We start from the raw sequence: 109,614 nt of genomic DNA, 5'->3' as shown, positions 1-109,614 counted from the left end.
GCCACAGGCATGTGGGTAACTTGGCCCTCACCCATGAACCTTTGAACTTGGCCCACGTGCCAGCAACCATTTAAAATAGCTCATTTTTCTCTTACCCTGGGTAATAATAAGGAAGGCAACAGTCAGCCCAACTACTCCATGAGAGAGCAGCAGATAACATCCTGTCATCACCACGAAGCTGAATCCACTCCAGCACCTTCTGGCCAGGGAAACTCAGAAAGATATCCTGGGTTTGGAAAAGAAGAGGGTAGTGGAAGCTGCCAATCTCCACCCAGGTTTGCTGGGTTGGTACATGTATAACAACCTCCCTAATGGTTAATTGCAGGATTAGAACCTCAGAGTTTAAATATCACACAGGGACATCTGTCAGTGGAGCAAAGCATCGCCTGGCAACCACACACTGCTCTTAGATGCTGATCTGGATCAGACCAGGGGAGAGAAGGTGCCTGGGAGATGGAACTCTGGCTGAGCCCCATAAATGTGCAGATCCCGTGGAAATGGCTGTGACTGTCCCCTCGCAGGCACAGCTGCCTGATTCTGGCACGTGAGCTTGGGAAGGCGGTGTGTGGAGCCCAGGGTACACATCTCCCTCATGCATGCCCTGGGAAAGCAGGGACCTTGTACCTTAGTGGCAGCAGAGGCTGGGAAGTGGCATTCCACGGTGCCATTAAGTGTGCTGCTAGGTATGCCATTGTCTGGCAGTGATTTCTGATGGAATCCCACCAAGTGGGGATGACAGCAAGGGCCAAAAAGCTCCTGGATGAAAGCTTGAGTCGGATCCAACTTGCTTCCTTTTAATACCCACCTTGAACCCCACAGCTTCTACTTTCTCCTGACCCAGGACAGAGTTGAGGTCCTGCAACTTTGGTAGCAGAAATTTTCCGCTTACCTCTCAGCATTTTGGCTGGCATGACAAGCACAAACGTTTAGACACAGAGGAGACCACCCAGCCCATTGCTTCATGCTAATCCACGTGAAGATGCTAGTACAACCAGGAAGTAGATGCACAAGTTTTCCAGAGCCTGTTAACCTCAAGGTGGGCTGAGATTCACTGGAAACATTCCCTGTCTCCATGTGGGCATGTAAAGCTGTTTAAAATTTGGCTAAATAAGTGTGATGTGGGGATCCGATCCAAACCTTTGCTTGTGGCTGCAGCAGCACAAAGACCCGAGTGTCCAGGTGCCCCACTGTGGGCACTGCTCTCCAACTCAATGTGAGATGCCCATCTGAGGGACTGCTGGCTTCTGTCTGACAGGCAGGACATTCAGGTTTTTATTCTGTCTTGGCTTTTCTTGTTCCTAAGCTTGCTGCTTAATCTTCTCTGACAAAGGGGCTAATTGATTCATATGCAAGGCAATTAAAACACATCGGATGTGATCAGTTTTGCAGTACTGACAATGAGACAATGCCCCAAACAGAGCTGATTTCCCAGGGTGTGTAACATGTTCAGACAGAGCTCAGACAACTTGGAGAAGGCCACATTTTTGGAGATGAGCTGCTCAGTTCATCCTCACTCCTGCCCTGGGCTTGGCAGGAGGAGTTTAGTTACTCAAATTGAGATCTTATCTGCAGGGCCAGAAAATAAGCAGCTCCATCTTCTATGAAGGGCACTCACGGGCTCTACTGACAGTGTCCTGAGTCATCCCTGGCACCTGGGTATGTTGGCTTGGTGGCACCTTCTCACAGGGAGGAGGTGACATGCCCAGGACCACTAGGGAATGTCAGTGGCAGGGCAGGGGATCATCTCCTGCCTGGTTGGATCTCATCAATATGAACTAAATAACAAAACAGGTTTACATGTGGAATGAAAGGTTGTTATCAGCACAGGAATGTCAGCAGGACATACAAGAATGTTATTCTTGTTCATAAGAAGAGCCTGTTCCTCTTTTGTGGGGTTTCTGGAGTGTCTCAAATGAACATTCACCTTTGTTGGTGGAGCAGAGTTCCTCAGCACGTGCCTTATAAATACTTAGATGGACTTTTCAAACCAAATTCTATTACAAATGAGGCTATTTGTTGGCTGTTGTATAATCCAGTGCAATGCACAATTATACAATTGTCAGATATCTGAGAGTTTAGTATTTTGTCACATACCAAAATGAAAATTATGCTCTCGTTACCATCCCAAGTGGACAAAGCGTTTAGTAAATACTGGAAGATACATTTCTTGCCCCAGAGAACATACAGACTGAACAATTAATATTGATTCTAGACAAATCAAAGTTTGCTTACTAAAATCATGTGCTGAATACTTTATAGCACCCACACAGCTGTGGGGATGTTGCCAGCTCTGTCTCCCTGAGCCACCACGAGGCACAGTCTGTATGCAAAGCCTCCTCTTCCCAAGCAGCTTCAACATGGTGGGAATAATGTGACTGAGCAACATCCCCCAGCAGTGACAGGGAAGGTAAAAAAATAAAATCAGACCTTCTGCAGATCCCCAGTGGGTTTCTTTTCAGCAAGGACCATGTACATTAATACAAATCATACTTTATGTTACTCACAGGACACAGAGATAATCAGAAAGCTATCTTCATAAACAGAGGGTTATTCATAATCCCTCACATGGCATTTCAATTATCAGTCTGATGACGATGTGACATTATGGATGAGGTTGTGATTAAATTTTCTTGTGTAATGACCCTAAGTAAATCTTTGCAATTTTCATTTTGCAGAGATTTAATATAGATTGGTGGCCTGTTGTTTGGCCCCTGTTTAATCCAAAATCGCTCATTAAATTGGGACCAGTAAACATCTGATGATTGCATTTCATGGGCTGAGCTATGAATTTAACATATTAAATCTACATTCCAGATGGATATAAGCATCTGTTCTCATTATGGTTATTGGTGTTAATCTGAAACCCTGACCTGTTTCTCCTAACATTACTCATATTAAATTCCATCCCAAATTTTAACAAATATTGGCACGAGGGCAGAAGACAGATAAAATACCTTCACGTGCATATAATCCAGTGAAATATTAACAGCAGAAATTAAGGGACAAATAACATGAACTTCTTTCTTGCTCTCTGAAGGTGGCTTTCATTGCTGCAGCATGGAAAACAACTGATTTTGTTTTCTAGCACTTAAAAAAACCCAACAAACCCTGAAAAACTCTGGTAGTCAATCCATTTCAACCATGTACTTGCTAATCACCAGGCTTGAGCCATATCCTTTACAGGGTGGCACATCCCTAATTTGTAAATCTGATTTGTCACTAAACCTCTGCAGAGTTTGACCCAGCGTCTTGCAGACACTTCCCTGGCAGTAGCCAAGCTTTGGAGCCAGTCAGCTGAAAGTCAAATTAATCGGTGACTTCCAAAGACCATTAGGAAGGAGATATTTGTTACAGGGCTGCTGAGAGCTTCTCTGCACTGAATGATTCATGTTTATTGCAGATGGGGCATTTATTTATTAGATTGCTCAGTGTAATGGGAAATATAAAATGACACACATTGTGTTACAGGGAGGCTTAGCAAAATATTATCTCCCTGTTATTGTAAATCAAACAATTCTCAATGTCAGCTCAGATCACCTTTGCTCAGCAGAGGTTTTTCCAGAGGGTTTGTTTAGTTCCTCAGGGTTTGTTGTGGGGTTTTTTTGCTTTACTTTAAGCATACATGCACTCTTCCCAGCCTGGTGTGGGACACAGACTGCATGGCTCAGTGCCACAGGCTGTGTTGGAACACTGACTGAAATCCTGGACTTACTTGGGTCTTCACACCCAGGTCCTGTGTATAAAGGATCAGAGAATTCTCTCCTATGGCAAAAAAAGCTGAGCCAAAAGGGTGAATATAGCTTTTGTCTTGAAAAAGAAGAAACCATTCAGTGTTTCAAAGGAGCAGAAGTAGATCTGTCCTACTCACCTTGTATTAGGAGTCACAAACTCTCTCCCGATGCCTCGTCAGCCCCAGAGTTTTCCTGTCTTCTTGTGAGCAGGGCAGGAAGGATCTAGGCTCTGGGAGAGGGAAAAATAGCCAGGCAAATTGCAAAACCAGAAAAACCTGGCTGAATGCTAATCAAGCTGGGCTGGAGCAAAACACCTGAACTGAGCTCATCAGTGGTGTTTGCCCTCTTGAAGCACCTTCCTCATCAGGGCTCTCTGCATGTGACCATAAGTGACTGAGAGAAGGAACAAGGGTTAGAGGAAAGGCTCTGCTGGCTTTTAAGGGCCAAATACTCACCTGTGCCATATAAACACTGTCCCTGCAGAGCAAAATGTTGGAAAATGTCTAAAAGCTGTGGTTATTGGTTAGCAGTGAGGTGCAGCATTTCCTGGTGGCTGTTCTCTGTGCTGGGCAGTTGCTTTGTAAAACTTCCCTGTGATTTGAACAGGTCAAAAAGTGCAGAAACACAAATATATTATTATTTCTAATATGAACTGAAGTCTGTACATCAAACAAGGGAAAAGAGATTTAAATATACAGTGGGTATTAGCAAGTGCATCATCTACACACAGAGAGCTCCAACTGTGAGCAGCCTCCTGTTCCCATTTTGTAAAGGGAGAAAAAATATGAACTTTCAAATAACATCTAAAAAAAACCCAAAAAGAGAGGGGGAAAAGGACTGCAATATGGAGAGGGGAAAAATGCCCACTAAGATGTGCATGTGTAGTCACTCACAGTTGGAACAGAAGGAAAGAAAAAAAGAGCCCAGCCCCGTCATAAGTAATTAAGTTCGCATCATTCATGGGAGAGCAGTTGTGTGTGTGCAATGAGGCTAATTATCTCCAAAGTACTGGCTGATGAAGAGTTTGGTTCACAGGAACATGCAGAGGGGCTCCCACAGCTTGGCTGGCCACACTTCACTTGGAGAAGTTTGACTCCTGCTCCTGGCCCTGGCGCTGGGTGTGGAGACAGTGGGAAGGTTGTTCCAACTCATCGGTGCCTGCAGCTCCTGACAGCCACAGCCAAGGGCTGGATGGAGCCTGGCTTTGAGGTGGTGGCAGCTGGGGCACAGAAGCAGCTTGAGGACATGCTGCCTGAAGCCATCTACCCAAATTCAGTGTGGCTCCAGAATATTTATGTTTTCATATCTAAGTGTGGTTGCACCAGATGTTTGCTTGGTTGCTTCCCAGGATGTGGACGGCAGCAGCAGTTTGGGTGTGTGGACATCACCTGCTCACCTGTGTCAGGGTGGAAAGAGGGGGCCAGGAGGAGCTTTTATGGTAGAGGGGATGATAGCAAATGTATGTGCACGGGCTGCCTGAGCTTAGCCATGAGGCAAGGAGAAGTTTGGGTCATCACATCTAAGGGTGCTTCCTGCTGGCTGCCCACCATGGCCACAGCACTGTGTGTGTGCAGGAGCAGACACAGAATTGGTAGATACCTCCCATCACTAAGATATTTCTGCAGCATAACCACGGAACAAGACAAGGTAGAGAAAATCAGAACTAAAATACCATCCAGGCCAGGAAGGGCAGTCCCTAAAATTCCCCCCAAGCCTCCAAAATGAGGATTTTTTAGGAGAGGATAAAGCTGAACGACGGCTCCGGGGGACTATGGTCCAGCACAATGGACCAAAGCTTTTAATTGCCTGTTAACTACTATTGTCACACACAAGTTAGCAAAGCTGAAGCCATCTGACATAAATCACATGTATCAGCCCAATAAATCTTCTCCTGAGATGACAGCTTTGCAGACAGCACTAAATGAGAGCGGCCGTTGCACAGACCTGTGCTCACAACCGCCGCCTGCAAAGCGGTGACAGATCTGTCGAGACCCAAACACTTGGCATTCTGCTAATGTCTGTCATTACTGTGATTGATACAGCCCCTCTATCACAGCCTGCACTTGTCTACATTTGCAAAGCTTTATTAAATTACCACGTCTCCCAACTGTTACCCGGCATCAGTACAAGGAAATGACCAAGAGCGGCCAGGGATAACTTGAGGTTTTTCACTTCCAAAGAGCTGAGGAGTTGGAAGAGGGGAAAGCTGAGGGTTTGTTGACTTTCCTCCAGCTAAAAAACTGAGTGCAGAATTATCTTCGTGTCTGAGGACAGGAGCTGACACTGTCCCTACACTGGGTGGCTCCCAATAAAACAGGTTACACTGTCAGCTCCCTCTCTACCACTCAGGGCTTGCCAGGACCAAGGGACTCTTTGCTTCCTTTAAGGGATTATAATTATAAAGGCTGAAGGATCCATTTTGCCAGCCCTGATTCCCCCGGGGCTGGGGGTTATCTCAATGACTCTCCTGCAAGTGTTCACCTTGACCTGTCTGCAGTGCAAGCCCAGGAACAGGTGCCATTACAATATATTCTACCCCACTGGAAGTCCTGTCTTCCTGGAGACTTTAGGAGGAAGAACATACAGATATATTGTTTCTATAAATCCCCTGATATTATCTTTTATCGGCAGTAATAAATGTCCATATTAATTAACTTAATGGTTTTAACTGCGGTAATGACTTTGTACTAAGCTGGTGTGCTTTCATGTCCTATATAAAAGCTGCAATAATAAAATTCATCTGCAATGTTTTTTTCAACTTCCACTGTGCTGAAACAAAGCAAAACTCTTGCTGGAATATTCCAGCCACCAAGACCAGCAGATGAATCTTGGTGTAAATCACTTCCATTTGAAAATGACACTGTGTTCAAATTTGGAAACTTTTGAGCAAGCCACAGATAGAAAAGAAACAAAAACAGGACAACCACTTTCTCCCCTGTTTTGTTAATAAACGAGTGAATCTGGTACTCAGTCAACTTTGAGCTGTTGCTGTGAATATTCTGGGTAATCCCATAAATATTTGAGAAGAAATTCATGGGCTTTTGCAATCACACTGGAAAAAGTGTCAGTGCCAGAGGAGGTGCTGGCTACCAGTGAGGGAGGAGGAAACATTATGGGCGAGGAGAGTAGCAAGTGGATTTCTAAGGAACGTCTTCAGATTTTCTTTTGCATCCTCCAGGCTGAAATTTCTTTACATTAAATGTGAACTTCTTCAACTGGAAAGGTGGAAAATGGTAATTGTCATCAGCCAGGACAGCAATGGGGCAGGGAGGGGAAAAACTTATCTCCTTAAATTGACATTTGTGAGTAGTTTTTTTACTGGTTCTACCAGAGCCAAGTTTGAGCCAAATTTAGTCGTCGGTTTTGCTGTGGATTTAAAACAGCATGACTGGCTTCACCATCTGTGTGAACTGGCCTGATTTTGTAACTGATTGTTACAAATGTTTTCCCCAGATTTCAAACACTCAGGCAGGTGTGTTTGTTCAGGGCTCCTAAAGCCTCCTGAGAAAGCCTGAGACCCCCCCACAGCATCCCAACACCTCCTACATTGCTTCCAAGCAATCCTTAAGTGCTTCTGAAACTGGAAATAAAGCCTCTAAATCAGAGTTCCTTGACACAGAAAATGCTGCTTTCCAGAGCTGACTTGCCTCTTGCATTTGATCTGGGAGATGAAAAAGGGGTTGCACCAGAGGAAGAGGTCAACAAATGGAGCCCAGCAGCTGTTCACAAGGATTTCCTTCTTGTCTGTATAGCACTGGAGAATTACTGAAGCTGTGGATAAACAGATCTAAAGTTGCACTGTAACAGCAAAGAACTTTGCAAATTAAAACTTTTCCCCCTAGCTTTTTCACACTTTCTAACACAACAGATTGCTGGCACAAGCTGGTTAAAACAAAGGTGTTTTAGCCAGGTCACAGTGAAAGCTTTTCAGTCTGGTCAATAATCCCAAGTTTTTCCAAGTGCAAATTAACCTCTTTTCCAACATGAAATCACTAGATCAAATTCACCCATATTAGCAACACAGTGAAATAAGAGGTAAGTGCAAACCCAGCTGGCAGCCCCTTGAGTGGCCACCAAAAAGTCAGCTCCTGTTCCTCCTGCTCTAAGCACTGAGCAAAGATACTCTCCATGTCATGAACATCTTCACAGATTTTAAGCTCAGAAAGTCCTAATCATTATGTACACAGAGGACACTTGCCAATAAGCTCATAGTGCCACAAGCAAGAAGGCTTTTAGGGTGGTTTGAAGCTTTTCTGGGCAGCTTTCAACAAACTCACACTGGCTCCAGAACATCTTCTCCCATTTAGGGTCTTGATCATTTCTTTAGGGTCTTGATGCTTTTTCATCCCAAGGGCTGCAGCTGTGGTTGCAGCCGTTTGGAGGTCTGAGCCATGGCTGTGCTCTGCAGACTGGAGCAGCCGAGCTGGGTTGGTGGCCACCAGCCCAAAGCCAGCTCCAAGGCGCTTTGCCCCGTGGCTGGACAGCTCCTGCCAGCAGGGAGGTTTGCTCGATGGCTCCTCTGGGAGTGCTGGTGATCCTGCAAGCTCTATGTAAATATTTTTAAGTGGCACATCTGTCTGAATTACAGCCATGCCCTCCTGGATTGCTAATTGTAGGCTTTAATTCAGCTCTGACGACCAGTTTACATAAATTAGGGAGCTGGCAGTAAGCAAGCTTTGAGGAGATGGGACGTGGATTTAGTGAGGGCTGATTATTCCTCCCTGTAGCATTTCTCCTCTCAAGCTAGTGCCTCTTCCCATAGCTGGAATAATTCTGGGGGAAAAACAGAGAGTAATTCAGCTCTGCTTGTTGAAAAGGCAGCACAGTTTTGTCTTTACCCCAGTGCTGGTGAGCTCAGCTCACACCAGAGTTCCCAGGTACGCAGTTTTAACTTCAAGCAGAGATGAATCAAGCAAGAGAGCATTCATTTCTTCCAACCTCTGGCTTTAGGACTGGAATCTCCTTGGCTGATACCCTGACCTGCATCATCCACTGTCTTCTGCCTGAAGTTGATATGCTCATGAGCCATTTTTCCTCTGTCACATCCTCCTGGTCTCCCAAGCAATCACGCGTTGAACTCCACAACCACTGGCACAACAGATGCAGCCATTTAAGACACAAAGAATTTGTCCCAAAGCCTATCAAGTGTCCCTTGCTTGGAGAGAAGCTGGACTACAGCCTTAGACAGGAAAGGCAGAGTTTCCTTTAGCAGCATATTCTTGCAAATAAAGTATTGCTGCCTTCAAGCAGCAGTTGACATGTATTGCCTGCTGGGGGAAAAAGGTCAATGCCTCTCCAATAAATTTGTGTACCCTGCAAATGAAGCAGAGATGTTTTGGTTTTTTTTTTAATTATTGTCAGCCTCTTGTTTTCCTGAAACTCTCCTTTCCTCAGGTGTTTAACAACTTAAACATGAGAAATGCCCCCAAATACGTGTTGGTAGAGATTTCTCTTTCTCAATCAAGATGGATATGAAGCCACCTGCCCATGTACCATGTTAGACCATCATGATGCACCTACAGAATATCCATCTGCCACCTGGCATCTCCTGCCATAAACACTGTCAGATTTCTTGCACTGCTAGGACCAGATTTGCAACAGAACCCCATGATTAAAAACCACCTATTTACCAGTGGCTCTTTAGAAAGGTCAGTGGTCAGGCAGAAGGAGTTCAGGACTGGATTCAGATGAAAGGAAGGAAAGAATATGAGAAGGACAGGCTGGCAGTCTGCTGAGATAATCAATCTGCTCAGATGCACACGTGCTTAAACTGTAATTGTCTAATTAACTAAAATAGTTGCTGCAAGTGTATTTTGTGCTGTGACTTTGTCTTGTCTCAATTAGACACTTTGGATTTTCTAGATGTTTAGAGAGTAAGAAGAATATGGCACCTCCCTGAAAAATGTCAGCCTGGAAGAGCAAAGCTAAATAAAAACATGGGTTTTGGAGAAGGGGTCATTCCCTCTGTCCTGTCTGAAATGAGATTGCCAGCTCCTCAAGGCACCGAGCAATGCCTGCTTGCTTGCTTTTTACTTCTGTTAAATGCCTCCCACATCAATGGGCCTTCTATTATAGTGAGACCATCCTTATCCCCATCCATACAGTCATTGCATGTTTTCTCACATCCCAAACTGAGCCTTAGAAGAGGATATTGTCTTAAATCTAAGGAGCCAAGCCCGCTGTTGATGCAAGGGATCTGAAGAAGACTGCAGCCGCTTGAATTTTTGACCCTTCCTTCCCAACAAAAACACTAAGAATGATGAATCTCACCCAATTCAGTGACAATTCAGCTGAATACAGGCTGGTCCAGGGCTCATTCAAGCTGGCAGGAACTTTTCCATTGCTCCAGCAGAGGCTGGAGCAAGCCTGCTGCCATGTGCAAGTGGGTGCCACTGTTGCTGAAGCACCATCACGGCACATCACTACATCCAGCAACCAGACTTTGCAGGACAAAAGCTTTGAGGTTGTTTTGTTGTTGTTGTTGTTGCTCTGGCTGGCTGATACTTTTTATGGAATCACTCAAGGGCCAGGTTGTAGTTCTGTAATTGTACATGGCTGTCATCCTCATAAATATTAAACACCACTTCTAAGTGAAACTGCAGCTCCTTTTATTGCACAAAGCGATGGGCATCCCAGCTGAAACCGTTCTGCTTCCTTGCTGGTGCCTGCTGAAGAGTGTCTGTGGTTCAAAATATTTATCAATGCTTTGTTGTATTGGGAGAATGCTCAGTGACAGATGGACACTCTCTTTAAAACCTCAGCGTATGCAAATCTCCATACAAAAGAGCCCAGGATGTTTTTAATATCACACACTTGCCTCAGGACATGTTTTTAAATCCCCACTTACCAAGGGCCCTGGCTTTTTATCAGTCAAACGCCTTAAGCACAATGTCAACGTGGACATCTGGCCAAGTGTTGAAAATATTTTTAATTTGCTAAAATATTTAGTGATGTGGCAGGGGTTTTAACTGGGGACATCCGGTCGAATGGCATATGTTTCAACCCAACTGCTCAGGGAGGAAAAACTAACAAGGTAGCTGTTCAGGGTGGTTTACCAGTTAGTGTGTAGTAAGCCCCAAAAAAAGGAGAGTCCCCAAACCAGGCATTATTCCTTACTAGTGCAGGGGTGTAAAGAATTGGGGTTAAACACACAAAAATAGCTAGTTGGGATTATTCTCATTTCCTCTCCATCATTTTGACATGCAAGAGAAAGTCCTGTCATGATGTCTGTGGGTTTTAAGAGCTTCTCCCTGTTTTCAGGCTGGTGAGGTCAGTCAAGGAGGCTGGATCAAGCTGTTCCCATGTGGGAGCCTGAGCAGCCATGATAAGAGGTTTGGTACTAGTGGGGATGGGTGGGAGAAGATTAGCAAGGAGTAAATGGATGAAAAAGGACAGACAGAAAAGTGTCATGAGTCTGTCAGGTTTCTTTCAGACCTCTTCCACTTAGCACTGAGTTACTCAGCAGTGACCATTCCCACCCAACACCATCCTTAGAGTCATCCAGAAATTTCCTGTAGGTTTTCCAGCACCCAGAACATGAAAAGGAGTTATGACTCCACCAATTTCAAACACTGACCTTTCTTCATTCCAGCTATTCCTGGCAAGCACTCTTCAAGGAGAGCGACAAGTTGGGAATTGAACAGAAGGTACTGAACAAACCTCAACATCCTCCAGTAAATGATGCCAGGGTTATTGGCAGGGACTCTTCTGGGGCAGTGCCCCAGCCTGGTGCCAGAAGCCTTTTTGCTTCCAGAACAGCCACATTCTACCTTTTAAAATTGGATATGCGGGAGTGATTTCCAGCCTCCTATGCACAGATGTGCTGTGGTCCATTTTGTAATAGCAGCAGCACCAGCTAATTGTAACTCACCTGCTAGAGCTACTCTGCTCTCAATTAACACCCCTGTTATTAGAAAGTCACCACATGTGAATTGAAACATTAGGCATGTTTGCCTTCTGCATGGGCAACCAGGCAGCCTGAATTGCTAAGAGAAACCCAGGCTTCCTCACCTCGGTGCTAATGCCAAACCCAAGGACAGTCATTTAAGGCTGCTGTTAACCATTTTGTGGCTGTCATCCCAAAAGGAGTTGATGTGACACTGCTGCTGTTGCAAAAAGAGCTGGTGAAAGAGGGACGTGATGTCACTCATGTCACTGTTGTCGTGTTTGATGGCAGGGATTGAAGAGTTGCTTCATTGGAGGGCAAAAGTTTCCTTTTCCTTCGTTCGAGAAAAAAATCAGCCAGAAGAATCTACCCACTCTCTAACACTTTGTCTTGTGTATCTGTGATACCTGCATTTTCTGTCACTGCATTATTCATGTTTACATTTGATTAGCTAAGACCCCTTGGGGTCTGATGTTATCCAGTGAGGCTGCAGAGATGTCAGTGTGCTGTGGAGTTTCAGGTCAATATTTTAGAAAAAATGAGGCCATTTTCTTTCAGAATGGAGAGCTGCCTTTGGCACTGGCTGGTGAACGTGGCATCACCCTGTTTGTCTTGCAGAATGAATGTGAAAATAACTTTGGTTGAGGAGCTGCACGTTCCAGCGCAGTGTGATGATATAAGGCTCATGAGCAGTGAAATCAAGGAACTTCAGTGCATTTATGCAGAAAAGGCCAAACTGTGTTAGAGCCAAACTCCATCCATGCTGGTATCCTGCCTCCAGAGGTGAGCAGAATTCTGCTGAAGATCCCACAGCCCCCTAAATGCTGATATGATAAGGTAGGTGATGCAAAGCTGGTGTGATATCTGAGCACATGCCCACCAGAAATGGGTTTGAATCCTGGGGCATCAGGTTCTTCTCTGCTCCAAAGTGCTGTTTATTGTGATCATTGAGGGGAATAAAGCCATTTAAATGGAGTTTATTAAAACTGTTTTTACCTGGGAGGTGCATAGGTATTAGAGTGAAGCCTAAAAGGTCTGGCAGGAGATACCTGGACCCTTTTCTGACACTTCTTGTGACTGTAGAAAAAGGGGGGGCGGTTTCTGCAGGGATGAACCAGCAGAAGAAAACTGCCCATTGAGCCAGTCCCTGCTCCTCGTGGTCCCCATGGTCCTCCAGGCACCTTCTGGGTTTGGTACCACTGCAGACTTCCCAACACTGCACCTGCTCCCCCTTCAGAGGGAGAGATTTCCTCTGGAAGGAGACAAAATATCAGGACCAGATCCATGGTGTATGGACTGAGACACCTTGGTGGGCATCAAGTGCTATGCTGGATTTGCTGCCTGTTTTCCAAACAAGAAGATGATACATCTCTCCTGAAGTCACAGCTTTTTAGCAACCCCCTAATTTACTTCCTATTTAAAATGAAAAGTGATTTTTCTCCAACATGCATTACTTTCTTTGTGTCATGTGCTTGTCTCTGCTGCATTTCTCCTGAGAGCAGCTGGTCACTCTCTTTCTATGAAGTATTAATACCCCACCAGTGATATTTATGTACCCAGATCTTTTTTTTTTTCTTCTTTTTTTTTTTTACCTTTAGATGTTCAACAGCATGAATATTCTTATTTTTTATTTAAAACTAATTTGGAGTTCTCTCTCTCTAAGGGGTTTCTAATCACCAAAAAGTGCCCGAGGCTAAAACTGATTGACAGGAAAACGTTGTGGCTTCTGAAAAGTAAATTGGCTATTGACAGAGCAGTATACAAAGGAAAATGCTAAATGCTTATTATTTATGAGCTATTAGGGAAAATGTTATTAGCATCTGTTTCCCACATGGGCAAAAACACCTGTCAGACATCAGGAAACTATAAAACGATGCACAGTTAATAGTTACTTTGTTTAAAAAGTCATTAAAATTGAATGTCAGCTAAAACTTAGGGAAACATTATTCTTCAAACAACTTTTAATCTCGCTGTTCAAAAAACAAAACAGAAAAAAAAAAGGGGGGGGGAAAAAGGAAAAAGAAAAGACCTTGCCACATTTTAATTTCTGGGAGCAGAAAGGAAGAAGGCGTTTGATTTGAAAGTGATGAGGTGACTCCTGGTACACAACAAACAAGGTATTAAAAAAAAGAAAAAAGCAGAGGAAAAAAGGAACAAGTTGGCTCCTCTCCTGGAATTGTCCAACAGAGGGAAAGCAGAGCAAGGTCAGGCATTTACATGGGGTTTGGTGCATCATGGGGATGTTCGAATTTCACTAAAACCTGTGAATAGGATATGTCTGTCTGTCAGTCAGTCTGTCTGTCTGTCTGCTGCCACAATGCTCTTCCCAGGAGGAGCTAAAGCATAGAGGGGTGTTGGCTCCACTCCAGAGCTGGCTCCAGCATGGGCCACAGCCCAGGCTGTTGGCAACCCCTGGCCAGGGGCAGGAGCTGTCGGGTGACCTTCCTGCAGCCACAGCAGTTACCTTACTGAGTTACACTTAATGGGCAGCCTAATGGTTGATTCTTCTCCCAAGTGGAGAGGAGAAACTTGGGAGAAACCTCAGGAGCACCATCAGACCTGAGTCTCAGTGGCCAGCTCTGCTCTGGGCAGGTGGGTCATGGCCAGGCTGGGCTTTCTGCAAGTCTTTATTTTCTTTTTCCTTCCCAGATCTCTCTTCACCCTGAAGAGCCCAAAGAGATGCTGGAGGAGTTCAGAGCTCTCTTGCAATGGGAGGCTCATATTTTAGTATAAATAGTATAAATTATCTACACCTGGTGAAACTATTGGCTTTCATGACTAAGTTTTGGCACAATTTCTTCTGTAGTCCATAAATTGAAACAGTGTCTTGTCTGCTCAAGGGAAACAGCATCCTCACCATGTGATGGACTGAGGGATCAGCCCATGCTCCTGGTGGGACTGGCCATCCTCAAGACACACTGGCAATGTAACAGCAAGAACAAAGGCTGCCTCAGCCCCGACCTTCTGGAAATGGCCAGGGAAGGAGGCAGAAGATGAACATTATTACATTAACTTCTGGGGTTGGTTAAAAACATGATCACACTGTTGACATTTCAGCAGCACAGGGCGAAGCGGTGACTTTCCATCCAGCATCACTATCCAGGAGAGGCAGATGTGCTCTCCAGAATCTGTCTTGCCCTGGTGCAGACCCCAGCTGCCTTTGAAAGATGTGGGGCTGCCTCTTGCCCTTCCCAATTTCTCTCCTAGGGATCTCAGCAGCAGCGACCACCTCTGCCTCGTCCCATCCTCCAGGCAGGAGCTCTCCTGGGTGGGGACTTCAATATCAGGCTGGAGCCACCTTTGATGTGCCATTTTCTCTTTGAAATGCAATATCTCACTCATCTAATCCTCATCACATTTGGGAAGCTTCTCTTCAGTCTTTCAGATCAGGATGTCAAGGGAGTAGGGTTTATTTTTGAAAGAGCCCATTTTGAAGGGGTTTTTTTGTTTTTAAACGTAAATGCTTTTTTGATCAAAATGGAAAGAAGCCCTTTTGGTGGTTGTCTCTAGTTGGGCTGGGTTGAGGCTTTATTGTTTTGTGGGGCTTGAGGGTTTTTTTTTTGCTTGAGACTGTCAACAGCTCTCGGGCACCTTGGATCCCTTTTCCTGAATTTTCCCTTGATGCTCATTGTATGGTCCATATATTTCAAACCTCCAAATTGTCTCTCCAAGCATATGCAGCAGACCAAAATCTGCTGTAATTTGTTCCATCTGGCTCATCGAAACAATCTCCCCCAACCCCAGGACCCATCTCTTCCCCATGAAAAATGGGAGCTGTGCTCGAGCTGCTCCAGCATCCCCGGAACCTGCACCTGGGTCAGACCCCAGCACAACCACTGGGCTGAGCACAGAGCAAAGCAGCCCCAGCAACACCCGGGGAGCAGGGACATGGTTTGCTTCCCACACAGATCCTGGGGATTTCACTTCCAAGTGCTGGGAACAACACTCTGGACACAGCAGCAGGGATTTAACTTTCAAACGACTTGTGCTCAGCCTGTGTTTCCCCCCACTAACCTTTCCTCCTCCCAGTCTTGAAAGTTAGAAACATCTTTTGCATTCTGGAGGCCAAAGGGCCAAACTTGCCTTTAATTAAAATGCATATTCTTTAATTAAAGGCCCCATAACACATGAAGGGCATTCATTGAAATACGATGTGTGACATAGTCATTACCCTGCTGTTAATTACTAATTAATGAAGCTATTTCAATTAATAGCTTCCCCACTGTCACTCTGGCTTTGACAGGGCTCCGTGCTGAGAAGCCGTGGTGGAATCACAGGCAATCCTAACTCCTGGAACAGCACCAAAAGGCATCAGCTGAATATTCATGTCGGACCATGTTAACACTTTTCAATTAAACATAAGAAAGTAAAAGCTCCTTCAAAAGTGTGTATCAAACATGCTCCAGCCTTTCCCTCTGCCCCTGTTCTCTTCCAGCTTGTCAAAAATAACTAGAAAGATGTAGGGGGGGAAAGAAAAAAAGAAAAAAAGTGGGTTGTTTTTTTTCTTCCCTTTTGACATCTGAGGCTGGAGCATCATTTATCAAGCGAGTGGTGCTGCTTATAGGGGAAGATTTACAACAAGTCCAGGCTGCAGTTGGAGCACACACATTCCCAGGGCCAAGTGCAGGATCACTCTCCTATTTTATCTCCCTTTCCCACAGTGAAACTGCAGTGGACACAGGTCCTCGGGTGGCTTCCTGGCCCCACACAAAGATTTGGGAGCCCAAGAGCAACGTGTTTCATCTCTGCTGTTAAAGGAATCGTTTCCCCAGTGCAGGTTTTAGTTACTGAGCTGAGTCAGTAAAGAGGCTGCTGGTAAAGGCTGGTACAAGGAAGAGAAGCATGGAAGAAACTGGTTGGTAGTTCACGGTAAGTCAGATCAGTCCTTGAAAATGCAAAGTGTGACCAGTCCTCTCACCGGTGCCATCTGGTTGAAGTTTTCCATTCAAAACCCTTGGAAAACAAAACCAAGAGAAATTCCTGTGGAGTGGGTCCATGTTGAACCCTTAGTATTTTATTTCAAGAGCTGTTTTTTTCAGGGAGACCTTGGGAAGCAGCAAGGAATCTTTTACAGAAAAAATATTATTTACAGAAAATAAGAAACTGGCAGAAAAGGAAAATCTTGTCCAACTATGTTTATTGTTCAGGTGCACCTCCGTGGCACAGAGGTCTCGTGTGGTTTGTTGCAGAAAGGAAAAGACAGTGACCTGGTGTGGGATATTTCTGCTGTGGGGACAGAGAAAGGAGATGGAGATTCCTGTGATTCCTGTGGAAAAAAGAAAAAAAAAAAAAAAAAAAGGAGGAAAGCAAGAGGGACCACAAGGAGATGTTTCAATTCATGTCTCAACTTGAAGTTTCTATCTGAAGCCAAGCAAGACAATACTCCATAGGGTGCTGGTTGGTGATGCATTACTGAGGCATTGGCTAACAGCTCAGTGTGTGGTGGGACTAATGAATAAATCATATGTTATTCCTCCAAGTTCCTGGTGCCCTTAAGAAAATGCAAATCCATTTGTTCTGTTTGCACTTTGGCAATGGAACAGCAGTGCTCCTTGCAAATCTTGGGCCACGCAAGAGTAAGTAAAGGCAGATGAAGCTGTTGATACCTAGAAGCAAATTTCCAGGGATGGATAAGGCAGCCGCTCTGAACGCTTCCTTTCACCTCCCTTCAAAGATTTGGGGGGTTTATTCTGTTCTTTTTCCTTACAGCCTTTACCAGCCCAAAGCTGAGTGCAAGGGGAGCCCAGCTGATTTCTCCAGGCATGACTGAGGAGCAATTGCTTTTTGTCTGGCTGGTTGACATCTAAAGGTTGGTCTCCGAGGTCTCAATTAGGGTTGGGGGCTGATTTGCCTCCAGCTCTCCTGGGAGGAGGTTTTCCCTCTTCAGCTCAATTATACCCAATCCCTCCTCCATGAACAGGGCAGGCCAGGAGGGAGAGAGCTTTAGTTCTGGTTTAGTTGTTACCATTGGAAGCCCAGTGGAGAGCCACACATTGCTAGAAAGGCTTCAGAGATTGCTCTTATAATGTAATAAGCCCTTGATCTGCTACATTTGTGCAGAGTATGGAGGCCAAATTAATTAACTGGACAGGCCCCTGTTTGGTTTGAATGCTGTGCCCCTCTCTCAGAGGATGTTGTTGGTGGCAAGTGATGATGCACAGAGATTTGTTCCTGAATTCCTTGGTGCTGGTAGTGACTTCTGTATCTGTCTGACATGGATCTGGTTTTATTCTTGCTTGTTAGCAGAGTAATGAGAAGGCAGAATTCACACAAATCACCCTTCATGTATTGATATGGGAAATGCTGGTGTTACAAAAGGTACTGAAGCTCAAGCAGCAGTGCTGTGAACTTCTGTTCTCTGTCTCTTGCCTTTACAGATGCTTCTCCTTGTCTGCAAAAGAAAAAAATGCTCAGGGACATGTTTAAATAAGTATTGGCTGAGATCAGAGATGCCTTTCCCTGGAAATATTAATCCACCAAACACTCATGAATCTCCTGGAATAATCTGCTCTAATGCACATTCAGAAAATCAATTCAGTGATTTATTCTTTAATCCAGAAATCTCCAAGGAAGAGGAGGAGGGAAAGGATGAGCAGACACTATCAGAATAGAATCAAAATTGACACTGCATTGAAGGAAAGGACAGGAAACTCTCTTTCCTGAGAATAGTGACATGTCCTTACCAGTTCAGTGGTAAAGATTCACCTACAAACACCAAAGCCCTGAGCAATGCAAAAATACACCATTTGTTACTCATGCCATAGTTTTTGGCTCTGCATCAAACCTGCCAAAAAAAAAAAAAGGTGGTGCTCAAACAAAACCCATCTTTGTTTCCAGAGATCTGGGATACTCCCAGAGGCAGATGCCTTGTTGGAGCTGTCAGCCTCAGCCCCCCTCAAGCCAAACAGCAAAACCAACCAGTAACACCCCAAATTGCATGACTTTGGTCATTTACCAGCCAGATTTTCCTGTGCCCACCCCATGTGTGGTTCAGCTGTGCCAGTGCACACAGACACCCTCAGCCAGGCAAACTGCCACAGCAGATCTGGCACAGAACTGCCCGTGAATTAGCACATCTGGGTTTGAAACAGCAGTGAATCTGGTTCCCTTTCCATCCTCAACAGCTTTATTTACAACCTTTAAACCCATGGCTAATATATCTTACTGATGCTCTTTCAGGCATGGTTTCTATCCAAAACCCTTTAAAATCCAGCTGGTTCTGGGCTTGTTCATCTTTCAGCTCTCCCAAACAGTTCCCATTTTTCAACCCCAAACTATTATGCAAGATTTACAAAACCTGCCAGGAAGAGTTTGTCTGTCTCAGGGCTGTTTCTGTTTCTGGATTTCAGTAATTTTGTCAGTTACATGAATCAAAATTACAGAGTGCATTTCTGAAGATATTGAAATGATCTGAGGGTGCAGAGAGAGATTTCTTGGTGTTCGATAGAGCTCAAAGGATGAAGAGCTGCAGCCAGAGTCTGGTGACATAAAGGTTGAAGCTTTTCACTCAGCTCATCACGGAGGTACAAGGCAGGGGAAAAAAACTGATCTGGAGGTGAATAAAAATTTCCCCATTGTTTTTAAACTCCAAAAAATATAGAACTTAAGTAGGAAATCACTTAAATGTGGATTTTGTACTCCCAGCTGACTCCAGGCACGGAGTCCCCAGAAAAGATATGCCCCTTTGAAAAGGTTTGTCATGGTCCCTGGATCCAAACATTTTGTCCAGGTGCAGAACAGTCCATCTCCTGCCATCGTTGGCTCTCCTGGAAGGACAGCCTAGGGCTGTGCAAACATTTCTTGGGTCACCCACTTTGTTTCTGTGCGTGTCCTACTTAGAGGTTTCTGTAAAATGAAATTGGAAGGAGGAGCTCTTGCTGGTCCAGGTGGCTCCTGTGGTGGGAACTGCAGCCTCCAGCCCTTTTCAAAGCACGATTGTGCCCCAGATGGGCTGAAATAAAATGAAATAAACCAGATCATGATAAATTACTCATCTGAAGAACTCATCTCTGATATCTGATTATGCTCTGGCTGATAATACTATTTGTTTAGGGTTTTTTTTTTGCTAAATAACCAGTAAATAACCAGGCTGTGGGGTGCAGAAGAAGAGGACACGTCCTCTTCTGAGCCTGTGGTGCTTGGGGGCCTTGCCTGCTCCCCCAGGCTGCCTCAGTGGGCTCATGGAGAGGGGCTAGGAGAGGAGTGGGCTGTGAGATGAAGAAGATGAATGGAGGATGGTGGAGGAGGCAGAGTGGAGCTCTGTGTGTTGAGGAGCAGTTTGGTTGCAGCAGCAAAACCACACAAAGGTAGCAGCAGCTGGGAAATTTGTGACACTGGGTTTAAGGGCACAGGTCATGGCTGGTCTCGTTTGGGGCAAAATAAGAGCAAAAGCATAAAAAGGCACCCATGACCAGCTGAGGTTTACATGGGCTCCAGGCATCTGAAGGGCTGAAGATGAGCCTCATGGAACTGTTCCACTCACTCAAAACTCCTGCAGGTACACAGGAGAGATTGTAAATGAGTGGGTTTGCGTGAGCTTTGGAGGGGTCGGGGGCGGGGGGAACCCAATATGAAAGGAATTTAACAGCTGCAATGAGCCTAATGGTTGCACAGGAAAATCCCCTGTCAACCACCAGCACTTTGTCTTCAATGAGAGCTCAGGACATGGGAGAGCAGGTTGCTAACTCTTTGTGTAAAATCCTACTGATAATTGCTACACATGTACCTTTCCGTTGTGTCCCATGGAAATGGGATTTGTTTTTTGTTGTGGTTGGTTTGTGTTTTTTTTTCCTTTGGAGCTGAAATGAAAACCAATATATTAGAGAATAATTAATGCCAAGGTGCCAGGGGATGGTGCCCAGTGCTGTGTTTGGAAGAACAAGTCACCAGGACATTGATAGTTGGACTGATCAGGGGAAAGCAATTTGAGAAAGGATTCAGGGGATCAGCCAAAGATCTTCTGGCAGCTACTTTCTCAGTCAAATCATTAATTTTTTTTAATCCTTTGCAAAAAGTTCTGGTCGTTTGGCAGCAAAATTCTACAAGTATTTCAGTGTTGCTCTAGGAGGCCAAATCCTATTACTGGGTAATAGGACTGGCCTCCCAGCAGCAGAGACACTTTGGAAGACATGGGTTTACATGGAGGTTTCTTCTCTTTTTATTACTGGATGAAAACCGTTCCCACCCTTAACTCTTCATGGGAAGCTGTGTAAGCAGGGAGCTGTCCCAGGCTGAAAACCAACTGGAGTATAAAAGTCCACATAGGGTTCCTGCTGGTGATGGTCACACTGTGCGTTCCAACTATTCCCATGACTCTGCTGCTGGGGCTCAGCTCTCCTGGCTCACACCGTGTCCCCAGTGCTGCTGTGGGGCCCTCAGGTGGGGCAGCCTGGCCCAAGACAACGTCCATGGAGTCCCAAGGAACCCCAAGCTCAGAGAGGACCCCAAAACCTGCAGCCCAGGAGCACCGGTATTTTGGAAGTGTTTTGGTAGAGAGGAAAAGCTCTTTTTTAAAACCAAGTTGTACATGTGGGAACTAAGCCTGGGATTTGTGTGTTTTTCAGGCCAGCTGCCCTGAAGACAGTTACAAAGACAGTTACAGGAAAAATATTTTGAAGGAAGAAACAACACAGGGAAGAAAAAAGAAGAGAGCACTTCAAACTGCTGGCAGGAGCTTGATGCCATGGTCTGCAACTCCCTGCCATTGCCCCCCTATTACCCCCAGGTTTAATTACAAGCAGTCAAACTGTAAAGCCCTTAATGGACATCTTAATTATTGCATTAAAGTTTGAAATGGAAAATTCCTCATTACGAGCCATGCAGTAGGTCACGGCTGCAATAAAGGGTGATATTTTGCTTGTTACAATCCTGGGTGCCCTTTGCAGAACGAAGGTGTCTTTGGGGCATGTCCCAGCCCCAGGGAGCTGGCAGGTGGATCTTAGATCAGGTCTCTGCTGTGAGAGCATCTGCTTGTGTTTTTGAGGCAAAAGTATCAGCAAGAAGTGCTCTTTGCTGTTTCTTTCCTCCTCCAAATAGTGCTATTTTTTTCTCCTGTGTTTTCCTTTCCATCTGCTTGAATGTGTTTATTGATTTTGTGTTATGCAAACTGCAATAAAACAGGATCCTTCCAGTGCTCTGCAGCCAGCTGTTGAACACACCCCAAACAACTCAAATACAAACCAACCCATCCATTCCAACCCACAGCAGCAATACAGTGCACTGGGATTTATCAGCCTTAATCCCAGTCCCAGATTCCCAGTCCCTTTTGCACTGTCCCCATCCCTGCTGGAAAGCCAGGATCCAGCCTGGCAGGCAGGGTAGCCCTGGGACCCAGACAATTGAAGGGATGTGGCAGAGCTCATTTTCATCCCTCAGGCTTTACACAGTTGCAGAATAACATGAGGAAGAACAGGGCAGGGTTTCAGGTGAATTTGTAGCTTCTCTGAGCTTTTCAGCTCAAGTGTGTATCTCAGAGGTTGTCTGTACCTTTCCAAGGGGAGCAAAAGGACAGGAAAAGTTGAGGATAACTTGCATTCTGTTAAATTATCTTCAACGTAGTTTTCATATCACAAAGTTTCATGTTGCTTTTTTCTGAGCACATTGAGGAGAAAACTGGTGGACTCTGCAGTCCTGCAAGGTATTTTATTGATGACATGACCCTACAGATGAGGCTTTGAAGTTCCTTTAGTGGCTGTCTCTCCCTTCAAAATTTACTCCCAAAGTTTTGCTCCCCTCTTCCATCCTAACTGTACAATTGCCAAATGAAGGAAAGCAAATGCTGGGACCAGCAGGTCCTGGGACACTCCAAAACAGTGTCCAGCACTGAGAGCTACCAGGCAGGGCTGCTCCTCGGTGGGGCCAGGCTCCATTTGTTGCCCAGCTGTGCCAGCCAAACCATCCACACCAGCTATACCAACCATACTATCCGTGCCAGCTGTGCCAGGACCACGCTCAGCAGCTCTGGCTGGCCGGGAGCTGCCACATCCCAAATCTAACAGCTCCCTCTGTTGGCATCTGTTGGAACAGAGGATGCAAAAAAGTTGGAATGAGCGCTGCCTGCGGGGGCACATCCCACCCAACCCAAAGCTCACTTAATTTGTGTTATTACTCTAGCAACAGACCTTGGACCACGTCCCCTGGTGCTGCCCTGACCACAGCTCTGCTGAAGACAGCTTTCCAGGCATTCTTCTAAAGTAGGTGGGAAGAAGATGTAGCTGAATGCACACTGAGGTCCAGCAGATGAGTGCACACAAAGTTGCTGTGAAAATCTGCCAGCCCAGGTGTCCTCCCAGCACAGCCTGCCTGTCCTCCTGCACCAGCCCCAAGGAGTTAATCACATCAAATATTCTTGAGCTGCCTGTCCCTTACTGATCACACAAATGAGCCCCTCTGCATTAAAAGGAAAATCAGACAGTGTGCAAATGATTTGCTGCCTTTATTTTTTAAGGTCCTCCTGTAACAAAAGCCCTCGGACAGCAAGCTTTGGCAAGGTTGCTTAAACAAGTAACAGCACAGCACTGTAAAATGGTTTCAATGCTTCACCAAAGGACAAATATAATGAAGCCTAAGCCTCAAATGTACTCCAAATATTTCACTTATTAGGCAGTTTACAGAGACAGATAGTCCGGACAGCCCACTGAAGTGTTAGCTGGAGTTTCAAAGAAGGCACAGCCAGCAAAGAGTGACTTTCCTTTGAAGATCTCAGTTCCACATTTCCCAGTTTGCAGAGCCAAGAGGTGACCCAGCTGCCTGATTCAGATGCCAGTGATTTAAACTCATCAACTCTGCCACAAGAAATGCTGCAACCAGCAAAGACAATCAGAATTCACTCCTTGTGCTCCTGACCTGCAACACCAGACTCCCAGGGAAGATGTTAAAAACAAAACCCACTATTTTTTTCTCCTATGTGGCTGCAGAAAAGGCCATGCAAACAGTCTGCTCAGACTGGACCAGGGCAAGGCTGGCAGAGGTGGCTGCATGGCCTCGGGCCTCTTTGGCAAGCTTGGTTTGCCTTTGTTGTGAGTGCCCTCCCCATTTTACCCCCTGATTTTAAGAGGTTTTGTGTGTCCTGGCACTGCAGTACCCCAGACACAGGCTGGTACCCATGGTAGCAACCAGCCTTTTAGAGGGAAAAAAAAAAACACAGAAAGAGGAAAAAATACTGTCTTATCTCTCTGGCCCCCAGTCAGGCCACACTGATCCTGTAATCTCTTGTGAAGACATCAGGCAGCTGCATCTTTATCTCTTAATACCCCCAATAAGTGGCTCAGCTTAGCTTGGTGCCATTAGTGTCTCTGCAATTAAAAGCCTGGCAATATTTTCATTGTAAACCCAGCAATTCAGGAACTCAACATGGCTCCAGCATATTTCCTAAGAAGAAATTGGGCCAAAACAAAAGGGGAAGGAGAGGATAAGCCCTTTTTTTAAGGCCAGTTAATCTGAACCTATAGCCTTCCTACACAACAATGTCCCTTGGGAAATCTGCTCCCAAGTCTCAGCTGAAGTTTTCTGGTAAGTCCTGGAGAAATCAAAGAAATCCTCTTGGGCTGCAAGCAAGGGCTGAGAGGAAAAGCAAGGAATTGCCTTAAGATGAAATGCCACATTTAAGATAGATCCTACCAAACCAGAAACTGTAGGCTGGTAAATCCTTCCCTTCTAGAAATACTGTGGGGTTTGGTGGGAGTACCACTCAAAATAAGCACACAGAACCAGGCCTCAAGTACATAAAATAGAGAATTTGGTACTTAAATTTAAAAATATTTATAAATAACTTAAGACATTCAGGCTCAGAGGCTTGTACAGCTGAGTACTTCCCTCTGACACTGGGATCCACACCCAGTGCTATAGATCCCCAGGGGAGAAATTTGCTTTATGTTTAACATGGAGACAAATCCTGCCCGTTGCAGGCTCTGTGGAAAGTCTCCCGTGCCCCTTGGAGAGCACGTGGACATGTTCAATCAAGCAGAAAGTGTTTGGGAGCACAGATCCATAACACAGAACGTGACCAGTTCTTTCTACACATTCGCAGCGCACAGCGAAAAGCTCCCAGGGGGTTCCTGGGCTGCATCCACACCATGAGGTCAGCCTGGCCAAGCCTGACCACAGGGGATGGTGGTTTTCCTCTGCTCTCAGGTTGGAGGTGGTCAACCTCAGCTCAGGGATGGAGTAAAATGAGCTGGGAGAGGAGGGAGCCCTTGAGCAAAGATGAGTTTGGGCCTTCTGATCTGTAGCCTCTGGCTCAGCTCAAGCCTGGTGAAGGCAGCGTTGAGGCAACATCTTGCCCCTGGACCTACAGCAGGCACCCAGCCAGAAGACCTCCCATGAAGGGAAGCCTTGAATCCATCTCACAACCCCTTCTCTTGACCACCTGGCTTGTCCCTGCCAAGCAGGCTGCAAAATGAAGGCACATGAGAGAGGGTGAAGGTCAGAGATACATTCATTTAACAGCTCCTCTTGTGTAGTTCAGAGGACGTGTCACAGGGCAGCCCAAGAGCTGGTCACCCCCCCAGGGGTGACAGGACACAGAGCATGGAGGGACCCTCTCCCAGCACAGCAAAAGGGCTGCCACAAACCACAGCTGCCTTTGGAGACCAGCTGGGCCAGCAGCTTTGGGCACATTGGTATCTGTCCACTGGACACAGACTGGGGCAAACTGGCCTCACAGGTCATATCCTCTCTGGAAATGTTGAGCTGGATGGCTCTGCAGGCCACCAGCTATGCCCTGAGCAAAAAAATTAACTCTAAATTTCTTTTCTCCCATGGGTTTCGTCCAGACCCACTATTACTATATATTGGTCTCAGTATATTTTTTTCCTGTTAAACCTCTTAAAAATATATATCTATTCTTTGGCACTTGTGCGACAACGACACTTAGACATGATGCTCTCCTGTCCTTCAGCTGCTGGCTGGACTCATCCTAGAGGTCCATGTACACAGAGTCTGTGTCCACTCTCTGGGCTTCTCCAAACATGAGGAATGCACAGAGGCCAATGCTGTTCACAGCAGCCACCAGGTTGAAAACAGAAATCCAGGAGCCAGTCGTTTCAATCAGGTAGCCAGCCAGGTACACACAAATGACACCTGGGACAGGAGGGAAGACAAAAAAATGCAAAGGCTCTGGGGCTGGATCCTGCCTGCCTGTGAGGAGAGGACTCCCAGGAAAGGATGAGCTGCAGGAGGTACCTTACCTAGGAGGGCTCCACCTGTATTCCCAACACCTGCAAAGAAAAGAAAGGAGTTGTGTATTCAAAACCCACAGACGTGAGTGGCTTTATCCAGGCTCCCACCCAACCCCTGGTCCACATGTTCAGCAAAAAGCCTTGCTGACAGCTGGGACAACTGCCACTTGTCCTTGTTCCCAGCCCGTGGTGCAGGTAAGTGTTTGGCACATGGAAAGAATCACAGAATGACAGGTTGGAAGGGACCTCAAGGATCATCTGGTCAAATCTTTCCAGATAGGAACACGGTTTAGATGCGATGGCCCAGCACCTTGTCAAGCTGAGTCTTAAAATTGCCCAGTGTTGGGGAATCCACCATTTCCTTGGGGAAGATTATTCCAACATCTGACTGTTCTCATAGTGATGATGCTGATGATGTCTAATCAGGATCTCCCCAGGAGTAAACTGCACCTATTGCCCCTCATCTTTTCCATGTGACTTCTTGCACAAAGGGAGTCTCCAGCTTCTTGGCAGCCACCCTTTAAGGACTGGAACATGACAATAAGCTCTCCCCTCAGCCTTCTTTTCTCCAGACTGAACAAACCTAATTATCTTGGCTTTTCCTAGTACAACTTCCCAGTCCTTTGGTCATCTCTGTGTCCCTTCTCTGGTCCCCCTTGTGTCCCCCAGCACAACTGAACCTCCCCAGGATCCTTACCGAAGAGCAAGCCAGCGCACGAGGGGGCCAGATCCTGCACGTTTACTGAAATCCCACTGGTGAGAAACAGAGAGTGGAAAATGGCTGTTGTAACGGGACACGACTGCTTACACTGAGCCCACTTTGTCAAAGCAAAGGAAGGGGCCCCAGGCAGCACATGGTGCTGGCAGGGGGGAGGAGGCTGAGAGCAAAGCAGCACGGGAGAGTTCCGGGAGGAAAAGGAATCAGAGGGACCAACATGTAATTCCCCTCCTGCTTCATCTCCCTGATTCCTGCTGGTGCAGCATGCCCTGCAGCACATCAAGCCCTTCCCCACAGCAGAGGTTTTGCTGGATCAACTCCAGCCCCACAGGCACTGAGCTCCCCCAGCCCGCAGGGACCAACACACGATGCTCAGACAAGCACTGGCTCCTGCTCTGGCAGTCCTGAGGGAGGCAGCCTCCCCTGACACCCCAAAATGCCAAGAGTGGAGTAAGAGCTACAGGCCACAGCTACTGTCACCTCCACCGTGGTCACCTGTGGTTAAAAGTCTGAAGTCCAACAGAGGCAGAGGCAAACACTATTGCTTTGCAAAAACTGGATGTCTGGCCCAGGCACAAAGCAAAAATGCTGGAGACGCCGGAGCCAATGACCTGGAAGGAAGGGAAAATTAAATACCACAGCACATTTTCTGTAAGGCAGAAAGCAACTCCCTTCATGGGCAAACTGTTCCCTTTTACAATGGCACGAGCTCGTAGGCACCAGGTGCTTCTCCAGCCTTTCTTTTCCCTCCATGTCCTGCCTTTAGAGTCTGTCCAGAGGGATACGATGCTGCAGAGCACAGAGGATATGCTGTGCTCTCACCCAGCATTTCTACTTCTGCTCATCCTTGTGTTGCTATTTCCTGGTATGTAAGGGGTCATCTGGAGTGACAACCTATGGTTGGCTTTTGCCTGTGAAAGAAAACCTCTTCAGAGTGCTCACAAGTCTCTGTGCTCAATGCGACCTTCGGTCCATGCTCTGTTTCTCAACCAGGGTTATCCTCTGGATTTCATCTCCCACGTGCACTGACCATCAGTCCACTTGGAAGGCTAGAAAACTTTTCCTCTTTCCACCCACAACCACCAGCCGTGCAAACAAAGCTCAGCAGGGAGCTCAAGTGTCACTCCTGTGGCTCCAGCTCTCTTACCTGCATGAACTTGCGAATGGTGATGGTTCTGTACCCTGGAAAAGAAAGGAGTTGTAGTTAAGCACAGCTCACCAGGTCCCCTTGTTCAGATGGCCAGGAGACCACAGGTTAAGTGGATTTCAGGTGGCCAGATTTCATCTCCAGGTGCATATTGTGACTGAGATCAAAGCGAGCCCAAAACACATGGATGGGATTTGGACTTTGAAGTATTTATCCTGATTTCAAATCAGAACCTCACCTTGTCTATTTGCTGGGACTTCTTCCTACAACAAGCCCACCTTCTGCCACCAGATCCTCTTACCATATCACATAACACAAGAGCTGAGGAAAAGCCAAAAGACCTCTTACCCTGGTTGATTAAATGATCAGACAGAAATCCACTGAACAAGCTTGTTGGAATTGCAACCAGCCAGGGGACTACATTAAACACCCAACCCTGAAAGGGAGAAAAAATCGTGAGAGTTTTGCTGTCAGAGCCAGGTTTGTTTCCAAATATTTTATCTGATAGTCTGTGATATCTGTAGAAAGGAAAAAAAATTAAGTGATTTTTCTTGCAGGATCTCTATATTCTATGCACAGCAATCCCTCACTTCAAAGTTTGTGCAGTGGCAGGAGCATGATGAGGCTGAGACATTCATTGGTTTGTTGTCTTTCCTTCTGACCCTGCATCTAGGGGAGAGGCAGAAATCTCTGTCTGCTCTGGGAAGGAGGGATTAAATGTGGCAAAGTTTACTGTTCAGCAAGGTGATGTGGCAGAGAGCCACGGAGCCCTGGAAAGCAAGCTGTAGATTTTACTCTGCCTGTGGGTCATTAGAAAAGCTGTCAGCAAAATTTCCAACATCAGCTTCAACTTCATTAGCAGCATTACTGGGAAGCTGAGGGAACATAGCTGGATTTTCTAACACCAGGATTAAGGCAGCAACATCCTTTGGTCTATTTTCACTTGAGCAAGCTTGCTAGAGTTGTAATCACAGATGATTACTGGTCATTAGGATTACAGCTGCTCAGAGGCATTTTGGTGGCCAGATCCCAGGAGGGAAATCTGTGCAGGTTGGGCTGGGCTTTATTTCAGCTGGTTGGACCTACGTGTCCACCCATGGTCCCCTGCATCTCCTCCTTTGCCCCGTGGAGTCATCCCTCCAGCAGGATGCCTGGCTTCAGGATGTGCAGGAGGGCTGAATAACCTTGCATTTAAATGTTCCTGTTTCAGCTGCTCCAAAAAATCATACAAAGCTCCATCTGCAACCTTCAGTGCCTTTGAAACTCTGGTTCTTGGTCACTTTTGAAAATGTTACCCCGTACATAGGGCTTGTGGGGTGGTACCTTCAGCGTCTATCAACACCAACTGGGGTTGTTCAGCAGATCAATCCCAACACACCAAACCACCCTTGTTTCATCCCTGTGGCCCATCATCCTGAGGTGCAAAACCCTCCATCACCTCCATCCTGGTGGGTACATGAAGTGGTGAAGGCAGCAGTGAAGCAGCTCAACCGCAGAAAGGGACTTTGACCAGTAGGTGACATGGGTTTCCCACACTCAGGATTATCTCCATCCTTTAAAATCAAGAGTCCTCAAACCCCATTTTATTAAAATGTATGAAGCGATTATCAGATGCAGGAACACTATATAGAGCATCTTACATAAGGGCACCATGATATAATGCTTAACAGATGGTAAATTACTGCTGCACAAGCACATTACTCGAGGTGCACAGATCTTGTCACAACAATATGTTTGCTGGTTTAATACATGATTTTCATATAAATATCAAGTAGACCATAAAGCGCCTTACGTGTGTGACATGAAAAGGCTTTGTAAGCTGCTCTGGAAATTACAGATCAGAGCCATTGTGGAAAAGATTGCCTGAGTTTCTGAGAACAAGAAGATCAAAACACCAGTCCTCAGCCCAGATGAGTATTGCCAAGGTTTCTGAAAAACGAACATCATTTGTGCTGAGGAGAGAGAAGCTTTGCTAGTATTTTGGAAGTGCATGTTATTCATGGTAATTATTTTTGCAGGCAGGACTGAGCTCTACAATGGGAGTACAGTTAGAAACCCAGGCGTGAATGGGTGGATGGTCATTTGCAACAGCATAATGTCATGAGCTCTGTGCCATTTGAAAACCCTCCCTCAGAACAAAAGCAGCCTGAAAACCAAACATAACCCTCTCTTCCCTGCCTGGAAGGTGCCCCAGCTCTGCCTCACTTCAGCAGCCCTAAAGAAGCAACTAGAAACCAGCCTCTGTCTACCTGGAGGGAAGATGCTGGTTTCCCTCTCCAAATGCTTGTGTGAGGTATAAATAGCTGCTATACCCACAGGGAAGCCTCCCACCCTCTCCTGCCTCCCCACTTGCCCCCTCTAAGTCCCTCTGCCTTCATCCTCCTCCCTAACCAAGCCTTTTGGGCCAGCACCACCTCGCTCGCAGGGAGACCAGCAATGCCTGGGTCTTGGAGCCCACTTACCTTTGACTCAGGGAAAGTTTCCTTGAAGAAAGTTGGCAGCCAGGAAAGGAGAGTGAAAAACGTGCTGGCTGTAGAAAGCTGAGCAATGATGACAGCCCTGAAAATACACAGCAGGGAGGAAATAATCAGGAGTGACAGGTCACACCAGGCAGGAAACAGGCACTGGAGCAACCCAGTAGTTCAGTTCCTGATCTATAAATAAGTCCCTTGCAGCACTACAAATGCTTCCTGAGTTTTTTTTTCCTAGATAACCTCTGCTTTTGGCTTGCCACTTACAAGCTCGTTCCTTCTCTGCCCTCATGACACAGCACCTGACATCAGACCCAGGGTTCAGGAGAGGTTAATTGCAGCAGTGATTGTGTGAGTGCATTTCTCACCAGTCCCTTCCAGCCTGCAAGAGCTGTCTGGCTCCCAGAGGTGCTGTTTGGGGTTTTCTAGGGATTTGTTATCAGCAGATGCTCCATTGCTATTCAAATCAGGAGTGGGTTTGCTGCCCTGCAGCCCCATCACCCTCCTTCCCATCTTTAAACAGAACTTGGGAACAGGCTTGGATGAGCTTCAGAACCAAACGCAACATCCAAAAGAAAAAATCACTATTAAAAAGATGTTTTGCCAGCAATGAGAGCACAGCCTGTGCCACCCAGTGCCCCTGAGAAGCACTTCTTAGGAGCCCACCACAAGCAGCATTTCTAATTAGACTGATGGAGAATCTAACTCTGGAGGAGCACACAGCCCACAGCCAGTGATGGAGAAAAATTTGCCAGTAACATTCAATCCTGACATTGCTCCAGACAGAACATAAACTGCTTTTTTATCAAGTTTACCTCTTCAGTTCTTTATTTATATAGAAGAGATTAGAAAAGCTGGTCATGTTTCCCAAATATATAAATAAGTAGAAAAAAGGCAGAGAGAATAAGCAGAGAGAGAAGAAGCTCTTGGAAGGAGTTTGCTCCCCAGCCCTGCTGACACTTGAGGCCACCACAGCTGCCTACCATATTGGTGCCTTCTTAAACAGCTGCTTCCAGGGAACTTTGGTCTGCTTGGGTATTGAGAGGCCTCTCATTAAATAATCTATGGGGATGATGAGTTCTGCAGGGGAGAAAACACAAAAAGGAAAGCTCTGATCAGTAATTTGCCATGCAGCTGGAGGGAGCCCCAGGAGACTGCTGTACAACTACCTTTAATCTCTTTCTAACTTGTTTTTTGGCTATACCAGCATTGAATACTCATTAAAACACCTTGTTACATTGACCAAAATTTTTTTTCCACTGCACCCACACACTTCCCCATCCAGCCACCTTCAGTCATTTGTTACATTTCTTGTTATGACTAAACAAAAATCCCTTGGGCAGGGACCAGGTTTGGATTTTGTGCAGCACCAGGCACAGCCCAGGCCCCCCGAGGGCTGAGCTCCTGCGCACCACGCTCACACCAGTACTGCTGCAGCCAGGTGTAATGGCTTCCCCGTCAGCCAAATTACTCCCAGACAGTTATTTGGGAAGAGATGTTCCGGATTAACTGGTTTTTAAAAGCTCTACGAGTAGATGCTCTTAGTTTGGCATAAGTATCTTGCCCTGCTTTAGCTTAATCCACTTTGAAGATCATGCTGTGTTTGGCGTTTTCACTGGTGCTTAAGAGTACTGAGGAGCTGGATCAGGCTCTCGACAGCATTATAATCCAGTGTGGGACTGGAAATAGGAAATCAGGGGGAAAAAAACCTTGTTTCTGGGTTTAGTATCTTGGCTGAGATGCAGTGGGTATTATAGAAGATGTGAGCAAAAGATCTTTGTGTAAAACCAGGCACGATCTTGGCAACAGAGAGGATTTGCAGGAAATAACTGGGAGGTACCACTGGTGTCCAGCAGCCATGGGGGCAGCCCGAGGGATGCAGGTGTCTGGACTGACCTCTCTCTCCCAGGAGATACTTGCAGGTGCAGTAAACCCAGAGCAAAGTGAGCAAACCAGAGAAGTAGAAGACACTCTCCCAGCCGTACCAGTCCAGGAGGAGAGACCCTGCCCCGCCGACCACCAGTGTCCTGCAAGGAAAGCACAGGGATTGACAGGGCTGGCCCCACGGGTGGGCTGCTCACAGCCGCAGGAGATGCTCCCTGGGGTGGGGGCTGCAGATCACTAAGTGCACTTAAAAAGAGTTTCTGAGTGTGCAGATGCTGCCACCTGGTCACCCCTGGCTCTGCAACCTGCCGTGTTCCCCGTGTGGCATCTCAGCACCTCCAGGTGGAACCACTGAGGGACCTCGCTGCCCTGCCCTGAAACCTGCTCCTCAGGGAAGGAAACTGAGGTTGCAGAAAGTATCTCAGAGAAGGTATAAATCAGCAAAAGAAATAAGTACACTGGGAAACTAAGTGATTAAATGCATTAATATTTCTACTTGGTTTTTAAGCAACCCTTTCATTTAGAAAGGAAATTCTCATGGAGATTTGCGGAGATGGGGAAGTTATATTATCCCCATCTATCAGAGAGGACAGGTGACCAGTCTCAGGCTGAACCTTGCTCTTCCTACTGGATCAGGCTGCTTCCCATAGCAATTAAATGTTGCAAACACCCTTTAAAGTCTGGTTTGTAAAAAATAAAACCAAACATAAATCCTTGACACACATGACAGGAACTGCCTGAGGCTTCCTCAGCTGCAGCCGGTGTCCTCAAGGACCCAGGAATCCACATGTGCTTTGGGCTGTGAGTTTTGCCTCCAACTATTTAGTGGCACTTCATCACATACGGTGTCCAGAGACTGTCACTCACCAGTCAAAGCCATTTGAACTTACCCAAACTGGGATCCAGTGCCCACTGTGCTGTAGGTGAAGGCTCGCTCGCTCTCCCGGACCTTCTGGGACAGCAGGCTGGCCAGGGATGGGAAATACACCCCTGAAAAAAACAGGAGCAAGGCAGGGAGCAGTCAGGCTCCTGTGCCCTTGTGAGGAGATCAAAAGCAAATTTTAAAGATCCAGCAGGAACTAAACACTGAGACAAAGCAACAACACCTTTAGTGAAATCAAAACAGGATATAAAATAAAAATAATCTCTCACTGCCAGAGGTTTGTTTGTGCTTTCTCTGTAATCCTGTTTCATCATCACTGCTGCTACAGTCAATCCATCAGTGCCAAAACACCTGTCCCAAGGGTTCCCCAGAGCTGCAGCTTGGCAGGAGGGAAGGGAAATCCAACAAGTTTTGGAAAGGACCAAATTTCCCCAAGTGCTTTGAAGGAGTTTTAAAATGCAGAAAATCAAACAGGAAGAGCAATGATTTCAGAAACCTGCAGCCCCTTCTCTGGCAGAGAGATTTCTACAGGGGAGTGATTTGTCAGTGACTTTCTCTAGAAATGTCACTTTTTTTTCCTGTGGAAGTTCTGGTTGTGGAGGCAGTTTGGAGGCGGAGGATTGCACAAACACACAGGAGAAGGTTCATGCCCTGCAAACCACATGGCTTGCATCCGAATTTATGGCACATGGGCTTCTCGGGCTCCCCATGCAAGGAAGTCAGACACACAGGTGGGTGCTCAGGACAAGGGTCTCACCTTGCAGCAGCCCCATGAGGAACCTGGAGGAGGCCATAAAAACCAGATGGGCAGAAGTGATGTGAGTGAGCAGCGGGGTGAGGACCGTGAGGAACCCCCAGGCTGATGCTGAGAGGAGCAGGACCTTCTCACCTCCTATTCTGGAAGACAGAAAACTCATTATCAAAAACAAGGGGAGAGAAAAAGGGCAAAAGCCTCCCAGGCAAGACTCAAGTGCTCTTCCCAGTTCAGCCTGTTTGTAAGAACAACTTTTCAGTCAAACCTGTTCTTCTACCACATTTGTCTTCAACCCTCTGGGGAGCAGTTCCAACCTCCCTCCTTCCCACCTCCAGCTACCTTGGAGCAGATAGCCAGCTGCTGGCCACCAGCATTGCTCCCACCAGGACACTGGCCACCAGAACTGCCCTTCCTGTTCCTCCAACACGCACCAACCCCGGTGGCTGATGCACACCAGTTCCTGACAGAAAGGAAGCCCAAGCTGCTGTCACTGTTCTGCTTTTCTTAACCAGCGACAGGGTTTTCTCCTCCATCTGCTCTTTTACATCAGCTCTGCCTGTTAACAGGTGGGTTTTCTTGCAGGCATTTGCTTGCAAACTATTAAGAAACATAATTAAATAGCATAGGTCACTGCATGGATAATGTAATCCTTCCGGGCATGTGTTCCTCACAAAAGATTTCATATTAAAGCCCTCCTCACTAAGAACAGGGTGGCTGGGGAAAGGAACCTGAGCAGGTAATTACTTAGCTCTTTCCTTACAGCTAACTGGGGAAGTTGTTTTTAATTGCTATGATCAAATGGAGACTCTTGTTTTTTCCAAACCTGATGGAAACTGTGATGGGGGCTTGCTTGTGAAACAGTTGCGTGAGAATTTAGGGTGGAAAAACTGGAGGTGCTGAACTGAAAATGAAGATAGTCAATGGAGATAAAACAGAAACAAAGCTGTGTTCCTCAGTAAAAGGAAATATTTCCTTCTCCTGGTTAGTGGTTGCAGCCCTAAACCCTTGCAAATGGCTGGCCAGCACCTCTGGGATGAAACTGTTTGTTAATGGTGAGCAGTAGCTGTGAACTATGCAAAGAGTATCAGCATTTCTCACTTTTCTAAGATAAAGTCTTGCTTTACACCCACTATTTCTTTCATCAGCTTAACGTGTAAGCTTGTGGGTTTGCTTTTTTCATTCCAATGACTGAACCAGTGCTAAAAAAACTTCACCAGAAAAAAAATCCTGCTGGTATAAAAGTGCTCTTCACTGTCTCCAGGTGAAAAAAAAAAAACAACCAACCCTGTGTTGGTCCAAGTGTCCATTAAGATGGCTGTAGAGCTCTGCTTGCAGCTGCTGGTGAGGCAGCAAGGATTGTGTGGGTAACCCCTGTGTTTGCTGGGGATTCTGCCCCTGCAGAGCCCTTCAGTGCTGGCTGCCCTACAAGCACAGCTGAAACTACAGGCACAGTCAAAACTACACGTGTCCTTTCTAAATCAGAGCTACAGACCCTGAGTGAGACTGATGGAAAGGCCACAACTGCTTTCAGAGCAACCTGCAGGGTTGCAGCTTCTCCCCATGGCCACACTTCACCCTCCCACCACATCAGTGTCCCAGGGTGACAATTTCACAGCCACTGTCAAGGCTGGAATGGAGGGGTCAAAACCAAGTTGAGTGTCATTGAAAGAGCCCAAGCAGAGGAAAACAATGAGAATAATTTCCACTACTGATCGCTGATGTGTCCTCCGATGATCTGGGTCAAGCAGTAGCCCCAGAAGAAGCTGCTGAGCACGATCCCAGACTGCTTCTTGTCCCAGTCGAAGTGGGTGCTGAGGGCAACGGCGCAGACGGGCACGGTGACACGGGCACAGTACAGCAGGCAGGTCCCCAGCAGCAGCAGCACCGTCCAGACACGGGTCTCAGGCCTGCAAGGATGGAGAGGAAGATGGGGAAAGGGCAGGTGGAATGGTCTGGGTGGTAGATCCATGCACACCAAGGACTCACAGGTCACTCCGGTTTGCTCACAAGCCATAACGAATCTGTCTTGATAAAATAAAGGTCAGTGCAGTTTCCCCGGGGCACCATGTTTCTGACACAGAGTGTATCCTACCTGCTGACATTCATGAATGTTGCTAACTTTCCTCCCAAACATTATTTGACCCCAGCAGCAAAACAATAGTGTCTGTCCCTAGACTGTAGGTGGAACAGGCTGCTCGGACACAACTGCAGATCAAGGGAAAAGAAGGGGGAGGGGAACCTGGTTTGTTTGCCTTTTTCCCCAAACAAAAGCTTGAGAAACTGTTCTTGAAAAGATAAGGATAACAAAGGAAAGGCCAGTGCATGAGGTTGGAATCATTTGCATGAGGCACACAGTGTTGGTAGCAAACATTTGTTCTTTGCATTCCTATCCACTCCCCAAGGGAGGTGGAGGGGGTGTTATCCCTTCAAAATAGGAAGGAGATGGAGGAAATATTTAGTGCCAGACAAGACATGATGGGGCTGAACAGCCAGAGAGAGAAGCAAGACAGTCCAGCCTGGCCTGACAAAAAGTTTAAGATTATATTAATAATATTAGCAATGTATTATGTACGTATGTACATAGTGATAATATATTAACATATATTAATAATAATTATCAGACCATGTTCAGTTTTGGTACATGAATACTCAGCCCCAAGAAAAGTGCTCCTGCAGAAGATGCAAGCTGAAAACAATTGGGAAGACAATTTTCCCCTGCTTCAAGCCAGCACTGTGCTTCTGGAGCTGAGACCCACATCTGGCTGCAAACCTCAGGCCCAGGTAAAGGGGAATTCCTCTGCATTCCCACAGCCCCACTAACACTACTCTGAGTCCCCTTTTGCCAGTGAATTAGGAAGTTAAAAGCTTAGTGAGAACACCCAATATTTGTACTCTTTGTATTTGGTTCTTTTTATGCCCAGAGGCCAGAGCAAAAAGCACTGAGCAAACATCTCTGTGCCCCAGAGATGACTGGAATTCACTGTACCAGGGCACTAACCTCTGTGCTTTCCACCCTACTAAACATACCCACCTTCTGCGTGGGAAACAATCTGGGTCACTTTCTGTCTTGAAATGAAGCATTTACTTCTCTGCACTGGAATTATGATAAGTGGAGGTTAATTGTACACGGCACAGCACCATTTATAACTGTGTCAAATGGCCCATCACGGAGGGAGGCAAAAGAACAATGAGAAGTAAAACACACCGGGCAGCTCTGCCCGCTGGAGGTGGATTTATTGCCATTTCCCCACAAGGCAGATAAGCAGCTCAGTGTTAACCTCTGGCAGGAGGAACTGGGAGTGTTCCAGTTGGTGCTTTGAAGGCTGGAACCGCCAGTACTGAGTACACATACAAACGTGCAAAGTAACACAGGAACTAGAAAAACTTGGGTATAAAGTGAGTGACTAGGAGCTGACCTGCCTCACCCATTTCAGCTGGCTGATAAACACTTTCCAAGTCCCTCCTGGTCTTAAGCCAAGAGGAAGATACACAGTGACCCTACCTTCATTTGCTGCAAACCCAAAGGTGATTTGATTATTCATCACCTGCCCCAGCCAGGTCTGGCAGCAGCAGCTCCCTGGACTCCAGCTTGCTCCAGCAAAGCCAGAAGCTCCAGGACACCGTGTGTCCAGGTCAGACCAACCCCAGTGGGACCACACAGGCAGGTTTTTGGGTATAAATCCCCCATCAGAGGCAGAAGGCAGGTAGTGGTAACCAGGGAATGAAAAACCTCACAGAGAGCCCTCAGAGGGGTGTCTCAAGGTGGTCCAGATGCCTGCAGGTGCAAATGACTGACCTGTGCCTGCCCAACCAGTCAGACCTCCTGCATCCACAGAAATGGGATGTTGCCAGTCCAGGCCACTATCTCTGGTGTTATCTACAGCAACACTACACTGATGCATTTCAGCACCTGAACTATCAACAATTGAGCTGACTAAGGAAAACGCAGCAGCCTGGGATGTGTGTGGGTATTTCCTACCATTTAGCCACTGAGACAGTTTTCTAAACTGTGCTTTTCCCCCTCAAGCAAAGCAAGACCTTTCAGTGCCCTCCTCACTGCCTGGGGCAGGGCTGGGCTCTGCCTCCTCTCCCAGCAACTCTTCTGATGAGCACAGCAGCATTTTAATGGGATGGGAGATCATGGTTCTTCCTTAGCCTTAACCCCTCTGCAGCTGTGTGAGGTGTAAGATGGAGAGGGAGAGACCCATGCAGCTCAACTAGTCTCTACTCCTCTTCTTATAATATTGCCAAGGTCTGTTCCCTCCAGCAGGTGTTTGCCAGGAGGAAAAAAGACACCACTGAGTGCAGAGCTCAGTGCCAGTGGTGGGAAGGGATTGCCATGCAGAGATGTCCTCCCAACAAGCCTCGTTCCCAGGTGATGTTCTGAGAAAACTCCAGTGAGTTATTTTCTGTTTACTTTTATTCTCTTTCTAAAGCACTAAATGAGTCTCTGGGTATATGACACTGTCTCAATGCTCTCGTTGATCACTACTCCATTCTGTACATTTATATTCTTCTGTATGTTTAGATGCACTGGTAGAGACTTGTACTCTCAACAAGTGGGGAGTATAAAGACAGCTTCAGACTGCCACTTGCTCTGTAGGTAACGTATCCAGCTAGGAAAACCCACTCAAATAATATGAGTGTCAAATGTAATCACCAGCTGCCCACACCCACCTGAAAGCACGGCAAGAATTATTTCTCTGCAAGGACAATGATGTGCTTGCATCAGAGGAAAGAGCTTTGTAAATGCATTTTCTCCTAATTATAGTTATCACAGAGGCTGCCGATGAGTCAATGCTCTGCTCAGTGCAAAACAACAACAGCAAAGGTTACAGAAGAAACCTTGACCAGCACAAAGAGAAAAAATGAAACCTCTCCTTCAAAAATTAAGGAATAAGGACAAATCAAACAATAGCTTCTGGTGGCAAGAGCAGCCATCAGAGAAGCAGAGCTTTACCAGCATTAACAAATAAATTCTGATGGCTTCCCTGATGAGGGAGGTAGAGATAATCTGTGCTGGAGATAATCAAACTGAGTCAGAGTAAAGCACACCTAAAGCTCAGGAAGGCTGCTGGGGGCCCAGCCTGTGCTCTCCTGACCTGCAATCTCTCCCTGCTTACCAGAAACAGGCCCTGCAGGTGCATCCTCTCTGTGTGCCACTGAGACCCTCTCTACCCAGTGAAGCAGCCATGCAGTAGAAAACACTTCCTATTTCACAAACCTCCACCCACAACCCAAACAGATTATAATTAGCTCAAGCCCTAATGACTCTTCCTGGGTACAGCAGCAGCCCTATATTTGAAGAGCCCTGTCTGATGTCACCTGCTCCTTGGTCCCCCTCCTCCAAACCCAGCCTCTGGTGCTGGTTGATCAGAGCTTTGCTCCAAAGCATCCTGTGGTTCCCCTGGGACCTGGCTCCCACCAACCAGCCAGGTCCCCCACCTTGGGCACGGTGGCTCAGATTAATTTTCAAGGATGTCTGAAAGCCCCAGAGGGGCAAAACCCAGCCAAGCTCTCCTGTGGTGGCAGGAGAGCCAGCAGCACAGGGTATCTTTATTTGCAGTGTGTTTTCCTGCAGGAGGAATTTCTCTGGTAGATGCCACAGAGCAAATATTTATCCAACTTTATGTCTCTTGACTTGCCTCCCTCCTTCCCCCCAGTCTGCAGGTCTGTCTGTCTGCAGACACTGCGGGTCACTGTTCTGTGGACGTGCTGGAGGTCAGGCTATCAGGTAGATGACAGTAGTGGCCCCTTCGAGGCACGAGTCTGGACCCTCCGGTATTTTTGGGTGCTAAGAGAGCTGCGTTTGACAGCAAGACCACGAACAGTCACTCCCTGCAACAGCTCCTGGCCAGAAGCTGTCTGCAGGGTTTGTGGGTGTTTTCCATAACTGGCGTTGGAAGTGGGAGGAGAACTGGGAGCTGCAGCTCCTGATCAGCATCGGGGCTGTGCCACAGCCGAGGTGGGTGCAGGTATTGGCAGTGGGGCACACTGCCCACCCCCAGGGCATCTCTTCCTCAGTTCTTTGCTCTGAAGAGACTAAAAACAGCTCTGTGCAAGATGCACAGGTGGACCTCCAGTGCCCCCAGCCTGCTCACTCATCTCAGCCACCAGCAGCAGACACTCACCCATCCCTGCGAGAACCCCAGAGCAGGATGGGGGTGAGCCACCATGGTGGCACCAAGCTCCCAGACATGCTGAAGGGCACCCAGCAGCTCCAAACCAAGGGCCACCTCCCAGGGGAACATCTCCAGCATCGCCTGTGGTCCCCCTTGTGCCTGGTCACCTGCCACACCACAGCCTGGGGACATTTCCTTCCTTATCACTATTCCCAGCCCCATGGCAGCATCCCCTTTTGAAAACCTCCTTTCCAGCTTACCTGCCTATGGCTTTAATTTACAATAATCTCCAACACAACCATGGCCTGACTGACATGGCATCAACACAGCAGCCATGCAGACACTCCTGGGTGAGGAGATAATACCCAGGTGGTTATTTTTAACCTGGCTTGACAGTCCTCTCACTTCTCTCTGTTTTTCTCAATAACAATTTCTCCTTCCCTTGAACATCTAACGTGCTTGTCAAGAGAGAAGTTTGCATTTTTGCCCCATCCTCTTGTTGATTTTGTCACGCTGCTGCCTGGCTCCAAGCTAATGATTTGTCACTGTCAAAACTGGCTTTGGGGTTTAGAGAAGGGTTTTGCTTTTTTCCAATCCACTAGCTAGCAGCCAATGAGAGCAGCACAGAGGACACAGGGCTTTTTTTCCTGGAAAAGCTGCTGGTTTCCTGCCCGCCTCCTTAAAAAGCCACAGATGGCAACAAAGTGGTGTTCAGCAAGCATGGCTCTGGGTTTATTCCCTCTCTTCATTCCTTGCTTTTGGCAAAAGCAAAGATGAAATTAGATTTCAGCAGCTTGCATGAGCTGGAAATAGTTGTTAAGTCCAGCTGGAGGTGGTGGGAAAACGTAATAACGAAGCTCAGGCATGCTCTGCAAGCTGATCTCAGAGCAGACGTGGGTCAGCCAGGAAGGAAACTCCTATCTTGCTTTCATTTTCCACGTGGAAAAAGTTCTCAGCAAGGGCATGATTAAAACCAGGGTGAGGAACTTGTACAACCCAAAAAAACAAAAACAAAACAAAACAACAAAACAAAACAAAAAAACCCACCAAAAAAAAAACCAAGCCACTAAAGCTGCAACATTGTGTTTACAAAAGATCAGGGTACAGAACTCAGAAAAACAGTGTGACTGTTGGCTCTGGGCAGAGAGCGTGGTCAGGAGGCTGGAGACCAGCTTGTGGCCAGTGATACTACTTTTATCTCTGGAGCTTAAAGAAACTGCTATAATATTCCCTTGTCTTCAGGTGCAGCCAGAGGCTGAGAGATGCAGAGTGGTTTCAGGAGTCAGTTGCTTCCCAGGACACACTGACTTCTCCATGTTACATTTATTTCCTGGAGGCACCATCCAAAATGTCATCCCTGTGTCTACTGCTGGATCTGGCTGTGGTTTTGTGTGCAACCTTCAGCAATAGATTTCTCAGTGCTTCAGTCTTCCCCCAGTGAAACCAGAGATGCTAAAACACATCTACTGCCTAAGGAATCCTGCTTTGGCATTTGAAGATCTCCATTAAAAAGTTCTATCTAAATGTCCAATCGTGCTACATAAATGCACAGACTTTTTCAAGCACTGAACAGAAATCCCCAAGTGTTGTTTTTGGAAGAGGAAGAGGAGATGTGTGATAACTGAGCCATTGGAAACCTGCAGAAAAGTTTGGGAAAGGCAGCTGGAGAGGGAGGATAAAACAGGGAAAGAACAGTGGAAGAGGAAGGAAAAGATGACTGAAAAAGGGAAGAACAAAAGAAGCAGCAGCATGAATAAAGATGGAAAAATAAACCTGCCAAGATAACAGTTTATCTCTCCTTGTACTGACATGCAGACGGATCTTGGAAGGCTGCCTGGCATGTCTTTTGTTGGAGCATGAAAGGAGAACCCATGTCACTTCTCCCATTTGATGAAACCTTGCCTCCATGGCAATAACTCCTTCCTTGGAAATGGTACGAACTATTTATTTGCCTACGCTGTTCAAAAACTGGCCACAAAATTAACTTTAAACCACCCAATGAGGTATTGTATACAACTTGTCCAACCTGCTCATATGGTCAGGCAGCTCACTCCCTCCTTCCCCTTCCCACCCTCCACCTGTCCTGTTCACTTTAGACCATAAAGCCTCCTCAAACACGGGCTGCAACCACATCTGTGCATCTACACCAAACAACACGGACATGATCTCAGCTTCTGTGAGTTACAGCAATGTAGATAAAGATCTGATGGCAGGTTACGGCTTCCCTGCTGCTCCTTCCCACTAATTGGATTCTTTAGATTACTGGCAGCACTTAAGATGGTCAGAATTGCCTCAAAATATGTCTGTCTTGACCAACAGGCTGTCTTCATCAGCAGTCACTTTTGTTTTGGAAAGTGTTTTTGATGGTTTCAATTTTTCAAAAAGATCTGGGAAACTGGAGGGCTCATTCTGGCCAAGTGTACTCAATTTTTTCTAGGGGAAAAAAATATAAATGGAACTTTGTTTCATGAAAATTTAGCACTGGGTTCTTCCTCTCCCCCCACTCCCATTTCACAAAGACTCAGGGAAAAGTTAGAAAGGGGCAGATAGAGAGGAGGAATTTTCCCAAGTGCTTTTGGGGGAAAGAAACTTCAAATGTAAAGGTCTGCTTTTGACACCTACCCCCTTACTCTTGAGTTGAGTGTGGGTTTGGTTAGATTTCCAGGTCTCTGACTGCAGGAAAAGTCTCCCTTGGGACCACACTTTAAGCCAGCTATCAGCCTGCTGCCACTGCAGGAAACCATTGGTGATTAACCTCAACTTACCCAGTGGCTAATTGCTGCCGGACAGGCCAATTCCTCCCCCTGGCTGCACGTTCTTGTGCAGTGGCACCAATGTCACCTGTCCCCATGGCTGCCCCTCCACTGTCCTGCAGAGGTGGGCTGGCCACAGGGTCACACCAGCCTCCAGCAGCCAGGCTTCGGTTCGCCTTCGTGGCAGCAAATTTCAAACACACCGGGGCAACACGGTGAAATCCAGGGACTCCCCGTTTGGAGAAGCCTCTGACCACCACTTCCAGCTGCCCCGTGACACTTGTAAACCACCCTCTCACCCCACCTCAGGTGGGAGAAGGCAGAGCCTGGGGTGGAGGTGCTGAGTGAGTTCCCTGGGGGCAGAGGAGCAGCTGCCCCAGGTGTCCCACCTCGGAGCCCCTGCTCCAAACACAGGAGGACCCTCCGTTTGTGCCTGCTCCTGCTATCAAAAGTGATCTGTTTGGGCCTAATAGTATTTTAAAGTATTTCCATTACTTGATTTGAAGAACAGCCCGTGCTGACTGCTGCTGCCCAGCTACTTTTCCAGACTTTATCTTAATTAATTAGTATCGCCACCACAAACATTCCTGCTGGAACACTTGGATAAGAACCTCATAGTGGTTTCAACGGCATGTTTGAATAACTGTCTCCAGCCCAGAAACAAGCTCAAGAGACTTTTTTCCCCCCTTGTATTTCGTACTAATTCCGTATCTTCCCTCTTTCCTCTACGGTCTCGGCTGGAGCGGGGCGGGGCGGGACAGCGGGGACTGCCCAGGGCGGTGGGACCGTGTCCCCCGGGTCCCCCGGTACCTCCCGCACCCCCGAGGGCGGCATCGGGGCCGGGGAGAAGAGGGTCTGGGAGCGGCGGCATCTCGGCCGCTGTCCCGGCGGGGACCACCGAGCACTTCCCGAAGCCTCTCCGGGGAGCGGCTCAGGCTGCCGGATCTCCCACATCCCGGAGCTGCATCTTTCCCGGGAGCTGCAACCGGAGGTGGCGGAGGCGGCCTCCGGCTGAGCTTGCCCGGGGCTGCGGAAGGTCCCGGAGCCGGGAGGGAACCGGCCGAGGGATGAGGAGGGGGTGAGGGGTGGTGTCCCGGGTGAGAGCTACAAACGGGGGAAGCGACATTCCCGGGAGCGGCTCCAGACCTTACCTGGACCAGTAGGGCTCCGCGCTTCCATCCCTCCTGCCGCCGCCGTGCTGCGGGGCGCGGGGGCCGTGCTGCGGGGCGCGGGGGCCGTGCTGGGCGCTGCACCCCGGCACATCCCGGGCGCCGGCACCCGCGGCCATGCGGGCAGCGCCTTCCGCCTCCGCCGGCTGCACATCGCGCCGGCCGCCGGTTCCCGCCCCCCCGCCGGGCCGCGGCCACGTGTCACGCCTCCCGCACCCCCCCCCCCGCCTCCCGCATCCCCCCCCCGCCTCCCGCATCCCCCGGTGCCCCCTCCCGGGGCAGCTTCCAACCCGCAGCAGCCGCTCAGTGCCCCTCGACCCAGGTGGGTGGGTGGGTGGGTTTCCCCATCCATCACCCACAAACTTCTGAGTTGTGTTGTTTGTTGTTGTTTTTTTTTTTTTCCTTTCTTTTTATAGGTTATTTGTTTTGTTTTGTTTTCCTCCGGTAAATACCCGCACCCCCACCCGGAAAAACAAAGCGGGGTTTAACAGAGGGGGCCGAACAGGGTCTCTTCTTTTCCTCCCTCCCCTGGAGAGCTCAACGTGATGTGGGCTGTTAGCGAGAGGGCCCCTGCTCCCCCAGCTTGCACGGATTTGCTGGCAGAAAAGCCTCTGTCTTTGCTTTTGAAGGGTTAGGACTGAATACGATATTCCCATCCAAAGAATTTAAGAGGGGGAAAAAAATAAATAGAAATCATTACTCTATGATTCTATAATACGATATTCCAAGAATTTAAGGAAAAAAATAACTACAAATCAACACTGTTACAGCTTAAGTCTGTTGGGTAGAGCTGTTGCTTTGCTCTATCTGAGAGAAAATCCTTCCTGGAAATAGACAATTAAATGATGTCTCACTCCAAACTGAGAGGACTTGGTGACTCAGCTCAGGAGCCTGAGTGAGCAGGCGGAGGAGCTTTGTTAAGACGTGGTTCAGGTGGTTGTGTGTCAGATCACAGGCTGGCTGACAGCACGGCAAGATTTGGGTCAGGAAGGGTGGAGGAGCTCCCGCACAGCCTGACCAGGGTCCTGCGTGGTCCTTGGAAAGCTACCGGAGCTTCTGGGCTGCACCAAAACCCAGGTGCAGGGCAGGCACCTCCTGCAGTCAGCTGCCTGTAAATGCTCATGCAAACTCAGCGTTTAGCACAGTCACGTTAAGCTAACTCACCCATTCTTCTCCTAACAGGAATACTTTACATGTTCCTGAAGAGCAGTTAGCTCCTTCAGTCCAGAGGGAGAAACAGAATTATTGTGCTGAGCCTTACAGAGTGTAGTACCAAAAGGTTCTTCACACACCACAGAGACAAGTCCAGAAGAGGGTCCCCAGAACTGACAAAAAACAGACTTCCTTCTTTGCCTCAGAATTTCTTCCTCAGAGGAGAGATCTCCCCCAACAGGCCTGTGGCAGAGTCACACACGGTCACACAGACCTGCTATTGACGGAGAAAACTAAAGAAACAAACTTTGGTACAAGTAGAAACCGAGCGTAACCATGTGTAGTAACCACAGCTTCTGCCTTCATCCAGTTCTGGCCTTCCCTTCCTTTATTTGGACTGGAAACTATAAAGGAAATATTTTTATTCGCTCTGCTACTGTGTCTGCTTCCAGGAGAGGGAGCCAAGTCACGGTAAAATGCAGCCAAAACTCAAAAACATTGGCTCAATTGGGTATGTAGGGTGTAGATTAACATTATTACCTTTTTTTTTTTTTTTAATAGCAAATGTGTTGAGAGTTAAGTTCATTCCAGGCAGGAGGAGATGAGTGCTGATGTAACTACAGAAGTGAAGTTGTATAGGAATCTCAGAACAGAACTGACAAGGTCTAATCACAGATACAGAAAACAGTAACACGGTATTAAGTCATACAGGGGTGTAAGTTTCACTGCTGTGGGATGCAAGCAGCTTCAACACAGTCACTGAAACCCTGGCTACTAACTTGCTAAAATTATTATTCATTTTGGAAACTGAGCATGTCACACAAAGTTCTATTTGTTGTAGTCTCCCAGGTCCTCTCCTTGTACCACTTAGCATCACCTCCTCAATGAATAGCTTCTTTGACTAATTTACTTCTCATGTAAGAAGCTGGTTTCACTGTCAAAAATAGCTGCAGTTACAAACAAAAAGTGTTTGAGGGCAACACCCATCACACACCCAGAAGTTTAAAAAATAATAACATAGAGATTGTTCCTTTTACTGCTGCATAATTTCGTAGCAGCAAACCTCCCACCAAGCTGACAAATGGAATCAGTTCAGAGCACAGGTCCTGACTACAGAAAATAATCTCATGCAAGAACACAATCTCCTCTAGTTTTTTTTTCCTGTGCTCAGCTTAATCTGTCAAAAGATTAAACCAAACAAAAGATGATTGGGTTAATATTTGAGCTGACATTTACTATCAGTGATGTTTATCCAGACACTGGTTGTATTATTTGAGGGTTTTACGAAGTGAAGCACAGACAAGATCAAATCCTGAAGGGGTGTGAGAGGAGAAATTGGTTCACGCATTCCATAAAGGGCACTTGCAGTCTCCCAACAGGACAGTTCAACTGCAGCTCCAAACCTCCCTGCTCACCAAGAGCAGCTCCAACACAACTTGTCCACAGCCTGAAGAAAAGACACATGCCTTCTAGGGCTAAACAAGGCACCTTTGCAGAACTGCTGCAGACAGCAACGTGCTGAAAAACAGGCAAATTATCAGAGATGACAAATTGAGGCTGCTTCTAAGAGAGGAACAACTCCCACGCAGAAACAGATCCAGGTGGGCGTGAAGTGGCAGCATATTGTTGGAATCCCCATTTAACCTGAGGAGGACAGAGAATGCACAGGGCTTTCTGCTGCTCAGGTGCCTGATCCCATCAGTGTGCAGCCCCCTGGGACTTTGGCCCGTCTTCGCTTTAATGCAACTATATAAAGGCAGGAGGGGAGAGGAAAAGAGCCATCCCTGGATGTGTTTAAGGGTTGTTTGGATGTGGTGTTGGTGGATATGGTTTAGGGGAGAACTTTGCTGAGTAGGGGTGATGGTTGGACTCGGTGATCCCAAGGGGCTTTTCCAACCTGAATAGTTCTATTATGATTCTGTGATGAAAAACAGTTTCCAGCTCCAATGTGTCCACTGAGAAATACAAACCCTTTTGAGGGTGCTATCCATAAGCTCTGTGTTTTGCCTCTGGGCAGCCGAGCACATAAAGCCAAGGAGCTGAGCAGGGCTGGGGCCACAGCTGCTCACAGAGCAGCTCTAAATCCTCTTCATCCCTTTCTCTTAAGATCACAACAGCAGAAGCACACCCCAAGTGGTGCCACTGCTTCTGCACGGAGGGGAGATCCACAGCACAGTCAGAACCTGTCCCAACTTGCTGTGGTCTAAAGGCAGATTTAGGACAAAATACAACTCCATCTCTTCTGTTCTTTGAAGAAAGCATTTCAAGGCTGCTTTCAGCTGCTCTTGACAGCAGGAGGCCCCCTTACCACTGAAGATAAGACACACAGGGATGGATCACGCTCCAGTGCAAATTAATAAGCTCCGTAACGAACTTGGACAGAAAGTGGTTTGAAAGAAGTCGAGCAACACTCAGCTACTAGTCAAGGATTTTTTTAAGTAATGCTTTTAAGCTTATACTCAAGCATACAAAGCATAAATTTTACAAATTAAAAACAATAAAATCATCCTAAAATAATGTAATGGCTTCCCCTATATGTACAAGGAGTGGAAAGGAGACAGAATTTCTTTCCAGATTTCCCACATCTCAAATGCTACATAAGTGCTCTCCACCTTCATTTCAGTTTCTTTTGTCATGTGGGTGGAAGGGCCTGGAAGATATTTCAATTGAATCATCTTAGAGATACTTCACCTGGTTTCAAGCTGTATTTGTTTGACTCTTAAAAGTCTTGAGAGGAAATGCTTTACTTAAAACACTGCTGTTTCTGTGCAGCAGCCTGTTTTCCAGCTCTACACAATCACACAGGTCAGTACCAGCAGTACTTTATCCTCATGGAAACCCACTATCCCCCCCCCTTCACAAATTACTCCATTGTACAACAGAAGCAACCACAGCCTAGCTTAGGTTTGACAGGCAGAAAAGAAACATGGTAAGAGCCCAGGAGACAGCTATTAGGCTGGGGATAGGTTTTGGAAATGGACAGAGATCTGTAGCCTAATCAGAACACACTTGATACACAACCTTTCTACACAGGCATGTAAGAATACTTTACAACCCAACTTCTTCATGTCCATAGCATTAACAAAACCAAATAAACATCTTACTTGTTTTTAACAAAGGAAAGGTTGGGGGAAGAATGAGTGTAGTGCACTAGGTTTAATGACCAGATTTGCTTGCCACCCTTGAGTTGGGAACAAATCTTACAAAAGTTCTTTTTAAATCAAGTGGAAGAAAAATACGTATTTTTACACTAAAGCAAACTGATCAAAGTGGCATTTAATAATATTTGTTAAAGTGGTTATCTAACAAAAATGGGTTAACAAAATCCCATTCATTAGTAGTCACCAAATAAGACATTGCTCATGCATATGACAAAAGTTCATTCGTGTACTGAGAGGTTTGTTTACTGTGTACAATATTTCCATAAATTATGTTTCACAGCCCCTACCATTCAAGAATATTTCAAACAGATTATATATTATATTTGTATATGCAAACTATTTTATATACACTAATATAAAGATCCTTAGAAGTACCATTATCACTACCTTTATGCTTTCTCTAAAATGCATAGCTTTCCAATATTTTCTTGCAGTTACCAAAAACTTTACAGATTAAAGCTGCTTATCAATGTGGCATGTTCATAAAACCAAAGTGAAACAGTTCTATACTAATTTTATATTAAACCCCTTAAAAAACGTTTATTTTTTTTAATGGGAAAAAAAACCAACAAACCAAGCTAGTGAAAATTCAAGTAATCTAAGCTCAATCTTTGCCCAAAGACTGTACGAAATTAATGTAGCATTCTAGAAGTACAGTGAACTTCTCAACCAGGACTGAAATACTGCATTTCTCATGGAGAAAAATGCTGCTCATGCCACAAAAATGCACTAGTTTTCACTTCAACCGGGAGAAGCTTCAGATGAGATTTAACAACACAAGTGTCAGAACAGAGGCAAAGCTGATCAGTTACATATGAAGAAATTAGAGCTATTCCAGTTTTGATTCTGCAGTTTGTTATTAAACAAAGTTACATTAACCATACAGTTTCTCACAAACTAAAAGGTATACATGGTTTTCAGACAACAAGCGACTGGAAAAACAAAACAAAACGAAAAAAAACAAACCATAAGTCACAACTGTTAAAAGTTTGGTGTTAGAATAACCAGCCTCGGTGAAGAAAGCCAGACCATTGTTGTAGTTGAGGGCCTACTCCTTCGTTAGGTATAAAGTTTAAGACCTCCACACCACAAATGCCTCAGAGTGGAGAACAGAATGATCAGTCATCAATGGGAACAAACCCTTTTGTTACATCCATCATCTAGCTTAACCTTGGTGCTCTGCATCTCTTAGAGCTGCTTAACAAACAACTGTTTTCCCCCCACAAAAAATAGCTACACAAGTAAACAGTGTTCACAGTAATGCAATCAGTAACAGGTTCTGTTAGTTTACTTAAGTCAGCTGTATCTGCAAAGCTTTATACAGTTTAATGCATAAGTATTCCAGTAAAATTAAGTGAAAACTAAGTTTCATCTACAGGGTAATATCTACCATACAAGACTAGATTATGTACAGTATGGGACTGGTGTGACAAATGCCAGTGTCTCATGATGTTCAGCTCTTTCACCCATCAGCTCGGTCTCTATTCAGCAAATCTGTTAATAACTTGATAGAAGGATCTAAAAAATCTAGAGCTCAATTTGGCAAGATCAGTGCTCAGCAACACTGGGTATGCACCAGTGTAAGGTGCTGCAAAACTCAGTCAACCAGAACATCCCATACCCAGAAGGTTACGATTTGTTGACTTGAAAGTCTGGACTTCACATGTAGAACATTAAAACTATAATGCTAAGTGGAGTGAGGACAGTCAGTAAACAAATACAGGTGAAGATGAACTGCATCTCTTCAGAAAGGTATGGAAGAATTGAGAAAAGGGCAATTTCTGCTTTTAGGCAGCCCTGCTCTGCTCAGCTCAGGCATAAAAACAGCCCAGGCAGCTCTACAACTACAACTCTAACTCAGCAAGCATAAAGGCAGATCCTGCACAAGATGATGCATCAGAGGCTTCCACGAGCATCTATCCCCCTCCCCCCAATTTCCTAATACAAGCTCCTCTTTCAGCTTAAAAAAAAAACAAACACCCAGTGGCCCTCAAAGCTTTAGCAGAATCACTGCAGTGTCTACAGCTACAAACTGAATATAGGGGGGAAAGGCCCCTGTTAACAAACACCCTCAAACGCCTCTGGGGGCCATTTTGGTCATTTGTGAAAAATTAAAAGAAAACAACCCTTATTTCCAACAATATTCCTCCTGAAAAGATGGGTCACTGATCCATTATGAACATAGCTCTCACCATATAAAGCACCAAAAAGTCAGAAACAAGGAAAAACAACAACAAAAAGAGTCCTTAAATTATGATTTACAAGTTTGTACACTATTTCCTAAGCCAAAAGGTTGACCTTACTGCAAAGTTTATAGATGAAAACTTGACCAGTTACTTTTAAGGGGAATGTATATCTGGCTATAACTTAAAGGTAGAAAATATTCACTGTTCTATATACACATTTCAAACAGGAGACAGTTAAACTTAACTGAAGAGTTGCCAATATAACTCAGTGTTAACTCACTGGCCACTAAACTAGGCATCAGTAGCCAATTAGAAAGCTTGAGTTCTGTATTTTAAAAATGCTATTTTTCCTGTCCTGTTTAATTGGTTTTCTTAAAAATGTATTATAGTGCATAGCCTAAGTCAGACTTTCAAAGAGATACAGCGCCTTTCAATGCAGTTTTTGCAGCATTTAAAAGGGACTTTTCTCCCTTCAAATTAGATGTTCATTGAAAAATCTGAATTGAGTGCTGTACTGTAGTAAAAATATTTCAGTCACAGACTGATATAAATGTATATTGTGCAGTACTAAGATTGATTGATGTCCATCTGCACACATTTTACTTGGGTTCTTCAATCGTCCCCTTGCTGAGGTCTGTCATTTTCGGGTATTTCACTTTCTTCTGGTCCAGCTCATTCTGAGCCCACAGTAGTAGTTTCAGTAACTTTGCCAACTTGGGAGTCGACTCACGGTTTTCATAGTCTAGAACAGCTTGGTTAACCTCACTCCACACCTGGAAAAGAAACAGTGGAGTTCAGGAACAGTCTACCTATGATTAACACTGCTCATGCCACACAGACACTGAAAAGATCACACCAAGGGTGCTCATTCCTCAGAGCACGGTCAGGTCAAAGCTCCATAGACTATGAGCCTAGTTAAAAACAAGGAAGAGAGTCAAGTAGTTGGAATGTATTAAAACCTTTTGTAATCTTGGTTAAGAAATACTTCTGTTCTTTTGCACTACCACTACATACAATTTTTAGAAACATTTTAAGGACACACAAATGAAAGGCACGGCTTCCTTGGAGCCAGGACTACCTTCTGCCGCTGCATCATGTTGAGCAAGTCCCCGAACGGCGACTCCTCGGGATTGTCAAAGGCCAGCAGGGCCAGCGTGCGCTCCATCTCCGTCAGGCACTCCCTGCTCTCCTCCCCCTGCTCTGCTAATTGGGTCTGAGCAAATTCCAGAGCTGCTTCTGTCTCACGCTGCCGGATCAGCTCGATCAAATGCTGCTGCTACATGGAAAACGACACAGTGATATCAGGGAGATGAACCAGCACATCTTCACCGTTTCCAGACTGTCATTTTCAGACACCAGCATGTCAGTGGAGACAAACTAACACACACCCTGACAGTTTGAGGTCAGCTCTTCTCAATGTGCGAGACAAGGAGCAGCAGACTTGTCTACACAACCTACTGAAAAAGGTGAGGCTTTGGGGTAATGGGTTTGGAAAAGACTAAAGGAACCACCAGAAACTCAGACTACCAGTATCTGGAAGTTGGTCAGTCACAAGCCACTGCTGCTCTTGGAAGTTTTCATGTTACAAACTGCATATGATGGCTCCTGCACTGCACCGCAAGTTTCCCATCCCTACAAAATGATGCCAGGAACAAACATCCACGTTGAGTCACAAACCTCCCAACATAATCTTAAACCCTGCACTTTTTCCAGTCTCTCCACAACCTCTAAAACAAAAATACAGTTTGCCACCTCTCCTTACCTGCAAATGAAAGTAGAGATATCTGTTTGTATCTAACAACTCTGGATGGAGGCTGTTTATCAATGCAATGGCTTCTTGAATCTGTCCTTTCAAAATCATCTCTCGAATTTTTATTCTTTCATCAAGAGTCTCTAAATCAACACTGGGTTCAATTCCAGACTCCATTCGAAACTTCTCTGCTGCTTCTTTAAAGCCCTCTGAAATACAAACATTTTACCTATAAAATACATGTTATGACACAAGTGTTTAAAGACTAAGTTTGAACTTTGGAAAAACTCTTATCTGTTGAAACAGGCATTTATTCAACAGGCATCAAACAGTATGAGCTTAATTCACTCCTAAGTGCCCTCATTCCCTGAGGATGCCTGTAACTTGTAGTCTGATCTTTGAAAGCTTGTTTTACACTTGAATAAAGCAGTGTATTTATTCCAAAATGGGATTCTCAAAACCCACCTTTACAAAATGTGAGTGGTTTTGCTGTTCCCTCCAGCCCTCAAATCTGTTTGCACAGGCTGAGAGAAAACTGAGAACTAATTCTGCTTTCTCTCTAACACTATTATTTTTAAGTTATCACAGCTATTTTAAATCCAAAGTCATGCTTTCATAGACAGAAACATGATTTTTGCCACTGTGATGCTCTTCCCTCAGCCCAGAGGCTTCACCTACACAGCAGTGTAAACAGGGGTGTAGATGGGATGGAGACGCCTCCGCCCTGGTGTAGCTTCCTGGGATGGCATCATAATTGGCAGGTCAGGATATCTGCTGAGAGGGTTAATATTCCTGATCTCAAACTATCTTGACAGCAGTGCCCTTGCACAGTTTATGTTCCTAGTTACAACTTGCTTCTGGTAGTTGTTCTGTGCAGCATCCTGAGTGCTACTTAACAACTGCCACAGATGCTGAACTCTGTTTTAATGGCACAAGAAAGCATCATACAGAAATGGGTCATGTTTGTTAAAAGCATTTCAGAAAAAAATTATGTATCTTTTAGCAGAAGAGTTAAGGTTAATAAACATCACTTCCATTGCTTGGTAACTGCTCAGGCTCTGAATCTCAGTCAGTTTCCACTTAGGAGAACAGAAGAGCAGAGGTATGGCTGAAAGAAGCCAACAGCAATACCCAAGTCCTCCAAGCCCTTAATTTCACTCCATCTAGCAGCATATTCTAGCCCAAACTATCTGCCTTGATAACATGACATGTACTGAAGAGCCTCCTAGCATGACTACTCCTTTTTACCTGTGACAAGGTAGTTCATGATGAGGCGGTTCATGTCTGCTCTCTGGATATGTAAGTTATTAAGTTTTTCCATCCATTCATCTTTTGTGATTTCATCAGGTTTTTCTGCATAACTCATCCTGGACTCTTACTACAAGAAAAGAAAAGCAGCTCATTTAACATGATTCAAGAAGAATTAAGTTCAGAGTGTAGCAGCACTGTATTACTACCTACTACTATAGAAAATCTTTTAAATTAACAGTCCAAAAGAGACCCTTTTATCTCAAACCACAACTTTACATGTTTCTCCTCCTTGCTCCTGCACCCTCACATCTCCCAGCCAGTCTCTAAATCTGCTTTCATCAATCGTCAGAAAAAGAAATTCAAATACCATCTTCTTCTACTTACTCTTGAAATCCACTCCAAATAAACCTTGTGTACAAGTTTGACAGGACACACAGCAGCAGCACGGTGTGAAACAAGGGAACCAAAGGCTTTGACAGCTAGCCAGAAAAACTCAACAAACCTTTAAAGCAAAGCCTACATGAGCAGTATTGGCTTTAAAGTTTTCTCCAGAACTTAGGAGAGAACACCTACTTATATTGTAGAGCTACAAAACTGGACCTGATCCAGTAGTGTACAACTAAAGACTCACTCTAGCTTAGCTTCGCTGTGCCCAGAAGTACTGCTCTTAACACTACTCAGATGTACCCAGTACCTTTCTCGATTTTTTTTGTTTCACGTCCGGCAGCAAAGCGCTTTGGTAAAGCCGACATTTACTCATTTCTACCTTCAAGTCACGATCACGGGGGCAGAGAAAGGAGAAGGAGGCGGCAACAACAGCAACAGGCACCGATCGCCACCCGTCTCGGACAGACTCGAGTGGCCGCGCGCCTTCCCACCACCAGCCCCTTTCCAACAGGTATTTTTTTCCTCTAAACTACCGTCAAAGCCACACGGCCTCCAAAAGAGTTGGACAGCGGGAGGGAGACCAGCCCGGGGCCGGCTGAGGAGCCGATCGGACCCCGGCCCCGCAGTCACGGCGCTCCCAGCCACGCGGCGGGGGAAACACGGCTCCCGCCGCAACGGGACGCGGCGATCCCCACCCGGCACGGCCCCCGCCTCCAGGGGCACCACGGTCCTCCCCGGCAGTCCCGCGGCCACCCCCCTGCCACCGGCCCGCCGACCTGGCCCTCGCCGGGGCCCGGGCCACCGAAGCGCTCGGCCCTGCTCGCTGTAGGCCCAGCGCCGCCCCGCTGCCCGCAGCGAACGAGAGCGGGCCGACCCGCCGCGCCAGGGGAAGGGCCCCGCCAGCCCCCGTCCCCCGAGGGCAGGCGCGGTCCCGCCGGCGCCATCTTACCGAGCGCGCCGCGGGGCCGGCTCCGACGCACGAACGCGGGGCCCTCCGCCGCCTCCGCCAGGCCGCGAGCGCGCGACTCTCGCGAGAGCCGTCCTCTCGGCCAATCAGCGCTGGCAGCCGGGCGAGAAGAGGCAACCATCGAGTCGGTTCTCGGGATAGAGCGTACCCCTGCCGGTGCGGTACCGCCCCGAGACGGGCCGGGCGGGGCGGCGGGATGGCGGCGGGGTGGGCGCGGGGGCAGCGCTGCAGCCCGCGGGGGAGGGCCCTGCGGTGCAGAGCCCGGCCTGGTCCTTCTCCTCAGCCCTCCCGCGGCTCCCGGCCGCGCTGCCTCCCGCGCAGACGGGGCTGCCGCCGCTCACAGCCTGCGGCAGCGACGTGCGGTTCCGCTGCTCCCGGCAGGCCGGGCGGCGAGCGGAGGTGGCTGAGGGCCCTGCTCGATGACCGGTCAGAATTTGTATCGGCTGAGTTCATCAACTCAGATCCCGTGGGGTTCGTGAGTCGAAGAGATCCTCAGAAAAACCCAGACAACACCTCGAGTAACGTTAAACGGAGAGCAGGCTCCGGAGGTGCAGCTTCTATTGTGTGAAATGCTGCAAATGATAGTCCCCAGAAAAAAAAAAAAAGTCACTTCGCTCACACAGTGGGGATATCGATACAATTACTCACTCGTTTCTGTAGCTGTGTCGTAAAGTGCAGCCTCCAAAAGTCATCGCAATTCTCCCTACATCGAAGCTGATAAAAAAAAAAATCCATCATGTAATCAGTAGTGTATTATTTTAACTTAATTCCCCCGGCAAAACTCCCAAGTTTATAAACAATGCAACGTTTTGGGCAAATAACTGAGAATATGTAGCGATACATCGTGCCCTTAGCTGTTGGATGACAAAGATAGCTACAGCGTGGCAAGGATTCGTATGGATTGGAGAGGGCTTTTCCCCAGGCTTTAATCTCAAAACTAATCCCAACAATTTGGGAAACAAAAAAATCGTTCAGACTCTATTTTTGACCCGGTAGCTTGTAAATCTCTCTCTGCTTCGGCTGTCCCGTCTGCTTCTTGTCGGCTCCTCCCTAAGAGGTGGAGTTTCTCAGGAGACTTCCATAAAGAGGGAAAGAGGAGGAAGGTTCTTTCCTCTCTAGGAGGGTTTCCTGGCTTTTTTTTTTTATATATATCGAGGGAAACGACAAGCAGAGAGGAAGCAACAGGGTGTGATTCGTGCCACAACTGCTGCTCACAGGTAAAGAAATAAGTGTAATTGCTTCCTAAGAAGTAGAATGACATCGTAAACGGCTCAGCTGAAATACCTGGGAGCTGCGGTCGAGCAGCGCTCCGGTTGTGTGGTGCTGGTTTTGCCACAGGTTGGGATGTTCAACCAACTGCCACGGAAATCTCCCTTTACCCCTTCGTTTTCCCTGGGCTAAAGAAAAGTAGAAATGGGCTAAAAATCAGCTCCTGGGTTGTGGTTTTGTTTGTAGTGAGAAATAGTTCAGGGTTTGGGTTTTTTAAATATTTGTAGGGGTTGGCATTTTTTCTAACCATAATGTTGACAAAGAAAAAAAAAAATAGAAGTTTGGAATCTTTCTGTGCAGATTATAACCAGCAGCTGCGTTTTCTTTTGTTTGTTTGGGTTTTTCCCCCTTCCATATGCTTTCCTTAGCTGTTTGATGTTCCTGGTAGTGTCAAACCTTCTTAGCAGCTGAGTTTTCACTTGAGAGAAGAGGTTTTAGAACCACTTCAGTTGGAACAAACACCCTTTGAATGTTGCTTTTGAAGCATTTGCTTACTGAGGCTGGAAACAAAGTGACTTCCTAATGCATGGATGGCTTTATTTGGTTAAATGATATTAAACAAGTACTACTTGTAGTGGCACCTTTTTTGATGGCAGCACGAGGTGGATATATATACAATCCTTCGTATACAGAAAAACTTACAAAGCTGTTATTGCTCTATCTTGACACAGGTTGAAACCTAAACAGAACTCATGTTATATGGATCACCAAGAAAACTCCTTTGTCCTGCCAGGAGAATGCAGAGTCAAACTGGTAACCCAGGAGGAAATTTCCCAAATTAGGCTCCAGTAGGAAAATAATTAGGAAGGGAACAAGGCAAAGGACTGAGGTGCTAGTGGAACCATTGAAGTGGAGGTGACACAGGTGTTTACTCAGCAAAGGTAGATATTCTCACTTGGGTTGGAAGTGTAATGTGCTGTAGGTGGTGCTGGGTGTGCAAAGGGAACCAGTGGGATGTTAAGATGGTGTAAGCCTCTTACCCAATGCATGTAAGAGGGATTTAATGCCTGTTTCACTGCTGGATCCCCTGTTGCAGGCATCTCCTTGTTCACTGCTGGTGTGTAATTCCTTGGTTTGCATGTTCCTTTTCCCTTGGTGTGCAATTCCTGGGTTTAAGCACTCCCTATGCTATTTGTGTCCATTAACAACATGGTGTTACCTTTTCCCAGGGCATAAATCACAGTGCAGCTTGATCTATCAACTCATAAGGTATTTGCCCTCCACATGCTTTTGATTTATTGTAGCTCATGATGTCTTGTACTTTTGCAGAGGAATCTGTTGGGTTTTTTTAGCTCTTGGTGTTCCTGTGTGAAGTAAGTATTAATAGTGCCAAATTTACAGGTGGAGAAAGCAGCTGACTCTGCCTGTCAGACAGAAAGCTAATATTGGCTTTTCCAGTATTATCCTGAGCTTTTACTACCAGAAGTCTCATATTAAATATGATAAAAGTATTTTAAAAGATGTAATCACATCACTCAATAGAATCCTGTAATTCTATAGAATTAATATGCTTGTTTCCTCATGTTTTCATTCCTTTATCCATTTTAGTAAATACTTCACCTGTTGGGAATCAATGTTACTAATCCACGAGGAAAAACGTGCATGATCAGGGGCAGTCAAAGAGCCAAAGCTGCCTAAAGGGCTCTTCAAATGTCCAGGTCAGGGTCCCCCTGTAAACCTTGGAAGGACCCCTCAGTGACTGAGATTTAGGTGTTTCCATTGCTATTATCACAGCTGCTGGAAATAGAAACAAAACAGAGTAAATGTGAGTTAACTCTTGCTAATTGTTTGGATCCTGCAGAGTTTTTTGAGTAGCCTAGACCACTTTTAAGGTGGGAGGCCTCCATGCAGGGGGTGAGCTGATCCATTGAACACTTCCCTTCCACAGCACTCCCTAACCTGGGCCCAGGGGGAAGCTTTACTGCAGCAATTGCTATTTGATTTTCTAAACCAGATGGAATAGAGTAAGAAAAGAACCACAAACAAAACAACCCAGGCCCAGGTGGGGAGCACAGCTGACGTGAGCAGCCTGGCCTGCAGGCAGCAGGCGAGCTCCTCTGCCCTGTTAACCCTGTGACAAGGCTGCACTTGTCCTGAGGGAAGTCACTGAGCAGAACAGCATTCAGCGCTGCTCCAGCGCAGCTTTGCTTGGGCACTTGCAACCTGAGGAATCACGCCAGAAAAACCGCGACCCCTGCGGTTCCAGTGAGGTAAGATCACCCCGTAATTCGAGTAAGAGAACCCGGAGCGGCGCGGTCGATCCCACAGACCTTCTCTGCAGAGGAAGCCCTGAGGCGAACGAGGCGGCCTGCCTCCTCCTGTCCTCCGTGCCCGAAGGACGGCGGCCGAAAACCTCGACGGGACGGGGAGCTGGCGGGGCAGCCCCGTCCCTAGGGATGGCCCGGGGAGGGCTGGGGCTCCCGCAGCGCTGCGGGAAGAAGCGCGGAGCGGGAAGGGCGGACGGGCCGCCCCGCCAGGCCGCGCCTTTCCCGCCCAGCGCCCGGCCGGGGGGCGGAGCCAGCCCGAGTCCTCCAGGGGCCGTGCGCAAACGGGGCCGCGCTCCAGGCTGCCGTTGGCCGCCAGCTCGGTCTCTATGGAAACGGGGGCGGAGCGGCCCCGCCCAGCGCTCCGGAGCGGCTGCGAGGAGGAAATGGCGGCTGGGCTCGGCTGAGGGGCTCGGCGGCGAGATTTTCCCCCCCACACACACACGCCCCGTCCCCGCGGTGAGTGAAGGAGGCAGCCGGAGGAGCACCGGGACGGGAGGAGAAAGGGAGCGGGGCCGCCGCCGGCGCGGCGGAGGGGTCGCGGAAAAGAGGCGGCGGCCTCCTCCGGCCTGGACGCCTTTGGGCTCGACTAGAAAATGGAGGCGGGCGGGCGGTGCGGGTCGGGGAGGCCGGAGGAGGGAGGGAGGCAGGGAGGGAGAGGGGCGGCGAGGCCTGTTTTCAGGGGACCGTCGGTGCGGCTGCAGGGCGCGGGCACGTCGGAGGCCTGGCCCGGTTCCAGCGGAGGTCGGCGACTCAATGCGGGGGCCCCGGAGGAAGCTAAAGCCGCCGCCCCATAAGCTCCTGCCGTGGTTGGGCCGGAGCGGAGAGGACGCCCTCCCCGGGCGGAGCGGGCAGGAAGGCGGGCTCCTCCATGTTGTGGGGAGAGGAGAGGACGGTTGTGCTCTGAGGCGATCGATGCCATACTCAAGCTGACGCCGGCAAGCTTCTCCCTGACGTCACGACCGACTTTAACCGCCTTTCTCGTTCTTTTTCACCGTTACCCTGGTACCGGACGAGGGGTTCTCCGCCGCAGCCCCCGGGGGCGGCTGGTGCGGGGGTAGCGACCCTCACCGGGACGCTGCTCTTCGCCTGAGGGGCCTCCAAAAACCCAAGCGAAACCTCTTTCTGGGGCTGGGGATTTGCAGAGTGGGGGATTAAGGCTTAACCTGCCTCGGGGCGATAGTTATTTTCTCTGGGAGGTGGAGGCGTGATCTCCGTATTGGTGAGTTAAACCAGAAAGTGGAACTTTATCACCTTCTGGTGACTTTCTTGTAGAGGAAAGGAAGAGGGGTTGCATTTTTAGACAGTAGTAATTGCAGGCCGGCTTTAAATATTCAGGACATTCCCTATACCCCACCCCTTGCATTAATCTACTTAAATACTGTCCCTTGGAGGTGATGGGAGTTTGGAGCTGTTTGCTTGGCTTGCACAAAGCTATTCTTTGGCCAATTTTTTTTTCATTCAGTTAAGTAGTTTTCAGTTTATACCTCCAAGTGATATATTTTAGTAGTGGCTTAAGAAAATCTTACCGGCTTAGCTTGTAATTTCTAACTGGGAAAGAGCATGAAAATCGTCTGTAACATATACCAAAAATGTATGTGTGTTGCACTCTTCCTGCTGTTTGTATGTCCAGTAATTCGTAAGTGTAACATGCTGTTTTTCTTGCATGGGCTTTCATGTTTTCTTTCTAGGAACTTCAGGGAGACAAAAATGCTAATTCCTTTTACCTAGTTCAAAAGGATGTATATAGCATTCATAATTTCCCTGTTTTGTTTTGTTGTGTTTTGTTTTTTCCTCTGGGTAATCTGTTTCAGACCTTTTGCAGAAACAGCTCTTTTGAGTACTTAATCATCACAGCCTTTTTAAAGTAAATGTTTTGGCAGCTGATATTCAGCTATATTTTGTTTTATGAGAATTTGTTCACTTTTTTTGTCTTTCTGTTTTATACAGTTTTCTTCTAAGTAGTAATTTTAATTGGTTTGGCTTCAACTGCCTTGCTGCTTGGATAAACAAAATTTACTAACTTTTTAAGCAGTTTAATTGCTGGTCAATGAAAAATGAGAATATGTAGTTACTAAGTGTAGCATATACTGTTAATTGTAATAGATATTTTGGGTTCTGCTCCACTTTTATGTATGCCAGCTGCTTGTTACCATTCTTTGACATTTGGAACTTCTATAGGAATAAATATAGAAGTATGCTCAAAATAGCTGTTCACTTAGGCCTTATATTTTTTTTTCTCCTTTGATGCTTCCAGAAACATATGGCACATAAAGGTTTTTTAATGCACTTCGGTGGACTAATAAAGGCTCATGCTAGCCTGCAGCTTTCTTGGAGAGCTTAGGACTTCTGTGATTTGCAAATAAGTCATTGTTGATTTTAAGATTGCCATTTAAATAATATTTTTTTACAAAGTTTGTGGCTTTCAGTTTTTCTAAGGGATATTTTAGTTTATTTCTATTGGTATGCAAATGAAGTATTTCCTCCACTGCAAATGAAATATGTATGGATTTAAAAACTTTCAAATCTAATATATATAATTCACACTGTGCTTTAGAGGGTGACAATTGAGATGTCTTTTGAGTTTAAAAAAACTCAAATCTCTGAAACTCCCAAAGCAATGCTGACAGATTTGTATGAATCCAGAATAGTAAATAATGTTGTATAAATATTTCCCAGTGTCTGATGGCCTCACCAAAAGGCCGTGTTTGTTCTACTTAACCCTGCTTCACTACTAAGATTTTCTGGCAGTAGATTGTTGTTTGTAGTTTAAGCCAGTCATTGTCTTCACAGTTGTAACTTACAGCTGTGGGATTTTAATTTTATACAGCCTGAAATTTCATCTAGAAATACTAAGTGGAGAGAGGAAGGGCAAGGATTGTAGGAGTTAGGCTGAGTGTTTATAAAATTGCACTGGTAAAAATGGAAGGAAGGGACTGTGCTTGGCAAGATTAGCTAGGCCGACAGAAGTGGTGGTGGTTGCACTAGTTCTGTTCTCTGGTACACTTTTTCTGCCCGGTGTCTCTCCTAGTTCTGTAAGTAATAGGACAGTGGTAGGAGATTTAAGGAAAGTATTTTAATATTAAAAAGATGCCTAGTTTACACAAGAACTGGTTGATTTTTGTGTGTGTGCGCTGTCAGGTCTTCTCACTAGGAGAATCTTCAGTCAGCTGTCAGTTAATGCTTTGAGGGCAGTACTACTATTCAGTTTTTATCTAATACAAATTTTGAAATAAGTGAACACTTCACTTCTCATGTTATATTTGAGCTCACTTTTTACAAATTAAATAAGGAGGGGAAAGTGTAAAAACACTGGATTTTTTTTTTTCCCTCAACAGTTGTGCTGATAGGGTCTGAAATGATAATCCTGCAGTTGTTTTGAGTCCATTTCCATGTACACAGTTTTAACTGGCAACAATAGCTAGACATGCCAGAGGATAGAGATACTTTAAGTATAATGTAAAACTAACATTTTTCATATAATAGTTTACAGTGTGTATCCAGTTTATGTACTGTTGTAATGCCAACTGCATAAAAAAACTGTACAACTTTACTAGGTTCTGTAAAAATGTTTGAGGAGGGATTTTTGAGTACAGTGTAAGTATTCAAGCTGAAATTTACCAATTGTAGAATTGTAATCTTGTATGTTTAAAAACAAAGAAGCTGTGGGATGTTGAAGAGTTAAACTGCAAGGTTCTGGGACTTGGCTTGATTAACTGTTACTGTTCAGTTAACAGCCATGAAGAAGTAATTTTTTTGCTACTTCAGTGGAAGAATGCCAGGTTTTAAAATCACCTTTCCAAAGCGTGTTCTTTCCTCAGCAGTTGCTGAAAATGTATTTTCAGTATTGCTGAAGTGGTCAAGTTCAACAGCAGGAATTGAAAATTAGGGAAATAAGTAGTATATATTTGTAAAATATTTTAATTCAAGGTGATGGAGAATGAGTGGTGAAGATACTGTGTATTGATTAATACTCAGTAGCAAAAGTTTTTAATTGATATTTGTGTTGCCCAAACTTAGGACCATGGCTTGTAAAACTGACCTTTAGAAGGTTTCTTGTACAAAGATGGTTATGTTTGGGCCACAGAAAACTGCCTTTCTGGTTCTTTTTTCTTAACCTGTATTGAAGGAAGAAAGAAAAATGTTAAGTACACTTGATTCTGCTCACAGCTTTTCTTTATGAGCAAAATCTATTTGTTTCCTCAGTTTTGCTCGTATTGTTCAGACCCTGAGAGAAGAAGTAAACCTGACCAAAAAGTTCCATTTTATTTTGTTGTCTTTGGGTAGATGATAATTGTTAGGGCAGCATCAGCTTACTCAGAAGAATGTGAATAAAGGCTTTGGAAGGCATTACAGGAGTAGCAAAAAAGCCAAGTGTTGGTCTCATAGTGGACCAGTCTCTGCCTGGTCTTTAAAGCATTTGTGAAGCTCTGGACTAGAAAATATCAATGGCATCTATAGAACACTTTTGTCCCCTCTTACAATTAATGTTTCCTCAAATGCAGGAGACACTAAACTGAATATGAATTTTGTTCATCAAACACAATGATGTGCCTAGAGGTTGGAGGATGTGCCTAGCTGTAAGCTCCTTATGTTGAGTTTTGTCATTCACTGAAGTACCACCTGAGCAGTTGTCAGCTACTCTTCTCTCCCCAGCTAACAGAGCTGTGCTGGCAAAAACTTGAACAGGTACACCAGTGTCTTAGAATTTTTTGCTGATGTAGATATTTTCATTCAAGGAATTTGAACTTTGAAAGCTTTGCTTCCTTCCTCCTGAGATAAACTGCTTCCCTACTTGGAAGATATTCCCTTGTGTTGGTATTGTGTGCAACCACAGTGATAAAATTGCTCACCAGGATGGTGCATGCCTGCTTCCCCCACCCTGCAAACAGACTGACTCACACAGGTAAAAGTACAGTTTTGCAGGTGTAGTTACTCCAGCATGAGGTGCTTGTGCCAGCACAGCTCTCTGGGTGAGGGATTGCACCCCTTAAGACTCCTGGCTTGCACAACTGTGCCTGTGAACATCTGGAGTGTAGATATAAATATTGTTATTAAATACAGTTTTCATGTTTGCTGGATTTCTGGTGGACCTGCTGCTGAAGTGCCTCAAATGTTTTCCATGAGAAATTTGCTACCTGGCCGAGTTCAGCTGTGGGAACTTCACTCTGGTTCTGAGTTTTGCTACTTGTGCAGAATAAAACACACTCGTACTACCTGGTGCCGTTCTCATTCTGCTGCACTGCCTACTGAGCGGTCCATCCCTTTGTGATTGCTGAGTATTCTGATCTTGTATCATGCAGTCTGAAGTAAGAAATACTTTTTTTTTTAATGCTTTGTTTGGGGAGATGATTTTTTAGTCTGAAAACCATCAAAATAAACGTGTGTCTTGTTTTGCACAAACTACTTGATGCATTTTTGCTTGGAGTAGTTATACCATACTGTAGAGTCACACAGTGTCTTTTCAGTCTAAACTGCTGCTGTGCTTGGGTCTGCTGGGTGTGCATGGGAACGTGGCTCTCTGTGTACACATTAAATTCAACACTTGCAGGGGGTCCCACATTCACTGCCAAGGGGCAGGATTGCTGTCCTGTGTGTGCAGCTTTCCATCCTGTGAGGCAGTGGCCTTCTTGTGAGGCTTGCAGAAGGTAAGTGAGTAGTCTGACAAATGATGGAGAGGGTGGTGGTGTATATATTAGTTTCAGAGATACAGTAGAGAGGGTTTATGATAATGGATGATGAAAGACATTTTAATTTGGAAAGGTTAATTTCTTTGTTATTACAAGCACAGAGACCAAATGAATGTATTTATTGTTCTGAAGAAAAGCTATTGCTTTGACTTGGAATGAGTCTATTTGCTTAGTGATTTTCAACAACCTAACAGCTTATTTTTTCTACAAAGTTGATTGTTAGTTTACAATATTTCTTCAATACCTTCTTACAATACCTTTCTCAAGTGAAAAGAAGTGATCTGGGGAAATTTATAAATAAATTGAGCCTCATTTTTCATGACAGAAAAACCTGGAAGAAAATTGAGCACTTATTTCTACATATTTGGGAAAAAAAGTAGTTAATTTTTACACTTTAAATCTGATTACTTGATTGTCATCATCACTGCATGTTGGTAGTACTTGGTATGATGTAAAAGTGCACTTAATGGGTTCTCCTTTACTAAGACAGGCAAAGTGTTCTACACTGTACCCTGGACACCTGAAATAATGTTTCAGCACCAAAGAAGAGCTGCATTTGAAGTCAAAGTGCAAACCACATGACTTCATTGAAATGAGTTCCAGGGGTGTCTGGTGGTAGAAGGGTGGTAGGGACAGATACCACTGAATTATTTGTCATAACACATCATGACACCACGAAGTCTTACAGTACCTTCCAAGGTTTCTTGAAGAAATGTCAGTGAGTTTGGGGAAGGGGTCTCAGCAGAGGTGCAGAAGCCTCTGAATTATTCCCTGCCCCTGGAAGATCCAGTCAGGTCAGTGTGCTCAGTTGTCTATGGGAGCTTTCCCCTCACATTGGAGACTGCTGTGATGTGGACACCATCACACACTTTCTTTGCACAACCTTAAAAGAGTTCAGATTGTCCTCTGGTGCAACTACTGGGGCAGCCTGATCTCCCATGCTAATCAAATCAGTTCCATTACATTTGGTAGGGACCTAGCTGGAGTACTACCCAACACTGACAAGTGAGTCTATCCAAGTACTGGAACCTCCCTTTGTAAAGGGAGTTGGGTAGGTGAGGGGAAAAGCAGCAGGTCTCGGTGGAAGGGTGTGACTCGAGTCTGTATTGTGGATGTTCAGTGGTGCCATCCCTGACACATTATTATCTTGTGGTATGTGCATCTGGGGTTAAAATACTGTTTTGATACTAAGAACTTACCTTAAAACTGTGTCTTGGTGATGCTTTGTCCTAATTTGGCTCTGTAGCAGAGTTTATATTTGCGTAGAGTTATTACTGCTGTATGCCGTGTTGAAGAAGAGTGCCCATTTCTTAAATTAGGATGGGTTATTTGTGAGGAGCATGTCTGTACTGAATTGTGTAGTGCTGAATCTACACTGTGCAAATTTGAAAGCTTATTAATGGATTATTTTAAAAATGAGACTAATTGATTGACTCTAGGATAGGAAAGAATTAATTACCACTTTGAAGTTGTTAATATTGCGGGTATATGCGGTAGATTTGTTTATAATCTCAGAATTAATTCAGTTTGTTTAATGATAGGCAGCAAAACATTTACAGATAAGTGTTACAGTTTTTGTAACATTATTTCTCTTTGTTATTATTCTGCCAAGGCCAATTGTAAGCAGTGACATACTTTGATTTTCTGCAAAGTTTATTTTTAACACCATCTTTCAAATATAAACTTATTTTTCATAGAATCTTTGCGTTTATCAGGGATGTCTGGGCTTTTGACCTTGAACTGCAGCAGTCAAGTTATGAGATAGCAAATTCTTTGGGGCACTGGGTTGGAGTTCAGGAACACAACAGTTTTCTTTCCCCGTACCTAGACTTGAGCCTTGCAACTTCTGCCTCTCTCACTCTCAACTCCCTTTGCTTCTCTTGTCAGGCCCATTTCACAAGTTTTTGAAAAGCATTTTTTTCCTTCTTCCAGAAGGAAGAGACTTAAATCAGTAAGCAGTGGATACTTTTATATAAAAATAATACACAGTGTATGAGCTTTGCCTGGTCCTCTGGTTGTCCTTTCTCTGGGGATTCTCTCAGATGAGCAGATGGAGGGAGCTGCCTTGCAGCCCCGTGTACGTGGCTTCCCCCAGTGCTGGCCCAGAACCTGTGTCCTGCTGTTCTTGGGGGTCAATGGATTGTACCTTTTGTCCATGGTCTGAATGGAACTGCTCACTTATGCACAAAGTAGGTTTTGCCCTTCTGACATCCTTTGGGCTGCTTTTCTAATGCTTCTTTATGCAAGGGATTAATTTTGCTGCTGCTTAGTAGAAAGAGTGCAGGTTTCCCAAGCAGAGATTAAAAGTAATTTTCTTTCGGATCGGTCTTCTGAGTGGGAGGGGCATCAACTAAGTCATACCAACATTTTTTATTTGCATAAGAAATTATGTTATCAGATAATATTTTTTCTCGCATGATACTAATATATTTGCTTATTAGGAATTTTTTAACACTTAAAGGAGGCATAGGCCAAGCTCAGTGAGCAAGCAGAGTCAACTGTGATTGGAATCACTGTTACATAATTCTGGAAAGGATGCTTTCTGTCCTGTTTATAACATCCTACAGTTTCTTTTATATTTAAGAAGCCTGCCCTGGATATTTTGGTTGTAGCCAATTACCTTGTCTGTCGAGCCCTCTAAGAAGAAACAGAAAAATGTAACTGAAAGCCAGTTACAAGTAATTTTAAATACTGGCATAAACTGGATTTGTGTCAAGACGTGGATATGAAAAAACTGGTCTCTGATAAATGATACCTGCTTTTAGAAGCTAAAAGGTATGACTCAGACTTTGAATTTCTTTGCAGATGCAAAGTCTTCTATCTTCTCATGAACCCTAGTTTCCAGAAAGTTACTGAACCAGCCTAGATGTGTCTCTGGAGTCCCAGCAGGAACAAAAACATTCTGGCATTATCAGTCCCAGCTTACTGAAGGAGAAAAAAAAAAAAAAATCAGTAAAAGTGACTTCATCCTGGCTCAAACCAGGGCATTTGCCCATTAGGGTTGGTTGAGATGTGGAGATACTGATCTCAATCTGTAATTTTTGGTTATTTGTTGAGTTTGCCTGTGTCTAAAAATATAAATACAAAAAGATGGGGAAGTGTTTGTGTTCTTTAAAAGCTTTGCTCTGTCATCATCAGATTAAGATGTTATATTGAGGCATCTTAAAAAGATTTAGTGAAGTCAGCATCAGCAGATCCAGGTGTCTTCAAGCTTCCTGTCCTGCAGTTAACATCTCTCAGCCCTGTCTGATTGGCACAGATAATCTTTCTTCCTTTTTGTTTGAGATTTGTAACCTGTTGAGTTACAAAGATGGCAGTAGGTATCAGGATGCTTTTCTTGAGGTTTTAAGGTTTTGTCTGACTGCAAGAGGGAGTGAGATAACAAACTTTCTCTGTTGTTTAATAAGGGCATGTTGGAGCATAGATTTTGATTATGTATTGTGTGTTTGTGAACAAGTGATAATGCAGTAGCAGGCTTTGGAATTTGGGAATATTTTTAATGTCTCTTCTTAAATTGGCTGCTGATACTGTTTCTGGAATTTCCTCAAGCCACATGTACTGAAAATCACACAGGTTTGCAGTAGTTAGAGAATCCACAGGGATGCTGAAAGTGAGAGATGGTTTCTGTAGTCTTAGAGAGGGGACAGCCCTTTGGTTTTGGGTTTGTCACTGCTTGAGAATTGTTGGCCAAATTGCAATTAAAAGTTTGACAGTTTTGTGATTTTTCTAGAATGGAATCCTTCTGTGCTTCAATTGGTTCTGGAATTTAGGTCCAGGATGAATTCAAGTACCTAACTTGTTTTAGGGAATGGAAACATTTTACCTGCAAACTAATACATTAATGTTTCTTGGCTTGAACCTTGTTCCTCAAGATACTGTGTGTCAGGTGGATGCTCCACTTTTAGTTAAGTGACTGCTGTGTTTCACTGGAGTGCTCACGTTATTGCAGTTTGCAGACTTGACTGAGTCTTGGCAGAGGACAGGCAATGAGATCCTGCAGGCTGAGGTGGGATGAGCCCCTGCTGCACGGGTGGTGTGTGCAGGTGTTGGACTAAAGCTGCAGGGAGCTACACCAGCTCAACCTGCTCAAGGGAACCTTGTTCTCCATCCCTGTTCTTGCATAGATTTACAATAGTTCTGATGTTCTTGGTTTTTTAATCCTTTTGGATTTTGGGGGAGTTCATTTCCTGCTGGATTCATAAGTTTATTGTGAAGGTGGGTATTTCTGGGGCAGAGAGATATGGGTGGATGTGGCCTAGGTCATGTAACTGAGTGTGGGAGAAGGGAGCAGGACGGTAGCAGCCAGAGTACTGCTAGATGAGGACTTGGTTCTTTGTAGTCCATAAATGTGGATTTAATAAGCACCGTGAATTGTTTGTTTAATGAGGACCTGCTGTGTATGTTATGTAACCATTTAAATCAACCTAGGGGTTGTGTTGGCAAAGCTTACTCATCTGTGAAGGGAGAAGTTTTTCCTTTAAGGAACACTTTATGTATAGTTGAACTTAAAAGCTTTTATATGTTTTTCACAGGTGAGATTGCTCATCACAGAAATTGTTAACCTAAGGAAAACCAGATGACTTTTCAAATAAGCAACAGTATATATGTTTGTTATTAAAATGATTTTGCCTTTGTCCATCATTTATGGGGATTTTTGCCTCAAATGTTTGAGGTACATAACATCCTTTGTAAAGGAGTTGTGGCAGAAAGGCAGGATGATGGGAATTGCATATCTGTAGGACTATAATTTCCCTAGAACTTCCAGTTTCAGAAACGTGATAAGTGTATTAGGAGGAACAGGATTAAGCTGATCATGGACGTTCAGTGTCTCTAACACAAGATAACGAGTTTGCTGCTTCAGCTCACAGTTCTGTCTGTATTTCAACTGCAGTTGAATATTTAACTTGAGAACAAACTGAATAAATGAACAAAAACTGATACTGAATTGGGAAGAGGAGCAGATATTTTAAGGCTTCCAAAGTTGTCTTATATTTCAGCTAATAGTTTTGCAGGCACTTAGAGTGCTTGCTTAGGCTAGGTTTAAAAGTCTAATTGTGAGTTAAGTTTTGTGCTTTTGTATTTTGATAACATTTGATTTTTCAGCTTCTTATAGGCATTTCAATTTAACCTGTGTTAAGTAGTTCTGCAAGAGCAGATTAATTTAAAATAAGTTTGAAATGTATTCTGTTTTGCATGAAAAACTATTTGGACTAAATGAGGAGAAAACTGAGATATTAAATAATAAGAGGAAACATTTTACAGCAAATAGCGGGGCTGCAATTCTAGTGTTTAAGTGTATTTAATTTTTATACCTGTCAAATTTGGAAGTATTTTTAAATTACAATTATGTTAATTTTTTTTCTGGAGAGGTAATAATGCAGGTAGTAATGATAACGTCCACAAATGCAATAAAAAGCATTATTCTTGCATAGAATATCTTAGTTTTCAATTTTTATTTGCATTAAAAATACTATTACACGTTGTATCAGAGCTGTAGACTGCGCACTGTGCAGTCTTCCCACTAGAGGGGGGTATGACCAACACAGTGGAATTTATTACTTTCCTTCAGCCAGAGTGTCTCCTGGGAAGGGAGAATGCCTGTTCCATTTTTGGAATGCTCTAGTGATACCAGCTCTGGCTCAGTCGTGATTGTACAGAACATGTTGCACACAGGGCCTTGAAAGCCCAGATACATAATTGTGCACTGTGAAGACAATCCTTTAGACAGTTTTTCTTTTAGTATGTTACTGGATAAGTTATTCAGATAGGATGCACTTCTTGCACGTTTTAAATGCATAATTTGTTTCATAGTCTAATGTTAGAGTTGAAGTGATTAGCTGACTTTCCCTCTTCCTTTAGGCGTATCACTTAAAAATTGCATGATGTGTGATCAGTTGGAGATTCTGAACAGGGAGATTGAAAGGTTATTGCACAACAGCAGCGTGGAAGAAGGCACTTTAAACTCAGAGTGTCCTCAGCCTTCAGTGACTGACTCCCTGGATGTAATCACAGATTCAGACAATGGACCTAAATTCATATTAGAGCAGGTATTCAATGCCATGAGATACAGCACCAGGGTCTTTCAAAGTGTTTTTTTCTACTGCCTTTTTTATTTTGTTGTATTTTTTCCTCCTCTTTTTGGAGTGCCTGAGGGAAAGGGTGTAGATTATGTAATCCTCAATAGAGAACGTGCAGGGGAAGGAAAATGCTGATGTGGATTTTGTTATACACTTATGTTTTTTTTCCTAATTCTACTTTGCCATAGTCTTGCAAATTTTTAGATGTATTGTTCATTAAATAACAGTGATCCACTGATGAAAATCAATTTTGGGGAGGGCTTTATCATTCTCCCTCTCCTGGCTTTTGACATATCATTGGAGAACACCTAGAGATGACAATTGCTTGGAAAGTAAGAAGTGTTTCTAAACAACAGAGATACTTTAAGAGTTGGGGGCTGGAGAAGTTTGAAAAAAAAGTCTTTAAAACGAAAACTCGGGCTGTGTACTTGCATGTCTATGAAGGATTATCTGATCTGTTCTTAAATTCTTGTGTCTCCCCACCTGGAGTATTAATAGTTTTTATTCCTTTGAAAGATTTATTAGTGTTTCAGTTAGTTCCTACACCTACTGTGGCAGTTTTTCTGCAGAATCTTGACACACTGAGTCTGTGTCCAGTATTGCTCTTTTGTCTTATTTTATAGGCCAGTTCAAAAGCGACTTTCTGTATTCTGTCCATCTAGTCCTCTTTTTCCTCCCAAATTCTTTTCCAGTTTTCTTGTAGTTTGGTAGACTATTTGGGGTTGAATGCAGGCATCTTCTTGTTCTCAAGCTCGGGTGCTGGGACCCCTGGGCTAAACAGGAGTTCATGTTCAGATACTTTAATGGCTTGTGATCTTGAAAAGATTTCCAAGGGAAAATGTGTTGCTTTTGATATGATCTGCTGTCCCTGAAAAAAAACTTCTGAAATTTTCTGTATTGCAAACCCTTACCAGTGAAAGGGACAATGATAAGGAATATCCCTTCATTCTGAAGCTCAACTCAATTCTAGTTTCTATAATCCCGCCTTGCAAAAGCACTGATTAGCCACTTAGATTTAAATCCTCAAAACTGCAGATGTTTTTTATGATTAAATTCAGTACAAACTGGTAAATCTCCCCTCCTGTAATCTTGGGCAGGCTCTGGAGTTTAAAAGCATTTCTGTGCTTTCATTACATGTTATGTGTTTATTAAATTTCATTCTCAGAATGATTTTAAACAGTGGAAATGGAATAGCGTGTTGATTGCAGTTTGTTACTGTTTTAGAAGTCTTAATGGGATCTAAATGAATTGATGAGAGTACAATTGTATTTTGTGTTTATTTCAAAGGTCTCAGCTGCGGGTAAGTCATGCAGGTGGTAGTTGCTTGACTTTTCTTTCCAGTTTCTGTGTCTTTCTGAAAGCAGAAAACTGTCAAAAAGGCAAAATAACAATTTGCTTTATAATGCAATAAAGGCAAAGCAATTCTGAATTATGTAAACAATACTAAGAGAAGTTCATAAATATGTCAGTGCCTTATTTTGTCTTTCCCCCCCCCACTAGGAGTCAGGAGGAAAAGGAGAATCCATAGTATTTGGTTCTGCTGACAACTCAGAGATTCTGTCTGGCACTTCTGAATCAGGATATTCAGCATGTGCTGGAAGGATAATGCTGAATGACTCTGATCCTTTGCTGCCCTCCTCTGGCTCTCCTTTTCACTCAGCTCTGCAGGGAGAAACCGTTCGAAACTCTAATGCTGTGTCAGGTAAAGCATATAGAGTATATTGAAGAGACTTCTTGTTTCTGTTTTATCTGGAATGTAAATCTCAGAATTTGAATTACCTCTGCTTGTAGCTTTTAACATTTCATCATCTTCCAAAACAGTAACTGTCTGTACTCCGTTTGGATGTTGTCTTGTCCTGCTCCTTGGTCTTTCCTACTGGTGCACACATGGTTCCTGTGTCCTTGTAAGGAGTGGAACTGCTGCAGGTTTTTCCCCAGACAAACACCAGGGAATAGGTTTATAATACAAAAGGGTTTTTATGAGAAACACTGGAATCCTAAAGCTGTTTAATAAAATGTGTCAGTCTAGTGTTCAAACCCTTACATTTAAGTTAGTGCTTTTTCTTTGAAGGAATTCAGTCAACTTTTTGTTGCTATTCAGTGACAACCAGTGGCTTGAAATTCAAGTTAAGTCTTTCTTATAGTAACATAATGAAGTTACATCTAAATACTTAATAATTATTTGGGCAATGAACACGTTTGAATCTGAGTTTTGAACCTTGTGTTTCTCATCAGTGTTTCAGAGTGAAGATAGTGGCATTCGTACTATGGAACAAGCTGTAAGTTCTCAACCAGTGCCATTGGAATCTGAATCTAACACTGACAACATGGAAAATAGTTCTCCTGGTAAGATTGCTTCCTTTTGAATTGTGTAGAAAATATGCTTATTTGTCCCTGGTTTATTTGCATGTGAATGTATGTGTATAAACGTTTTTATATAACTGAAGAGTTTGTAACAGCTGGATTTTGCTGGCACAGTGTTGAATGATGTACTTAATGCTACTGCTGTTGTATTGCATTCACAAGAAAGCATTTTATGTTTTCATGGTCATAAAATGAGGTGGAGATACAGATATGTTACCACAAAGACAATAAGACCACGCCGAAAAAAAAAACTTAAGAAAAACCACCTTCCTTCACCAACAGTTTAATCACAATTTCCTTGTTTTTAGCATCAGTTTTGGATGACAAAGGTGACCAAAGCAATGAGGAGGAACAAAAGGCTATCAAGCCTACAAGTAAGGAGTTCAGGAAAACCTGGGGCTTTCGAAGGACGACCATTGCGAAGCGAGAAGGTGCAGGTGATGCTGATGTGGACTCTAGTGAGCAGCAGCCACAGCAGCAGCAGCAAAGCTTAAACCTCAGGCGCAGTGGGCGGCAACCAAAGCGAACAGAAAGAGTGGAGGAATTCCTTACAACAGTGAGACGCAGAGGAAGGAGGAGTGTTCCTGTTGCTCTGGAAGATTCAAGTGAACCAGCATCCTGTCCAGCTACAGATGCTGAAACTGCTTCAGAGGACAGTGTTGAGAGCACTCCGGATACAAAGCCTGTAACTCGGAGGATTAGCACTAGGAGTTGTAAGGATCAGAAAGGCTCTAAAAGCAGATGCACAAAGGAGGAAGAGGAGGAGGAGGAAGAGGAGGAGGAGGAAGAGGAATTGGAGGCTGATACTTCTGATAGTGATAGTGATGGGTTAACACTAAAGGAACTGCAAACTCGACTAAGAAAGAAACGTGTTGAACGCAAACCTGTGCAGGTGACATTGAAGGATGTACAGATACGCCTGAGGAAAAGAAGTTCAGAACAAGAACCTGCAGAAACAGGTGATGTCCAATCTGAAAAGGAAGCTGAGTCTGAGTTGCCTGTCAAACAAGAGCCTGAGACTGCAGACCACACTGAGATTGCAAGTCAAGTGGTTGTGTCTGAGGAAGACACTGAAGATCTTCAGGTTCAGAAGGAGGTAAAGCCTGGCTTTGATGCAAAAGGGATCACAGATGAAGAACCTGAAAATGTGCCCAAAAGCAAACCTGAGTCTGAGATTTATGACCCCAACACACTGTACTGCATTTGTCGTCAGCCTCATAACAACAGGTAAGCAAAGGGTTCCACTGAAAACGTGATGCAAATCATTGGGACTTTTCTGTGGTGAAAAATTAAACCAAATGCTAATGTTTGCTTTTTGATTATATGGAAATGAGCTGTTGGTTTTTTTTGAAGTTTGGGGGTAAGATTTTGTAACAGACATTGAAAAGAGGGGATAAACAAATGAGTACAGAAACGAGCAGTGAAATAGGACAGTGTGCTGGTACTTTAGTGAGCTACTTAGTATCTGCTGCTTGAAATATCTGTTGAGCATCAGTTGTCTTTTCATTTCACAATGTTTTGCTGTTCCTTGGTGGTTTTTTTTCAGGTTTATGATTTGTTGTGATAGATGTGAGGAATGGTTTCATGGTGACTGCGTGGGTATTTCTGAGGCTCGAGGGCGATTATTGGAGAGGAATGGTGAGGACTATATCTGCCCAAACTGCACCATCCTGCAGGGACAGGATGAGGCTGGTTCAGAAGCAGACCAGCAGGATGCTAAAGCAGGGCAAGTACATGTGGATGGCACAGAATTCACAAGCATAGGAACAGTTGAACAAAAATCTATTGAGGACCAAGGAATCAAGGGCAGGATTGAAAAAGCTGCAAATCCAAGTGGAAAGAAAAAACTGAAGATATTTCAACCTGTAAGTATTTTTTTCTTATTTTTCATATTTCAGTGAGTACATTGAGACAGTGGCTTACTTGTATATCTGTAAATCTGACTTGTTTTTTTAAATCTACATATGAAGCTGAATAACCCACTAAATATTGCTTTTTAGCAGAAGTTTATCCACAGTTCTATCTGTACATGAGCTGTAAGAAAATGTTATTTTTGACATGAGGGTTTTAAAAGTTTTATGCAGGTGTAAGGAAATGCCACACTACGTGTTTTGTGCTATTCTGCCCTTCCTAAATACTGTTTTGGAAGTCAAGTAATAAGGTGTTCCTTTGGTAAAAATATTAGAATTCTGGACTGGTTTATACTAGCTTTATTGGACGTTTTCAGTGATAGTGCAGCTTTTTTCTTAACACTGACAAGTGTTGGAGTTAATTCCAGCTGCACTTCCTCTATATTTCCACTGAGTCTTTGAAATTCTGATTTTTGTCCTAATGCTTCTTGAAGTTATTAGTACATAGATAATTGTTTTATACTGCCTTAATACAGGCAAAAATGCTTCTTCAGCTCAATGTACAGAAATTTAAAAACTTGATGCTACAGTGGTTGTCTTTGTACTGCCAAAGCTGCTGTATTAATGCCAACATGTCCAGTGTATCTGCAGTTAGAATGCTACAGCTGTGCATGTTCCTTTCTCTATTAATTTGTTCTTAAATACTTAATCTTTAAACTTTGAAATAAATCTTTAGAATAAGTATTACAAGTGTGAGTATGAGCATCTCTCTGCAGGAATCTTTCTATTGTATGTTTTCTACAAAAGATTCATGGGACAGCACCTGTACCTGTAGTCAAATAGCAGAGCTGTCCCAGTCAGCACAGTGAGCTGAATGTATAGATCAGAACAGCTTAAGCTTAATATAGAAACATTTGCTATATTGAGATAAATATGTAGAAAACAGTATTCTCCAAAATGTTTTCAAGTACATTTGTACTTTTTGTACACAAGGTTTTTGAGAGCCCAGATGTGTTGGTCTTGGTCTGCATTTTGCTGGCCTGGTTAGTATTCATTAAGTTCAGCTTCTGAGTTTCAGCAGTTTGTCTTTGATATTAGCATAGTAACAAGTTAAACTTGTCAGACATTTCTCCTTTAGTGAAAGAAGAATATAAGTATCATTAATGCATGGCCTCTTAGGGAAGAACTGCTAATGTTTTTGGTTTTCTTGTGGCATTTGGAGCTGCTGTATTTGTGTTGGCCAGGTGGTAGCACGCTTTGGGAGAACTGAAGGGTCAAGTCTGTGTTGTAATCTGTGCTGCCCTTCACTCCTCAGTTCAGATCCCTCTGGGCTCTGTGTGAACAGGCACCACTCTCTGACTGCAGAATTCCTGGCTATTCTAAGCAAAGAGATCATTGCTGTTCTGTATGTTGATGTGCCAAAATCACCCTGTGGTGTGGGGTGCCTCAACAGCCTTGTGGTTCAGTTTATCTGTTTGCTGGCAGCAGTATTCTAAACCCTCTTTTTGTTGCTGTCCATAAGCACCTATAACTGCAGAGTTTTGGTTTGTAATTCAAACTCTTAGAAATACAAGTACAGGCATCAACACTGAAAGTTTTGTCACTATCTGAGTAAATGCCCTTAATTAGAAACAACAGCTTGATTAACCTGAAGTTTGAGGTGCTTCTCAGGGAGCATGAATGGATACTTCTTGTACGTAGTAATAAGTGTGTACATGATGCAGAAATATTCTAAAGCATAGATTTCATTTTTGTGGAAAAACTCCCAAACCCATGTTTTATCAGCCTGCAGTAGGCAGTACTGTCTTACTGACTTTGGAGGAAAGATAAGCCACACTATGGAAGTATTTTTTTTTAACTGAGAAGTCTATCTGAAAAATTTACTTTTGGTAATTACAAACTGCATTTTATTGATGGAGAGAGGCTGTCTGGAGCTCCAGTAGTTCCGAGGTCAGTTGTGTAACATTTTTAGGAGTAATCTAGTAGAGTGAGACTAAAGGCCTAAGAGCTAGGGGTGGTATGTTGGAGCCTGAGGAGCTTTCTGCTATTTCTAGACTTTGATCTACTTCACTCTGTTTGCAAGGAATGTGTTATTTTCTAAATCTTAACATTTGAAGAGGATGTGCTTAGTAAATTACACTTTGATATAAATGGAGACTAATATGTTTTGGAAACATTGCTCTTAATAAACCAGCTCTGCATTATTAAGGAGATTTTTTCACATGATGCAGAGGGTGAAAAAAAGTATTTGAGCTTATGGGATCTGGAAATACAGGAAATCAGCCTCCCTTAGTTCACTGCTAGCAGGCTAACCACTTGAAATAATGAATTAGTTGTTTTCATGTTGCCATTTGTGCAAGTGACCAACAGTCGTAGCTTCAGTCTGCACATACGGTATGTGAGCATTTCTTCATGTTACACAGACCTGGTTTTGTTGCTTGATCTCACTCTGTTTCAATCTATAGGTAATTGAAGCTCCTGGTGCATCCAAGTGCATTGGTCCTGGCTGCTTTAATTTGGCTCAGCCTGATTCTGTGTATTGCAGCAATGACTGCATTCTTAAACATGCTGCAGCCACTATGAAGTTCTTAAGTGCTGGCAAAGATGCAAAACCAAAACCTAAAGAGAAGGTCAAACCAAAATCTGAAAAACCTGGCATGCCAAAATCTCAGCTTCAGGTAAGACAGTGTTCGTGCTCAAAACAGTTGTCATGAAGCACAGGGACTTGTTTCTGTGCTCTCCTTTTTCAGACTAAATTCTCAAGTCCTACACTGAAGAGGAGCATTCTGTTTTTTTTGTTGTTCTCTTGCCTTTTTCTATGGTAAAAGCAGTGTTTAATTCCTCTGACAATAAAATGTTTTCCTGACACTTTAAAAATCTTAATCTCTAGATAGAGAGAATTTCCTGAAAAGGGTCTTTGGGTGGCACCACACTTTTTTTTTTAAAAAAAAAAGTAATTCCAAATTCATCTACTGTTTTAAAAAAAGTATAACCAAAACAATTTCTTATTTTAATTCAAGTCTGAATTAATTTTACCTTTTAAAATTCCAAATTCCTGAGTTTGGGGCAGTAATTTGAAATGACTGTGAATTGTCACCTAAGGTGACTGCATTGGGTGTGTGCTTTGAGAAGGAAGAAGGCAAATCAGTCTTTTTCCCCTTTTGAAACCATGGGCAGTAGTTTTTTTTAAACATAAAACCATGACCCTACAACTTGATGTAAAACACTATTATTTTGAGTTCATTTCTTTACAATTATCTTTTCCTCAACTTACACTGGATATTGTCTTTGCTTTATAGACTTGAATGTGAAATTACATCATTTCAAGTGTGTTTACAGGTGCTTGCTATAAAAGAAATGTGTGTGTATGTAACTGTATCTCTGTCTATAAAACAGAATATATTTTAGTAGTAGTAGTAATTAAGCCTCTTTTAATCATACAGACAGGTATTAAGCCTCTTTCAAACCAAAAGAGACAATTTCCTGAGAAAAGAGAGATGAATATGAAGAAAGCTGTTCTGCCAACTGCCAAGGCTGAGGCAAATGCTCCACCTCTTGCTAAAGAGCCAGCAGCAGAAATCACCCCGTCCTGGGCCAGCGATCATAATTACAATGCTGTAAAGCCTGAAAGGACTGCTGCCATTTCACCTGCACTGTTGTTCAAATGTATGTATTGCTTAGGGATATTCCTGAATAGTCATTTACATTTTCTTTGAATACCCACCCATTCTTGGCTCTGCAAGACTAGGGAGTTTAGGATTTGGGTTGTTTGTTGTTTTTTTTTTTTCCTTAATAAGGCACCAAACTGCTTTTACCCACCTTCAAAGATTCACACACAGGGATAAACACAAATGGGAGATAGTTTTAGAAGTTTCATTTGTATCATAGAACAGTTGTATGATTAAGAGCCTGTCAATCTACCCAGCTGGTTCCTGGATGAAAACTACATGATTAAGCTTTCATTGTTTCCCACAAAGACAATAACTGTTTCCAATCTAGAAAAGGTGAGTATTGATACCTTTGTGTGTTAAGTTTTACAATGAGATTGCACAGTGTGCACCATGGATCAGCAATTGCCTGTACTAATTGGAATTGTATTTTTGTAATTTAGATTTGCCACCTGCCTCTCAGGTCTTGCATTTTCAGTGCTAGTGTCAAGAATGAAATCTTCCACTTGGTATCCAACGATATTTTACACTTCTGCAAACAGCTTCTAACTGTCAAGTATATCCAAGTTCTTCCTGCTGCTTTTCTGCCTTACATGAAGTAATTTAAGGACCATTCTTACCTTTAAATTTGGGGGGAGGCAGTATTCCTTTTTCTTTTGTTTTTCCCCCTCTTCCTTTCTATGTACGTGTTCATATTTCACACATTATCCACACACACAAGAACACATCTTAAGTGGATATTAGGCAGAGATACTGCCTGTCATATTTTTGCAGGTTTTGAGTAGCATCCTTGTAACTCATAGAAAGGTAAGTAAATGTTGCTTTGTAGCTTGAACAAGTGTTTCTGCTAATGCCATTTTTTATTGACTCCACCTAAGTAGTTTTACAACGTGGTGCAAATGAAATCTTACATTTCACATTTACAAAACACATGACTTGGTATCTTAATGTTCACTCACTTGATGATTAATGAATTCAGAAATTCAGTTCTCATAGCTTTCTTAACCACACTTTAGCCAATTTTATATTTTATTTTCAGAAATAAATGCAGCTAGTAAACACGTGATACGTATAGTAAGTGATAAGTTCATAAATTAATGTTCAAGATGAGATTTTTTAGATGTAACTTTTAAACACTGAGAGAACACCAGCTACCCTAAATTGCTGTTTATTATTATAGGATATAGTAGACTTACTAGGTACATCTAAGTATATTTACCCCTATCAAATTTTTAAATGGCTATAATTTTTCCCTGCATATTTTTATTACATATTTTGTTGCTTTTTGTAGTTAACTGTTAAGATACATATTTTTGTTAACCTCCATTTTTAAGCTTCTTTTTTGTCAGAAACAGTAGTGTTTAAAAATAACAAACTAGGAGAGAGACAGAAATGAAACTAAGGTTTTGTCTTGTATGTCATTTTTTTATGACACTTTCTGTCTCGGTATAATTGCAAGTGTCCACAGAACCATAGGACTTTAAATGCCCTTATTGCTTTAGGGGTTTTTTTTCCAGGAGACAGGAGTACAGGTTTGGAGGCAGGGAGATTGAGCTTTTCAAGGGGGCTGCTCTTAAATTTTACTACACTGAAGGTTATATGTGTTTAACCAATTCCAGTAGCAAATTGGATTCCTGTAGCTAAATTGGTTAAAAATGTGTATATAGCAGACTTCACAACTGAGTAGAAAACAACTTAATTTGCGTGATGAAGAACTCCCATATCAAGTGCAAGGAAGAACTTCAGATTTCTGTTACTGAGGTAAGTTGTACTAATATGTGGGGACTCTGTTCCTTTACTGAATTCCCAGGTAAATCATTTGTGTGTTTTTGAAAAAAAACAAACCAACAACAGCCAAACCAAAAAAAGTCCTGCTTTCTGGTTGGAGGGGTTGGATCTGTAATCTTCCTGGGAAGCTGCTGTTGCATCATCTGTAAGAATATTCTAGACAATATTTTTTTTTTATTTGGTACATCTTTATCTGCTGTTCAAAACAGAAGTTACAGCATTATGGAAACTTGTGAGAGTCATCTCGCTTTGGGTATCTGAAGGCTAGAACTCTAAGCCTGAGCTAGTCTGTCAAGAAAAACACCTTCCGTGGACAAAACATGCCATCTGTTTTAGACACTAGTCTTAGAACAAAGTGACTCACTCCTTAGGAATGCTTATTTCTGAACATCGGTTATGAAAGATGTATAAGATGACTAGGTCAGACATCTAGGTGTCCAGTGTTGGGACTTCAGGTCGCCCAGAGGAGATGCCGTGTTCCATGCATACCTGCATTCTGCCAGAGCTTCGAGCCATGTTCTGCAAATCCTTATTTGTGACTTCAGAGCACAAGGCCTTTTAGGAATTAAGAAAACCTGATTTGATTGACAGAATGCCTCTGATACTCTTGCCATGCGTTGGCCAGATTTCAGACATGGATTTACTCTGTGTGTCACATACAAGGTTTCTTGGTTACGTACGACATCAGTTTTGTTAAGCAGAGGCAAGAAGAAAATCAAGCTGCTCTTATAGAGGCCCTGAGTGATAGGGCCATATAGTACATTTGCATCTAAACCCTGCCACCAAGCCCCTCTCTCTCGCAGCCTGTTTTGCCTTAAAAAAAAAAAAGGGGGTGGGGGGTGCTATTTGGTTCTAGTAGGATGTAGTTTTATAGAGCAGTGATTTCTTTGTTGCCCTGTTCTCTGTAGCTTTTTTGGGGATGAGTTGGAGCTCCACTTGAAAGTGACTTTTTACACCAGTATCTGTAGCCTGATTGACACTAACATCTTGATATTCCCAGTGAAAATAATCCTATTTATTCATGTAATAATTAGACTGATAAATGCCTTTAACTTGCTTTGATAATTGAATATGAAGTAAAAGTGCTCTTAAAGTTGCAGGCAGTATCACATCTAAGAGAAAATTAGGAATGTGTCACATTCCATTTCAGAAGTGTTGCTTTGAATTTCAACAGAAAAAATATTAGTTTAATATGCAGTGCTCAACTTTTATATTGAATTGCTAACTGCCAAATTGATACAAGTATATGGATTGCTGACATTTAGGAATATTGTTGCTCAGAGATTCAACTAGTAATAGAAATGCTAAATTTGTCATATGAGCTAGTGGTAATTATCAATATTTAGGTCATATGTAAAATTCATAACAAAAGCAAAACAGACTCTTGTTTATCTGGTAAGATCATGTAGGTGTTTTGGGGGAAGCACCACCCAAAATAATTTCTGAAATGATTTGGTTTTATTAGCAGACTAACATACATCTTACAAGAATAGGAAGTATTTTAAATTATGCTGGAGAAGGATAAACTTTAAACAGCATAATGCAAACACATTTTCCAGAAGGAATCACAGAAGCAGTTTGTGTCCACTACTTATTAGACTCTTTTGAGAGCTTTCATTATTTAACATCCTGTATTTTATTTGTAACAATATTTGTCAATTCTGTTCATTGCTGCTCTGTAAAAAAGGGGGTAAGGGAACACTTTCAGACCTGCAGTTTGCTGATTCAGAGATTGTCTGAATCACCTGAGCTGGAGTTGTCTGTTTAATAGAACACACTTTGAAGAGACTTGATTTTATATTTTTGTTGTTTTCAGACAAAAGTCAGCAGCATATGTATCAACAGTTATAAAACAGAAAATTAATCAAAAAGAAGGGGAAGAAGATAGATGTTTGCAGTATCCCCATTTTTTAAGTATACTAAGTACCCCTCAGTGCTTCAAGTCTCTGAAGTTCAGCTGACTTACCTTATTGAACTTGAAACAAATACATGAACTGATAATTTAGCCCTCAGGTGCTAGAGCTACTTAAACATCTTAACTGCATTTGTATACAAGAGTAACTTAAGCACTCAGGAAAGTGAAGAGGGTTTATTAGATAAAAAATAAAGATTAAAAGTGTTTCTTGTTCTTGCAGTAGAACTTCCTGAATGAAAAGCACTTCCTTGTCACACCAAGGCACTAAACTTCTCTTAACTGTAAACAAATAAAGGTTATGAGTTGATAGCTCTCTGTTATAATATCTTCTTTGGTACTAGTATTGCACAGAATGTTAGTGAGGAGAGCTTTGAAGGGGAAGTTTCATGAAGAAAGCAAAATGTTTGTGGTAGCTGTCCTGCTTTATAGCAGTGAATGAGGGAGAGACAACGCTGCCACCTCCTGGAAGTGGGAGGTCAGGTTTGTAGAGCCCTGGTCATACAGTTGTCCTCTTATTATCCCCTTTGAGTTTGCTTCATTTCTTCTGCAGCTTAACTTTTCTGCACCCAAGAAATTAGAAGTGAATGGTGTTTGCTGCTATAGTTAAAAATCCTAAATAGAAAGAGCACTTGGACTGCTTTGTCCAAGCATAAAATGTGGAGGTGTTATAAATGGAATGCAGTGGTACAGGGAGCCCATGGTCAGACATACAATGCACATACCTAAATGTTAGGATTATACATAATTCCTTTTTTTCTTGTCTTTTTTTTTTCCTGCAATACCAGTTTGAAGGCAGAAAAGAAAGAAAATTACAACTGTGAAGAGAGCAGGGGAAATGTAGTATAATCAAGACAGTAGTTATGGCTCAGGAGGTAGAAGTGATGTAGGAAGCTGCAAATAACTCTCGTGAAAAGAAAAAGTGAGGCCTTATCTGCACACAGTCTGGTGCTAATTTAATGCTCCTTTTCAGGCAAGATTGTACCAGCTGAAGTTGACCTCACTTGAGTGCAGTTTGTGTGGATATACTTCTATTGGTTCACCTATTAGAAAATACTTAACTACTGACTTACAAATATTTACTTAAACTGAGGATCTGTTCTTAAATCGTGTGTTTATCTGCATGGACTGATTGTAGTTAAACTTGCTACCTTTGTTTTGGTGCTTCCCCATAGGATAAACCAGGCTGTGCCACCTTCCATGCTGTTACAACTGAATTACTTCTGCATCTGAGTTAACTCCTTAAAAGCTTAAGGGATCTTTGCTTACTGCTGTCTTCTGCAGTGGAGAGGCAATAAGTATTGAGTAGTTCCAGGGGTATAAAAAGCATTATTTTTTTGTTACTGACCATTTTCTGGGACAAGCAGTTCCTGTAAATGTAGGTTTAGTCTTAACCCTTTTAAAGTAGAGGAGTTTTCAGAAAGGCTGCTGGCAGACCAGATAATCATCAGAGCCTGAGATGAGCCTGCCAGCACTTCTGAGAAGTTCGTGTTGGAGATCTGGCTGTGGAAAGATGGTAGCACAGGAGTGGCAGGTTCAGTGCAGCTCCAGTGCTGAACATGCCTCATGAGAAGGGTAGGGGCTGTGCTGCAGAGGGGCTGGCCTATGGTCTGAACCCTGGCTGTGGAGTGAGGCAGACCAGCAGTGGCTGCTGAAGCCAGCATCCCCTGGGACCCGCTTGATTAAAAGGAGCAGTGGGATCCTTGGGGAGCAATTATCATCTCGTGCCTGTGAACTGCTGGAGCTCCCCTTCTCTGCTCTACAAGGTATGTTACATCTGTCCTGTGGCTGTCAGCCATGTGAAGGTTTTTGACGTATCTTAAGTTAGGAAGGCTGGTCCCTGCTGCTGGCTTGTTGACTGTCTTGCTGTTCAAGGCACCCTGAGGCCCTTGGATGACAGCCAGCACCTGCCATGATGGGTGCTTGGCTTCAGTGTAAGGAACCACTGCTGAGAGGAAGGGTCATGGGGGGCAGGAACTGGTATAACTTACGATGCACTATGAATATTAGGGTGGTTTATCTCGTGTCATCAACACTGAAAGTGATGAAAGTTTGATTAAAAAACCTCACCACCCTCTATTGCTGTTTTGCTTTCTTTTACTAATATTTAGTTCTTTGGACTCGCTCATTGGCTGCATAGCCAGTGAAAAAAGGCTTCCTCTAGAAGTCCCCAAATAAAAGGGTTTTTCTGAGGTCATCTCTTTGGAGTCCAGTTTTGCTTCTGATCTTGGTGCTGATGATTTGCTGTGTATGATCTGTGCTGAACTTGGAACCTGAAGATGGCCCGTCCCTGCAAGGAGTGATGCCAACCCATAAACACTCTGGAAAATAAGGAGCCTTTTTTTTTTTTTTTTTTTCAGCAGATCATGTCTGTTTCACTCGGGAGTGGTGTAGTTGTGAAATAGTCATCATCAAATGTAGATCAGACAAGTCACTGATTTAATGTAGACTAAAACAAAGCCTTGTGTGTCTGAGCTACAGATTTGCATGAGCATAGCTACAGTGTTGGCTGAATGCAAACAAATGGCCACCACAGAACCAGCCCTTGTCTCAGAGTTGCCTAAATGAATTCACTTTAAAGCAAGAATTGCTTCCTTGGTGTGCCTGAATGTAAAGGCTTGGCACACGGGCAGCCTAATTAGGAGCTTCTCACTGTGGTGCAGGTTAGAACTGATAGAGGATTTTAGAGAAAAACAGCAGGGCAGGAAACACACCTGAAACTGGTGTTTGATAATAAAGTTTGATTTGGTCTTGGAAGCAGTGAAAACTAACACTGACACCGGCTCAAGAGTAGTTTGACACTTGTGAATTATTTAGAACTAACGCTGAGCTATCTTTGAGGGAAATGACAAAAGTTGAGCAAAAATAGGTTTCAGGAAAGCAGCAGTTGAACAGCCATGGACCTGAAACGGTTACAAGCGACCTCACCTTCCCAGCCTGGGGCACTGAGTGTGCAGTGCCACAAGAGGGTGCTTCAGTGGCACCTAATGGCATTGGCTCCCACCAGTTTCTGAGGTTCTGAGATGTGTGACTGTGCAAAGGCTGCTCTGGAGGAACGTCTCCTAACTGGTAAGTAACTTCCCGTTGTAGAGTGCTTTACAACTGGCATCTAAAGCACCAGCTCACCCATGTGTTGTGCTCAGTTTTTTTAAGTTAGATAATGCGTCAAAGGGATTCACTTCGGAAGAACTCTGGGATTAAAGCTTCGTGTCGGCCATGGTGTTGGGGTGGGGGGATTAGGTTAAATTCTGCTCTCTTAAAATGATTTCTCCCACGAGTCATGCAGGAGGGGGTGATACCACAGCTGCTTTGAGCAAGTCCACTTAGGACATGGGCCGAGTGGCAAAGGGGAGCTGGTGGGACAGCACTGGCTCTAAGTGTGAGAAATCTTTCCCGTCCTCTGTTTCAACAGTTTATGAAGGGGAAAATGAAGTTCCTAAATTCTCAGATATTGGTAAACAGGGGTGAGATATCTGCTCTGATCTAAGTGACTGTCCTTTTCTACTGAGAGACGTGCCAGAACAGGCTGCCCTGGCTGCAGTGTCCCGGCGGCAGAGCTGCAGCACCCTGGAGCCACGGCATGGGGGAACGGATCGTGCAGCTCCACGGCTGAGCAAGAAGGAGCTGCAGGACCAGAGCTTCACTGTGCCATTTCACAGGCCAGTTTTTCAACGACACTCAAAATGCTGGCAGAGGCTTTGTGAATTCCGAACTAGATTGCTTCTGGTTGTCTTTTCACACCTGTGTTCCTATCATGTTTAAGCTGTTGCAGATCTTTGGAGATTAACTCTTCTCAGAATACATAGTTTCCTAGCTCTGGCCAACCTTCTGTCGGGCTGTCAGTACCTTCTAACTGGTATTTGTGTTTTTTTGACAACTTCAAAGCTGCACTAGTCTGAGTTTTCCTCCTTTGACATCAGTGTTATTTGGGAAGGACATTGAAGTCCTTTTAAGTGTAGTAAATTACCCCCTTTCAAAGGCAGAGGAGCCGTGGCTGTACTCTGCTGCTTAGGTTTTATTATTCATGTGAAATTTTTCAGATTTTTTTTTGCAGAAAAATTTTAACAGCCAGTTTTATTACTGTTGGTGCCACACAACTTGTATATATGCAAGTTTGTTGTGCATTTGAGTTTTGGGTTTTTTTGGTTGGTTTTTTTTCCTGAAACTTTTAGTGAGAGAATCGTGAGAAGTATTTGTAGAACCCTGACATACTTCAGCAGCCTCCAGCCTGTGGGCTTGTAAAGGCAGTGCAGGGCAGTGCCTTCCAAAGTGTTACATTCCCAACGTCCTGCTCCCCTGGACCAATGCTCCCACTATGGAAAGCTCAGTGCAAGCTGGACAAGGCAACACAGCCATCAGCTTCTGTTCCCCACATATTGAGGGATTCTATCCTGGAGGGAAAAAGAAAAGATTAGTGTAGATGGAGGGGAACACAGGGAAACATGAAGACAATATGAGGCAATTGTTCTGATGTAAGAACAGCCTTATGGCAAATGCTTAATTCTATTGAGAAACCTCATAATGAGCACTATGCAACCATCAGCTTGCATGGCTGCAAGACGTCTCTGTTCTGTAGTGGGAGCTTTTAAATCTTTTAAAAAATACTTTTCTTTTAAAAATCTGAGCCTTATAGACTCATCAGGAAACAGGCTCTTCAAGTGTAACTGCATCTGGTTTATCTACAGCATCATATTAGAATCAACTAGAGCAAGAAATTGAAGATCTTTAAAATGTGATTTGAATAGTGTTTAACTATACAAACAAAAGTAATAGCACATTTCTTCAGGTACTTAAAGTTGGGAAAACTGGATAATGTCTCTGGCAAAATAACCCATCCCAAATGAGATAATAAATAGAAACTAAGGAGGTGGTGGTCTATTTTTGAAGTGGCTTTCTAAAGCTGCTACTGCAAGGAAGGATTGGGTGAAGAGGAAAAGGGGGAAAAACCAGTATAGGCTTGAATGCTATACAGAAATGTTTGGAAGAGATCAGAAGAGCAAAGTTTCCTTTGGATAAATGTCATGCCGTGGTGTAATACGGTCTCCCAGTGTAGGTGAGGGATTACAGTAGGAGTGCATCCTGCAAATCCTTCACACAAAATGAAACAGCACTACACTGTGGAAAACATTCTTCAGTTGGGCCTCAAGAACCACGTAATGATGAAACGTCAGTGTGGAGATGTCCAGAGGTGAAGTACACGTAGCTCCCAGGCTTTCAGCACGCTCGTCTGTAACACGATGGATACTGTGGCAGCTCTGTCCTCCACTGCCTACAGAAGTGGTGGTAGCTGTGTGCTGGAATGTTTGGCTTAGCTTCACAGGGAATTTCCTTAGGGGAGGGGTTCTGGATCTGTTGATATACAGTGGGAGGGATGATAGTTATATCTGTAGTGAACATGGCATAGTAATGCTATTTCTTAAGCCCTCCAAGGAATGCACTTTTTTTTCTGCCAGAGGATTCAGTGGGTTTCACTCTAGAAATGAGCTGACTTAGCAGCTCCATCTGTGTCTCAGTCTTTTCAGCCTGTGCCCCAGTCCATGAGAATCCTGTTGGTGTCCTAATAAATGGCTCACAGGACAAAATGGGAAAACAGGACTTAATGTTTTGTTTTAAATACATGTCTCACATCAAGCCAAGAGAGGTACCCCTCTGCATTTAGAAATGCTGGATAGAAGAGCCACTAAATACTTTGCTCTGGCACCAGTCTGTCTGGTGAAACCCCCTGGTAGGCTAATGTTCAGTAGTCATCTAACCTTTTACATGTAGAAGAGCACTTACTGTAGGTACACGGGGGCTACTGCTGGGAAGGACCAGAAATGTCACAGTGGAACAGACAGTGGACGGTATCTAGTGGACATTGCTTGTGTCTTCAGGTTGTTCATGGACTGCAAGGCAAAGTGATTGGAAACTCCTCTGAGGGAATACCTGTTCCTTGATACCTCCTGTCAGTGCTGGGTGACTGGGGCAGCTGCTGAGAAGTGAAATCCTGCAGAGGTTGGCACACAGCTCCCTGGAGGGGAGGACCTGTTTCTCTCAACTCTCCCAAGCAAACACTTACATAGTTCATACCTGTCAGAAGGTAACACGAGTCCTGAGGTGTGCTCACCTTGCAGCTAAGTCACTAGAAGAACAAGCTGCCACCAGGAGAGACAGTGCTGCTCCTTCCTCACCCTCAGCTGGGTGCTTCTGTGTGTTGGATCCAAGACCCAAGTAACAACACAGTGAGTTGGTTCAGCTGGATTGTGTGACAGAGCACTGATCTCGGTGAAAAATGGAACAAAAAAATCCTAATTTCTTGTGGTCAAAATAGAGTAAAGGGTTTTTTTTGTAGATGAGATTAATCTGCTGCCATCATAGCTTATTTGCATACATAGGGTTTAAGTAATCTTGATTCTTTGACAAAATATACACACAAATTGGACAGGGTCCTTTAAGTACAGTGAGGTCTCCTGAAAACTTGAAAGGGTGGTTGTCAGAGGTTCTGAGGGACTAAATAACCCACATGTGACCCAATTAGTACATAAAATATCTGTACCATCTTTTTCTCTAATCAAGTACTGCTAGATTGACAGTTTTAATGGGTGCAAAGTAGTGTTGTAGTTTGAAACTGTTAAACTTTCGTGGAGCTTATGAACCATTTGCACATTTTGTGTTGGCTGAAGAAGCACAGAATTACACATCTTTGGAAACATTTCTAAATAGTCATGATGTCAATCTGAGGAATAAAGGATGCTTCTGCATCTGCTTGGATGGTTATTGATTCTGCTGCCCTTCAACCCTGGGAACTTCAACCTACCTTTCTACTAGTACCTTAATTTATTTTACAAGTAGATATTCTTACTATGCTATGGCTGTTTGTAACACGAAGGTTTCTGGTGTGGGTGTAGTTCTGATATATGCAACACCTGATTGACACAAAACATCTTGGCTGTGCTAATGTCAGTTTTATCTATGTAGTTTTTAACTAATTTGAACTAGTCATTAAAAAAGTATGTAGAGGATTACATAAACATTTAGAATTTCACATTTTGTGCTTCTGCTGTAAACCAAAAGAACAGAATGTCTTAGCTCTGAGGACTGAATTTTGCTGCCATCATGTTGAAGCCTGAGCTCTGCTGTCCTGCCTTCCATGCTGAGTCACAGAAACGTGCTTCTGTCCAACCTGCCTGAAGTGGTGCAGATCTGTCCAGAAGATACAACAAACCAGGAAAAAAATGGATGTAGAACAATTCCTGCAGTATTATCAGTGCACACATTTTTAGATATTTGTCGCCTATGCAAGATATTAACTCAAAATAGTTTGGCTTTTTACCTCTGTTAAGTCCTGGGTGCCTAATGAGATCAAACTAAAATCATCAACAATAGTTCCTGGTCCTCATCCAGGATTGCCAAAGCCCTCCTGGCAGCTGGGGCAGTGTTAGTGGCGTAGGGGAGGGTGAGGACAAGGCCAGAGGTTGTGGGTCACCCTGAAGGGCTCCCCAACTCAGTTTCTGACAGTAACCAGGACCAGTCTTTAGGGAAACCTGTGGCAATAGCCTAAGAGTAGTAATTTTAATCTACTTCATAGAAAAATCTTCACATTCTTTGAAGTTACTTAATGTATTATGGCAGGTGTTTAGTTTTACACTTCATAAATCTCACAGAAAAATTATTCGAAGTGCCTGCTTGTAAAGTGCTTCTAGGAGAAAAAAGATGAATGCACAGTGGGTTTGGATCTTCTGGCTGCTCCCTGTGTTCCAGCAGAAGTTCAGCATGCACCCTTATTCTTCACCTAACAGAAGTTCAAGTCCAGCACTGCTGCTTGGTTCATCTCAACCTCTGATTTCCCTATTTGTGGTGAAACTGGCAGCAGTAAAGAGCCTGTGGAGAGAAATGGGTGAGAAGCATCTTTCTGCTGGAAGTATGTGCTGACAGGGGGGGTGCCTGAACTCGTAACTATGGAGAAAGCTTGCAAGGCAATTTTCTCCCAAAATGAGGGAGTATCACATCATGTCTCTTAAGAATTCCAAATTTCCCCCAATTTGGGAGTGTTGCTAGTAAAGCCTGGGCTGATGAGTGTGTGGGGTTTATCAAACCAGACTTCATGGCAGTGCTTTGGCCCCAGGTGCATCTAAGAACAGACAGAAAAATGGGACAATTCAGACCCTTCCTAGGCATTTCTTCTCTCCTTATAGTAGATTTGGAAGGTGAAGAAGGGACCATTTGGTCCTTGGTAATGTTATTGAAAGGTAAATTCCTGGATCTTCCCCAGAACTTGTCCTGCATTTTGTAACTGGGGCTTCTGGGCTAATTCATATACGAACCTTCACTAGCTAAAAACATCAGATTATCAATTAAGTTGTTAACTAGTCAGTGGAAATCTATGGATTTGTGAGGAGGAAAACTTGCCTTTTTCTAATAGAAACGTTTGTATTTCAGGAGTTCTTTTCTGGTAGTTTCCTTGTTTGAGCTGTCAGCATGAACGTGTCAGTGTTAGCCCACTGGAACTTTATTGTCTTGTGAATTACGGATTTTTTCCTGGGGCACTGTGTGGGGTTTTGTTGATTTTGGCCTTTTTTTTTTTTTGCTGTGTTGAATTGTTCCTGTCACTGCCTGAAGGTAGAAAGATGAGTGCATCTTCACAAACTACTTGCTTTTAAAGTCCTGTGCAGGTATAACTTCAGCATGGGTGAAACCTTCAACCTTTACTTACATGTTACAAATTTTCTTGTGTGTGGCATGTATCAATTATTCTATTAAAAGTGGAAGAAAAAGTTTAAAAGGAGAATTGGAATAGTGTGAATGGAAGTTTGTGAACAGTGGGAATTAGATGGCCACAGCCTGAGCAGCAATATTAGTGTTTAAATATTCTACAAATTCAACACTTAGCTAGGAAGGGAATAGGTAGATCTAGAAATAGTTTATTGCAGTGTCATCAATGTGATAGTAATGCTAACAACCAAGCAGGCTGAGTATGTGTTTACATTTTCTAAGCAACTTCTGTGCTGTGTGACTTTTCTGTCTTTGCTCTTTGAAGTCTGGGGGGAAATGGGTTTATTAAAGTTCAGTAATACTAAAGGTAATAATGCAGTTTCAAATTCATGAGCTCTACCATCAGGGCAGCCTCTGCAATAAACAGGCTCTGTAAGGTGCTGTGTGAATTCTGCTGTTTAAATGTAAGATGTGGGTTGTATTGAACTTCATCTTTTTTTAGTGAGTGAAAGTTTGGGGTGTTCTTGGAGCTTATCCCTCTCAGGAATCTTTGAAGGTGGTGCCTTTTCCCCTGCCCCCCCCCCCCCCCCCCCCCAGGTTTCTTGCATAGATACTAAGTAAGATTTTCAACCAAAGTGGAACTCTTTTTAACTCCCAGTCAGCCTTTGAGACCAAGTGCTCTCTGGAGGATCAAAGGCAAATTTCTTAAAAAAAATCAGCAACCTCTGTATAATTTTAAAACTGTGTTTAAAAGGCTAGTGAAGTGAAATAGTTTAAATTGTCTACTTGATAGTTTTTCTCTGGAGATGTCATTTCACAGACTTTTCTTCGCAGACTGGTAACTGATCTTCATGATTAAGAAGTTATATAGTTAAACCTTTAATGTTATTTTCTTCTTTGTTTTATCAGCCCAAAGGGAAGAGAAAAAGCATGAAGACAGAGCAGAGCCTACATCAGGATCGAAGAAAGCTGCTGTGTCTCTAATGGAGAAGCAGACATCTTCTCTCACTAAGAACCTTCCTTCAAAGAAGTCCTCATCCTTCTCTAACACATCACTAGCTAAGCAACCACTTAAATCTGCTGCAAGCTTCAAAGGTGTCATTCCCAAGAAACCTTGGCCTTCATCAGGCAGTATTCCTTCCTCAGGCAGTATTCCTTCAAAACATCCATCTCTTGGCTCATCAGTTTCCAAAAAATCAGCTACATCCTCCAGTTTGGGTGGAGGACTCAAAAAGCCTTCACTGTCCTCCAGTTCTGCATCTGGAAGTAGTCAAGCAAAAGCATCATCTGGCCCCATCCCATCACAGCCCAACTCTCAGATTCGACAGAATATTCGACGGTCCCTAAAAGAAATTTTATGGAAGAGGTGGGAATTCAGAGAACTCATTTTATTTAGGAAGCTACAACTAGGCATAAATATTTAGCATGCAGGGTTTTGTTTACTTCTTGATAAGTGTATTTAGGGACTGAATTTATACTACAACTTACTTCAAGTGTAATTGGCATCTGAGGTTTATATTTAATGTAAAGAAAAAAACCTGCTATAAAATAAATGTGCCTTTTAAAAAAAACTTTACTATCCCATTGATACTGAGGCAATTACAGTGGAAGAATGAAATTACAGCATAGAAGCTGGGATAATGCAGGTGCTCTGCAGTTTTGAGATCTGGTGATGGCAGGGGTTGCAAGGAGCATAGCATAGGAGATAGCACAGTGGAAAGTTGAAGGCTTACTGAAGCAGAGTTTCTCTCCCCTCCCAACATAAAAATCAACGCCAACCGTTAACCCCTGCACTCGTGTTGTCTCTGAGATGGAAATGCTGTTCACAGTTAAAAATCCAGGACTAAAACTCAAGTGCTTGGGCTCCCCGTGTCACTCCCAGCAGAGAAGCTCCTAAAGCTTGTGCCATGAGCAGAGCAGTTGTAAGGGCTTGAGGGCAGTTCTCAAGGGCTGCCAGTGGCCAGCAGCCAGAGGTTGCTGTAGTTCACAGGTCAACGTCCTGAGACAGACTGAGGCTGTGAGGTGTCTTCTGAAGGAGTCCTGAGGCCTCCAAACGATTGGGTTTGGAAGGGACCTCTGCAGATTGTCTAGTCCAACCCCCCTCAGTGAGTGAGGAGGAGCCTAGGTCAGCTCTTTCCTCTGAGAAGCTACTTTTTATGAATGCTAACAGGAGATCCATGCCTAGCATAACTGCATGTACCCTTGTTTGTTTTAACAGAGTCAATGATAGCGACGATCTGGTCATGACAGAGAGTGAAGTAGGGAGAGTAGCACTCAATATTGAAAAGGAGATGTTTAATTTGTTTCAAGTTACAGACAACAGATACAAGAGTAAATACCGTAGCATCATGTTCAACCTCAAGGACCCCAAAAACCAGGTTTGGAATTTCCTTTAATAGTCAATATATACTGAAATATACTTTTGGTTTTTCATTCTGTGTCAAGCTCTGCCCTTAACATTTAGAGTTTCCAGATACAGATTTATGAATTATGCTATAAAATATTATTGTAAAGCCATTCACATACTTAAAGAATGGGGTTTTATCCAGTGTACTTTGGTTGATAATGTTTATTTATTAAGTTTGGGTAATTTGTGTGGAATATTTATTTACAGAATGGCTTTGTTAAAGTAAATACAGACTTTATTAATTTTTCCTCCTGTGACATTCTGTAGTACATGTTGGATGCTGCTTATGTATGTGATTATATTAATGCTATAAAAGAAGAAAACAGATGCTGGTGCAGATGAAGATACCACTTAACTCAAAACATCTTTCTTCTTGTTTAATTTTTTAATTTCTACAATAGATTTAAAACAAAAGAGTGTCTAGTTCTGACCTTCCTATTAAGTTACATTGATAGATATTAACGATAATGATGAAAATACATACTTTGTGTTGTTTCATCCTTATTTTCTGGGTCACTGCATCTTTCCAAATTTGCTTATAAGTAGCCGGTATTTTTAATAGACCCTTAATAAACTGGAACGGGTTTTGCCTGTTCAACCCTGCAAATCTTGTTAGTTACCCAAACAGATTCTCTTCAGCATGGTAACAAAGTCTGGTTTGCTTTCAGGGACTTTTTCATCGCGTCCTTCGTGAGGAAATATCACTGTCAAAACTAGTGAGAATGAAACCAGAAGAACTTTTGTCTAAAGAACTGTCTGTATGGAGAGAGAAACCAGCTAAAGCAGTGAGTGACATGATTTTCCCCTGTGATATGAATCAACCCTCATCACCCATGTTATGGTAGTGCCTAATGAAATGATGCTCAGGTTAAATACACTTTTTCTCTACCACCAGCCGAATGGTAACAAAGTACAGGATAAAACTATAAAATGAATCTGTGCGCTTCTTACCAAAATGGTTTTATTTCTTTCAGATGATAGAGTCTAGAAGCAAATCTCATGAAATCAAGAAAACAGCTGTGAAACGGGACCACACACCAGCTGTAAATATGGAAGATTCGCCTCCAGTGTCTGATTCTGATGTAAGTATTGGCTGTTGCTTCAGCCTGAAGAGATTAATGGTAACCAGGGCCTCAAACTTTTTATTAGAAGTGAGGATGGTTTCAGTGGACTGTAAAGGTAATATCACCTAGTAGGTGTACTATGAGCATTTTGCTTTTTAGTTGGAAGGAGTGCAACAACCAAATGATAGGCATTTTTTGCATGCACTTCTAAAATGCTGTGTATTTTTCAGCCTTTGCTGCCAATTCAAAAATACATCTTTTTCTGAACATCTACTTCAGAAAACCATGGAATGAAATGAGGACAGATTTTATTTGAGAATTTTATGACATTCTAAGCTTTAACCAAGGCCTTGAATCTCCTAATTTTAAAGGACTAAAGTTACTGTTGTTTTCCAAAGTATTTTTTTTTTCTGGTGGCAATTAATGATCAACTGGAACATATTTTGTGTTTATTCACTTTCAGGAGCAGCAGGAGTCAGCCCGAAATGCAACAAATGTAAACAGTGCTCCTTCTCTAGATGTTTTTAGCAGTATGTTGAAGGATACCACAAGTCAACATCGAGCCCATCTTTTTGACCTGAACTGCAAAATCTGCACAGGTATGTACAGTTCTGACTTGGTGCAAAGTAAAAGAGTAGTTATGTTTAGAGTGCTGTTTGTTTATTTGTTCTTCAAACTACTTCATTGTTAAATAGTAATCAAAAGTTTTTAAAACAAATGTGCAGGCCAGATTTCAGCATCTGATGATGACGTACCAGCAAAGAAGGTCAAGTCGGCAGCTCCTGTTAAAAAGGTGGAGTCGAAATCAAAACCAGAAGTTCAGCCCAAGTATGAAAGTTCTGCACCACCCCCAGCAGCAGAGCCTGCCAAGGAGACCCTCTCTGAAGATGCAATGGACATTGATGTTGAACCGGAAGAAGAAACAGTTCCTCAGTCAAGTGTAGAAAGAACTTACATTCCCACAACCCAGGGCCATAACAATACAGACTCTGTTGTGCCTGAAGAGGTACCTGCTTTTCCTGCCACTTGTACTGGCACAGTTGTCACAACTGTCACGGTTTCTGGCAGAGACCCCAGGACAGCAATGAGCAGCTCCTCTGGCAATGCCACAGCAGCCCTGCGTTCTGCTGCAGCATCTGACAAAGCTTCAACTGGGGAAACAAAACAGGACACTTCAAAACCAGTTATGACCGTCCCCAAATCGATATTAACAAAGCCATCATCCTCACCAGATCCAAGATACCTGGCAGTTCATCACTCACCCAATGTCAAGTGCGTATACTTAAGCCAAGCTACCCCACCTTTCATGTGGTTATCTTCTGAGTCCCACGCGTTCCCTGTCCTGTTCCCCTCCTCCCAATCAAAAGACATGTTCCACTTTAAAGTTCAGGAAACCTCATCCAGAGTTTGAATTTGCCATCTCCACTTTTACCTTCTCTAGCTGGTCATACTTTCAGAGCATGGGTGTGTGTTGACAGCAACAATTCCACAGTGTGTTTCAACAGATAAATATGACTTGAAGTTATGCAGACTTAGAAGTCTGCTTGTACATTAATATATGGAAAGCAACTGTGTGAGAGATGGTTTAAAGGCAGTTTCAGATTTTCATCTTATATTAAAATACTGGATATATGAATTAAAATTAACCAATTGATCCTTGAAAGGAAGTGAATTTCATATTCTGGGTATATACAATAGTACAACTAAATATTCTGAAATATATCCTTAGGAGACTGCAGCTAAAAGATTTTTGGTCATAGCAGAGTCTTGAGAATCTTATAAGATTCCTATTGTTGACTCAGTTAGTGGGAAATAAGTAATTCAGATTCTTTTGTGATAGAGCCAGGATCACAACAGTTACAATGCTAACCTGGTCTTATGAAAGTCATATTTCAGCATCTTTTGCCTGTCTGCAGCTACAAGTTTATTTTCTGTTACTCTTTGCTGTTTTCACTAATACCAAGTGAATGGAAAACAAAACCAAAGCATTTAGTAACAGTTCTGTTATATGTTGAAAGGAAAGTATTTGTTCAACAGGAAGGAGGGGAGAAAAGGGACCATTCTCATCTGGATTCTGTAACCTTTGTGTTCTGGGTTTGTTTTGCAGTGCTGCAGAGCCACGCTCCCCTCAGGACAGCGACACCTCCCTCTTCCTCTCTCGTCTCAACACCATTTGGAAAGGATTCATTAACATGCAAAGTGTGGCCAAATTTGTCACTAAAGCATATCCTGTCTCCGGGTGCTTTGATTATCTTAGTGAGGTTAGAACCGACCTGTTTGTGTTTAGAATGAATCTGCTCTGCAGTTCCTGCTGCTAGAAAGGCCGGGGTCTTTATGTGTATATATATACCTATATATATATTTAGAGAGAGAGGGAGTTTTAATACAACTGTAGCAGTTATAAATGGCATCTCTTTAGTAACAGGACAAGTAGCTCAAGAAAAAAAGAAAGCCTTGTAAAAATTTTTCACAGATGTGTGAAGAATTCTCATGTTTTTAAATATGTAAATATGTTTGACAAGGAGTAATGGATGAAAACTGAAAGAGGGGAGATTTAGGTTAGACATTAGGAGGAAGTTTTTTAGTGTGAGGGTGGTGAGACACTGAAACAGGTTGTCCAGGGAAGTTGTGGAAGCCCCATCCCTGGCAGTGTTGAAGGGCAGGTTGGATGGGGCTTGGAGCAACCTGGGCTGGTGGGAGGTGTCCCTGCTCATGCAGGGGGTTGGAACTAGATGATCTTTAAGGTCCCTTCTGACCCAAACCATTCTATGATATTTTTACATATGTTTGGAACAAACATGGAATAATACCTTTATTTCAGCTTCAATTTTTAAAAACATTTTAGAGCCAGTATTAAAGAAGATGTCTTGTTCTGTCCTCAAGCTAGGGATGTCACTGATGGCATCTATTACATTTATGAAAAATACCATCCTTTTAACTAGTTTTCAAACAAAAACTATGATACTATGCTGGGAGGGTATATACTCAAGTCATGAGACAGGATAAAGTTTTGCACTAAAACAAATAAAATGCATTTCAGAGAAAATCTTATCTTTGACACACAAATGTGTGTTTCAGGACTTGTGTCAGTAGAGTTGGTGGTTCTTGTTGGCGTTACTTTTGCTAGGCTGAGTTTCAGAGTTCTTATGACAGGAAACTCACTAGAATTCATGTGACTTGTCACAAGAGCAGCATTTCCTGAGAAACTGAAAGTGAGCAGCAGCCTCCCTGTGACAAAGCCAATAATGGGTGCACAGAACTGGTAGTAATTTTGCTGCTTGCCTGGGGGTGCTTTGTTTCATCTGTGCTGTTGGATGCTGAGATTTACCACCTAGAAATTCAGAAATAGCCCATCTGAAAGCAGGAAAGTATGCATGGAAGTTTGCTAACATCTAGTAGTGCATTATGGACTGGGCTGCTGGGCTGGGACAACCCAGACTGCTTTTGAACACCAGTTTATCTGGGCTTTTTCTCACACTACCATGTAATGCTTCTTGTTTAGGATTTACCAGATACAATCCACATTGGTGGGAGGATCTTACCGAAGACAGTCTGGGATTATGTTGGCAAACTCAAATCTTCGCTTTCTAAGGTATTCACTTCAAACCCTTTGCAAAACCCAGAAGAAAAAAAATACAACAATATAAAGTGGCAACTTTTAATAGTAAAAGTGTCATAAATCACACCTGGAAAACTACTGACACCACTTACTCCTTTGCAATTTCTGATTTATTGAAGGATCATGTTAACTGAGCAGCAGAGTCTCTAGATTTCTCTCCTGTTCAGTTGTGATACTATTTATTCATTTTTAATGACTGAACATAGAAAAAATCTATTTATTCAATATTGAATTTTAAAATTCACATTTCAAATAAGCTTATTGTATATAATAGGTTTTACTATAAACAACACTGCAGAAGTTAAGACTCATGCACAGTACACAGAATCATGGAATTAAGAACCTTCCATTTCTTTCATATTAATTTGAGCTGCAAGCTGTTTAGTTTGATGTAAGATGCACAAGTAATTTGTATTTCTGAAAATGACAAACCTTATTCTATTTGAACATTGCGAATTGAACCACAGTACTCTCTTCAAACATATCTGGAGTGAGAAATGCACAATTTAGTCTTACCCCTGGAATTTGCCCTTTACCATTTTATTTGCTGGGATGTTGCAGGTTGAATTTTTCTGCTTTGCTTTTGTATTACAGGAGTTGTGTTTGATTCGTTTCCATCCTGCAACAGAAGAAGAAGAAGTTGCCTATATCTCTCTCTACTCCTATTTTAGCAGTCGTGGTCGTTTTGGTGTTGTAGCTAATAACAACAGACATATCAAGGATCTCTACCTGATCCCCCTGAGTTCTAAGGACCCAATTCCTTCCAAACTCTTGCCCTTTGAGGGACCAGGTAAGCACAAAACAGGGGAGGTTAATGAAATGCTAGGTAAAATCACAAAGCAGAAGTCAATCTGAGACAAGTTGTTGTTGAATGTTTAATGTAAGCATTACTACATTTTTTTTAAATTTTAAACCAAATTTTTAAGTATGCAAACAGGGACAAATGGGAAATCCCACACTGTTCAAGGTAAAATTGTCTGACATTGACATAGCCTTTCCAACAAGATGCTTCTCTGCTATTAGGAGGAGGAGTTGCCCTGTAAAATCAAGTGTGTGAAAGAAAAAAGTCAAAACCCTAACCACAACAAAAAACCCCACCCTGTCTTCAGCAACCCCTGAATCCATAAATCCTAGACCCTTACAAGCCATTCACCATCACTTAAATCAAGCAGGAAACTTATCCCATGGAAGAGTCAAGAAGTCTGTGAAGACACAGGTAATATTGGTAGTGGTTTCACTCCTGCTGAGGTTCACGCAGTACGTGCAATGTGGTGCACAAGGTGTTTGGAATCCTTTGTTCTAGTGGGAGCAAACTCATCAAATCACTGGCTTCTGAAAATTGGTTTGTTGAGGGGAAAGGGATCTAGGTTCTTTAGGGTCAGTAGGTAGCTGGTATAGGCAGGTTATATTATAATCTTCTCTTTTTAGATCAAATTAGCAGTAATAATGTTGGGCTTGAGTTTGCTCCACGTTTATGCACTGAACGTGGTGACAGAAGAACTGAGAATGAGTTCAGCCATGAAACACCCTTCTATTACAAAATTTGAAGTCATATCCATCTGAGGTTGGTGGAGATTCATATGCTTGTTTTCCAAATAAGAATCTGGGGTTTTACATAAAATAACAGATTGAGAAGCTGAAGAACTTCCAGGTTACAATGAAATACTTTATTAGCACTGGTTTGCAAAATATTAAAGGGTAGGTATGAACCAGCCAAACATGCAAGGAGCTGACCTTTCTGAGAAGCTGATTGAAGTCCTCTGCTCCTCAAATACCAATTTAGGACTGAACTCAATAAAGCTTTCTCAGAGCTTATGTGCTGGAGCAGCAGTGTCTGGGAGAGGTTTTCAGGTGTTAATGGCAACCACAGCAAATGATACATTACTAAAATGCTCTCCCTTCCTCCATGAGATGGCAATGGGCACTTGCTGTGCATCCTCAGACAATCTCTTTCTCATACACCCCTGTCCTTGAGCAGTGCACAGCCCAGGTCATAGTTTTTAGGCTGTAGGTAAAAAAGCAGGACTGTTGCTATCTGAATTACAGCAGTACAGCTCTGATTGCTGAACCTCAGCACCTCCTACTCACTAACTTCTGAATTCTTGAAAGTCAAAAACTTATTCCTGTTTTATAGCCAAGAGATGGAAACATGAAGTGCAGGACACTTTTGGCACAGGTTTGTAGGCAAGAGTCTCAACTCATGAACTAGTTTTTCCAGCCAGAACAAAAGAAATATGCTCCTTCCTGGGCACACAAGAACAGGATTGGCCATTGAATCAGCTGTAAATGTCTGCAGTCTTTGCTGGGCAGGTAAATGCCTCCCTAAAGCAGGTTATTTACCTAATACTTGCCTTGCATTACTGTGGAAATGCTAGCTTTCCTTTTTATACTTCCTTTCACTTCTCTGTTGTGCAAATGAAACTTATCTTAGATTGGAGGGTGGCCAACGTAGGTAAACTCTTAAGTACTAGAAGAGAAATTTGTAATGTCAACCTGGTTTTGCTGAGTTTCAAGTGCAAAAGTTTTTGAAAAGTGGAGGGAATTGCTCAGAAGAAATGCAAGTGCCTTTTGCAGGGGGTGTTCATGGAGGTGAATTCTGAGAGTCAGGTTTTTAGGTTGAAATCAGTCTTTGTAGGCAAGGTGGACTAAAGGATGGCAATAGAAATAAGGTTGCAAAGGCAGAGGCCATGTGACGTAAAATATTCCTAAGAGATCCACTTAGATTCCTGCCATCAATTCACACTTCTTGGAAACTTCACCTCACAGTTGTGCAAAGTTGTATTGATACTTTAAACCAGCGTCCAGTATGGGGGCTGAAAAAATCAGGTAAGCTGCTCTTCTGGGCTTTGTGTATGTATTAAAACCACAGCGTCAAAAAACATGTAATCTGCACTTTTTAATGACATCTGATGGAATTCTGCTTTTTCTTTCTTTCAATAAAAATATTTTATGGAAAGTGGTCATTGTCTCCTTAAATCGGGTACCTTCACAGAGAGAGAAGGACTCAAGATGCGTGTTGTGCTTTAGGTGGCTTGAGATGACTTGAGAACTGTGACCCAAGGGGGGAGGAGGGAGAGGACAATCAAACCCTGCCACTCCAGAAATCCTAGTTAGAAGCTATTCCAGCTGTACCTACCCAGTTCCATCAGGCACCTTTGGATTATGAATTTCTCCTGTTTGCTGATGGTCTGGCTTTGGAACTCAACTGAGGACTTCTGAACTGCGCTAGTACCTAGAAGATCTACCAAAAACGTTGGCGTGGGCGATTTAAAAACAGGAAAATGGAAGGTTATCCATATTTATACTTCATCTCAGATACTATCAGATCTTCTGCATCATTGGGCTCTTTTGCATTGTCCTTTTGCAATGGTTTGCTGTGTGTGAATTTACCTGCTTGTTTCACATACACACTGAATATTATATAGCAATTATTATTAACTTTATTTAGCACCTTCAGCTGTAGATACCAAAGGACTTTGTGAAAAATAGTATAATCAGACTTCATTTATTGAGGTAGTTAGTGGCGATGTTGGGAATGTAACAAGTATCTTACATAGTTAAATTAATATAATATTAAATCAGTATAATTAATAACATTAATTTTAATAAAAGAGCCATATATTGGCACAGGATTCCACAAATGTTGCTGCATCTCTTGACATGCATGTTTTTTCTTAAAGTATGAAGGCATGAAATCTCATGCTGCTTCAAATGCACTTAAAAACTCCAGCAAGTGGAACAAAATTGTAACTGTACTCTGAGTGGAGCTGGGTGCCTTCATCTCAGCAGACCCCACGGTGAGAAGCAGCAGTAGGAGGAGCACATGCCTCCATGCCACCCAGTGCCACCCAGCAGCTGTCCTTAGTGTGCAGCAGTGTTAGGGTGCTGGGGGTGATTTACACCCCTGAATTAAGGGTGCACAAGTGTCAGTTGCTCTCATGGTGGATTGGGACAGTTTAAAACTGCACCAGAGGTTTGCTGAGTCCATTCCCATGGGTTTGTCACCCATGCACAGAAAGGAGACCTGTATCTACCAGTACAGGTAACTTCTCCCCAGCTGCTGATGACAGGGAGACCTGAGACCATTATCTGCATCAGAAAAAAATGTGCTTAAGGGTAAGGAGAACAAATATAATCCAATCCTAGTATTTAGTATATATCTGTATTTAATGGTTTTAGTTACAGGGTGTAACTCAATAAAATCAGCGTTTGGACTTCATAATAGGATAATAGCTATTGTGTAAATAATTTAGCACTGAAAGCTGCTAACTGCTGCCACAGTTTGCAGCACTTCTGAAGTGCTTGTGAAAAGCAATCACTGAGCAATAGTTGGAGACTGGAGCCAACTTGTAACCTAAAATTAGGCATTTGACCTATTTATGGATATTGAAATAGAGCAGGACTGACCTTTGAAGTGCTCGGCTTGCCGTGTGTTTCCATTCAACAGAATAATGTAATATTTGATTATTTTGAATTAATATAAAAGCCAGGTTAGGAATAACTTCTAATATTTGTCTAAAATTACAGTATCAAAATGTAAAATGTTAATGGAGATATTCTAAGAGGACTAAACTCTAAACAAATTATGTTATTACTAAAATTTATTGTTTTGAAAGTGAATTAATGTATTACCCTTTTTTAATTAGTGACTTGATCTCTGTTTCTTACAGGGATTCAAAACTGATTTTTCAGTAATTGCTGTTTATGAGATAACCTGTCTGGTGGATTTTTGAAACCTGTCTGTTTCAGTTATTCAGTGTCTGAGCTTCATTGTGACTAACTGCATAAATGACAAGTCTCTGCATGAAAAGCAGATAACCAGAATATTACCAACAGAAAAACAGCAAATGCCTACTGGGAGTTTTTGGATGAACACCAATTTGTGAGACACTCTGCACTGGTCAGCACTGACCAAATGTGGAGCTGGTATTTGGAATATGATAAAGAAAAAATGTAAAGCAGATTCACACACAGGGAACCATTTCTACCTCTGCAGTCTGTTGTGAATGGGTTTTTTTCCCAAGGAAATTGTCTTTTGAACTAGGCCTCAAATCTGTGTTAATAGAATTCCATTTAAGGTGGTAAATTATTGTGAAGAGAACTGGTGGAATTGCTTTTAAGTTGTGGGTGCAAAAGACTATTTGGATAAGTCAGTATTTCTGTGGTCCTTTTTGAATAATCTTAGATTCACTGAATGGAATTGTTTGTTTAGTTCCTGTCCTGCCTGCTTTTATTATGCATCTCAGCATCCCCACTCCCCTTCAGCAGCAAATTTGGGCATGTGCTGAAGTAATAGTAAATCTTAGCTTTGGTAATATAGCCAAGTTTTCATCTCCTGCTTCAGTAGGTTCTGACTGAATTGAGCCTGAGCTGTAAGAGTCGTGGTATCTTCTCGCTAACAAAGCTTCATATTTACCCTTGCTGACTTCTCTTACTGATTTCTCAGTGTGAAGTTAGTGACCAAAAAACTTAGAAAAGGTGCATTTAGGAAAATGTAATTTTATCATTAGATGGTAAATTTTGGAGTTGACTTAAAATTAATTTGTTTCAGCAAAATAACATACTTGTGAGTGTGGTTTGCTGATGGGATGTGTCTGCAGCTGTGGGGTTTGAGGGGTTTTGTTGGTATCAAAAAGTTTGCAGTGCTAATAATTAGATATTTAACAGATGTTCCTTAATGAGCACTTGGTTTGTTCTAACAAGAAACACTTATATGTAAAACACTTACAGGATCATGAATAGAAAGGGAAGACAGCTCAGAATCCTCACCTAACCATTTGCCCTCAGTAAACATTAGCTGTTGCTTTGCAGATTGATTTGTGTTTGTGTTACTGCTGCCTAGCTGGTTGCAAGTAATAAGTAATGGCACATACAGGGGAAGGACAAATGAGGACCTTCTAAAAGTCATTAGATCCAGAAGTTTAAAAAGCCTCACTTGATTCAGATTTGCCACCAACTGTATGTTAGAGGCTTTCTTCCCTGCCCTTCATTCTGGACCTGTTTCTCTTCCTTGAGTGCCAGTGGGAACTGTGCATGACATCAACCAGACCTACAGACCTTTGCATTTCTCCTCGTCCTCACAAACTTCCCCATCATTTTTCAATATGCTTCTCCAAGGATTCAGGTCTGAAGCTTTCACAAAGGAGTACTTCTGCTCACAGCCCCAGGTTGAACCTGCAGCAGGGGGTTGGAAGTCCCCTTGCCCTCTGCTCACTGGGATCTTACCCAACCTGCCGTTTCCTTGCAGAGGAAACAAACACTTGTGTCCCTTTCTCCCACATCCTCAACTCTTGTCTGCTTATGCTCTCCTTCCCTTCTGTGGAATGTTACCAGTTTCCCTTTGAAAATAACATCTAGCTGGAAAAGAAACAAACAGGGAGTGGGTTACAAGCTTTAATACTGTTCCCAAACACAGTTTGTTTGAAGTTCTCTTTGTAGCAATTACTGGGATTTGTTTACCTTAGTGATAGACAAAATATTTATAGATGGGTATGAATGTCAATGTAGACTTGTAACATAGATGGTAACAAATGCAGTTGGGAAGTTGAGCTCAGGTTTTCTCACTTATTATCTTTGTGTGTACAACACATTTGCAATCTACTTCAAAGTAAATGTATGATTTTTCAGGGGAAAGAAAGGGATGGTTGAACAAAAATGAAGTAACTACAAAAAAATATAAAAGCTTTCTTTGGTTTTGAGCATTTGCAGAGACACTTTTTAATAATCATACCTTTTTGCTGGAATCTTTTATTGAAGGTGTCATGGAAAGAATGAAAGCCTTTATTTACTTGTTATACAAATATATTCATACATTTATGGTCTAATGAAAATTGCTGATAGGTCATCAAATGGCATTTAGAAAAACTGTCATCTTCACAGCTTTTGTACTGGCACTACCTGAAATCATAAGTTTCTAGTGAAACCAGAATTAAAAATTAGTTTTTTACAGATACCATCTTTGTGTTCTCTTTCAGGTCTCGAGTCGTCTCGGCCAAATTTAATTCTTGGCTTGGTTATCTGTCAGAAGGGGAAACGTCTTGCCACTGGCCTGGAAACAGACAAGATAGAGGAGAAGCGAAGCAGAACTCAAGCACATGAGGAAGCTGAGACCTCACTGTTCTCGAGAGGGCCAACAGGTGCCTCACAAGAGAAGAGAACTCCAAAATACGGACTTTTTTCAGGAGATTCAACTGTAAGTACCACACCACCGGGATCTCCTCCACCTCCTCCTCCACCTCCACCGCCACCAGACACTTCAGCAGTCACACCTTCAGTATTAAAAATACTGTCATCAATTAAAAGTGGATCCACAAGTACTGTGCCACCACCGTCTTCAACCACTGCTTCTGCAGGTGCCACTGCTACACATTCTTCATCCTCAAAAACTGCCACTCCTCTCGAGCACATCCTGCAGACCCTGTTTGGCAAGAAGAAAACATTTGAGCCTCTTGCTAAGGATTCTGAAACTGCCCAGTCTTCAAATCAGGAAAGTCAGGCTGCTGCTGAGGGAGGCATGTCAGCAGTTCCTCTGTTGGATCCCATTGTGCAGCAGTTTGGACAGATGTCAAAAGACAAAGCTATAGAAGAGGAGGAGGATGACAGGCCATATGATCCTGAAGAAGAATATGGACCAGAGAAAGCTTTTGAGATGCAGACTGGTGAAACTGAGAAACGATACAATGTGGAAAAGCCATCTAATGCAGCAGAACTGGAGGATGAGGCCTATGATCCCGAAGATGAAACTATCTTGGAAGAAGCAAAAGTTACTGTTGATGATTTACCTAACAAAATGTTCACTGACTCTAAAAACAATTCTTCAGAAACATCTGCTTCGTACGTGCCTGATTTGTCTGCGTCCTCATCCTTGGTAGAACAGCAAAAAATGTTGGAAGAGTTAAACAAACAAATAGAAGAACAGAAAAGACAACTTGAGGAACAAGAAGAAGCCCTCAGACAGCAAAGAGCAGCTGTTGGTGTTTCAATGGCTCATTTTTCAGTGTCCGATGCTTTAATGTCACCACCACCCAAACCTTCCCTGATAAGGACTGAGCTATTCCATCAGGACCAGCAAGCTGCACAAAAAGTAGATTTACCTTCATCTTTAAATCAGCAAGCACAAGTTTTAAACCCAGGCTGTGACCCAAGGCAGAGCAGAGATCCTCGCCAAGCCAGAAGAATGGTGACAGAGGCTAATGACAATGTTGATATCCGAATAAAGCCACAGGTGGTGCAGAGTGAGATCTCCACAAGAGAAATTGCTCCAGCAAGTTTTCCAAATGCCTTGCAAACTTCCCTTGGTAAGGAAGAGAAAACTTTAATTCCTGCTGCTCAGCCTGGTTTTACTGGTGACAACTGGGTTGCAAGTGAAAAGGTTTCTACAGTGTCCCAGAAAGAGGCATCTAGTAGCAAATTTGAAAATACTGCTCAAGTTAATTTGGAGAACGTGAGTCAAACAGCTTCTGGAGAACCTCCTGCATCCAAACCTTTACGTAAAGTGCTGCTTCCGACACCTCCAAGTACTTCTTTCCAGCCTAATTTCTCCACATCAAACGATGGTCTGGCTCTGCAAGACATGCATCAAGTATCCTGGTCAAATGAGTCTCAGGAAATGATGGGAATGGATTCTTACTCAAATACAATGTTTGCTTCTCAGGAAAATGCAGCTGGTCACTTTGAAGCAGAGAGGGGTCTTTCATCCATGCAATATGATGAACAAATAAATCCTCAGTCTCATCAATTTGTGGAACAAACGGAATCCCCATCGGTTCAGAGTGAGGGTGGACCTTCCTCACAGCACTTTGAGGAAAACCGAGCTGGACCCCCCTTTTCTTTGTCTGGGCAGAAAGGAGGGCCTCCACCAACAATGATGGTCAATGCACCTGGAGGACCTCATGGACCTAATTTTAGAGGACCGGCACCACAGTTCTCTGAAGAGCATGGTTCTCCAAATAATGATGGACAAAGAGGACCTCCCTCTGGAAGATTTGCAGGTCAGAAGGGTCCCATTCCTTCCTTATTTTCTGCACAGCATGGACCACCATCTATTTTTGGTGATAACAGGGGCCCTGCACCTTCTTACCATGGTGTTCCAAGGGGAATGTCACCATCTCAGTTTGAGGATTGTAGGGAACCCCCCATGGAACAAATGGAATTCTCAGATTCCCAATATCATGAAATGATTAGGCCTCCAGGACAATTTGAAGGACCAGATCCATCTCAGTTCATGGGAAACAGAGGACCTTCACCTTTTCCTTTTGGAGGTCAAAGACGACCCCCACCAGCTCAGTTTAAAGGACAGAGGGGAGGGCCTCAGTTTGGAGGGCCAAGAGGTCCAGCCCCGAGTCATTTTGGGGGACCAAGAGGGCCTCACCCAAATCAATTTGAAGGGCAGAGAGGTCCAGCTCCAAATCATATACCTGGTCCAAGAGGACTTTTGCCACAGCCATTTGAAGAACGGAGAGGGAGTTCACCACCCAGATTTGCCAACCAGAGAGGTCCAGCACCAGTTCAGTTTGGAGGACCAAGAGGAGCCACACCTGCACTGTACCCAGAAGAAAATGAACCTCCCTCTTCTAGATTTCATTTCCAAGGTCAGTCAGCACAAGGTATGAAGCCAAACCCAAGACCACTCCTGGACCTTCCAAGCCACCCACCATCCCACAGAAAAGAGATGTGGGAGGAGGCTGGACCATCTGCATCTCTTTCTAATGTTTCTGGACAAGGATCTGAGTTGGAAGGACAGTGGTCAGCCTCTGACTTCCGAGAAGGCAAAAATCCTGAATTTAGAGGCCAGACATTTGAAGGGAGACAGAGAGAGAGATATGAGGGAGGGAATAAAGACAAGGGTTTGGATCAGCCAGAGCCTCAGCAAGCAGATAATCGACAAGGCAGACCCTTTGAGGAGAGACGAAGGGATCGAGAACACGGGAGGCCTTGGGAGAGAGACCGTGGCAGAAACTGGAGCAGAGACAGGGACTGGGAGAGACACAGAGACAAGGACTGGGATAAAAACAGAGACAGAAACCAAAACAAAGACAGAGAGAAGGATTCAGAGCGGGCTAAAGACTGGGAGAGAAATAGAGACCGAGACAGACCAAGAACCAGAGAGAGAGACTCCTACAGAAGGCGTGACAGGGAGCGGTCAAGAAGCAGAGACAGAGATCGTGACAGAGAGAAAGACAGAGACCGGGACCGGAGCCGGGAGAAAGAGAGAGAGCGGGAGAGGGAGCGAGAGCGCGACCGAGAGAGGGGCAAAGACCGCAAAGATCGGAGCAAGAGCAGGGAAACTGGGAAAGAGACGAAGCCAGAAACACCGAAGGAAACCCCAAAACCAACAGAAGCAGAAGCTTCATCTTCCACTAATCAGTCGTAGAATTATGACTGATACTGTATTTCCCATGAATAATTGACTTTTACTACAGCGCAAGGACTGATTCGGCGTCTTCTGTACATACTGTATATTCTCACCTTTACAAAATACTAGCCTTACAAAATGAACGGACAACTGACAGTTTAGCAATTTTTAAACAACTGTGAATGAAAATACTCAAACAGATGAAAGGCAAGAACATACTGGACTTCCACTTGCTGCATTTTGTGCATAATGTTTTTTCTTATAAAAACTCACAGCGTTACCTGTACTTAAATGTTGTTTTTTTCTACTTGCATCTTTATCTTAAAATTTCCATTTACAGAACAGAAATGGAAAAAGTCTAAGAAGAGCATATTGCTTTTTAAGATTATAAAGTTATGTTTTCCAGTAACTTGAATTGTAATTTTATAAGAGAATTTAATCCAGACCTTAGGAGCCATACCTTTACATCTCATTTACGTGATATTTTGGTGTCAAAGTTGTTCCTACAGCACACGCTTGAAAAACAAAATAAAAGTCCAGTGTTGCTGTCTTGTTTATTTTACAACAGAATGGTCGTGTGTGTTTAGGAGAAGAACAACAGTGTTAATAATTATTTGTGACTGATGGAGGATTTGAAAACGGAATGTTATAAACTTCAAGTGCACTATCTTCCTTTTTATATACAGGTGTTCCGTGTTTTGGAGGGAAACAAGTTATACTTTGGTTTTCTCATGAGGCTGAGGAGTTTTAAATGTTGCATTTTTACAAATCTGTAATAAAAGAACATACAAGAGAAGCACCTTTAAAACCAGCAAAACTTACACAAATTCCAGACATTAATTTGAAAAAGGCTGAGACTAAATTGGTAAACCAAAGGAAAGAAGAATAAATTGGTTAAACAGGCCACTGAATCTCTTACCTCTATTGAATTGATTTAGTCAAACTTTTTTAATTTGTTTGGGTTTTTTGCATAATTTTGCCATAGACTTAAGTCTCAATTTTATTGTAGGCTTCCTTCTAAAAGTATTTTGCTCCAGAAAAATGAAAAAAGAAGAAAGTGTCACCGTTTTGTTTTGTTTTGTTTTTTTTTGGTTAAACCCTATTTAGGCTCAGTGTGTGTATAAAACTCCCCACAAAAAATGACATGAGTTGCATTCAGCTTGAGAAGAAGGATGGGGGGTACTTCATGTTGTGATTCAAGAGGGAAGTTTTTCACTGTGAAATACATGGCATTGCTACTTTTCCATGTATTCTTCCAAGTACGTCATTCTGAAGTATGAAATAAAACCCCTGCTAATTTATTTCAGCATGTAGATTAACAGTTGGGTAGATGTTTTGATTTGTTGTTTTTGTTTTTGTTTTTTAATAAAATAGTTTGGGAAATGTAAGAGTAGATTCCTGTCAGCATCTTGAAGACTACATTACAAGTAGCATGTGTGCAGTGTATCTCACTATAGATTTTACAGTCCATCTTGGTGCATCTTTGAAAGTCCTGCAGAAGGAGGATTTGCTGGTGGAAAAGGTCATCTGAACCTGTAGACAAAATGTTAAAAGACAGAGACGTGGTATTAAAATGCAAACATCTACTATGGTGTAAGATTTTTTTTCTTAATGAGATGTTTCTAATTTAAAGACATACATAAAAGTATGCAAAAAAAAAAGTGTTTGTTTAGGTTTACTTGATAGAAATTTCTGTAAATTGTATTTTATATTGCAAATTATATCACTGTACATTAAAATACAGGACTTCACAGGATTTTTTGTTACTGTAAGTAGAATAAACATCTACAGAGAACTGTTGTCCATTTCTTACGTGTGTGTATTATTTTCTAAATATTGCCACCTCTCAACAAACCACAAGGGACTGATGACACATGGGTTTCATTTCCTCACTCTTGAATGAAAGATGTTTTGCAGGACCTCACTAAAAACTGATGTTTAATTGCAGGCATTCTAAAATTATATGAAAAATCTGTGCTTGCGATTTTTCTCTCTGTTCTAAAATATATATGTATATTTTATTTAAATTAGGAAGAGAGTAATTTGTAT

General features: G+C 43.6%; 3 protein-coding genes across 6 annotated transcripts; 1 reads left to right on the top strand and 2 right to left on the bottom strand.

The window, feature by feature from the left end:
• Positions 1-25,417: 25,417 nt before the first annotated feature.
• On the bottom strand, positions 25,418-35,619 carry SLC17A9 (solute carrier family 17 member 9). Its single transcript, XM_051633061.1, has 12 exons — positions 35,360-35,619; positions 33,654-33,793; positions 32,904-33,003; positions 32,026-32,156; positions 31,113-31,209; positions 30,121-30,217; positions 28,007-28,094; positions 27,659-27,693; positions 27,007-27,122; positions 26,491-26,546; positions 25,803-25,832; positions 25,418-25,695 (listed from the first exon to the last, which is right to left on the bottom strand). The coding sequence occupies exons 1-12, from the start codon at positions 35,617-35,619 to the stop codon at positions 25,532-25,534; spliced, it is 1,314 nt and encodes a 437-aa protein (XP_051489021.1). The 3' UTR covers positions 25,418-25,531.
• Positions 35,620-47,262: 11,643 nt separating this feature from the next.
• Positions 47,263-55,262, bottom strand: GID8 (GID complex subunit 8 homolog). Of its 2 annotated transcripts, none has more exons than XM_051633348.1 (5): positions 55,197-55,262; positions 53,192-53,321; positions 51,956-52,152; positions 51,272-51,469; positions 47,263-50,966 (listed from the first exon to the last, which is right to left on the bottom strand). In XM_051633348.1, the coding sequence occupies exons 2-5, from the start codon at positions 53,307-53,309 to the stop codon at positions 50,793-50,795; spliced, it is 687 nt and encodes a 228-aa protein (XP_051489308.1). In that variant the 5' UTR covers positions 53,310-53,321; positions 55,197-55,262; the 3' UTR covers positions 47,263-50,792. The 2 variants fall into 2 exon arrangements, with proteins under 2 accessions (XP_051489308.1, XP_051489307.1); XM_051633347.1 differs by lacking the exon at positions 55,197-55,262 and adding an exon at positions 54,531-54,614.
• Positions 55,263-55,656: 394 nt separating this feature from the next.
• DIDO1 (death inducer-obliterator 1) lies at positions 55,657-109,365 on the top strand. 3 transcript variants are annotated; one of them, XM_051633343.1, is made up of 20 exons: positions 55,657-55,765; positions 56,489-56,698; positions 56,987-57,026; positions 57,366-58,540; positions 71,349-71,550; positions 72,084-72,194; positions 72,521-73,439; positions 73,759-74,077; positions 76,528-76,740; positions 77,506-77,728; positions 91,031-91,487; positions 92,340-92,499; positions 93,197-93,313; positions 93,503-93,610; positions 94,056-94,191; positions 94,318-94,864; positions 95,700-95,853; positions 97,095-97,184; positions 97,806-98,001; positions 104,186-109,365. In XM_051633343.1, exons 4-20 carry the CDS (start codon positions 58,214-58,216, stop codon positions 107,581-107,583), a joined length of 7,677 nt encoding a protein of 2,558 aa, XP_051489303.1. In that variant the 5' UTR covers positions 55,657-55,765; positions 56,489-56,698; positions 56,987-57,026; positions 57,366-58,213; the 3' UTR covers positions 107,584-109,365. The 3 variants fall into 3 exon arrangements, with proteins under 3 accessions (XP_051489303.1, XP_051489305.1, XP_051489306.1); XM_051633345.1 differs by having other exon boundaries at positions 56,489-57,026; positions 57,366-57,582; positions 57,706-58,540; XM_051633346.1 differs by lacking the exons at positions 56,987-57,026; positions 57,366-58,540.
• Positions 109,366-109,614: the final 249 nt, after the last annotated feature.

This window comes from Apus apus, chromosome 15, assembly GCF_020740795.1.
Source record: "Apus apus isolate bApuApu2 chromosome 15, bApuApu2.pri.cur, whole genome shotgun sequence".
Taxonomy (NCBI): domain Eukaryota; kingdom Metazoa; phylum Chordata; class Aves; order Apodiformes; family Apodidae; genus Apus; species Apus apus.
This window is presented reverse-complemented; position numbering and strand designations above follow the sequence as displayed.

Excerpts from the sequence above, each read along its gene's own strand:
- SLC17A9 (XM_051633061.1), bottom strand. The coding sequence starts at position 35,619 with ATGGATCTACCACCCAGACCATTCCACCTGCCCTTTCCCCATCTTCCT. Across the intron at positions 32,157-32,903 it reads GGCACTGGATCCCAGTTTGG|GACACTGGTGGTCGGCGGGG; the intron begins GTAAGTTCAAAT and ends CTTTCCTTGCAG. Across the intron at positions 25,833-26,490 it reads GTGCGCTGGCTTGCTCTTCG|GTGTTGGGAATACAGGTGGA; the intron begins GTAAGGATCCTG and ends TTTTCTTTGCAG.
- DIDO1 (XM_051633343.1), top strand. The coding sequence starts at position 58,214 with ATGGCCCGGGGAGGGCTGGGGCTCCCGCAGCGCTGCGGGAAGAAGCGC. Across the intron at positions 91,488-92,339 it reads AAAGAAATTTTATGGAAGAG|AGTCAATGATAGCGACGATC; the intron begins GTGGGAATTCAG and ends TTGTTTTAACAG. Across the intron at positions 93,611-94,055 it reads CTCCAGTGTCTGATTCTGAT|GAGCAGCAGGAGTCAGCCCG; the intron begins GTAAGTATTGGC and ends ATTCACTTTCAG.
- GID8 (XM_051633348.1), bottom strand. The coding sequence starts at position 53,309 with ATGAGTTATGCAGAAAAACCTGATGAAATCACAAAAGATGAATGGATG. Across the intron at positions 51,470-51,955 it reads ATCTCTACTTTCATTTGCAG|CAGCAGCATTTGATCGAGCT; the intron begins GTAAGGAGAGGT and ends TTTTCCATGTAG. Across the intron at positions 50,967-51,271 it reads ACATGATGCAGCGGCAGAAG|GTGTGGAGTGAGGTTAACCA; the intron begins GTAGTCCTGGCT and ends TTTCTTTTCCAG.